The sequence below is a fragment of the Ambystoma mexicanum genome, chromosome 3p (genome assembly GCF_040938575.1).
Source record: "Ambystoma mexicanum isolate Mex_15411 chromosome 3p, UKY_AmexF1_1, whole genome shotgun sequence".
NCBI lineage: Eukaryota > Metazoa > Chordata > Amphibia > Caudata > Ambystomatidae > Ambystoma > Ambystoma mexicanum.
In genome coordinates this window covers 949134780-949278958 of record NC_090925.1, presented here as the reverse complement: position 1 = coordinate 949278958, position 144179 = coordinate 949134780, and the positions used below count along the sequence as shown (strand labels likewise).

Here is a 144179-nt window from a genome sequence, read left to right as displayed (position 1 = left end):
CCAAGCAGGTGTTATAAAAAATATAGACACATTTATTACAAGGCCTTTGTAATATTGACCATAGCAAAGAATCACGATAAAACTCAAGTAAACCAACACATCACAATCAAATACAATATATATACAATTACCGTAGGGTCTTAAGAGTTAGAAGCACGAAATATGCAGACCACCTAGATGGGGGAGGAAAACAGGCAGTGCAAGTAATCGTTAAGACCCAGCTCGCCTTCAGAGGCCACCTAACTAGAAGGAAGTCCGAGCTCTACGAAGAGTGGAGCCTTGTGCTCAAAAGTACCTGCACACGCTGGTGCTGATGGGCCAAGGGGAGTCTCTTCAAGGAAGTCAGGCAGTTCAGAGCGGTGAACAAAGGAGGGCGAACAAATCTCCGCCACTCAAGCGCGGCCTCCACTTACGGGCAGAAGCACAGCGCGAGTGCGAAAAAGGTGTGCTGTTTAACACAGTGAGGAAAAGCTACGGGCTACTGCAGGAGGGCGACCAGTTCCTAGCATTGCTACTCACCGGTCCCCGATGCAGGCAGACCCAGGCTTCTCTGCATCGGTTTCAGTGCTGGCAGGTTCAGATACGAGCAGGGGACTTCTCGGCGTCGTGTAGATTCCGCGGCAGCAGAAGTTAGAGTTGAGGATGTCCCAAAAGCAGTGAACCTGCACAGTTTGTTACCACAGCAGGGCAACGGAGCGGCCGTGTGTATTTCAGCCCAAGGTACACTTCTCACTGCAGACCTGGGAATGCCAAGTGTACGAATCGTGTGAGAGTGCTATGGACTCGGAATACAACACAACCTGACGGCGGTTACAGAGCAAGACTCCTGGGTAAGCTGGTCAGTCCACTCGATGGCCCAGAGACGCTTCCGAAGGCTTACGTGCAAGAGATGATGAAGATGCCGAGAATAGTTGTTCCCACTATTCCAAAGGGTCAAGGTACCAGTACAGGCCTTCTCGTTCGATCAGAGGCAGAATGGTTTCACAGAGCGACAGCAGTGCAGAGGAGCAGTCCTTCAGCGGGTCACCAGCGATTCCTCGGTTCAGCCTCTTGGTTGCAGAATACTTGGCTCCTGTATCCGTCGTTCGTGAGAACTCAGGAGATCGCATGGTAGTGGTGTTTCCAGCCTCCTCTTATCCAGAGTTCCCTTTGCGCCAAAACGCAGGGGACCCAATGGGAGATCTGCTCACAAAACACTCACACCATACGTGGACCTATCACGGACCACGGTGGTCCCAGGCATTCACGACACACTAGACTCTCTGGCACCCAGGATGTGTATTGGGACCAGACATCCCAGCCCACATCCTGGAGGCGCACACAAGGCCTGTAGAAGCCTGCGAAAGCATCTGTGTTTCGCGGAAAAGTACATGCCCAAATAAGGAAGGCCCCCGGTAGGCTCGACCTGGGGAAGGTGAAGGGGGCAAGACGTTCAGCGGGCAGGACAAAGGGCCTCGTGGTCTGGCCATTTTGGGAGCCAGGCCACCATTTTGGGCTAAGCGCGGGAAACAAGCTTAAACAGCCAAAAGGAGCTCATAATACAAAGAAACGATTGCTGCCACCAGTCCCGTCTGTGTTTCACTTGCACCGTTCGTTAACAATCCAAAGAGAGTGTCTAGGGCCTGTAGAGTGACTAGAGACCCAAGAGAGCGGTAACTTAGCTTACAGTGCCCTCTTGTGTCATGTTGCGCGAAAGCTGCAACATGATAAAAGAACTGCGGAAAACAACGTTTCCCGATACTGACTGTCTTAAGGGCATGTCAGTTTCCCTGTAAGAATGGAGCAAAAGCCCAGAGGAGTGCGGCGGAAGGCTGCGCTTCTCTGGCAAAGTCTAGATCAGGGTGAAAACAACAGCAAAAAGTTTAGAGGTTGCCACATGGAAGGAAATTTACCCACAATTAAGAAATCTTTCCTAACAGTGGTCTCCCGCCTCACTGAACTCTTCAAGCTGTCCTTCGACTCCGCTTGCTTTCCCCCCCATTTTCAAAACAGCCACAGACATCCCTTTTATAAATAGTGAGGAACTGCCCCAAACCTGCCAGCGAACTTTAGCCATGTTCTCTCCTTCCACACTACTCTAAAGTGCTGCAAACGTGTTATGTTTAACCATTTTACCAATTCCCTACACCCACAACCTTCTAGACCCCTTACAAGAAGGTTTGCGCTCCTGTCACTCCATGTAAACTGCTCTCATCAATGTCTCCAACTTCATCGCCTCTGCTTCATCCATTCCATTCTAATTCTCTGCAACCTGTGCAATGCTTTTGACACAGTTGATCACTGATCATCATAATAATTTCTTGGGATTCACGATCGAGCCCTTGCCTGGATTGAATCTCACCTAGCACCTCGCCAATTCTCTGTCTCATAGAACAAAATTACCTCTCAACTCACTTCTCTAACTGTTGGTGTGCCACATGGATCTTTCTTTGGTTCTCTCCTCTTTGCACTCTACACCTCTGCTCTTGGGGCCCTAATCTCCTCCTTTGGTTCTCATAGCAACTCTGCACGGACGACACCAAAATCATCTTCTCTTTTCCGGAGCACTACTCTGATCTAGACTCACTTCCACTCTTTCTCTCTTCTTGCTCCACTTGCATGGAATTCTCCTCCACCTGGAGAAACAGTCCTCTCCGATTTGTTCAAAGCAAAATAAAAAGCCTACCTCCTTACCTCTCAGTTATCCTCTTAACCAACCTCTCATTTGTCTTCCAGCAACAATTTTTCCATTACCTCTAACCTGCCTCTGTCCATCATTTTCTCTCCCTCCCCTTCATCCATCATGGTGACATCCCTAACATAAAAAGGTCTAATGTTGATTGTGCTTAATCTATATAAGTCCACCCATGTATTGTCCCCAGCGACTCACCCCTTTGTAAGTAGCTCACTGGTTCCCGACATATCTGACATTTTATCTATTGTTCTTTTGCAATCAAAATAGCATTGTTCTTCCCTGTACATAAATAAAAATAAATCAAGGCCATTTGTGCTAGGCAACCTGCAAAAATAAATTATGTTAATTCCCGACACTGCACAAATGGGAGATGGGCTCCACCTGAGTTTCTTTTCTTCCCTCCTACCAAACTGGCACCATACATCAGGGTGGATTTTTCAGGTCCCAAATGGAGACCTTTATTTTAATTGATAATAATAACCATAAACATTCCTATCCTCTATACTCTGAATAGTCCTCCATAATACCCCCTGCCCTAGCATCATACTCCTATCCGGGATCTGCTCTGCCCGACCACCATCCCTTAAAGGGGTCATGAACGAACACCCACATGGAACAGACCTCTCCTGGGCCACCACCTAGAAGTGGGCCTCGAGGATATTTCCTGTGGGTGACCCCTTTCCACAGAGAGCTACAAGCAGGTCACTACCTATGTTGACCTTCCCATGCCAGACCTAACTCTCAACTCTTGCTCTAAATACCCCCCTTAATTCTAGCACTCATTAAATAATAACTAAGACACACCTCCAATCTAATTAAGCAATCAATATTTTGTTTATTTTGGATGAAATCCATAAAACTTGCACAAAAATACTGTACATAGCACATACCACAAATACGAAGGCAAAAATCATAAAATATATAGGCGTAAATAACATACAAGTCATCATATAAATTAATTAAATAAACCTTGTAATATCAAAATCAAATATCAAAAACTGATAAACATATATATATATATATATATATATATATATGAGACTAAGCAGCCCCAACCAGTGTCATCAGCAGTGCCCCATGCCCTCTTGGGGTGCTGCTATTAACTGCTATCACCACTTAGGCCCAGCCGCTGTTACAAGTTCTCTTCTGAGAGCAAGAGGACCCCCACCCGCCCCAGCACTCTGCCTGTGCCATGCTGATGGGCAGGCCTGCCCAGACCTCAACAGTGCCAAGGTGACCTCGTCCCTGGGGTCCTCCAGCCTCTTTACCCAGAACGCTCTGAGGATGCGACCCGGTACTTTTTTCTTCGCCAGCCCTCCCACCCACCTAGCTCTGGGGGGGGCCAGCCACACAGGCAGCACTCTTCCGGCTCCCAGATTGCCCTGCTTACGCGGCCTGAAATTGTGGCTTTCCTGGGTGGGTTTGCCCCGACAGGCCCTGGGGCGGACTATCGGCTCCCAAGGCTACAAGGCCTGGTCCTAGGCCTCCTTGCTCATGGGTGGCCCTGACTTCACCTGAACCGACATCCAGAACCGGCCCAGGACCTCACCGACTTCCGGCCTACCATGGAGCAGGCCATGATGCACCACAGGCATCTTCTGCTCTTGGGCTGCCCCACACATACAGTCATGGTCTTGACCTTTTGGGCCTGCCCCAGATGGGCCCCATATGTGTAGACTCCTGCAAGCCCTGTAGGTGCCTGGGCTGTGCCAGGAACGCAGCCAGCAGTTCCAGTTCACACTGGGCCGCTACTGGCATAGACAGCCCAGCTATCAAGGATCCTCATGCCCCCTGGGGCCGCTCGAGGCTCTGGCCCTAAAGGTAGCCTTTAGCTGTTCTTCTTCAGGCCTTGTTATTCCTTGGACAGGGGAGGCCTGACCATTGTTCCTCTCTCCAGCCATTCTATTTGGCCCTGCAGAGGGACCTAAAGGGACCACCTAGAACCTGTTGGAGAGCAGGTAAGCTCCACTCTATATGAAAAAACATAGACATACCAAATAAAGTATTTTCCTTTCCACCTGGTGTCAGTGTCCTCCTTTATTTCACACCTTTAGTCAGGGCATGGGTAATCTCACCTACTAGTCAGGGCCTAATAGGGCCAGGGGCTACACAAGCCCCCTGATGAAGGATCCTATTGCCATGCTAGGTGAACCAATGGCAGAATTCTGAAATTTCTGCAGGAATTACCCTGGTCTCCCTTAAAAGGGTTGCTATCACTCATCTGTTAAAAAAACACATTTACCCACAGATTTCTAAAAACATTTGAACAATCTCCAACATCCCTTACATTGCTAAAATCATGTAAAAAATATCATCCACCCAACTCATTCATCACAGCGAAGAAAACAGGCTATTACATAAACATTAATCGGGTTCTGCATCCAAACAGGAGCCTAGAAACTAAACTATTAATCATGAAAGACATTTTTAAACTGCTTGTCAATAACAAACCAAAGCCCTTCTTCCCCTCCTCTTATAGTCACGCCACTTTTGGGGAGACCGGGGTCCGTTGCACCCGCTCCCTCTCCCACCTCCTGGCGGATCTACCCGCGCTTTCGCGCTTCGGCGTTCGTCGGGGGGAGAGGTGTTGGGGCCGGTGCTAGAGGGCTGCGGCGCATGCGCGAGAAACCACTGTCTCGGTTCCGCGCATGCGCCGTAGATTGGGCCTCCGTGCTGGGAAGGGCTTGCCTTCCAAGCCTCGTTCTGGGTCCGCCGGTGCTCGGAGATGAAACGGCTTGCGTTTCAGGCCTCGTGAGTGCCGGCGGCCCATAAGAGGAACCGCGAGCAGTAGCAATTCGCGTCTCAACGCGGTTGCTACGGTCGTGTTGCTCGCTCCTGCTTCTTGTGGTTCCTGTTCCCTGTGCCTGGTCTTGCTTCAGCTCCAGCCTTCTCTTTGGTCTTCCTGCCTTGCTGGTCCCCAGCCTGCCTGGTTCCCAGTCTCCTGTTACCTGCTTGGGTTCTCCTTGGCTCCTGTCTGCTCCACGAGCCTTCCTGGGGTCCAGTTCCCTGTCCCCTTCTTTTCCCTGGGGACCCCTGCTCCTTGTCCTGGGTTCTCCCTGGGTTTTTCTGGGCTTAGCCTCTCCTCCAGCTTTCCTGGGGCCCTTGTTCACTGTCCTTGGATTTACCTTAGGGATCCCAACTCTTGGTGGTCTCCCCTCCCAATCTGGTTCCCTCTTCCTGTCTGGACCTGCCTGGTGCCACATCCTTTTGACCTACTGTACCTCGAGCAGATCAGTCATCCCAGACCAGTTACGTGAAGCTGCTTGAACTTGTCTCCCTGTGGACTGGGGGCCTTATCTTGTATTCATCTGAGAGGTCCCTGGACTATCTTGCTTCATCACCGGATCACGTACCTTTGGAATAGACTCTTTTGGACTTCACCCGTATCTAGTAACTTTCCATCAGACTGTGGCCTCTCCTGCCTGTGCTTGCACAGTCCCTTCGTCACGTTAATCAGGAGAGTGCTTTCCGTGACGCTGGGAGTTGGTCCATTCACCACCCTGTGTCATTAGGGTGGTGGAGAGGCTGGTTCCCCGAGTCACATGCTCGTCATTTCACTGGATGCAGCCTGGCGGTCCCAACTAGATCCACTGTCAAGAAAACAGGTACACAGTTCTCACGCACTTCTCTGCTTGACAGATTGAGACGCTGCCTTCAGACCCAGAGATGGAGGATTCGCAAGAGATGCGGAACGAATTACAAGCACTCAGGGCGGAGATGACCGCCTTACGCCAGGAAAATCAGACTCTACGCCAAATGATAACCCAAGGGGCTATGAGTACCTCGCAGGTTGAAGGATCCTTGGCACATACAACACCAATCAAGTTTGATGGAGATCCACGTCGAGTGGCTGAATTTTGTAACCACTGTCGAATCCATTTTCTTTTCAGGTCGACACATTTCAACAACGATAAAGCCAAGATTGGTTACATCTTGGGGAATTTAACCGGGAATGCTCTGGCCTGGGCGACTCCATTTGTAGTAACAAACAGTCCGATTCTGAATGACTTTGCAGCCTTTGAAAAAGCATTCCTCAAGGTTTTCCAGACGCCAAACCTGGCCTCCGCTGCGCAGAATCAACTGATGGATTTAAAACAGGGGAGTGCCGACATGATAACATACATCAGTCGCTTCCGCCTATTGGCAACTGATTCCCAATGGCCTGAAATCACACAAAAAACTCAGTTTCGTCATGGGCTGAGAGAGGGGTACAAGGATGAGCTAGTCCACATTCCTGAACCAGAGTCTCTTCAACATCTAATCGATCAGGTGCTCCGAATTGATCAGAGACTGGCAGAACGAAAGGCCGAGAGACGTCGGCTTGAGAGAAGTTCTCCCAGAACGACCAGTTTACCTGCCGGATCGTTTGGTTCTACCGAGTCTGGGCCAGAGCCAATGCAATTGGGTGCCATGAGGGGTCCGTTATCTGAGGAAGAGAGAAGACGGAGAAGAACGTTTCGGTTATGTCTCTATTGTGGAGCTGCCGGGCATTATCTGGGTATGTGCCCCTTACAACCCCAGAAGAAGAAAGCGGGAAACTAGAGGACCTGTCGCGTATTGGGAAGGCAACGACAGGTCCCATTTCCTCCTCAGACCTTTCCCCGTTTTGCTCAGAACTTTATCCCATGAAACCCGCAGTGTTACAGACTTTGAAGATTCAGATCAAGTTGCCTGACAGAACCCTGGAAGTGTTTGGCCTGTTGGATAGCGGGGCTTCCGGCAATTACATTGATGAGACCTTTGCTTCTGTAAACCGGATTCCACTCCTGCCCAGACCCACTGCTCTGCCCGTAGAAGTCATCGACGGAACCCCTTTGTCTTCCGGACCCGTCGGTCAATGTACAGTGGGCCTACTTCTTCAGATTGCCAACCATTTTGAAAACCTTGCTTTCGATGGTATCAAGTCCCCTACCTACAAGGTGGTTTTGGGGTTACCCTGGCTGCAACATCATAATCCGGCAATTGATTGGAGAACGCACACTTTGACCTTCTCCTCTGTAGTTTGTGCCCAGAAGTGCTGTTTGTCCGCTCAGGTCCGAGCTTCTTCGACCCCCTTGGAATCTATTGGCAAAGAGGTCAGTGTGTGTTCCACCTCTCAAGTTCCACTGGTATATGCTGATTTTGGACAAGTGTTTTCTGAACCAGGCGATATACCTCTACCACCACATCGCTTGTTTGATTGTTCAATCGAGTTGTTACCGGACTGCGTGATTCCTCATGGGAAACTGTACGCTTTGACACGATCCGAGAGACAAGTGCTTCAAGACTACTTGTCGGATTGTTTGCAGAAAGGATACATAGTTCCGTCCAAGTCGCCCGCAGGGTTTCCCCTGTTTTTTGTGAAGAAGAAAGAGGGCACTTTGAGACCTTGTGTGGACTATCAACAACTAAACGACATAACTATCAAAGACCGGTACCCACTTCCATTGATTCGCAGTATCCTGGAAACTCTACACACGGCCCGGATCTTTACCAAACTAGACTTACGTGGAGCCTATCACCTTGTGCGCATCAAGAGTGGAGATGAATGGAAAACAGCATTTAAGACACCTTTTGTGCATTTCGAGTATAGAGTCATGCCATTCGGTCTGTGTAACGCCCCAGCTATCTTTCAACGGTTCATGGACAACATCTTTGGTGATCTTATTGGCTTGTCAGTCTGGGTATATCTGGACGATATCCTGGTTTTTTCCAGAACCATCGAAGAACATGTGGGACATGTACGTGAGGTCCTTCGCCGTCTGTCTCTCAATCATTTATTCGCAAAGGAGGAGAAATGCTGCTTTCACCAGCCCAGTATAGAATTCTTGGGGTTTGTGATCAATCAGGACGGGGTAGAGATGGATCCCAAGAAAGTTCGAGCTATTCAGGAGTGGAAACAACCCCATGACATAAAATCTTTACAACGCTTCTTGGGATTCGCTAATTTCTATAGGCGCTTTATTCCACGGTTTTCTCAAATCTCAGCGCCCCTCACCAGGCTGACCAGCAGTAAGATCATTTTCAAGTGGGATTCCCTTGCGTCTCAGGCATTCGACACCTTGAAGTCGGCCTTCATGGCCGCCCCGATTTTGCGTCACCCACAGGACGACTTACCTTATATTGTGGAAGCAGACGCTTTGAATTTCGCAGTTGGGGCGGTTCTCCTGCAAAGAGATCCGGTTACGTCTGTTGAACATCCAGTGGCCTACTTCTCACGCAAGTTGAATCCCAGCCAAAGAAATTATGCGGTCATCGAGAAGGAGCTGTTGGCCATCAAAACCGCATTTGAGGAATGGAGGCATCACCTACTTGGAGCCCGTTTTTCGGTAGAGGTTCGTAACGATCATCGTAACCTGCAGTACCTGCGCTCCCTGCAATGTCGAACGCCCCGTCAGGCTAGGTGGGCTTTCTTTTTCTCCCCATTCGTGTTTTATGTCACATACGTTCCAGGAGCCTCCAACTTGAAGGCGGATGCCTTCTCCCGATCACTAGAAAAAGTGGAAGAAACGTCCAGTTCGGATCAGCCGCTGATTTCCCCTCACCATTTCCTGTTGACGTTGTCTCCTCATCTACAGTCAATTGCTGATGCCACCCGGACGGATCCTGAAAGATCGGCGCTTCTTCGGCGAATGTCGGTATCTGAGCATGACGGGCTCCTGTTTTGTCGGAAGAGGCTTTACATCCCCAAGGGTACGATTCGAGATGGCATATTGCATGGGTTTCATGATTCACCTATTAGGGGTCATCGAGGGGTGAGAGCTACACGTGAGCTGATATCCCGACAGTTTTGGTGGCCTAGGTGGGCTACCGACGTACAGAAATACATCGAGAGTTGTCCCGTCTGTGCCCAATGTAAGGTTTCTAGAAGACGACCTTTGGGACTGCTAGTACCCACAGAATTAGCACCATACCCATGGCATACCATCGCTACGGATTTTGTGGTTGATCTACCTCCTTCCAACGGGTTTACTTGTATAATGGTCGTGGTGGATAGCTTCACTAAATATGCTCATTTCATCCTGTTTAACAGGATTCCTACAGCCACGCAGATGGCTTCAGCTTTTTTCCATGAGATCTATCGACTACATGGTCTTCCTGAAAAGATTATCTCGGATCGTGGTTCTCAATTTCTCTCTGCTTTCTGGAACAAGGTGTGTGGTCATCTGGGAATTCGTAAAGCTTTGAGCTTTGGCAATCACCCGCAGACCAACGGGCTCACCGAAAGGACAAATCAGACTCTGGAGGAGTATCTCCGTTGTTTTGCTAACGCAACTCAGTCCAACTGGAAGGCGTACCTAGATCTTGCAGAAGTATCCTACAACAATACTGTCCACGCTTCTATTGGAGTTAGTCCGTTCTTCTGCTCAGCGGGTCAACATCCCAAGTTGGTGCCATTTCATCCTGTGCCCACCAGTACAGTTCCATCTGCTAATGCCCTGGTCTCTACCATTCAACGACAACAGGAATTGGCTTGCAGGATCCTGAAGGAAGCCAAGGAGCGGATGAAGGCCTAGGCTGACAGGAAAAGGAGTGTGGAACCAGACTTTCGGGTTGGGGATAGGGTTTGGTTGTCGTCCAAGAACCTGCCACTTCGCAATTTACCGGTCAAATTAGCTCCCCGGTATTTTGGTCCGTTCAAAATCACCAAACGGTTGTCTTCTGTGGCCTTTCGCCTTCAGCTACCTCCTTCTTGGCATGTACACCCTGTTTTCCATGTCTCCCTATTGAAGCCCTATGTGGTCGATCCCTGTGGCCGATCCTGTCCTCGCCCAGCCTCTGTCCTTGTGCAAGGGGTCCCAGAATTCGAGGTTCAGGAGATTTGCGATGCCCGCTATCGCAGGGGGTGCTTCATTTTTTGGTTGATTGGAAGGGGTACCCCGCTTGTGATCGTACTTGGGAACCACGTCGGCATGTGCATGCTCCCCGCTTGGTTCGCGAGTTCTATGATCGATTTCCTTGGAAGCCTGGGGCCCCGGGCCTTTCTGGGAGGGGGCATGGTGTCACGCCACTTTTGGGGAGACCGGGGTCCGTTGCACCCGCTCCCTCTCCCACCTCCTGGCGGATATACCCGCGCTTTCGCGCTTGGGCGTTCACCGGGGGGAGAGGTGCTGGGGCCGGTGCTAGAGGGCTGCGGCGCATGCGCGGGAAACCACTGTCTCGGTTCCGCGCATGAGCTGTAGATTGGGCCTCCGTGCTGGGAAGGGCTTGCCTTCCAAGCCTCGTTCTGGGTCCGCCGGTGCTCGGAGACGAAACGGCTTGCGTTTCAGGCCTCGCGAGTGCCGGCGGCCCATAAGAGGAACCGCGAGCAGTAGCAATTTGCGTCTCAACGCGGTTGCTACGGTCATGTTGCTCGCTCCTGCTTCTTGTGGTTCCTGTTCCCTGTGCCTGGTCTTGCTTCAGCTCCAGCCTTCTCTTTGGTCTCCCTGCCTTGCTGGTCCCCAGCCTGCCTGGTTCCCAGTCTCCTGTTACCTGCTTGGGTTCTTCTTGGCTCCTGTCTGCTCCACAAGCCTTCCTGGGGTCCAGTTCCCTGTCCCCTTCTTTTCCCTGGGGACCCCTGCTCCTTGTCCTGGGTTCTCCCTGGGTCTTTCTGGGCTTAGCCTCTCCTCCAGCTTTCCTGGGGCCCTCCTTCACTGTCCTTGGATTTACCTTAGGGATCCCAACTCTTGGTGGTCTCCCCTCCCAATCTGGTTCCCTCTTCCTGTCTGGACTTGCCTGGTGCCTCATCTTTTTGACCTACTGTACCTCGAGCAGATCAGTCATCCCAGACCAGTTACGTGAAGCTGCTTGAACTTGTCTCCCTGTGGACTGGGGGCCTTATCTTGTATTCATCTGAGAGGTTCCTGGACTATCTTGCTTCATCACCGGATCACGTACCTTTGGAATAGACTCTTTTGGACTTCACCCGTATCCAGTAACTTTCCATCAGACTGTGGCCTCTCCTGCCTGTGCTTGCACAGTCCCTTCATCACGTTAATCAGGAGAGTGCTTTCCGTGACGCTGGGAGTTGGTCCATTCACCACCCTGTGTCATTAGGGTGGTGGAGAGGCTGGTTCCCCGAGTCACATGCTCGTCATTTCACTGGATGCAGCCTGGCGGTCCCAACTAGATCCACTGTCAAGAAAACAGGTACACAGTTCTCACGCACTTCTCTGCTTGACACTTATTCGCTCCAAAGGACACTGTCAACCACATCACACTATTACAAAGATTTAAAACATAACTCACATTAGGACTGAAGGAACAGTGCTGAAATGAATTACCAATTATTTCGAAGACCGCCTCATCGGTCTCAAAAGTAGATTTCGGATCTAACTTCCCCATGCGCTGTGGCACCCCTTAAAGATCCATCCTATTCTGTTGGCTATTTAATGTGTATGTTAAACCTTTGGCAGACAACAACCCTTTTACTAAATCTTTCGATTATATGTAGGCGATTCACAAGGGGAACTGTCCCCTTTATTCACCTCACTAAGCCCCCATTAAGATTGTCATAGTGTTATTTCCAGCTATGTATCCTAAATGAAAGTGTGTGTAGTGTAGATGCTGCTGAAGATAAAACACCATTCTGTAAAGAAAAGTCCTGACACTCCAGGATTTCCATAATATCCTGAGTCCCCCAGATCGAACAACCATAAACCTTTTCCGCTGGGTTGAAGTGGCGGTTTGGAGACAGCCAGGCAAAGCCACCCTTTAAATCATCACACAGCAGAGAGCCAGCAGCCAGATCCATTATCAAAATGAAAGCCATTTATTGCTGAATAGGCTACCATGTTTGCCTGGAGGATAGAAGGTACAGTTCTGCTGTTTTCCCAGAAGGTCAGACGTTTAAACAACAATCTGATAATGATAAGACAATAATACATGTTTTTGCAAAACCATACACTTACCTGCCTCTCGGAAGTCACAAGCAATGCAATTATTCCCAGACATAGCCCTTTATACATTGCATTTGTGGATTCAAGCGCTGCCTTTGACAGCATCAAAAGAGCGTTGCAGTGGCCCAAATTGTATCCGTGTGGTTAGCCCCCTTCAATTCTGGATATTCGTGTTAATCTGCACTCCAACACCTCGTTACAAATACGGTTGGATGGACAAGCTTAAAAGTTTGAGAGGATTGTCCACGTATGAAGGTTTAAGGCAGGGGTGTGTCTTAGCCCCCTATCTTTTTAGTTTATATATATGTGACCTAGAAGAATTCCTAGGCAAGGTGAACCTATGTTCCCCCTAAATTGGGTACCTTAAGGTTACACTGCTTGTCATATGCAGATGATTTGTTGCTTATGGATCAAACACCTATTGGCCTCCAGAGGACCGTTAGCCTTGGAGAAAGTATATGATGATCAATGATTTGACAATTAATATGTAGAAAACTAAAATCTTGATACTCTCAGGTCATAAGAAAGAGCATGAATTCTCTTGGAAGTTGGGTAATACTAGAATAGAGCATGTGGATGTGTTTGTCTTTGGGGGAATGTAAGTGCAGGGCGGGGATTTAAATACCTAGGCACCAAGCACTTGTCTTTGCTGCCCAAATGTGTAAAATCAGTTAGAAATATGGTACGTTTCACCTTTGCCCGGTCCTGTGATTTTATGGAGCAAAAGTAGTCCCTGGCGTGTTATATGGAGCAGATGTTTTCATGCTGAAGCAAGCACTTTGGGGGAGGTTGGAAGGGGTGCTGTGGAGAAAGTTTCTGGCTCTCCTGAACAGTGCGGTTAGCCCCATTTTTAGATATTAATTGGTTCTTCTATTACTCAAAGCCTTCATAAACTGGAGAAGGCTAGCTCTCCTTTGTAAAACATTGGATCTCAAACTCCTTACTTGAACACATCAATGCTCTGATTATGAAAAAGTCATCCAGTGTTCGTCTTGATTGGATCAATATGTGTGATGACCTTCTGATGGAATTAAATTTAATAGGGGAGTTTTGATGAATAATCCCATGGATGAAGTACGATTGGTGTAGGACGAGGGACTCATAGGTCAATATTCCACCTCTCGGGACTGAAGGGGAAAAAAATATCTATTCTGTCACTATATTTATTGAAATCTCCCTCCAGACTTGTGCAAAAATCTTTTATTAGGATTAGACTCAATGTTTGCCTTTACCAAGCCATTAATAGGGGTTCGAGTCAAGATCTGTATGGTAAACAGATTTTGTAGATTTTGCATCAATTCCAGTGTTGTAGAAACCCTGGAACATTTATTTATTGAGTGCCAGGCACTGAGAATGGTTAGAGGTCACTTTTTTTAAACGTTTTGTACATGATGAAATTTGTATTTATTCGAAAAGCTTCTGGTCTCAGATATTAGAAGGTAAGCAAATTTCACTCATTGCTGTTATTAGATAAATGAATTGTGTTTTGTCATATTTTACGGGCATCCGGTAATAATGTCCCCATACATAATGTCCCCATACATAATGTCGCCAGGAAAAGCCACTGGCAACATTATGTATGGTGACATTATGTACAGGGACGGGTTGCAGGGATTTCCCCAGCTCCCCTTTTAAAAAAAAGAAAGAAATTCAGACTTCCAAGATGGCGGCCGGTGCAGGGAGATCTATGTGAGTCTCGCTCCTGCCGGGCCTTTCAGCAGCACCATAATACGCCACAAACCTGAGGGTTCCAGCTCCTTCATCGAGCACCTGCCCGCTCCCAGAGGCATCGGACTGGTTAGGGAAGCGACTTCCCCGAGACCAGCTCTTCATCGGCACGGTGGGACCGGAGCGCCCCTCCCCCACCGCGGCCTCGGCTCCCCCGACGCAGCACAACGGCTAGGGCAGCTGCGCTTCGCAGCCCGTGGGAGCCATCACGCATGCAAAGGGAGCCGGGACAGTACACCGGCAACGCGGACATCACTGCCCCCCACGCCTCCCCAGACGAGGATTGACGGGGATCGCTCTGGGGGCGAGCACGGAGGTGGGGGGAGATCCAGGCCGAGTTCCTGGTGCCGCAGAGCCCCGCTGGGTGAAACAGACATCGGCGGCTCCAGAGGATGGTCTGGGCAGCCCCCGGACCCCACCGATACTGCGGAGGACGTCGGGAGGAAGCAGAGCGTCACTGCGGGGCTCGACCTAGCGCCGGCACAGCGAGGCGGGGGAGAGTTGCGGCATCCGCCGTCCGGCGGGCAGACAGGCGAGAGGCCTCCCCGCTCCTCCCCCCTCCCCCGCAGCCCCAATGGAACTGTGAATGGACCCAGCAATCATAAGCTAGGGGGGACATCCTTAAGCCCCACATAATAGCAAAGCTGGGAAATAAAGAACGCTGGGCAATACCAGACTCATCGCAGGAGGACCCCTCCCCCACCAATGTCCTCTGCATGGACACACGGCCTGGAAGGGGCAGCTCCCAGTCACCCATAAACAGCATCCACGCCAAGGACCCTACCTAAGGGGATAGCAATAAGAGAGCGCCTGGGCCCATTCACCCCGTGCAAATTCCACGTGGAGGCTTATCAAGTGGGGACACCTCTATACCCAGAAGGAGACTCCCAGAGGCGCTCCCTACGGGTCGCAGCACAGCGCAGCGCAGCCGCCCGGCAAGACCCAGTGAGACCCCGGGATAAATAAAGAAGGCGGCAGAGCAACATAGAGGAGCCAATGTCCAAAGCGAAAGGGGGGGAGCCCAGCAGAACCCGCAGCAGGCGGCCAAGCAGGACCCTAGTCTATTACAGATGTGGGCATCAGATACCCCGGTGGCAACCAGAGGCAGGTCGCAGGCAGACTCTACTGCACAGACATTGGACCAGAGCCATGCCTCCTCTGGCACCCAACCCCCGTCAAAAGACGATATGCAAGCCTGGTTTGTAGAACTAAAGGACAAGCTCATGTCGACAGTACAGGACCAATTCGCTGCCATTAAAAATGACATGAAGCAGGCAATCCAAGAAGTGAAGCATGATATAGCCAACCTTGAAGAAAGGACAGATACCCTCGAGAAAATAGTCCAGAATGTAGAAGACGAGGCTCTACAACATAGCGAAACACAAGAGCACTTAGTGCGACTGACCCACAATCTGGAAATCCAGTGCGAGGACCTGGAAAATAGATCCGCAGATCGAACATTCGCATTAAAAACATGCCTGAATCAGTATCGGACAAGGACCTGAAGAGATTGGTGCAGGACGTCTTCAGGGATATCATAGAAGCACGAGAACCGGAAGACATAGGTATAGACCGCATCCACAGAGTGGGGCCTAAGCGCACAGGGGCACCGGGAGAAAGACCCCGAGATGTGCTTGCAGCTATATCCTCGTATCCACAAAAATAACTCATTCTACGGAGAGCTAGGCAGCTAGATCAAATTAGGATGAACGGGGTAGATATCCAGCTCTATCAAGACCTGTCAGCTGTAACACTCCTAAAGAGGAGGTAAATGGCCCCACTGATAAGGGAACTGGTCGCGAAAGGAATAAAATACAAATGGACATTCCCATTCGGGCTGTTGTTCGATTGGGAAGGAAAGCAAAGGAGGGTGACTACCTGGGAGGAGGGGCTACACATTATGGATATCCAGGCAGAGAAGGCACCGACAGGAGCCGAAAGGACAAGAAGGGAACAACAAAAGAGGCCAAGGGGTTAGGAAATGGTCCACCAGAAAAAGAAAAGGAATGGGAGAGGGACTCATAAACCAACCGCAAAAGAATAGAGACTCCAATAAAGTATAAATGGAAGGGGTGCGATCTTTATCCGAGGCTCGCGGAATGGAACCCAGTGAGGGGATTGTGATAATCGGATCAATTAGGCCTGGCGAGGACCAAGAACGACTCGCATCAAGGCCTGAGGAAGGTGCGGGGTTTAGGACCCCTCGCAATGTTAGCCTCGAGTGCACAGAGGGCAGGGAGCGATAGGCGGAACGCCACAGCTACCTTAGGTACCCTGGCCCTCCTCGGGCGCAATGTTAAACGGTTTTGATTTGGGGATAGTTGGGGAGTTTGGAGGGAGGGGGGGGGATTATCCGGAAGAGGGTGGGGCCAAGGCTCCCAGACTATTAGGGCAACCCACAGGGACTGGCCGAAATGGGGAAAATAAGGATACTAACTCTGAATGTTAGGGGCCTGAACTCCCCCGTGAAAAGGAAGAAGGTGGAGAATATGCTCTGGAAGGAAAAGGCTGACATGCTCCTGCTCCAGGAAACTCACATCAGAGCGCAGGATAGGGGGAAGATCCGCCTCAGAGGGTACAACGTACTAGCGCAATCAAACGCTAATGAGAAACGAGCAGGGGTCATGATAGCTACAAAAGGGGGAATGGAAGCAACTCTGATTGACAGGCAGACGGACAAAGAGGGAAGATACGCATTTGCCATTGTCAAAATACACAATGCCACGCTAACTCTGGCTACAATTTATGCTCGTAACACAGGCCAAGATGGCTTCCTACGGGATACAATGGGAAAGCTGGAGGGGTATGCAAAAGGCAAGCTATTAATAAGGGGGGATTTTAATATGGCCTGGTGTCCTTTGATAGACAGGAGTGCGGGGGAGCCCACTACCAGGGCGCCCCGTCCGAACGCCTCAAAAAAATTATGGAAGGTATGGCGCTTTGTGATGCATGGAGGGAGCACGAAGGCCAAAATAAGGGATTTACGTACTACTCGCACGTACACAATACGATGTCGAGGATTGACTACTTTTGGGTGTCGGCAGGGATCTTGGGTAAGATACGAGGGATGGAGCTGGGTCCCATATCACTGTCAGATCATGCACCACTATGGCTGGAGCTAACGACTCCGGGGACAGAGGGAGGCCTTTGGCGATGGAGGCTGCCGCAAGATCTAATATCAGACCCAGTGATGGGGGAGACCATTAGGGATAAGATAACAGAATTCCTTGAACACAATGACACAGGGGATGTCCCCTTGGGCACCTTGTGGGAAGCGTTCAAGGCGGTAACCAGGGGTCACATCATTGCCCTGAAAGCAACAAGGGACAAACAAAGGCTTCAATGGGAACGAGAGCTGGAAAAGAAAATGTTGGAAATCCGTAATGAACTTGTGACTACCCCCACCAGACACTTAAAAAGGGCACTGAAACACACGCAAGGGCAACTAGAACTTCTTTGTAACAAAAAGGCAGAAAGATCCCTTCTATATCTTAAGCAGAGATATTACATCAAAGCCAACAAGGCCGATCGATATCTGGCTAGACAACTCTCCGCGAAGCAAAAGATTATGAACATCCGGAACAACAAAAACACACAAGGGGATACACTAACGCATACCAATGATATTGGTGAGACATGTAGGGCATTCTACCAGAAACTTTATGCAACAGAGTATCCGGATGAGGCAGACCAGGAAAGCTTCCTGGAATCAATCCCCATTCCAAAAATATCGGAAGAAGCCAAAACGGCACTAGATGCCCAGATAGCGGAACACGAAGTACAGAAGGCTATAAAATACTTCCCGCTCAACAAAGCACCTGGGCCGGATGGCTTCACAGCCTCATTCTACAAAAAAAAAAAAGACATCCTAACCCCAATCCTTACCAGACTGCTAAATTCCTTTAAAGACAGTGGGAATGTAACCCCATCCATGAACGAGGCAAAGGTATTAGTATTCCATAAACAGGGGAAAGACCCATCCCTCCCAGGCTCATATAGACCCATTGCCCTGATAAATTTAGATTCCAAAATGTATACAAGAATCCTGGCAGCCAGACTTCCATCCCTAATCAACACGGATCAATCAGGATTCATCCCGGGGAGGCAGACCCATGATAACCTAAGGAGGCTCATACACCTGATAGAAAAAATAAACTTCTCCCACACCCCAGCATTGCTATTATCACTGGATGCCGAGAAGGCTTTTGACCGGGTGGAATGATCCATTCTCTTTAAAACCTTGGTGCACATGGGATTTGGGAAACAATATATAGACATGGTCAAGGCCAACTATACCTCCCCTTCGATCAGGATTGCAGTAAATGGGGAGATCACGGAAAGGGTGGAGATCACTAAGGGAACAAAACAGGGCTGCCCGCTCTCTCCACTCCTTTATGCACTATTCCTGGAACCGTTACTAATCCAGATTAGGGAGTCGAATCAAATTAGGGGGATTGGGATGGCGGGAAGACAACATAAGGTGATAGCCTACGCTGACGATATGCTCCTAGCACTTGAGGACCCTACACACACCCTACCTTGTGCCATTGAGTTGCTAGAATCATTTGGGGCCATTTCGGGTCTAGAAATTAACAAGAATAAATCAGAAATCCTAAATTTAGCTGGGAGTAGAGATACACTAGACAGGGTGGCAGAGCAATCGGGCCTAAAAATAGCGGAGGAAGGCATTAAATATCTGGGTATAACAATTACACATAAAATAGAAGCCCTATACAAATGGAACTACCCCCCTTTACTAACCAAACTAAAAACAGACCTAGAACGGTGGTCTCCGCTAAATATTTTATGGTGGGGAAGAATCCAGTCGGTGAAAATGAACACTCTCCCTAAACTGCTGTATTACTTTCAGGGCCTCCCTAACGTCATTCCGAACTCCTTCAAATCATTGGGAAAAGCAATCTCATCATTCATTTGGAAAGGGAAACCCCCAAGGATATCCAAAACAGTCCTCACATCTCACATTAGAGAGGGGGGATTAGCACTCCCGCATTTTAGAAACTACTATCATGCAGCGCAACTATGAATCCTGAAAGAATGGCTGGGGGACGATCAGCAAACGATCTGGGTATCACAGGATAGGGCGGTCGCAAGAACTCCTCTGGAGGATCTTTTATGGAAACCTAAGCATCAAAGACACCCAAACTTGCGCATTAGCAAGATCGTGAAAGCCACATTGAATGCAAGGGACGAGCAGACGCAGAAAGGGAAGTTAACCACAGCAACCGCCCCCTTTACTCCTAAATGCAGGGACCCACAATTTCCATCAGGACAAGAGCACAGCACTTTCGAAAACTGGGAAGAGGCAGGATGCAGGAAAATAGGGGAAATGTTTGTGAACAAGGGAGTGAGATCATTTGCTGAATGCAAGACACTATGGAACCTCACAAACGCGGACAGGTACAAATACGAACAGCTCAGACATTGGCTAACGATGCCCGAAATAACACAGGCAGCAACTAGGGAACTGACTGGCTTTGAGAAATTCCTCCTCTGCAACTCAGGAGACAAGAAATTAGTCTCCGCCCTATACAACTTCATAAACACTCAGGATGCGGAACTAAAATGGGCATACATGAAAAAATGGGAAAGGACAATGGAAGAAGATATCCCGACCCAACAGTGGCAGTCATTATAGGCGGACATCCCCAAACTGACAAGAGCAGCCCAGACTAGGGATATGTGGATTAAGATAGTCACCCAATGGCACTACACACCAGAGAGGCTCAACAGTATGTACCCGCAAACGTCAAACAGCTGCTGGAGAGGCTGCACAGATCCCGGCACATGGAGACACATCTGGTGGGACTGCCAAGGAGTCAAAGGCTTTTGGACAGAAGTGATTTCGGAAATAAAAAAGATATTCCCAGAGGCGGACTGATTCGAGGCCAAAGTGTGGCTCTGCGGACTGAGAGGGCAACTACCCAGAAAGTATACTAGGGCGCAATGGAGAAGCTTTATGGGCCTGGTCATTGCGGCTTGGGCCACAATAGCACAGAACTGGAAGAAAAAAGACCCACCACTAATATTCACATGGCTACGAAATGTTTGGTCGCAAATGACCATGGAAAAGATCATGCATAATCTTCAAGGAACAAAGGGCTCCTTCATGAAGGAATGGGGGGGTGTAGTTGAATATCTTCAATCAGATTATATGGAACAATGGTGCCCACATAACATCATAAATAACAGACATTTTCACCTCATAGCCGATCAAGTGAACAATAGAACATGGAGAACTCTTCCGGATGGGGGTGAGTTGGGGAGGGGGGAGTTTAGGGGGAAACTGTTGATTTTTGTTTATATGTAACCATTTGAAAAAATAAAAATAAGTTTAAAAAAAAAATAATTCATGGGTTGCAGGAGTGTCCCCTCCATGTTCAATGTAAAAATGTCTCCACAAAAAACAGTGACTTCTTTGTAAAGGGACATTTTTGTGGAGACATTATTATATGGAACCATTTTTACGAATGGTCTTTTATTATTATAAGCCAAAGTGTTTTTACACTCATGTACACAATTTAAAAATTGAACAATAAAAAATTCTTTCCAGCAATGGTTCACACTATAAAATGTTTTCTCAGAGCCATAACAGCCTGTGTTGATGCCATGTGTGTGACGGTGCAATTTCCGGAATCATGTGGGAAGGCGATAATTCACCCCATATACAAAAAGGGTCCAAGAGACACTGCGGCCTCGTATAGATAGATGTCACTCCTCAACTCTCTGTTTAAGATCTTTGGAAGAGTGCTGCTGGGTATAATTGAATCTTCGATTAACACCAGCGGTACTCTTCATGAGATACAATTGGGTTTTCGTCCAGGACTAGGGACAGGTAAGCAAATCCTAAATCCCTGACTAACTAACTTTATCTAAGGTGTGTACCAATATATCTTGCCTTCATGGACCTAAACACAGCCTTTGACAAGGTTAACAGGAAAAAGCTGTGGGCTGTGCATAGGTCACAGGACTACCCGGTGGGGATAATGGATTTGTTGATTGGTTTGCATAAAAGTACCCAGGCCTGTGTAAGACGTGGTCCCTTTGGCCATTGCACTGCTTACTTTCAGGTTCAAGTGGGAGCACGACAGGGATGTGTAATGGCTCCTGTTTGGTTCTCTCTGTACATTAATGGGCTAAGGGAGGCTTTGATGCAAGCCACTATGGATGTGCCAAAAATTAATGGGAAGCTATACCCGGTCTTGGCATACGCCGATGACACAGTCCTGATCGCTCGTACGCCAAGAGCTTTGCAGGACCTTGTCACGGCATACACAGATTTTATGACATCATTGGACCTGAAGGTTAATGCTGCCAAGTCGGCTGTTATGTCGTGTCATCTGAACCTCTGAATCTGTCTCAAACCTGCGGCACATATTGTCAAGTATGCTGAGGGCAGTACTGGTCTCAGGGTCGTCTCAGGGTCGTCACTTAGTGAAATGTCCCCCTCCTCCTCACCTGTATATGTGATAGAAGTCTCTGGCCACTTTCCTTTCTTCTTTCGATCCTTGTGTTTCTTTTCGTAGAGATAAGGCCTCCCTCGAGTTGAAGCCACTCTGCAGCCTTTCTGGTCAAAGCAGGCAAAGGACCCCCTACCGAGAGTGCCCAAGAGAGGAAAAAGCTGTAGGCAGAAAAAACATCTCGTATTTTTCGGAAGGCAGATGGTAGGTACCACATTCAGTGATCTTCGGTCGAGTTTGTAGTCTAGTGAGTCCTACAGGTACAGGAAGGTATATCCGCAACAGAATGGAGTGGCAGGGAGCCAAGGCTGTCAGGATGAAGGTGAGAACCGCAGTTCAGGAGGTTGTATGGGAAGGTTGGTATTGTAGCAGGAAAAAGAAGAATGGTGAGTTATACCTGAGGGGCACAGACAGAGACAACGGACTGTAAACAAGAAGTATAAATAGAAGAATACCGAAAGCCGGTACAGAAGTAGAATAGCGGGAAACCAGACACGCAAGAATGTATACCGTTAAGGAGGAAGGATTCTGGAAGGAAGGTAAAGCTTGAGAAGACTGAGGAGACAAGGGCGAGACCCAGCAAAGGAGGCGGAATAAGACGGAGACGGAACGAACCGAACTTCATTCCGGTAGAAGAATCAGGGAGAATAAGAGTTAACAGAGGGAGAGAGAGAAAGAGAGATCGAGAGAGAGAGAGAGAGAGAGAGAGGGAGAGGGAGAACGACAGTGAAAGTAAGGAGATAAATCACTAGCAGAGAGCAAACAGGAAAACAGCGTCTAAACCCAGGAGAAGAGCGCAAGCAATGGGGTTGCAACGCACCGCAGAGAAAGAGGGGTGGAGCTGTAAAGAGGAAGCGAACGATAGAATAGAAAGACTAGACCCACTTCCCGGAAGAACGGGAGCATAATGGAACATCTTAATGGCGGATGAGCCGCCAAGCAGACCACAAGCGCGTGACACATATTGAGAAGGAAGGGGTCAGGTTCAATGAATCTCTTGGGGGAGTTAGGAGATTTGTGTTGATGTCCAGTTCCAAGCCACTAGACCTGATAAAAACGGTGTATATAGGCAAAGGAAAAACATCTGAAAATATGGAGCATTGCTTTGGTGCTATGGCAATACATAAAGCATCCAAGTCTCTGAGAATTACTTTCTAAAACTCATTCTCGGCCTACCTCAATCGGCCCCAGATGATGGTGCCCATACTGAGCTAGGCATGCAGTTTTTGGGCGATGAAATTGAGCTGCAGCCAATATTGCACTGTTTCAGACTATGGGCGAATCCGAAAGCTGGGGTAACACAGATTTATCAAAAATCAGCTAGCCTGAGGTGGATCTAAGAAAGTCCCATGGCAGTCACAGGTAAGGAAGTGGTTGGTAAAACTGAATGCTGAACACCATCTGACCAACCCTATGTTAATTACTAAAGTTGTAGCGACCCAGGCGCTATCTATCTCTGGGGCTGAGAGAGAACACATGGAAATACAAAAGGGCACTAATAGAAACCTGGAATGTATTTCAATAGATGTAATACAAAACTATCTTTATGGGCAAATAATCCTGCTGAGAGAAACATTTTAACTCGAGCACGATTTAATTGGTTCCCCATAAGATCCATGTTGTCTCGATGGTCAGGGGCAGGGAAGGCAAAGCATGTCCCTTTGGTTGTGAGGCAGTGGAGGATACTCTGTATTTTGTGCTCTTTTAACCAGTCTTTAAAGACATTAGAGCAAGAACGCTGGTCCAATCTTTAGAGACAATTTGCACAATGTCGACCTGCTTTGCTTTGTTTTATCTTCTCTGGGCAGACAACACGTTTGTGAGCTGGTCGCTGCTTTCTTTTTTGAGACAAGCATTAGCCAGAAGGGCATTTGTTATCTTTTATTTCTAGTTGACGGGTGCACCATACCTGTTTATCTTTCAACAACAAAGAGGGTAGACACACATGATTGCGTGCAAATTAAGGAAACAGGTTGGAGGCGTTAAAGATTTTAGTAGATTTAAGTAGTTGTTTCTTATTTATTTTTGTATTGATAATAGATGTATGCTTAACCCTGTTGAACTTGTATGCAGAAACAGAGTTTGTAATTCAGTATTTATGGAATTTTTATAAATGTCCTTGAGATTTTTATTATCGCTAATGTTTGTATTTATATTTTTATTGCCGAAATAAAGGGATTTGATTAAAAAAGTGAACAATAAAAAAATTATTTCCAGCAATGGTTCACAGTATAAAATGTCTATCAGAGCCATAAATTGCTTGCAAACTTGTTCTGATGCCTTGGGTCACTTTGATTATTTTAGTCCATTATTCCTGGTGATGATTGCAGATAAGGCTGGAGTGCAGGGGCATCACAAGCCTATGGTTTTAGGATGTTTGTAAAACATGACTCAGCAACGTTGTACATAGCCTAGCCATTGTGTATCCAACAACGGCGATCCACGTCCAATGTTGAATTCTACTGGAGAGCATGGAGTCTTTGGGCACTAAGCTGGAAAGGCAGCTCAGTAGGTTGAGAGACACTTTGTGAGATTACACGCGTTCAGAACACTGTGGGTCCGATTCACAAAACGGGTTTCAATGGGATGGTGCCATTGTAAAACGCTTTTGTAAATAAATGACTTTGGTACTATTTCTGCCAGGCACCGTTTTGCACCAATTAGTTTAAACAACAAAAAGTTGGTGGAGGAACCACCACCCATCACCACTAACATAAGCATAGTGTGTGATACATAAATAAAGCTATTATATCGCACTCCGTGCTATAGAACAGACTCTAAGTCTAAGCTGAGCCAGGAAACGAAGCCATGCAGATCCGAGTTCAAAATAACAGTAACACAATAAATACATGTACGCAATTTTTCACTTGATTACTCCGCAGATTTTCTTTGCATGTTGTATGCCCTTTTGACCTGTGACCGATGCACCCGTCAATAATAATGTAATATTGACAATCTTGTATTGTGGAGCAAAAACAGACATTTAAAAAAAAATATCCAGACTTCCGATAAAGCCAAGACGGTGAAACCTATGGAAAGTCTTAAAGTGCACATAAGCGCTGGAACTGCGCGCGCTGCAGTGGAGAGGGGCCACTTCTGAGCTCAGCGTGGACAATAGGGGATAAAAATAACCGCCCAGCCTCTGCATGGGACGTGTCGAGTTTGCCTTTTGTGTCGGGCTCACGACACATGGGAATGCCTGACATTCTCCTGCGGCCTGACCTTGATAGCCTCATATATAAGGGGTGCGTCCCGACCGCACTCCCAGCCTTTCCGTCCTGCAGCCAAGGTGGGTAGAGTCCTGTGTGTGCATGCACTTCCCCGAGTATGCCCGTCCTCCACTAACCGGCGTGCTCAGGGGACCACTCACTAACCAGCAGCATCACCGAACAGCTCTCTCGCCACCTGCAGCTCCCGCCCGACAGAGCTCCCACTAATGAACTCCCGCCGGGTTGTACTATTTCATGTATGGGGGTGCGTGGATAGCGTGCCCATAGTTAGTTGTAAGGCCACGATGAAGATGGGTAGTAGAGCTTACCCCGTAGTTGGGTAAAGGCGGCCTGAAGGCATTGCGCCAAGAGGCCTCTCGTTGGGGGGGACAACGCTGCTTGTACAGCTGCCCTGATCTTGGAATATTGGTCATGCCCCCTCCCCTGTTGTCTGGTGAGACAGGTGTGGGTGGACTCTGGGGAAGCAGCGTGCTGGGGCGTCTCGCTAAGCGGAAAGGCATTCGGCGTGACTTTGTTTTTGGCGGCCCAGCTGTTGGTGCCAGGCGGACATTTTAGACAAAAGCTGTAGGCTTTGTCTGAGCAAAGCGGTCTGTGCAGACGTGCTCCTGTCTCGTGGAGTCTAGAAGGTCCAGCAGACAACTGGGCTCGGTCATAGTTTGAAGGCATGGTAGCAATACCCGCTGCTTTTCAAAAGACATGCTGTAACGTGTATGATATTTCTTTTTATTTGCCCCCAATGCTTGGTATTAGGACCGAAGGTTCCCACTTGTGGTAAAGTCAGTGTTCGATTGCATGCACTCGTAGAGTGCTGTCATTATTACAATACCCTTTAACAATATAATTGCTATATTAACGTGTACTGCCTTCATGCACATAATGTTCATTATTACTCACGTGCTTACTAATAATTTGTAATGTAAAGTGTGGTTGTATAGTGAAAAAAGTGGAATTTCTACCATCTTCGATGCTGTGGTCAGTATTACAGTGATGATGTAGCTATTACTGGTGTCACTGTGATGAGGATTATGTATTGACTACATTTGCATTCTCATTAGCATAATTGTAAATGTCCACCTTTTTATTAAACGCTTACAGTGCTCATATAAAAGTGAGCTGTGAAATACGGGAATAGAGTCATTTTTCCAATATCACATATTAGAATGGAGTGGGGAAGATGATATGTGTTCTCTGGATCTCAATAGTGTGCATGTGTTGGATAACCCATGAGGCATCTGTGCCCATCTACAGTACCCAGGTGCTGCTTATTCACGGGCAATTGTATTTGCATTTGTGTTTTGTACAGTGCAGGCCTAGCTCATGAGCAATGGAGCACTGTGCATGCCTTACAGAGAACAAGATGGGTACATTTACAAGGCAATCCTGGAGTGTTGGTAATCCCAGGACAGAGGATCCTAAATCACACCTACAAATTGCCTAAAAAGCAGGGGACTTCAATTATTTTCTGAACTGCAGGAGTGTTTGAGCCGTCCAGACCGCAGTCGAGTTGGTATTCCAGTATGCTGGGACCTAGCAAGTTAATTGACTGTGTCATAGTCTTCTGCCAGCATGTCAGTTTCATTTTAAACCTGCAATGGGCTTTGAAAACCTCCTGTGCCAAATGTTATAACTAATGTGCGCATGCGGGAGTTGCAGGCAAGGCAACAATACCCTTGGTCCACATTGAGGTAACTAATGACAGAAGTGGAAACGCCATGTGTGGACGGATACTCGGTGCCCCACGTTCCTCGCTTCCTCCTGGGGAGTGCCCTATTGTGTCATTAAAGTACAACAGCCCTGCTGAGCACAGCTGGTATTGCCCCCTTAAATCTCCACTCACCCTTAGTGTAAGAGTTCGCAATGACCCATGAAACGTTTATACCCGCCCTAAGTATAAGGTATCCACTGCAGCTCTCTATGGAGCAGAGCTGCAGCGTTATATAGATTGCAGCACATTGATAAGGCAGGGTCAATATTAAGCTACTACTAGCTTACGACACCGTACAACAGGCGGCTTGCAACAGGGACTCTGAGTTAATGGTGGTGACCACAGGCCGCTCTGAGACCAATGTTATTTTTGACCACGTTATGCTCCAAGCTTCCTGCTGATCCTTAAAGGGATCTCCTTGTTGTGCAGCGAGGGCACAGAGTGAGGTGGATTGGGATGTGAAGGGTGCCTTTGAGGAGGTAGGTTTTATTCCAAAATAGGCAATGCTCTAAAACGACTTTATATATATAAAAAAAAAAATATGATATGTGTGAAGAAAATGTGGGATTTGTCAAATGCCCTGCAGTAAAAGATTTGTTGTTTTAATGTAGATCCCAATTATTATAGTTTCAAAGGATTTGGAATTTAAAATAGCACTGATATACAACTGCCCCTAGGATACTGTGAGCCAACAGAGCTTATATCTTTTTGTGAAAACATTCAAAATGTAAATGTTAAAAAATAAAAACAAGCACCAATGGACAATTCCTGTCTGATTGGGTATATATGCTTGAGAGCTATGAATCCACTGCTCAGACTAACAGTCTTTTACTCAATTCCGTTAAGATTACCACATTTTATGAATCAAATACTGTAACAATATTCTAAAGTCAATATTTTGGACATAGAAGAAGGATATTACATGCTGAGCCCTGATGAATATTTGTAGGAGAATCGAATAGCTAGGCAGGGCCTAGCAACCCAAACTACTCCTCACTGATGAGGCCCAACAAGGCTGAAACTTGTTTGAGGATGCTTGTGGTCACGTGCAGAAGGGATGTGATGTAGCAGTTCGGGCTGGACTTCACCTTTGGGGGTGGGACCAAGCCTGATTTTTATATGGTCGTTCTTCTTTCTGTAATATCTTTGCAGGTGAAGAACGATGGTCTGGAGGGTTGCCCAAAGCAATGCCAGACGTTAAGATTAATTCTAAATCTTCCAGCCATCACCTATGCCCATAGAAAGACTACAATGGCTGGGACTATATATCAGTGTTTCTATGTATTCCAGTTATGGCATGCATAGTCTCTTTTACTGCTATGCAAGGGATGCATCAACCATTTTAGGAGCTATTTGAATAGTTTAAATGTGTTCAGGTAGAGACAGGTTATTCTATTGCATAATACACAGGGCAAAGGGTAAGCATATATTCTTTACCCAGCTCTGTTCCCTGCTCTTTCTCTCTCTCTCACTCACACGCACACAAAGTTATACCATGTCCTCTCTTGTATTTCATGCCATCACTTCTGCACACTGTGTTTCATCAGAGCAGAAATAAGCAATATCCTGTTTACAGTGTTTCTCCCTCGCGCAAGGCTTTCCCTTCAGATATACCCTAACTTGTGTTCACCCTTTTCCAGAGAAGTGCCCTGATAAGATGCTAACCTCAAATCCTAATTTAAAAAAGTGAAACATTTCACTGTTTTGCAGATGCTGAAGACACTTAGTGGAAAAATCACCCCCCACACCCCCCCAAAAAATAAAATGACTTGTCTGGTCATTCTATGATCTTGACTCCTATCAGAAAACAGGTGACTGTCAAACAAAGGGTCCGCTCCCCCAATCCTAAACAGTCAAAGGCTGCCTAAGGCTCATAATGTCATCAAAGGCCGTGGAAAAGAAGATTCCGGTCCCACTCTTAGCAACAGGAGACGCTCTTGATGACCAAAGACACCGGTGTGTTGAGTCTCGCAGGTCCTAATTGCACTGCTTTCCTGGAGGCTCGTAGCACACATGCAATGGGCACACACGCATAGGAGACATTCGATTTAGAGTTGCAAGATACCCAAGGCATGCTTTGTGGAGCAGGAGAGCGCTATGTGATCAGCATATTGAATTAAACTGATTTGTCGGGGGCTGCACATGCAAATGAATGTGAAAGGAATGCTTTTATGCACATTAGATAGAGGTGCCCAGGAAAGCAGCACACCAGGGAGGGGAGAGGAATGCAGAGTTGTGCAGAAGCTGATTAAATCCTGTGACTTGTAATTCACTCTGTGATTCCAAACTATAAAATGATGAATATTAGAAAGAACCCTAAAAAGGAGAGCATGGTAATCCATATGCAGGGTTCGAAAATTGAGGCGAGCTGGGAGCTATTTAGCTCCTGCTTATAGCCTAGAAGAGCCTGGTCAGCTTGATACCAATAGCTCCCAGGAGACACTTTTGACTCCTTGGGCAAACTAATGCTGTACAAACACTCCTAAATGCATTTAACTCTGTTTAAACTATAAATTAACATTAGGACACATTTATAGGACACTTAAAGTATGATGGGTCATACATAACGGACAGCATGTTAAGTTTGCCTCTTATGTGGAAGTTAGATTTGTGATACAGTATGTGCTAGCTCCTGGTTCTCCAGAGGTAGCTCCTGGTCACAGGTTAATGCTGGATACCCAGAAGTTGGTTTTAGCTCCTGCTTATCCAATCTCGATTTCTGTCCCTGTATCATGTAGCGGCAGCTAGCAGGAGGGATGGGACACTTAACATGAGATGACCCTTGAGTAGATTCTGAAGACTCTAATGTGTTATGTTTAAAATAAACTGTAACAACCATGGCAAAGGTTTGGCTTTTCCATACACAGACATGTTCCCATTCACATAGTGTTGACATTAATGCTTTTTTTGTGTTACAATTGTGCATGCCTCGTTACGCAATAATTCATAACATGTTGCTGCTGGTCTTTACTTTGCTACACAAAAGACAAAAATACTATCACCTTCTCCTACCATTTACACAAGGTACAGTAAAGAAGCAACCTTTACTACAGCAAAGACTCTGGGCGTTACCACACCAAGGCCAATAAACCTGCAGCAGCAATAGATTGTCACGTGTTTTGAATGTTGTCTGAGGAGGCACAATATTGCAAATTGAAAGGAGAGTTCTGATCATTTAATTTGAGGAAATCCAGGTCAACTTGGGGTAAATTTACTAGCAGCGAATAGCAGTGGCATGGCCCATTAGAGACAATTCCTCCACCCATTAGCTTGCCACTTTGCTCTCTTTAAATAATCAAGTAGCCGATTGTGGATTAAAAATATGTTTGCCATTGGAAAGAAAGTAGTACTAAAAACTGGAAGATTAAAAGGAGGTTTGGGGTTCAGAGGTGAATTGACATCGGCTAAGGAAAGAGTAATTGATTTAGAACAATCTCCAACTTTCCATGCGCTTTGCAGTAACAAAGTATGATGTGTTGCTTTGTTGACTCCCTTGAAATTCCCTTATCTCTACCTAATGAAACAACACGCTGGGAAACTTGATTAGTTAAGGAAGGGCTTCAACGTAACTTATTGTTTAATTGCCTTTGATAGCACGTTCCCAATAATGGGGCTGAGGCTTGTAATTCCATTTGAATGGGGACACTTGTCTCATTGCTGTTGCTTTAGTCAAAATTCAAATTAAGCATAACAACAAAACCGGCAAAGCACCAGTGTAGACAAGTGCTGCTACTGACCTATTTAACATGTTGCTGTCCTGCTGCGAAGTGTTTATACTATACCATAGAAACTGTCATCCCCATGCTAAGAAGTGCTTCTTCTGTTCAATAATGGTGTAGCGGTCCCGCTGAAAGGCGCTGGTATGGCCCCACTGAAAACACCACAGCCCTGTGTGACGTGCTTAAATGGGTTTATAGTTAATATTTCTAAATTCATGATTTCGAATGCAAAAATGTCGAAAAAATAATACAGAGAAAAAAAAATGTCGAATGTCTATTTTTTGTTATTTTTTGTTTGAAATGGGGTGGTTCCCCCAAAATCTCCCCTTTTTTTATTAAACCCTTCTTTTTACTGGCGGAACCTTGTCAGTACTAGGGTACTGAGCACATGCAGCATTCAGTTACCAAGAGCCTGTCAGTACTAGGGTACTGGTGTGGATGTGGCACACACCCTTAGCTTGTGTTTGGATTTTAGGGCTGCTAAATTAAGAGTTAATAGCGTAAGAGAATTTCCTTAGGCATAAAAAGCCGGTAAAACCAAGTGCCTTTAAATACAGTTTGCGCCAAAACTTCATTATTTTCAGATCTGCATTTCTTAAAGATCTAGGAAACAGAAGGACTTAAGAAAACAGTTTGAAAGTACATTTTAATAGAGTAATTCATATTGTAAAGTAGTAGAGCTATTTTTGATTTTATAAGACTATAGGCTATCATTACAAGTCAGGCAAAGTGCCGGTAGTTCTGGCAACTGCACTTTTACCTCACCGGGAAGCTACAAGTTTGCCAGTGGGGATTCACTGATATACCTCCAGCAAAGAGCTTGAGGTAAATTAGGCCCCCACCGGCAAATAAATGCTGGTATTGCCTGCACCAGATCTACCGGTGCAGGAAATACCGGCAATCCATGGAATGGGGATTTACCAGCGTTTCCAGAACTTGTAATATCCCGTAAATACCGGGACAGTAGGCAGTGGCATTCGTTGACTGTTTATTCTGCTTTCTGCAGGCTGGTTTAGTCACCCTGAGACTAATCACCACTCTTATCAAAAGGTTTTTTTTTCTATTCTCAGGCCATGCTATACTTTATCAGACCGTGTTTATAGTAGGTATCGGAAGCTGCTTTCATTATTATCAGACTGAGTTTCGTGCATTCTGAGAGTGTGTATTAGCTGTGCCAAAGCACTGTGTACTTTTTATTAACTCGTTTTTTTTTATTTTTTAAATATCAGTCTTGTTTATTAGAGGAGTATGTTGCTATAGTGCCACCACTTTCACTGCCCTCCTGATAAACTGGATAGTGATTTCAAGGTGCTTTGCCTAACTCAGTCAGCTGGTGGGCATGAAATCGTTCAATGCTTGACGATTTGCTGAGAAACCATGACGCTCCACAGGAGAGTTTGGGGGAGTCTGGGGGTGAATGAGATCTCCCCACTAAGAGCAGCCTGGAATACAAGTGAGACAAAACAGACGCCGTAGTAGCACAATATTATCACACAAATGACTAGAGTAGACCGTCCTGAGTTTTAGGAGTATTTAAGATATACACTTCGGCATTGCCTATTCTTTTTTATTTTTTTTATTTTTTTATTAAGCACACAGTTATATTACAAACGTTTGCTTTTTTATCAAAACAAAAATGGCCGATTTAACCAAGCCAAGAGACACATATTCTATTTAAAATACACAATGCTTGACATTTGCCTCCCCCTTCCTTTGATTTTCTCATCCTGAGCCTTGAGGACACATTATCAGTCATATAACATGACTGGAAGCCTATCTGGGTTGGGGCAAGAGGTGGACATCAGAAGTGACGGGGATCTGCAGTGGCAGCCCTGCGGGAGCAGAGCGGCACCTGCAGGTTAACAGACCTTAGAGCCTCCCTACTGAGGTTGCACAGCTCTTGCAGGTTCAGAGAGCAGACACACCCCTGGTTTTGGCCGATCTTTTATGCTCACGCACTTCTGTTCACCCTGAACACCTTCTCACTGTCTCCCCTACCACCTATTTCCGGATGACGACCAGATCGCCTGCTCCTTGCCCACCTTAACCCATAAGCTCTCCTCTCATATTGTCCTCTTCCAGTGGCGGCTGGTGAATTTCTTAATGGGAGGGTGCGTAAATATATATATATCCCAGATATGCCACAGCGAAAAGAGCATATCGCGGGAGCCCACACCAATAAAAGGGAGTTCTAGGGGCCCCTGAGCATTTTTTAAAATAATGAGTTAAAATGGTCCATTTTAGAGCACACTTTTTAGAAAAATTGGGTTAAAAAGACAAACAGTTTGCAATTGGTTTTATAGGGTAACTCATGAGAAAACCCAATAGTGCACAGGAGCATTTCCCCAACACATTTTCATGATGCCTTTTCACACAACATGTGCCAGTATAAAACATGTTCACACTGGCTGTGCCCATACATTTCCACGCTGAATGGACCATTAAACCCTAGTATCCCCATGTAAGAAGATACTCCAGTTGGCTTCACCATTAAAAATACATGCCAAAGTATGAAAACATGTCCAAACTGGCTGTACTAAAAAGCTACATATTCACCATGCAAAATACCATGCTTGCTTTATCAAAGATGCCCAATACAAAATGTCATACCTCAATAAGAAATGACTAGAGTGGCTGCATTTAAATGCCAGTCTAGCTACATATTAACACTTATGCTTGGTTTACCAAAAATGCCTAATACAAAATGTCATGTAAGAATAATACCACCAATCACGATTGCTTTATCAATGATGCCCAATACAAAATGTCATGCCTTAGTAAGAAATGGCTAGACTAGTTGCATGCAAAATGCCAGTTTTGCTTCGTAATAACACTTATCATGTTTGCTTTACCAAATATGTCCAATACAAAACGTCATACCACAGTAAGAAATGGCTAGACTGACTGCATTGAAATGCCAGTCTAACTACATAATAACACTTATGCTTGCTTTATCAAAGATGTCCAATACAAAATGTCATGCCACAAAAAGAATAATACCATGGATCATGCATGCATTATCAAAGCTGCCCAATATAAAATGTCATACCACAATAAGAAATGGCTAGATTGGCTGCATTAAAATGCAAGTCTAGCTACATAATAACACTTATCATGCTTGCTTTATCAACCATGCCAAGTAACAAAATTCCCGGCCTGCTCCATGGTGGACATTAAAGATAAATGTGAGTATGTGTGATTGTGAGGCGCTGGGGGTGGGGGGTACCAGAGGGCAGATGCATGTCAGGCGCTGGGGTCCCAGGGTACAGCCATGGCATTTTTTATTGGGTATAGATGCCAGGGAAAAACGGCCATGCCTACTTCCTGAAGCGCCGAGCGCCTCACAGGCACACATTAATTGTGTGCGTGCAAGGTGCTGGGGGCCCAATCATGGTATTTCTTTACTGGGCATCTATCAGATGCCCATTAATAAATAGCACTCCTTCCCTCATTGCACTCCAGCACCTCATATGCACAGATAATCAATTGTGTGTACATGTGAGGCGCTGGGGGGCTTAGGGGCAGGCTTGACATTGCATGTGAGGCGCTAGGAATCCCAGCGGACTGGGCTAGCATTCTTAACTGGGCATACCCAGCCAAAATGCCACACCTGCCCCCTGGGCCCCAGTGCCTCACACGCCCCCAATGAATGTGATTGTGTGTATGCAAGGTGCTGGGGGGCACTGGGGTCAGGCATGTTACTGGACATCTATCATATATGAAAAAAAAACATCCCTGGACCCCACAGCACCTCAGACAGAGAGCTGATTCTGGCCGGTGGGGAGGGAGATTGTGCAACAAAGGCATTTTTAAAATGCCTTTGTTGTACAAACCTCCTACCCCCACTTACCAAAATCATCTCGGACCAGCACAAACAAACACACACAGACACACCTACACAACATACACACAAGCACTCGCTGTCTCATTCACACAAGCACCCATCATGCACTCACTCATAACACAAGCATACATGCATGCATACACATATTTAAATAATAAATACATGAACATACAAACGCACAGATTTAGACAACATACACACAGCAAGCACTCTGTCTCATCCACACGAGAACCCATCATGCACTCACTCATAACAGAAGCCTACACGTATCCATACACATATTTAAATAATAAATAAATGAACATCAAACACACACATTTACACAACATGCACACAGCAGTCACACTCTCATTCACACAAGCATCCATCATCATACGTTCATTCACCTAACAACACAAGCATGGACGCATCCATACACATAATTAAAATTTAAAAAACCATGAACAAAAAGAAATGTACATTCTGCCGCAGGTCTTTCCTCTCCAGTTCTCTGGCCCCTGGTAGCATGAACAGGAATCAGAAAGCTTTCTGGTTTCTTCAGATGCCTGCAGGGGCCTGAGCGTGAGTGACAAGACGCCCCACTCCAGACTGCTCTGTCTGTATGTGCGAGGAGGCGCAGGAGGGCCCCCTTCCACATATGATATGATATGATATGATTGTTTATTTATATAGCGCCTAAGGAGGGAACAAGGGAAAATACAACCATGAACAGTAAGGATGTGAAATTTAACTATCGTACTCGGCCTGACGACATTTCAGATAGTGCAAGAGCTAAGACATAGATAAGGAAGGGAGGGGGAGAGTGGGAAGGAAATGGAAACAGACAGGCAACTACTGTACTAGGCCTGATGACATTTCTGGTAGAGCCGGAGAAAAACAAAAGGTGAGGGAGAGGGGTGCAGAAAGGGAGGGGAGGAACAAAACAAGCGACTATCATACTAGGCCTGACGACATTTCAGATAGTGCTGGAGGGGTGGTGGGGAGGAAAAAAACAGTAATGGGAGGGTGGAGGAAACAGACGAGGTTGCTATCATATTAGGTCCAGGGACAATTCTGATAGAGTAAGTGCATAGAAGAAAGTAAGGGGAGCAGATAGGAAAAGGGAGAAGGGAAAGGAGGAGAGAAAAGAGAGTAAGCAGTCAAAAAGAGTGGAGAAGCAAGAGTCAGTAGTAACACATAATGTTGCAAGCCAGGATACAAGATGAAGATGGCAACAACATGCTTCAGGGCCACCATGAGTACAAGATGCAAAGGAAGTCCAGCATGAGAGTTGAGAAAGAGTGACGCACCGTGAATGAATGAAGTCCATAAAAGTCAAATCCAGCATTGGCCACAAGACAGTGATGGTAAAGGAAGGCACCAGGTGGGCGGGGCTTGCTAAGTGGTGAAAGAGCAGCAGGCAGGAAGGTACCAGGTGGGCGGGGCTTAGGCCAGGTGACCTAGGTCCACTTGCACCTGCTCCCCATCTGCAAAGGAAAAGAAGCTGGAGGGCTCCTTAAGTAGGGAAACAGAGTGGCAAGCAGGAAGGCACCAGGTGGGCGTGGCTTGCTAAGTGGTGAAAAAGAGCGGGAAGCAGGAAGGCACCAGGTGGGCGGGGCTTACTAAGTGGTGAAAAAGAGCGGCAAGCAGGAAGGCACCAGTTGGGCGGGGCTTGCTAAGTGGTGAAAAAGAGCGGCTGTACATTACCAACAGGGCCTACCTTACACCTGACGCCATATCGAGGTTCAAAGGAGCCACAACCCAGACATGCCCCAAATGCAACGAGCCGAGGGCGGGAATGACCCACATGTTCTGGGGCTGTCCGACGGTCCAGAGGTTCTGGGCCCAGGTGAAAGAGAGGGTAGCAAACGCGGAGATTGAAGTGGAAATTCACGAGCCAGCAGCCTGCATTTTGGGAAGTTACAAGCGAAACAGTAAGAATAAGCCCCTAAATAAACTCATAGACCTGATATACATAACAGCGAAAAGACGCATAGCCCTGGGATGGAAAAGCGCCGGAGACCTTAGCGAGGCCCTTTGGTGGGGTGACCTCAAAAGATGGATAGCCGCTGAGACCGCGGCCTGGGAGACAGCGATTCAGGTACAGAGGCTGGACTCCAGTGATGAACTACTCCATTGGGTGGCATTAACAGTGCCATTGCTCCAGCCAGCGGCTCAAGACAGCGCCTCGGTCAGCACGGACAGTCCCGGCCCGGCACGAGGTCCAGAAGAAGACTGTGGATGTAACTGAGGTCTCGGAGAGAGGGGGGTGGGGCGGGAGGGTTGGGAACGTTATATTATGTTGTTTTTGAATTATGCATACTGCATTGACTAATCAATGATCCTTTGTTTGTTACTATTTGTTGAAAACCCAATAAAGAAATAAAAAAAATAAATAAAAAAAAGAGCGGCAGGCAGGAAGGCACCAGGTGGGCGGGGCTTAGGCCAGATGACCTAGATCCACTTGCACCTGCTCCCCATCTACAACAGTATTTTAAAACACGTATTACCATTTCTTTTATAAATAAAAACTGCAATTGTGCCGCAGATGAGAGACTATGCTTTACTACCAATCACAGGAATTTGTGGGGGGTCCTCCCACGTACACAAAGGTGCTGCTTCCTTGCTTTGACTTCACGTTACTTCCTGTGGTGTGCATATTCCATATATCTGCTTATTTGTCTGGGACTTCTGCCCAGACCAACAGCTACCTTGCTCTTCTTCATATGCCCCTACTAACTTCCCATCTACACCAACTCCTATTCAACCCGTCTCTAGCAGGATCCAACACACCAACAGTCCAGGAAGAGTAGGCCACCGTGTCATTTGGGTTAAGAAAATTGACCCACCTGTTATGTCTTACTAATAGCCCACTTCCCCTCTGTGCTGTAGAGCATCTGATATTGTTACCTGATTGAATGATGGTCGTCTCTTTGTTTAATCTTGGAAGGATTAAAAGCAGAATCGACCCTTCCAGTTCCAGGTTTAGAACGATTGATTGCAAACGACAAGCGTAGCTTTGTAATGGGTGCTGCAACCCGCTGAGCTACAGTAACCCTTAGAGCTTTTTCATCTTACGACTTTGATAGCAGTTGCGGTGTGCTGCCCTGGCCCCACTTCCTTTCGCCCCTTGTTCTTGCAGGTTAAAGACACAAGTCTCTCTGCAGCGAGTGAAGGAGCCCACTGAGCTATCTCACCTCCTCACGCCCCCTTACCGTGCTCACCTGAAGCAGGGCAGGCCATTCCCTGCGGGCCACCTGTTAGTGTTTATTTTGAAGAGCCCATCTGCCGCCCCCGCGGGTGCTGCGCAGCCACTCTGCCCGGTGCCCTCTGTGGGTGCTGCGCTGTCACATACAGACATGCAGTTCCCCAGCCAGCATTTCCAATGAGCCATGCAAGGCTGGGGAAGCAGAACACCCCCAGCATTACATGGCTCATTGAGCTTACACGGCTAGCGAACTTAAGTGTCAAAGGGAAACATTGGGGGTCATTACGAGTTTGGAGGTAGCCATGCTGCTGTTAGCTCCATGGCTGCCTCCAAACTCGTGTCCGGGTCCAGGTTCTCAGAATGGGGACTTACCGGGTCATTCCAACCTTACAGGACCCGGTGAGTCCCCATTCTGAAAACCATTCCCCATTCCCATTCGAGCCCCCATAGTGCTCAATGGGAATTGGGAAGGAGCTAATAACGGGCCCGCAAATAGCGGGCCTCTTATTAGCTCCCTGGTCCCTTAGCGGCTCCCGCTAAGGATGGCTGGTTTTACCAGCCGACCTTAGTGGGACCTGCTAAGGGACCTCGGAATGCGGTGGTAAGGGGTTAACGGCACCGGCATCCTTACCTGTGGCGTTAACCCCTTACCGCTGCACTGGTAATGAGGCCCATTGTTTCCCTTTGACAGTTAAGAGCGCCCCCTCAGCTGAAAAAAACAGCTGAGGGAGTGTTGGGATGACACTTTGTTGTCTTATTCTCAAATCCTCAAAGACCAAACACATCTGCTTTCTTTAACATTATGCCCCTCAACCTTTCTTCCTTACCGCAGCCTTCTTTCACCATCCCCTTGGAGTTCAGTTTGCTAGTGTCGTAACACTCCACCAATTCATCTCATCCACTGTGACCATGAAAAGGTTAACCGTACTTTACATCCTGAAATTCTGCTCCTCCTCACTTGCCACACTCCGAAAACTTTGGTCCTACCCTGGTTCATCGTGACCACTGTGGCAGTCTCCAGGGTTTCCTTCTCTACTGATATGCCCCCCTTAATTTTCAACTTTGCAAGCCACAAGCTGTTCATCCCCACACCCCACTCGTTAACAACATTGGACCCTAAACTCCATACCTTCTGGCTCTCCATCTTATTATTGTACCGGCAACTTAATCGCACGTTACTCACCACATCGCACCCTACACTCCAGCGTTCTTCTCAACCACAGGCAATTCATTTATAGGTGGGAATTACCTGCTTATCTACGAGTATTGCTATAAAACAGGGCATTCTTTATCTTAAGGCATATAAAATACTGATTGCCCATTATAGACACTTTTTGCCGGACTATGAAACAAGGGAATTGTAAGGCAACAAATTATTTTGCATACAAAAATAAAAAAATGTTTTGAAACTGTAGAATGATGCATTGAGGAGAGATTAGATTACGCTATATTAATAAGTCAATTTGTCAAGAAAGCAAAAGAATTGGATTAACTTTGTAATTATGGCCATATAAGGAAGTTTAAAACTTTACAAAAATCCCAAAATAAGGGCCTATACATTCCTTACACCATTCAGTGATTCATTTTGTCATTTTTATAGCGCCTTTCACCATAATTATGGTCCCAAAACACTGGTGGTTGAACGCCCTCGGAGGGACCAAACTCCAAAATATGGGAAAATTGGGAGGTGCTATTATGCGTGTGTGCATTTCGGCCATTAAAGTTATGAGAGGGTGGCCAAGACCCTGCTAGTCACCCATGTCTGAATGGCGTGTAGATGGGCGGTGAAGAGGTAGAAGAAGAGCTAAGCAGGAGGGGTTGTGTTTAAGTGGATAGAAAATTATCTGAGTAGCTACAGTTCAAACTTTTGTCGTGAAATGTGGCTTCATTCTTATGGCAGAGGGGTTGTGCAATATTATACATTAATATTTCCTGTGGCCAGATTTAGAAGGATATTTAATAGTATTAAGATTTAATCTAGCGCTAGCATTCGTAGTTCTAGGCCTGAGAATAGGAAAAGAGGTTAGCAACCGCTACTGCACATCTTTTAACAGGAGGAATGATCTAGAACGCGTCCAACATCTGCTTGCCTCCTGTGTGGAGCTGACTCCAATGCATGGGCTGTTTTTTAGTATCTCTTTTCACAGTGTGCGAACAATTATTACTAACTGTATTTGGCAAAGTGGCCTTCTTGGTGAATCTAAGACGTTGATGTCAGCTGTGACGAAAGCATGGCTGATGACTGGACATGACTTCACGATTCTCCTAATGGTTTGTGAAATTAATGTTGGCTTTAGTTATGTCCGGGATGTAGGTTGGAGTATTTTGCATTACGATACATGTAAGCAACGATTAAGATGTGCAGACGTCTATATATGCATGCTATTGTAAGGACTATCTATGTATTAGGTGTATGCCATAGGATTTTATGCTACTGTGTGAAAAGTTATTTTGAACTGTACCAAACAGTCTAACATAAATAAACCAATCAATAAATATGTGTCTACATTAATTTGTGCAAACAGCTCCCACCCTGCTTGTCACATCCCAAAGGTTAAGGGATGTAGCAGCTGGCCTTGCTGATTAAAGCCGTTTTGATTTCTTTTGGAAATGCACAATATTTCCTTATTTATTTGGGAACATTTCTAGAGCACGTTGGATACAAAAACGATTAAAAAAATAATACCACAACAGTAATTTATCAGAGCGTGATGCAAGTGTGAATATTGTAGCAGCAGCATCTGATAGAGAACAGGCTTAAGATGCCCCCATCACGCTACCTCTTGGTAGTGATAGCAACAGACATTCAGAGCAAGGATTGAATGATACAAGCAGCCGTATTCACCATCAATTGGGGATCTGTGGTGCAACCTATACAGTTGAGGACTAGTGTGAAGGGTTGAATAACCGGGAGTTCCAAAGCATATCACTTTCAAAAATAGATATAAAATATATGAATGTATATAGTTCAATCTGTACGAGCAATGATTAGATTTGTGCAAATATTTTTCTAGAAGCAGAATTGGTGGACCCCAATCTTAATCTGCCAGCGGAGAGCAATTCCCAGGGATTCCGCTCTTAATTTAGGCAGTGGGCGGGAGGCACCAGGTACACAAAAATGTCAGCTAATCAGGAGGCTGGAATTTCCAGTGCACTGTGGTTGGCCGTATTGAATGCCATTTCTGCCAATCAAAACGTGTGCAATTGTAATGGCCGGTGCTGATGGAATTTCCATTTCTTGCGGCTGTGTGGAAATCTGCCGAATACAAGAACCCAAGGGGAGACAAAAATCAAATTGTGGTGGGGCGTAACGTTCTCCTTATTCGCCATTCCACAGCACAGTAGAGGAATGAGCACTTTCGCCCACCCCTAGAATTAGTTAATGTACACTTGTATTTCTATGCCACATTGCACCACCACTCTAGAGTGTGCAAGGTCATGTATGCATTAAGCCGTGCATTTTCACCGCTGACAGAGAGACTGGATTGCTCCAGGAATAGCCCAACCACTGAGGGTGGTAATAGTTGGGCAATGTACTGGGACTACTCCTGCAACTTCTATAATAAGCCTGTTCGTTGGGACCATCTTCTGTTTTCTGCACAACCTTCTTGCTTCTGCGCCTTTCTGATACCCCTGTTCATGTGTTCTTTCTTTAACCATTTTTGTAGCCTTGTCAACTGGAAATGCCACGTCATGCATAAAATATAACTTTGGAAAAAAAGTGAATAGGCCAGCCAAATGTTGCCACCATGGTGTCCTCTGGTAGCCAATGTTTTTGTAGTGAACATGTGCTCTAGGCAAGCTTCACATGATATTGAATATTCATTCCTCTTTATTTTTTCCTCCCCAGTGGTCCGGAGTGTCCAGGGTCCTTCTACTACTGCCCCAGTCCTCAGAAGAGCTGCCACAATGGCTCATCTCCAAGACCTGTCCGAGTTCGGCGAGGCAGCGGACTACCTCCGGAAGAGCGACAAGGAGCTCATGAAGATCCAAACGATTCCCTTTGACGGTACATTGTTGCGTATTACAGCACATGCTCAAGCGTACTTGGAACAAAAGATACGGCTGATTGTAATGAGCAGGCTCACCCAAACAGGAGGCTGGTCCTTGATAGCTCATTACCATGAGCATGCTAACCAAAATAGGTGTCAGGTCTGTCACAGCTCATCAAAACATACTGGCTCCTCTAAATGGGAGACCGGTTCCTGACAGCTGATCAAACACCTCAATGGGAAGCCGGCTCAATAATAACTGATTATAATGAGACGGTTCCTCTCAACCAGGAGCGCTCAATGACAGCTCATTACTTCCATGCAGATGTCACTGTTATTGTTTGTGATTTTGCACTATTTGATGATTGTTGTCTGTCGTTGGTATTATGCAGGTAAGAAGAAAACCTGGATACCGGATGAGAAGGAAGCTTATATCGAAGCGGAAATTAAGGACTCGTCTGGAGGCAAAATCACAGTTGAGACCAAAGATAAGAAAGTAAATATACTATTGAATGTTTCCAACCATATCTTAGTCAAAGTTCAGACTCGTCAGGGGGCAGAGTCGTGTGATGTCCATGAATGTGTGGAGCTAACGAAAAAGTCCATGGGGAAGGGAAGACCCTCAGAAATGAATGCAGGTCATGATGTATATAATGTTACTGGGCTGTCACATGTCCTACTGTTCGGTTATTTGGGTGTGAGATGTCATGCTATTTGGGTATTCGGGTGTGAGATATCACGGAATTTGCTTACCTGGGGTCAAATGTTGTGTCATTTGGTTATTCGGTTGGGAAGTGCATTGTACCCCGGTTGTTTATGTATGAGGGTCATGGTATTTAGTTATCCAGGTGCGAGATGCCGAGTTACTTCGGTGTTGCCCTCTGTGATGTCACGTTATTTGATCATTATTTACTGGCTAAAAAGTAATAGAGCACTGTACACAAAAGTCGACATGCACACTAGAAACCGTCCAATCCACATTGAACATGGAACATGCAGAGAATTCACCCCGGCAGATTAAGGCCTGGACTTCAGCAAACATAAACAAAATCCTTTCTCAATTTTACAAAAAGAATTGTTTGAATACGGTTTTGAATTCATAGTGAAGTGCATGAACAAAGGTACTAGGCTAAGGATGATGGGCAAAGCTTTCGCTACTCTTGTCGCTTCGATAGAGAAGTCTCGCTTCCTTATTCTTTGCGCTCCGGATAATGGGATCTCTATACAGGCCAGGGCTTGATTCCAAGAAGCCCTCTTATCTCCAGATAAGCAGAGCTTATCTCCTAAATGCACAAGTTTTGTGTATTAAAGCTTTTTCAACTGAACACAAGCTTTTAGTGCCAACCAATTTGGTGGGGGTGATGTGGTCATGCCCTTTCCTGCGACTAGCTGGGCTGGAGCATGCAGAAATGATATCAGTGGCAGCCACAACATGTCTGGCAGACCTCCTCCGGCCACATCCCTCCTATCTAGATGCAAAAAACAGTGCTTGGCTTTAATGTTGTCCTAAAATCATGGAGGAAAGGATCGACACATGAGCACCCCACGGGTACTCGAGAGCTAAGGGGATCTGGAGAATCCCTATTAAACTAACTTACTTTGATTATAAAGTAAAGATGTAAACCACTCCAGACCTTCCCTCCAATCTCCATCAGACCCAAGAAGACAGATAGCAAAGCCCCATCATCGACCAAACCAAATGCCACTGAGTGGCCTTGCAGCACATGCAGGCGAGGTTCCCACCAATCAACAACTTTTGGGTATTGTTTATCAATTGAAGAAAGAGTAGCCATCTGTAAGCCTCAATGAAGCTTTAAGTTAGACGGATACGAGTGCAGCAGTTTGTGATGGTCAATGTGTCACTGAACTTGGGTTGCAACAATTTCTTCCATAATGTTCCCAATAAACGTGAAATTAGTAAAATATGGCAATTCCTTTTGCTCAAGGTCTTTTTTGCATTGACAGAATCTGACCAGCCTTTGACCTAGATAGAAACGTGTCTTGTGTTGGAGTGACACTCACAGGAACTCATTTTCTATAGTATCGTAATGTGAATGGAAGGAGTAAAAGCCTTAAGTAAGGCACCACCATTAAGCAGGTGGACCCTATAGGGATCCATTGTAAATGCTGCCTGCCATGCTCGCATGGTGGGCAGCGTTTACAATAACAATTAAAGTCTGCCAGACATGCATACGAGCATGGCAAGCAGCGCTCACAATAAAAAGTAAACACTGCCTGGCATGCAAGCATGCCAGGCAGCGTTTACCCACTTTGCATGGCAAAGTCCAAATGTGCAGGGAAAAAGGCAGTCTGCACACATATATGCTGCTTTTTGCCATGCACTTTTTCACTGTGCTGCGCAAATGACAAACATTTTGAGGCCTGGAGTCACCTGGGTATTTCAACACGTAATGGCTCTCTGCCACCAAATTGCTCATTTTATGAAAAGGAGTTCCACGGTGTTTTAGCAGAGGAATTAGAGCCTATGTAGTTAAACTTTAACCAGAGAAACTTGAAGACTTTCACTGCATGAGAAGTTACTTGAACTGAAGATATAGCAGGAATGAAATCGAGCATTTCCACCAATCGAAATTACTCCCAGTTTGGCAATCTCTATAATTGGCAAGTCAAACCCTTGTCACCTTCCCTCTAAATGCTATATAATAAGATCAGTTTTCAGAATAAAGTAATGTTTGATGTCTGAATATTTATTGTAGGTGCAGACTGTATGCAATGATGAATAAGGCCTTACTGTTTTGCTCTACTAATTGTGTAAGAATAATGATGCGACTTTGCAAGCTTAATATCTTACTTTCACTTCTTCCTAAGAAATTTTAATGAGTTTTTACATTGTGTTTCAACCTGTCTAATTGCTTGCTTTTCATCCAATTTCTCCTCTTAATATTCGACATCCAACGCATATAATTTGAACAGATTTATTGATTTTAAAGGATCATGAATATCTGCTTCCTTTTGCAAAATATATCTAGAGAAAATAGTAGTTGATTAGCTATTTGATTTACAGAAGCCTTGCACCCCACAGGCATGGACTCCTGATAAAGGCCATCAGGGACATCTTTAAATGCTCGAGTTTACTTGGTTTGCCATTTCGTTGAACCCTTCCACTCCATGTTTATGAATGAAACATGGAAATGGATTGGATAATGGTCGGACGAATCTATGATCGTTATCTAATTAAGAGTCATAAAGAATTAGGCACAATAAGAAACTCTAATACATTGTCCTTCTGAAGTGTAGCTTCTGAGTCCAATTGGCACAATTGTAAGCATTGTATAAGATTAAGAATTGTTCCTTTCATATTCTTGGTACTAGAATAAGTAGGAAAATTAAAATCTCCTAAAAACAGTTCAAAAGATAAATTACAATCACTAATTTTCTTGAACATGTTCTCAAAACCCCTTCAAACTTTAAGTAAAGAAACTGTGACTCAGAGTAATCCGGTTATTATGAACTGTGGAGATGGGAAATAAAGATCCTTTACTCAATTTATGGGCCTGATCCTGAGTGCAGAGTACATATTGAGAGCAAGGTACAATAACTTGCATTAGCACCTTGGGCGGGGGTGCCAGCTAATCAGGTGGCTAGGAACGCGGGCTTTGCTTTGCTCGGGCAGTTAACTAGGGAAGCAGGCTGTTACCCCGCGATGTTGCCCGTGGAACGGGTACATAATATTGATTGACTTGCAGAGCCAATAATGTGTTTAGCGCACCAATTCGATAGCGCTGCTGCCCCCATCCTGTCCCTCCGCTTGGCAGTTGTCCATTGTGAATTCCAGCTGAAGGTCTGTTCTGTGAGTTACAGACTGCATTCTGAGCAGCCTGATTGGCTTTCCTGCTCTCAGCACTCCGGAATGTGATAATTTGGTATGAGATGTCAGATTCTTCAGTTATCCATTTGCGAGGCCATCTTTATTTAACCAAAGGGGTCTCCCAAGATCTCTATATCCGTTTTTGGGGCGATGAATAGAGGAAGAGGCACGGTGTCCTGAACCAATACACCCGCTCGATTGTAATAGAGATAAGCATTTAACTATGTGTAAGGTAGAGTGTCAAAAATGGCTATTGGTGCCCACAGTGCTCTTAACATTTAAGATGCTGGCTGGTGTGGAATAGAAATCCCCTGTAATTATATTTTTTAACAACTTCACATTACAGAGAGAAGTATTATTACCCTCTTGGACCCTCTTAGATTGAGTGCGGGGTGGTTTGAGTGTGGGGGGGGGTAGTTTAGCTCACCTGGTCAGCCTTCTTCTCTCTGCTCCACTCACCTTCAAAAACTAAAATAAATCTCTTGGCAACACTGCCTTTGTTTATTAAAAGAAATGACAGACCAAGCTCACAAGGCAATGCAAGGGTTGTGCAATGCCACGCTAAATAGTTATTCTGTGCAATTTGGCACGTTGCGTGATTGTGGCTGCTAACTGCTTTGTTCGCCAGGTGTGTAGTTATGACATAGCAGGTTTGTGGGCTACTGAGATCTGAAACATTTTAATAGTCCCTGGAGTGTCAAAACAGGTGTAAAAACCATGAGCAGAAGGTTTACAAGCACCCCATACCATTTTTTAAATGTTTTGGCTGGTGGCTCTGGAGGGCAGAATGAAAATAACCTTTCTGTCCCCCTAGTCCATTCCGCCTGCCATAAATGCATACATTAAGGCCAGCATCTTAATTTTCTGTTGGCTTAAATGTATAGGATTCCTATAGAATTCGGAAGCCTTTAGCACCTGCTACTATCTGCAGGATTCCATAGGAATCCACGTTAAAAGACCCCCGCCAACAGCGTTCCTGGCGGGGGTCACTTCCACTCGTTTAAATGACAAAGTGCAGAGAATGTGCCTAAACCCTGGTGCCACGAAATTTGCGTTCATTTATGGCACTTCATAGGGCAAACAAGGGAAATGACACAGAGGCGACTGCAGTGCACACACGTGCACACTTTGGCAGTCCCCTCTGTGCTATATGCACTTCATTTAAATGACCCCCAGACGTTTCAAGAAACGAGAAGACAAGGGCCATGCTTATTGGTTATTCAGGGATTAAAGGCCAAGCGTTCTTAAGGTGGCGGTGTAATGCTAAGAGAGTAATGAGTTGTGTGATATTATTTGTTCGTGTTGAGTGTCATGTCGAGAGTGTATTGTGTTTTTTGTATAATGGACTAGGGCACAGAGGTGTGAAATGCTGCACAGTATTCTGGTGTTTGATGTGTTATTTCAGATACTTGGATTTGGGTTGTCATGCCCTGGGTGTGTGTGTGTGTGTGTGTGTGTGTGTGTTTAGGGTATTAAGGATGAGATGTCATGATGATGTATCTATGTGTGTGCCATGTTAGGGTATAAGGTCTGAAATGTCGTGTTTAAGACTATGAGGGGTGAACTGTCTGAGGGTAGAAGATGGCGCCTTAGAAATCACCCTTAAATGAATGCATCCCATGTGGGTGTGGTGTCCTTGCTTGGTGGGCGCTCGTTTTCCCTGTCTAGGGGCTGATGTCTCTCATGCTTTTGTTCCCTTCCTCAGATTCTCGTCGTCAAAGAGGATGACCTTCAGCAGATGAACCCCCCCAAGTTTCACATGATCGAAGACATGGCCATGTTGACCCACCTCAATGAGGCGTCTGTGCTCCACAACTTGAGGCGTCGCTATGCCAACTGGATGATCTACGTGAGTGAAGGCAATCAGTTTGGCTATGTATTAGGAGATTGGCACTCTGATTGAGTGACTGAGTGAAAGTGTAAGTGTGCAAATGTGTGTGAGCGGGTTTGCAGGTGGATACAAGATTGTGCACACGAGTGAGTGAACGAACGTGTGAGTATGTAACTGGGTCAAAGTGTGACTGCATGACTGATTAAGTGAGTCTTCGTGCACATATGAATGTGTGAGCGAAAGTGTAAACATGTAAACAAGGAAATGCCTGGGTGAGCGTGATGATCGTGCTGGTAGCAGATGCAGACACGCCATGCATTAAGTCAGGGACCAGGATCAGAGCGGGCACCGGCAGATCCAACTCCCTGTCCCGATCCCCATCTTTTGCACAACCATATACCTTAGGTCTGTCCTGGGTGGTTGCTAATGACACTATGCTCATTCACCCCTTGCTCTATTGACTGAGGGTGCTAAACGTGCCAGTCATCTTTAGTGACATGGATGTCTTTCCACTGGGAACGGTCATAAGACAAGCAGCTCCTCTCATATTGGCATCCAACAAATCGGCAAGCGTCAATGTCTTTCAATTACAATAGACCTATGCCCCCTTTACCCTTATACCCTAGAGGCAAAAGGTTGTCCATCCTTGTACCAAATCGTAGAATTACCAATTTATCTCTCTAAACACTCAAGACCTGCTATGCTAAGGTAATCTACTCACAAAAACCTTTAGTGAATCGGGGGCAAGGAAAGAGTTACTACCCATCTCACTAGAACATACCTTAAAACAATCAGTAAGTTACCAACCCAAATGTACCAAGGGTAGATATCCTTACACTGGTGCGGATTCGGGCTTACACTGAGGAAAATATCAGTGATGCACATGTACTTTCCATCGATGTGTCTAGTCTACATTTCAAGACCTCAAATCAGGCCATCCAGGACAGTGGCCCAACTATTGCTAAGCGCAAGTACAGCTCCTGCTTCACTGGCTCGCACCTACTCTGCCCATTAAATTTGCAGTGGTAAAGACTGGACACATTTTTAATGTTTAACATAGTGGAAAGAAAGCATCATGCCTGGTTCTCAAACCCATATTTGACTTTGTGAGAATCGGATACCTCCCAAACCAAATGGTGTTCTTAAACCGCTCCTCTCAGTTCGTTTGGGATCTATGATGTCCACCGCAGCCCGTTTTCCTACTTCCTGACGTGGGACAGCAGCATTTTTCCCCACTCTCCCAGCTGGCCCTCTTGGAATGCAGTGGGGACACTCTCACAATCCCCATTCTCGCATCCGCCCCACCCTCCTCCAGCTATCGACTGCACAGTGCTCTGCAGGGCACACAAATCCAAAGTCCCCTTGTGCACTCCCTTCCCCATATTTCCCATGAACTCACTCGAGAACATTTTCCAAAGAACTTGTATTGCTTACTTTAAAATAAGAATGATCGAAATCTGCTTATTTTGAGAGTAGCGGGAGGTTGGATCACTGGATAGAGGGCTTTCCTGTGCCCTAACCTCCACTCCTAGGCAATGGTAGGAGAGCGGCCATACTTGTGGTTTAATCCGCCGTTCCCTGAGCTCGAAAGACAAAGGGGTATCCTGGGGAAAGCTGCCCATCATCCCAGTTCAGTTAGTGTTTGCAAAGCATTCACTAGTTCTGTAGACGTTCTTTTCCCAAAGTGCTTCGCTAATGATTACCATCTTCCCATCTCGTTCCAGACGTATTCAGGGCTTTTCTGCGTGACGGTGAACCCATACAAGTGGCTGCCAGTTTACACTGCCACAGTGGTGGCCGCTTACAAAGGGAAGAGGCGCTCAGAGGCTCCGCCCCACATCTATTCCATTGCAGACAATGCCTACAACGAAATGGTTCGCAGTAAGTACCACCTTCCTCTGGTTGCTCGTGAGCTTAATATTGGTTTTCAATTCCCCTGCACGTGTTTCAATTTGCAGTCATTTATTTCATCTGGAATTTGACCTCTTAGCCCATATTCTACATTAGCCCTGACAAGCTTGGCCTCTCGGATGCCCTTAAACGGGCAGTTGTTTTTCTTGTTTTCAAACTGCTTAGGAACAAACTCGATGTTTTGCAGCACTAAAACAAACCAAATGGATCTTAGTCACAGATCAAAAAACACTGACAAGGTGATTAAAGAAATAGTTAATGGGGACAAGAAAAAAGTACAACAGCAGCCAGATGGTCTTTTGGAGCAGTGCTGGCAAAGCCACGCTTTGTAAAGATCCCGTTTTTTATTTGGCCCTTAAGGATGTTTCTGAGTGCCATGAACTTTGGTAGATTGATAACTGTGGAACAGAGGACTAGAGCCAAATGCCAGATTTATCTAAAAATGACTTGACCCATCCTAACAGCCTTTCAGGGGCAGGGGCAGAAGCTTGTCCGGAGCCACTTGATTTTACATGTAAGGATGGGGCTGTTTTAGGGGAATTCATGGGGAAACAGTGAGTGCCCTCATGTTGCTGTTGTCTTGGTGGTTTACCCCTTACAAGGTAGTTGAAAGTCAGTTGTTGCTAACTATTTCTTGAGAAGCTTCCTGCACTAGTCTCTTTAGGCTTGTAACATTGGCATATCCTTTCTAATTTCCCTATCTTGAGTTTTGCTGTTCCTCCAGATAACATATTGAAGTCAGGCTAATATCCTGTATGTCAACCTTTTCTTTCAGATCGTGAGAACCAATCCATGCTCATCACGTAAGTCATCTTTGTGGCGTCTGTGGTTGTGTATCTTTTCTCTATTTCTGTGACCACGCAGTGTAGGGATAACTGCTCTTTCTCACTCATAGCCCAGACCGCAAAATGCAATGTGACCTCTGTCACAGAGCCAGGCAATGTTTTCTTGCCATGAGGGAATTATATATCATGTCTCTTAGAGGAAATGAGGGCTGTGTATAGTTGAGATGCAGCTGCCTGCACTCAGGTTTACATCCGCCACAGATAGTGTCTACAACCCCAAGGGCTCTCTGTCTGTCGCATTAGTACCACAGGTTTGTTATCTGCGACCTAGGCTTTGTCATTTCTACCGCAGCTGCTCCCCCATATAGCACCCCCAAGTTCATTGACCTAAAATCCCGGTGTTGGTAGATTGCTGTGCATTACATTTCCTGGCAGGAGACTTTGTCACGTTTTTTCGCAATGCATTTTGCAGCACATATGTGTGGGGGGTGGGTTTAAAGGAATAATTAAGGTAGGGAGTATAAGAGGGGCTCTGGGCGGTCGTGCCATGGATATATATGTGCAAAAATAAACAAAATCTCTCACGAGGAAATGTTTTCAGCCCAATCAACCCAAACCAAAATCTCTCCTCCATATTATACAGTCGATCTCCTCTGAAGATTTGTGTTACCTATGTAGAGCAAGAGAGAGAGAGACACCCAATTTTACAAGGGAACATCACCCATTGAGGAGAAAGGTGATGACTACATAATGGTGGAGAAACTAGCAAGCTATTTTTCAGTAGGTGTTGAAATACTGGTTGTAGATGGCTTTAGCAAAGATTTCATCAAGCTGGACTCACTAAATGGAAAACATTGGTGAAACATATTTCAAGGGGTTAGGAACGCTGACCAGAAACCTCAGTGTAAAATGATTCCCCCAAAGAGGCTGGCTGAGTGTGCAATGGGAGAATGATTCTATGAGAGCAAGCACACTGGCTGGAGACTGGTGGGAAGTATTCCATGAGCGATTGGCTGAGGCTGGAGGTTTTAGGACGAGTGGAGTGTTAAAAGAGATAATGATTGGGATGTTATAAAGGGAAATTGTAGCTTTACAATGTAGGCAATGGCCTGATTTAAGACGACACAGTATGGGGGTTCAGTTCGTCAACGGGTTTGGTTTAGTGGTAAGGTACAGTTCCTTGGAGGGTGATAGGTCTGGTTTTCTTAGATGTACTTGTTCTAAATTACTTCAAAGACAGAACTCATCAATACCATCAACCACCAGCCTCCTTAAAACAGATTCCACCATGAAAGCCCTCAAACTCAAACTGAGAACATATTACAAAACCAAATCTCGAAATTCCACTCACAAAGCAACGAAAATCACAGAAAACCTAGAAAACCAAACCCTTAATCAGAACACGAGCATGATAAAATAAAAACATACCGCTTGTGAATAATAACACCAACACAAAACTCATCTGACACTTTCAGACCTTTTCAAAATCCATCCCAATCACAAAGCTCAAATAAATAATTTGCCACATGTCGCTGAAAACACAGAATGCATGTACAATAATCCTGCCAACATAACTTAGCAAAAGAACCCCAAACTGAGACGTTATCAGGAACAACCCCAGACATACTGTAGAACTCCTCAGAAAGTACTGCAAACATTGAACTCATTAAAAACTAGAGAAAAAACTGAACTGGATACAAGAAACGACCCCAACTACAGAACTCATGTGAAATGACTTCAAACCGAAAACTGATGAAAACATTGGCAAATATATAGCTCATCGGAAATAACACCAGAAACAGTACTGTCCCTTCACACGTCTCATCAAAAATGAATCAAAACAGGCATACATCAAAGAGCTCATCAAGAAAGACTCCTGGTAATTGCAAACACAAAACATAGGAAAGGTAACCCCAAACACAGAACCTATCACAAACATCGGCAAAACCCCAAACCCATCATAGCCCAAGACAAAATGCTAAACCGACTTTCAGTATAAAACACATCAATAACCCTCTCCAAACCCAGAGCTCATGCTAAAGGATGACAAAAACATATTTAAACAAAAAAGACTTCAGACACAGGGCTCATCATAAAATGACTCTCGATCCCGAGGACAGAACTAAAAACTACGTCAGACGCAGAGCTCTTTACAAGGATCCCAAACACCACATCCCTTTGCAAATGACTTCAAACGCTGAACCCACATACATGATGAATCAAAAACATACCCAACAGAACATCATTCATCAAACACATTTCCCAACATACAGAGTTAATAAAAAAAATCCCCAAACGCAGAATTAATCAAAAAGGCACCAACAAAATGATTGATCTGAAACTGAATTTGACACAGCTGTGCAGAAAATAGACAGGTTCTTGCTCAGTCCCCATGTCTTTCAGAAGCAAAGACCCGTCTCTCCTGATTTATTCATAGGCCAGCCCCCCTCTTCTTAAAAAAATAGATTGCCAGCATAAAACTCAGCAAAAATTACTTCAAACCTGCAAAACAACCCCAGATCAAGACATTTATCAGGAAACAAACCAAAGTACCAGCCTCATAAAATGGTCCCAAGCAAAGAACGTGCAAGAACCCCACTACCAATATCATAAAGTGTCTAGAAAAGCTGCCAACACCAAACTCTGGCCTTTGAAACACAGTTTACTTGATGTATAAGCGCCTTAAAAATGCACAATAAATGCATTATCAAACATGACTCTAATAAGAGTTCTCATTAGGAATAAACAGAAGTGTTGCACCCCTCAGACATGATTCTAACGTAGAACTCGCCATAGCAATGCTCACGATGGCACTCATCACATGTTACCCACAACACAGAACTCTTCAAAATGACTGCAAGCAAAGAACTCGTCAATACAACTCCAGCTCACAGAACCAAACTGGATAGAAAACAACCCAAACAAAAAGCTGCTCGAAATATTCCAAATGAACAACTATACAAACAATTATACCAGCCTCAAACATAGAACTGGTAAAAACATCCATCCTGAAAACAGAACTCACTAAATAGGACCATAAACACAGAACCCATCAAATCTAAAGCATATAAAAAGAATCTCTCCATCTCCCAGGAGGATAGCTCAGAGGCAGCGTGCTCGACTTGGAAGCAAGATGACACAGAGCAACACAGGTTCGATCCCTGGGTCCGCGCTTAGAAACCTCTGGGTATTAAACCTCTGGGTATTAAGCGCGTTATAAATAACCTATCATATCATATATCATATCTCCAAGCAGCGAACTCCAAAGGGCTGCAAACACAATAAACATCAGCAACTACAAACAGATCGAATTTATTCCGAGACAGAACTCGTCACAACGGACCCTGCATATTGAACTAATGAAATGGATCCAAACACAGAGCTTATCAGGGATTACTCTAAACTAAAGAGACATACATACCCACCTTTCAGAGACACATGATTTCCCAGATGTGTGGTACTTATCCCATTCCTATCACTTGTTCTTCTTGGGGGGGGGGGGGGGTCACTTTGTAGGGCTGTTTCTAGGGTCTTCTCTCTGGGTTTCGTGGAAAAGGGCGAGAGGGGCCCAAGTGTATATTGACATCTGGTGCCAGGACAGGAATGCATGGGGGGAGGGTCTTCAGGAGAATTGGCAGGAAATGCCCGGGGGCAGAGTAGGTGTGAGAAACGTAGAAGTACAAACAGGTGAAAGTAGGGTCAGGGTACAGACTGAGGGAGGGTAGATTACGGAGTGTGTAATGAGGCAAGGAAGGTTTCTGTAATTCTACCTCACATAGCGTAACATTACCCAAGTCAAAATACACTTGAACTTCCCACACAACACAACACAGGATGCAGCTTCCAGTGTAGTGAAGTCAGGAGCAAAATGGCGGGCAGGAAATGGTTGGGAGCAGAGTCTGGCGCCAACACTGCTGTGTTGCCATCATAGGGGCAAGCAGAGGTTTGGAATGACAGGTGGTGAAGGAGGGCTGCATCTTTAATGCGAGGCCAGGCATGCAGTGTGCACTAGAATTGACAGTGAGGATGATACATCCGCCCAGTGTGTGTTCAGTGATTGAGAGATGGAATATGCCAATGGTTGTTTTAGGTGACGACAGGGCAATGAGTGCTGATTGCTTAGTGCCAGCTGTCCGGTCCACTCAATGCCCTCAGTTTGGTGGTGCCGCTCGAGAGCACACAGGAAAAAGACCTGTGGGGGCATGACTTGTGTGATTGTAGCAGACAGGAGTGTGTGCTGACTAGTAGTGGCTGGAGAGAATAGATGCACGTGCAGGGGACTGCTTGTGGGTGCATAAGACAGACCACAGATTCATGCTCACCCTGTGGCAGGAGTACAGCAAAGGTCACATCCTGGCCATGGTGCGTTAATAAAGAGGCTCGCGGGGATGAAGGGGGAGGGGGGCTTCCCGTGGGTGGAACAATAGTTACACGAGATCGGGGGGGGGGGGGGGTTATTTCCACTCGCCTCTGCTGCCCACAGAGGCTAAATAAAGAGCTCTGGAGGCCCTCTGGCTCTCGTGCCAGCGCTGCTGACATGGTCTCCCGAACCATAGCCTAATTAGGTAAGGCAGGGCGTGAGGGCCTTCGCATGTTTGGCTGTTGTCCCGAGCTAAAACAATAAGCCCTGCCTTTTGTTATCTCGGGCTATTACACGGAGGCTTCCGGTGGCTTCCGAAGGAGGTCGCTGTCTAGGAGCAGAGGCTCCCTCTAGCGATACAGGGAGGGAGAGCAGCTGCTGGCTCCACCAACACTGTGTGAGTAGCAGAAAGCCTTGAGAAATTCCGAAAGCTGCCCGGCAAACATTCCATTAACTGGTTTGTGAACAAATAAACCTGATTCGGAGTCATACCAAGAAAACATTTGCTGTTGCTGATAACTCAGGCTTCCTCCGTGAATCCTATCACAGTCTTATCACTCTCTCAACGTACCTTCATTCAGAGTCACCCATCAGTAGGGTGGCCATATTTTCAAAATAAAAAACAGGGACGGCCACAAACATAAAATGGCAGCCCCTTCTGCCCGCCTTCTTCCCGTATGTGCTCGCAATATTTCCAGGACTGAACTGCTATCCTACAAAAAACCGTGCGGTTTTGATTTTTAAGATAATCATGTCATTAACAAAGGAGCTTTTGCTCTAATTAATGTTACACGCTTTCCTATCTATTTGGTTTCCCAGCCAGTCTGTGTGACTGAAACTGGGAATGTGCATGGCGGGTACGTGAAAGGCTGGGATGTCAGAGGAACCCGCAATGTAAAATGTAAACTATTCTGATGCTTGCATGGTATATAATTGTTGCCCACCATCAGTATTCAGTCATTTCATAGTGGTAACCTTCCCTTTATCCGCAAAACAAGGGACGTGGTTTAAAATTAAAAACACCCTCCTCATAAATTCGATGCCATTCCTCGACTTCAGTGTGACCCAACTCCAGCAATTCCACATTGTTCTTCCCAAAACATGTTTATCTCCATTGACCTCAATGGAATCAACAGGTTGAGAGGTATGTGGTGTTGTCTGCCCATATGGCTGCAAAATTGGGGACATTGCCGTTTCACTTGTAAGAAGGAGTCGATGGCCCACGCAGCTTTAGCTTACTAGCCTCCAGGCTGTGAAGGCAGTGTTTAACACAATAAATCGTCTTCCCTTGGACTATACTATGCCCATGGGGCTGCGATAAGCATTCATGTCGCAGAGCTCGGTGCAATATGTGCTCGAGAAAGCACCATTACATCAGCATGCTCCGTTCCATTCGGGTGATGCAAGTCCAGTCCTGGTATTAACTTTGCATTCTGGAACTTGCAGCCCGAGGTTGCCCCATTACAAACCCACGAATACAAGTCCCAGAATGCAAAGTTAAAATCAGGACTGGATTTGCATCTTCTGACTGAATTTGGACAGGTTGGCATATATGCTCGCCTCAGCACCTCCCCGACATGGTGATACTAAGCCAGGCACTCACGTAGGCTTATTTCACCATGACATTTTAAAGAAAACATCATCTACACCACATTGTTCCACACTGAAGCGGTCCAGTGTGATTCATTATAAAACCGCAGTAAATAAATAAATCCCATCAATTGTAGTAACAAAAATGTGCTCTTAAAGTATATATTTTACGAGCATTGCATTAAGGGGCAAGAACATCTTTTTTAAGCCTGCATTCAGTCGGCAGTGCCCCGTGCTAAATAGCAGCCACAGAGAGCTCTACATACAAGATCAGCCCACATAAAGCTTGCTGTGGTGGGTTGGCCCACAGAAAGACCACTGCGCAGTGCTGGTGCATAAGAAAGTCGTTGTGTACTCTTACGAGGAGCATGTGTGCCGGTTTGGCGGGCAGACCGCTTGCTATGTAGAGTTATCCCAGATTGGTTTGATGTGTACTACTGGCCACTGGAAGTTCACTGCATAGGGTTGGCCGCACGTTGATGAATGTGCGTGGTTGCGCACTGGAAGATCGCTGTGCTGGGTTGACCACAAGAAGATCGCTGCTGCACAGGTTTGGCGACTTTGTTGTCTGCAAAGAGTTGACCACACGAATTTTGCTTCTTAGAAGATTGCCACTTGGAATTGGCCAAAAGTGGCTCACGACACTAGGTTGGTCCACAAGAATCTTACTGTGAAGGGTCGACCCCAAATAAAGGTTATTCCTCTTGGAAGGCCACAGAAACCTTGCTGTGTAGGGTTGGCAACAAGAAGCTCAGTGTGAAGGTTTTGCCATATAACTGTGACTTGCATGCACTTTTGGCCTGGGCCGGATTCAAACCAGTACTTGAGTGAATTGAGGCTCTGTGACCCTGCGCAGAGCTATTGGCATGCCTGCCCGCGCGACAGCCACTGCACAGACACCAGCTGCCATGCCCACATTGAGCCGCAGCCGGCTGTGGGTCATTATATGATGACATTTTGATCCTTCACCACCTGCTTCTCTTTCCAGGAATTGCTCTCATGATATGTGTGCGGCTCTTGATATTTCCCCCCTTTTTTTTGTATCCATATTTCTGTCACTCACTAAGCGGAGAATCTGGTGCTGGCAAAACTGTGAACACGAAACGTGTGATTCAGTACTTTGCTATAGTGGCCGCCCTGGGTGAAGGCATGGGCAAAAAAGGCGTAAGCTTGAACCGTCGCTGACATTGTGCTAAAATAACTTTTTTCTTTTTGAATTTTTTGATTAACTTTTAAAACCTAATTGTTCTTTTTCCATTTCTTTCCTTCTCAGTTTTACATATCATGATGCCCTTTCCACTTAAACACATCACCAGATGTAGGCCTTGAATTGGATTTTCCACTCACACACAAATAGAAAGAGGGACACCCACATAGACAAGTAGACAAACACGCACGCAAGATCCCCACAGGAAATGAACCCATATGTGCATAGGCATTCAAAAGCAAGGACACACGCAGAAAAGACAGACACAAACATAGCTATGCATAGGTGAAAACTCAGGGACACACTCCACGTATGCCAAAACATACAGAAAAGCACCCACAGAGTGACACATATTTCACAGATACACAGAAACACAAAATGCAATGTTCATTTATAAGAACAAAGCATTCCCTACCAAATCTTGTCTTCCTACTGTCCTGAGCCTTGTTCCCTGTGGTTTCCCTCATTTATCATTCTTTCCCTTTTCTTCATTGTGCTGTTTCCACTCTTTCTTACTCCTTTTTCCCCCTTCGTTATCATTTTGGGCCTTTTCTGTTTGACATTTTCAAGCTGTTGCTTTCTTCTTGTTTTTTTCAGTGCTTTGTTTTATTTTGTAACGGGCAACCTTACGTTTCTTGGGCAGAGCTAGATTGGGAAACCGGAGAACTCCTGATAGGCTGGTGGGGATGAGTCGGGCCAGTCACATATCTTGTTAGTCTGTGTCAGACTCTAACTCAGCCTACGATCCTTTTAGATCCACCGGCCTGTGAGCAAATCTCCTACGTACCCCAAAGCCCTGCCCCCCTCTGTGCCCGCAGGTCGATACTTCAGAATTTAGACACATGCGTGTGAAGCAACAGCAGGTGACATCTCAGGGGAAGCACTTAGTACTTCTTAGTTCTGGGTCAGATCACTTGGGCCACTCAACCTAAGATGGAATTGGATCTTATCATTAGCAACAAGTTCCAGTGCATTGCCACATGTACCCAGGTTCAAGTCGCCCAGTAAATGTGGTGGGAGGTTTTAATGCGGACATATCGGGAGACACTGCTGAAGACTGCCTCAGGAATGCCAAGATGCCGGAGTAAAATACTCTATTGTAAGCTGCTCGTCCTGTCCATTGCACAGCAGTGTCAGTGCTGCTCTGCAAGCTCTTATGTAAACCTTTAGTGTAGATGTCTACATATTCTTACAAACAGAAACGGATTGGTCGCTAAGGAAAAGTGTACATCTCACAAAGAGGAGCATGCTTCTGAAAGGGTGTTAGGTCTTAGTCTTAGAAGAATAACTGACCTTGTCTCCTCCTTAGTAGACATACACAGATGGGGCCTTGTACACAAACCTCCCAATGTACCTGTAGGCCAGCCATCAATCTCCTAGAAATCAAAGTCAGAAATAGGATCCTAGGTCTTCACCACCAAAGGTTGAACTATTGACGAGAAGAACTGGCGGTATTTAGGAGCAGAGTTGGTGTAGTGACAAGGCTTTTGGGAGACTTATCCTATAGAGCTCTTCTGACCATGCTGAGCCTGCTGGAGGTCTGTACCTTCAGGTTCTGTGGAATTAGAATGCCAAAGCCACGAGCAGTGGGTTGTCTTATTTGTTAGGGACAATCGAAAACAGCGGCAGCCATTGCTTCAGTGTAGACTTTAAGGGTGATCATATTGTGGGCAAGGAATCACACTCTAGTGCACAACATCACATTCATCCAATTGTATACCTTCTACTCCTTCTTCTAGGCCCAGAATCCCAATATTATAACACTCTGATATAGCCACCAGTCATGGATAGCCCATTTCAGCAAACTGAGTGCAGGGTCATCTAAAAAGGAATTGGGGAAACCACTGTATTCAATTGTTTCCTAAGGGATTATGTGTATATACAAACTAAGGGCAGTAAAAGGGTCTAAGCAAGTTTATCCAAACACACAAAAAGGGCAAAGTCTTGGTGAGCCAGACACTAATGCAAGTCTGTTAGGAAAACTCCCAAATAAACCTCAGAACACACCATGTGGAACAGGAGGTCTCCCCCCTGGCTAAAATGTACAGGTGATCCTCCAAGAAATGCCCGGATCAGGGTGCAACAGCAAACTTAAACTTGGTTTCCTGTGTAGCACACGTTACTCTAAATCCTGAAGTACCACAAGAGCCGGATGCACTCTGCTTTTTCGTTTTTGATTTTTTTTTTTCTTGCGGTGCTCATTGATTAACCCTTTTGGCCTTCCCTGTGAAACTCTTTTGGATCTTTGCCTAATATCTTTAACTTCTCTTGGGTGAATTGACAGTTTGATCCCTCAACCTGAGTCAGCTTCTGCTGAGTGCGTTTGTAAGCTGCAGTTATTGATGTGCTGTCTCGTTTACTGGTGTGGTGGCAGGGGATTTCTGTTGGAAAATGATGGGCATGTGGCAGGGTGATTGGATTCACTGCTCATAATCTCTGTTTATCCCTTTTTTCTGCAGGCTCCGGCCACAAAAACTGGGGTAAGTATAACATGTAGGAGAGGGAGTGGGCTAGCCCAACAGTCACATACTTTGCAATGGAACAATGGCCCGTTGCCTGATTTGGGGTAAACCGGTGTGAGATCGGGAGCAGAGTCGGGCACACTCACCTGGCAACCCAGAGGCCTGCTCTGGCCTTCCTGTTCTCTATCACCTTTGTTGTTATTATCATCATCATTATCTTTCATTATTAGGGTATTTATTGAGCGCAGGCCTAGCTTCAGGAAGCAACAGGCTGCTTTACAATCATAGAGGGAAGAACATGGTTTGGGAAGTAGAGCAACAAGGGAGTGGGGCTCTAACGTGGCAGGGTGGGTCATTTGTCAGCAATGTATCTAGAAGCAATGTTGTGAGAGCACAGTGGGGATCAGCTCACCCAGCCTCAGATAGGGTGGGGAGTGGAGGGTGTGTGGACCTAGGTGTTAGGGAGGAGCCATTCCTTTAAGGGAAGGGCCTTCAGCTCCTTCCTGAACTGTAGAAGTGAGGGGGCAAGTCTGAGGTTACAGAGCCTTGGGGCGTAGAGCGTAGACAGAGAAGGCCTATCTTCTGGTTCTTGCATTCTTGCACTTAACTCCGAGTTCTGCACATGAGTCAGGATTTTACTGGGGATAAGTGACGGTCTAAGGGAAAATGCCTGTCTTTTCCACCAATCAAGGGCAAGTTAAGGGCCTGGGCTAGAAGAGTATGGTGGGAGGACACCTGGTGAAGAACCTGTGGAGGGGTGAAACAAAGCAGTGCTTGGGGTGTGACTGTGGTGTTGCCCATGCCAGACCCCTTTCTTCTCATCTCTCAATTCACTGATTCAAGTACATTCATGTCTTCCATTCTGAAATAGTGAATGCCTCTGTTTGCTTTACTCTTTGTTATCTAGGGTACCCTGGAGGACCAAATTATAGAAGCTAATCCAGCTATGGAGGCCTTCGGCAATGCAAAAACCTTGCGGAATGACAACTCCTCGCGATTTGTAAGTACTGAACCCAGAAGTGTGAGTGAGTTTATGAACTGGGCGACTGGGTGAATTGGGTGGCTGAACGGGAAAGGTGGTGGGCTGGGTGGGTGAATGGTTGATTTGTATGCCCCAGACTGCCTCCAAACTCGCGCCTTGAAACACTTGTGAATTGGCGCGTTACAAATGCCATATCATATCATATCAAACCCAGGTGAACGACTAGCAAGAATACAGGCACTGTATTTCACATGGAACTGCACCTTGGTAATATAGGACAACATAGTGTTTCATATCCTTCGAAAGAAAAGAAAGTATCTTTGGCAATGGCATGCAGTGTTGCATGCATGCAGCGTGAGATGCACTCAGCTGAAAGGCAAAAAAACAATATAACATCACTTTTCAGGGAAAATTCATCCGAATCCATTTTGGACCAAGCGGGAAGCTGGCGTCTTCGGACATTGATATCTGTAAGTAAGCGATCCTTGCTACTCTCCTCCCTGGCATGTATCATGAGGCCATGTCACGATGTACACTGACAAAGGCCTCTCTTTCTCTTTCATTTAGATCTCCTGGAAAAATCCAGAGTGATTTTCCAGCAGCCGGGCGAGCGCAGCTACCACGTCTACTACCAGATCCTCTCTGGGAAGAAGCCAGAGCTGCAGGGTGAGCCGCGCTAGCCACGGAGGGGGCACACGCCTGTGCAGGGGGCGGAGCGAGACCCCAGGTCCTTATCCCCTTGCCATGCAGTACGGAGGGACCATGTGCATAGAACGTGCGTGACCTTCAGTTCCGGGAACGCACTTAGCAAACTTGATTGACCCATTGGCACTAAAGGGCCAACATAAAACACATTTCAGTGATATGGAGGCATATAGTCACCCGCGGTGTAATGGGCACCACAAGTGAAGACAGACAGTGCAAAATCATCCAGCGGGCAGCACATATAATCACTTATGGGTCGGGGAGCCCATAAACCATAAATAGGCGCGGTCCTGTGGGCCATTATGGTTTATTACTCTGTGTTCCTTTCCTTTCTGATGCCATTTCTGGAGGTAGTCGAGCAAGAGAAAGGTGGCAATGGTGTGCAACTCCTCAGCCTGGGCGGCCTCCAGTTCAGACTCTTGAGCCCTGATTCACAGGGCGTGTTCCTTCCAGGAGGGGGGGGGGGGGGTTGCCATCATGAAAGGCTTCTGTGAATTAGGCCCTTAGAGAGGTAGCACCAGCCCTGTGTATGCGTCCCTCTCACAAACACACTGCCATGTAGTCAGGGCTGCATGTCAGACCACCCCCCAGAGCCACCCTCACAGCGGTCAGAACATTATCCAAGTGTTATCAGCATAGTCACCAGCCTTACACCAATGATCCTTACAAGCCCGAGCTACAAGCGCATCCCTGTTAGACCACACTGCACTGACATGCCTCCCTGATAGCCCACACTGCACTGAAATGCATTAGCCCACACTGCACTGACATGCATTAGCCCACACTGCACTGACATGCCTCCTTGATAGCCCACACTGCACTGACCTGCATTCCCGTTAGCCCACACTCAACTGACATGCATTCCCGTTAGCCCACACTGGACTGAAATGCATCCCCGTTAGCCCACACTGCACTGACATGCATTCCCGTTAGCCCACACTGCACTGACATGCCTCCCTGATAGCCCACACTGCACTGACCTGCATTCCCGTTAGCCCACACTGCACTGAAATGCATCCCCGTTAGCCCACACTGCACTGACCTGCATTCCCGTTAGCCCACACTGCACTGAAATGCATCCCCGTTAGCCCACACTGCACTGACATGCATTCGCGTTAGCCCACACTGCACTCACATGCATTCCCTTTAGCCCACCCTGCACTGGCATGCATTCCCGTTAGCCCACACTTCACTGAAATGCATCCCCGTTAGCCCACACTGCACTGACATGCATTCGCGTTAGCCCACACTGCACTGACATGCCTCCCTGATAGCCCACACTGCACTGACATGCACCCTGTTAGACCACACTGCACTGACATGCACCCCGTTAGACCACACTGCACTGACATGCACCCCGTTAGCCCACACTGCACTGGCATGCATTCCCGTTAGCCCACACTGCACTGAAATGCATCCCCGTTAGCCAGTGCTTAAGTGGGGTAAGGAATTGAGGGGGGGCCTCGTTTGGGGGCATGGCTTTCATTGTGGGCGTGGCCTAAAAGTGCAAAACTCAAAGTAAGGTGCACAATCATATAAATGTATGTGAGCATTTATATGTTTGTATGCGTACTACTATGGTGTGTGTACTTTTCAAGCCACCTTTTATAAACATAGACATGTGTAACATAATTCTATGTTTCTAAAAGATGGCTTTGACACGTACACAATTCAAGGCATCTTTTATAAAGCTTTGCCAACGGAGAAAGACGCCTCGGGCTCTGTGATCTCTGCTCCGAGCAGATAGATCACAGAGCCCGAGGCGCCTTTCACCCTCTGCTAACCCGCGGGCTCCGTGATCTAATCTGCATATTAGTTCATGGAGCACATGAGGGTCAGTGACCTGGGGAGGGCAAACAAAGGGACAGTAACTTCCTCAGATGACCCTGATGAGGGGTCATCAGAGGAAGTTACACTGACTGACAGAAGTGCCAGCCAGCCTCAGCATCCTGTGGCTGGCTGGCAGTTTTGTCAGCTTGCCTGACATAATGGCGGGCGCATCTCCCGTTGCGGCTGCGGCCGGGGCCCCGGCTCAGCCTCACTTTCTGGAGACTGCCCGGCTCTGGCAGGCCCCGGCCCACTTAAAGCACTGCGCCTTAGCCCACGCTGCACTGACATGCATTCCCGTTAGCCCACGCTGCACTGACATGCATTCCCGTTAGCCCACACTGCACTGAAGCGCATTCCCGTTAGCCCACATTACACTGAAATGCATTCCCGTTAGCCCACGCTGCACTGAAGCGCATCCCCGTTAGCCCACGCTGCACTGAAGCGCATCCCCGTTAGCCCACGCTGCACTGAAATGCATTCCCGTTAGCCCACACTGCACTGACATGCTGAAATCCATTGCCGTTAGCCCACGCTGCACTGACATGCCTCCCTGATAGCCCACACTTCACTGACATGCATTAGCCCACACTGCACTGACATGCTGAAATCCATTCCGGTTAGCCCACACTGCACTGACATGCATTCCCGCTAAGATCTACTCGGTTGCAGGTCCTAATCCTGCACATGCTCTTGGGGAAGGGGGAGAATGCGGCATGCAGCGGCATAACAATACCGACTATCTAAGTGGGTTACACAGTGCCTGCATGATTTGCTGGGTCCGGCATTAGGACAATTACACAACAAACGCCAAGACACCCTAAAACAGGCCTGGGGGTATGGATCACTTATTTTCCCTTATTTACACTAATGCTGCCCTTTGCAATATCCACCAGTCCAGCATGGAGCATGGGTAGTGTGTGCTGTCTCAAAGTGCACCGACCTTTAGGGAAATCCCCTATGTGTCCTCTTGGCCAGCCTGTTTCTATCTTGCCTCTTGTAAGATTAACATTGCTGGTAGCCCCACTCCTCCCTTCGCCGCCTTTCCAGTTTGTGTGTAGTTTGGAAGGCTAGCACCTATAGAAGAATGATAAACATATAAACAAAGCCTACCCTACGGTTGTGTGTCCTTTCTCAGGGCATGCCATATGCCTTATGGAATTTAAGGGGGTTCGCTCTTTTAGGTACACAATGTAGGCTTCGAGGTAACACTAATTCCCAGTCCTACTTTTCACTTGCATCGAGGGGCAATAATAAAATGGCTTGCCACTTCCCATATGAAATGTGCTTTCTTTACGAGCCTACACAGTGGTTTCGATCCTGTGGCCTACAAGTAATCCAGTATATATCAATAGAAGCTAGATACATACACAACAGCCCATCCAAATACGAACATTTTCAATTTATTGAAAAAAATATAAAACACAATTAAATACAATGTAAACATGTGACATAAAACAGCTTTAAAATAAAGTACTTGTGACACTACGACCTTCTAATAAGGTGACAAGAGTTCAATACTGATACGAATATGACATCAATAGTCTTCAGGATCAGGTCTCACTAAACTGTTCAGCTGAAGTGTGATCGCCAAAGATCTGAATGTAACTCTAGTACAAACAATGACTAGGTCTTGGAGGGCAAGATTTTGTATCAGTATTGAACTCTTGTCACCTTATTAGAAGGTCGTAGTGTCACAAGTACTTTGTTTTAAAGCTGTTTTATGTCACGTGTTTAAATAGTATTTAATTGTGTTTTATATTTTTTTGAATAAATTGAAAAATGTTTTGAATGATAATGTTCGTATTTGGATGTGCTGCTGTGTATGTATCTAGCTTCTATTGATATATACTCTATCCGAGTCCCCAAACTAGGTAGAGAATTCACTATTTCTTATAGTGGCTTTTGGGTTTCGCCCTATTATACATTTCTACCAGTAATCCACACATCTCTCCGGCATGCATATGAATTTGCCGCACTATCTTAAATCACTTTACGGTTATATGGCAACTGAGAGTGGCTGACCTATGCTGTGCGCACCCATTACCTTAGCTGCTCTTAATACCACGGTCTGTACTTTGCATGTCTGCTAGGATGCCTTTACTATGACTATAACCACACACCACCTCTTTTGGTGCGTTACTTGGACGGTCGCTCGGGGCCGACCTTCACCTTCTCAAGAGGCATTGCTGTAAGACCTTAGTGGCCCTGTGAAGTGGTCTCTAATCTCACTCTTGTGTTGCAGACATGCTGCTGTTGTCCACCAACCCCTACGACTATCACTTCTGCTCGCAAGGCGTGACCACCGTCGACAACCTCGATGATGGGGAAGAACTCATGGCTACGGATGTACGTACTTTACCTTTCCAACTGCCACTTGCACGCGCATGTTCTGCTACTGGGTCTTCCCGCAAAGCTTTGCATTGGAGGGGCAGGGGAAATGGATGAGCACAAGGTTGCATGTTTCAAAGCCACTGGTACTTATTCTTAAAAGTGCTTTCTGATGGACCTCGATGACATCAAAACACTGCAATGAAAGGAGTGAGACTACCAATCGTATGACCTTTGCAGGGAATGGGCTGTCCTTAGGGCCTTTGTCAGACAACAGAAAAATAGGCTTGCAATACTCTACCAAGAGTCAAAGTTTCTGAAACTTTAAACAACTTAAGTAGCAACTTTAAAGAAGGCAGCAGCATGGCGGACCTGTAGGAGACCTGCTGGGGGTTGTGGGGAGGAAGAAACAAGCCAGACATACAGTAAGGAATGGCTGGTGTAGAGGGATGTGACGGTGTTAGGGGTAGTCAGGAAGGGAGTGTGAAGGGATATTCTTCACATGCCTCATGGAATGAAGACGGGGAGTATAGCAAAGAAAATACTGAGTAGGGGAGGGAGAGAAAGGGCGAAGGCACGGTCCGTGGATGAAATGCAAGAAAGGGGAGAAGAAGAAAAGTGGATACAGAAATCTGCGGTTTTTTCCCCTGAAGGTGCCTCAACCTGAGTGTGTAATGCAGATGTTGGTAAAGGATTTGCAGGGTAAAAGCCCAAGCAGAGGAAACAGGGTGCCAAGGCACACCCACTCTTCTGTGCTCCGCTGAGGAAATGGGTGACATTAAAGAGAAATAGAAATTCAAGCAGCAGGGGTCACTCACCAAGAACCCCCGTTCCGGACTGTCAGGAGGGTGAAATCTACTTTACCAACCTTTTCCACCCTCTGCACAAAAACCATACAGGCCCTGTGTCTTGGGAAAACTGGTATGGGGGTGATAGGAGAGGTAATGACTCTGCGTCTGTGACTACATATCTGATTAATTGTTTCTAGATTAGTATAAAATGGCTAACCTTGTTCCCAAGACCTCTTTATTAAAAGGTGGTCCAATGCAGACAGAAACCTTTTCTTGTAGACAATGGTTTTGAAGCCTGGGCTGAGTGTAAGACCAGTTTCAGGAGTGATGAAGTTTGCCAGAGAAATTCTATAGGGTTAATGCTCTGTCCCAAAATATATGCTTTGTCATGTTTTGGAACTTTTACCAGAAGGTCTATGGCAGATATTGGCCTCTTGGTCTCTCTCTAGCTTTTGGAAACGTAAGGCGCGTCTCTTTTTAAAACGGAGCCCTGAAGGTTTAAAAGAACATCGAAAAGTTGGTTTCTGGGTTACTGTCAGCCAAGGAAGGTCCTGCAGCATAGAGGTCAATGGGCTGCTGCTTGCTGGGACACAGGGTGTCCTTTTCTTACTGGTGGGAAGGGCTGCACAGATGGCAAGCAGAATCAATACCAAGGTTACACCACAACAACACACATGCCTTGTAGATACTGAAGATGCAAATGGACAGCTGAGCCTTACCTGTCCTCTTTATTCTTATTTCCCAGCATGCAATGGACATCCTGGGCTTCAGCCAGGAGGAGAAGACTGGCAGCTATAAAATGGTGGGGGCCGTCATGCACTTTGGAAACATGAAGTTCAAGCAGAAGCAGCGGGAGGAGCAAGCCGAGACCGACGGCACGGAAAGTGAGTGTGAGGGCAACCTGTGCACGTGTTGGGATGCGGGAGGCATTGAAGAAGCAATGAAGGGCTATAGAACCGGGCCAATGGTATTGGAAATCTAGACATGCTGAGTTAGGTATGCATTTGTGGGAATGTATAAGTGTCCAGCAGACAGACAGACAGACACGCAGGGCGATTATTTTCTCGGCCATTCCAGAGACAAGGGAGAATTCTAGAATGAGGATATGATTTTATTGAGGAAAGCAAAAATGCTGCAACCAATTTCAAGCTCATTTAAACCTAGGACCACATTACGAATTTGTCAGTATTACCTGTGATAATGCCACCAAACCCATTTATCATTATCTAAACATTTTCTGAAAGAAGGCTTTCGGCAAGCAGGGCAAGTCTTCTATGTATCGTCTGAAGATCAAATCGTGGCATGGGACATAACTGGCATTATTTGGGGGAGGGATGTCTGCATATTTGATCTTTTATCTATTCAGGATTTCCATGGAGAAAGTTTCTGAAAACCTCAGCGTCAATTGGGGCTTTTGGAATTGATATTAGTATAATAAAATAATTACAATTAAAATTATTATATATGTTATTCTGTGATTTCCAACATTCATGCAAACCCTAGTAGACATTTGAAATAACACTGCCATATGTGCCTAGGTTTGTTAATCACCCACAAAAAGAACAAACAAATATGTTTAAGTTCATGAATTCTTAGGATTCTGGGGGTTCCAAGAAGGACATAGATTGTACAGTGCAGAATGTCAATGACTGCCACAGGGGCCAGGGCGGCCAAAACGTATTATCGCAGAGGCCCGCGAGGTACAGCAACGGCGTGGCTCATTTCCTTCAGGATCACAAGGGTCCCAGAAAGGTCAAAGACTTAACTTTCTGACTCACTCCGGGTAAACAGTCCTGTGTGGGGTATCTCAGAAGGGATGGGTCCACCTTTCCTGTACAAATAATTTGACATGACATATAATAATGTCCAAGCCACAGCTGATTCTTAATTCTTTATGTTTTCCAGGTGCTGACAAGGCCGCCTACTTGATGGGAATCAGCTCAGCTGATCTCATCAAAGGCCTTCTCCATCCAAGAGTCAAAGTGGGCAACGAATATGTGACCAAAGGTCAAAACGTTGAGCAGGTATATGGTTTAGGATAGTCACACATCTGAAGATTGAGCTAAGATATGGTTTAGGACAATCATACATCTGAACATAGAGCAGGTGCATGGTCTGGGATCATTACATACGTTAGCATTCAGCAAGGATATAGTTATAGAAAGTCACACCTCTACACGTGGATCAGGTGTATGGTTTGGGATGGTGACATATCTGAGTGTTGAGTGAAGGGGTGGATTGGCGCAATCATACATCTCCATGAAGAACAGGTGCATGGTTTGGGACACAGAGCAACGTAAATGTTGAGCACCGGCATGGTTTCCGACACTCATCCGAGCGATGCTGAAGGAGATGGCTTGGGTCAGTCACACGTCTGAGTTTTGAACATGGGCATGGATCGAGACAAGCATACATCTCCATGTTCAGGTGGTCTGTTTTTTGGGATGCTGATATATATGCAGTTCAGATCAAAATGAAGCCAACAGGATAAGGGCATTCTAAATGGTTGGAATATGTAGAAAGAACTGTTGCTGGTACGGGTAGTGCGGTAATCGTAGCACATTTCCTGCTAATCAATAGTAGATGAGAGAGAATATGTGCAAATGGCAAGACGAGCGCATTTGTATAGGCCTTGGGAGACGGGTGTGCGCTAAACACTGGGTTCGCGCCTCACCTACAATGTGTTAATCTGGATTTGGATTTATGTTCAGGTGAGCGTGTTTTAACCCCAGAGGAGGTGAGGACTTGTAGGTGATATACATGTCTGCAATAAACATACCCCATGAGTGTATAGGCTTTGTGGTGTTCCTTGGGGGTGCGACAAACATTGCCACCTATGACAAGCCTAGCCTAAAGCATACTTACATTATATTACAGTATTACCAATATTTATACCCTTCTTCTGATATACTACACATCACATTATTTAACTACTGGACAGTGTTCCCATGTCCTACATTCTAGACCTTAAAACAGCAAGAACTTTGAGGTTACCCAACATATCGCTCTAATCATTCTCAAGAAAAACGAAGTTGGTTCTGTGACGTGTACCATTGGTTGCCAGCTTTGAGGGGGCCACTAAATTTGGAAATCATCATTGGGGGACATTAATACAAGGGCAGCAGTGCTGTCTGTGTATGCTGATCCGTACTGTTACTCTAAAGCTCAATCATTTCTTCTTGTTAGTGAAGTGTCACATGTCTTGTGCTCTTGCAGGTCGTGTACGCCGTTGGTGCCCTCGCCAAAGCAACATACGACCGCATGTTCAAGTGGCTGGTGACCCGGATCAACAAAACCCTGGACACCAAGCTAGCCAGGCAATTCTTCATCGGTGTACTGGATATTGCAGGGTTTGAAATATTTGAGGTAAATGTCGTCTCAGTCTAGCAATGCATAGCGAAGTTCAACCGGTGGCGCATGAGCAGGCGTACTCTAGAGCATACTGCTTAGAACTGGTGCAACAGCAGGGGAATCAGTGACCAAGGGTTGTGACTGTTCCAAGGAAGAAAGCCACTTCCGGCAGCAGGATTGGACAAAATGTGTTACCTTTACACAGTCCTTCCAGAGCTCACACTTTCAGCAGAACGAGAACATCCTCACCCTGTGTTCTTGGACCCGTTGGCGTCGAGAACAGTGTTAGTTTTTCTAGCCACTTTGCTGACCTTATTCCCCGCTTTGTTCCACTCACAGAAGTCTTTTGCCATTGACGTGACCATATTTGCAAGATGAAAATAGGGCAGTGGCCATCTGAGGGTGGCTGGCACGTTTCTCTGGACAGGTGCCTGCTGCTGGGTATGGGCCACGGGTGAAGGGTTTTGCTGGTACAAATTGCCAGTAGCCTGCATCATGGCACACAGGCTGGGGGACTCTGTAGCATCAGCAGCAGTTGGCTGCTCTTCTCTGAAAATCTACATCTAAGATACATCCGTCTGAAAAAGGCATCCAAAATGAAGGTGAATGTACAGGTCAATCTGACAAATCCTAGTTCTAAATATAGTATGCATTGTGGAGTGTTTCAACACATGTGATGTAGGGAGATGTCTCACATGTTAGCTCTAAATGCTGCACACGGAGAAATAAGTATTAGACAAGCCCTTCCCTGCTTAAAATAAATAGGCAAATTTGCCACATAAAGTGACTCCGAGGGGTTAAGAGGGTGTGTGGAGGGCAGGGAGTTGGGGGGATCCTAGTCTAGCATTGCTGATCCAAATGTATGAATGAAAGCCTTGCAGTGATCTCAGGAACTCGCTGCACAAACATCCCGGCAGGTGTTCCCATCAGAGCCCACTGCCCCTGCAATGTTGGGCTGCACACATTTGCAGAATCTGTCTTGTTCTCTGTTGCAGGCATGGGAGGAGGGGATTTGCAGGCGCCATTGTAGGCCTTTGAACCAAGAGACTGGGTTTCTCATGTCAGCCTTCACGCTTGGCTGTACTGCTTGATCCTGGGGAAACCCTGAGCTCTTCCTGTGCTACAGCTAGCGAACTTGGGGACACTTGGAACTCTTCTGCAAGCTTATAATTAAGCGCTGCTGCGCCGTTCTGTTTATCTGAGAAGCATACATGCCAACATGCTCCTTTCCATTCGAGAGACAGAAATCCAGTCCTGGTTTTTCTTTGCATTTTGGAGCATGTTCTCCCGAATTTCCCCCATTATAAATCCAAGACTAGAAGTCCCCGAATACAAAGAAAAAAACCAGACTGAACTGTCATCTCCCAAATTGAATCAGAGGTGATGGTGCCTATGGAGAAGCACCTACAGTTGTTTTAGTTCACAGTGGTGTTCTTTGCAAGTTTCCGGACTTGTTTACAAGTCATTAACTCACCCGTGCGCTAGTTGCCCTACTTGAGCCGGACTCAAATCTTGGTTTTGACACTGAAAACAGAGACCTTACTCATTTCAAAATCAGATCATTGGAGAAGGCACCACAGCACCCCAAAGAAGCCCAGAGCACCCCATAGAGCTGGACTGGTCAAAATCCTCAAGTTAGGTTGAGCTGAACCAGAGCAAGAGCCTGGGTCACACTTAGCCTTGTCGTTAGAGCCCCGCATTCACGCTAATTGAATGACCACAAAATCCAATAACGTGTCTAGATTTAAAGTGATGTCTACACAACTGAGCACTAATGAGGATGACAAGGCTGATCAAATTCATATGTCACAAATATGTCCCTTAATTATGGTTATTTTCAACTTTACAGTTCAACAGCTTCGAACAACTGTGCATCAACTTCACCAATGAGAAGCTGCAACAGTTCTTCAACCATCACATGTTTGTTCTGGAGCAAGAGGAGTACAAGAAGGAGGGCATTGAGTGGGTGTTCATCGACTTCGGCTTGGACCTGCAGCCATGCATCGATCTTATCGAGAAGGTAAAGAAGAGACAAACACAATGCATAGCCGACAACGCTGTGAAAAGATAAACAAAGGGTTGGAGCTAGAAACAACACACTTGGGATCTGATGTGGTGCAAAAGGTAGAGAAGAGACAAGAGCTACAAACAAAACACAAGCACACTGACCTCCTGGAAAAAGTGAAGTAGGGATTAGAACTAAAAACAGCACACATGGGCTCTGACCTCACAGGAAAGAGAGAGAAGGGACTGGAGCTGGCAACATTGCTCATGGGATCCGATACATTGGACAAAGTAGAGAAGGGGTTAGACTTTAGATACATAAACGGGACGCACAGACACTCAGTCCCATGAAAAAAGTACACGGGTTAAAGCTACAAACAACACATGGACTTCATGGAACAAGTGAAGGGATTAGAGTTACAATATACACTAATGGGATCTGATTGAATGGTAAAGGTAGAGAAAGGACTAGAGCGACAAACCACACATGGGCCCAATGGCCTCATAGAAAAGGTAAATAAGGTTTTAGCGCTACAGGAACACATATGGGTGCTGACCGCACGGAAACGGCAAAGAAGGGATTAGAGGTGCAAACGTGGGCGCATTGACCACGTGCACAAGGTAAAGAAGGGGTTAGATACATAAACAGGACGCAAAGCCGTAGCCCCATGAAAAAGGCAAAGAAGGCCCTAGATGCACTGTACAAACAATATGCTGAGGTCACAACCTCAGAGAAAAGGTGGAGAAGGAATTTAAGTTAGAAGCCTCGCCCATACGTCGCTGTTAGTTGGGTTTTAGGGACCAGGGCCTTAGCAGCAAGCCTATCAGAGCATGGTCTTCAGAGTCACTATGCAGTTCTCAATGGCCCCTTTCATCCTAAGCCCTTCATGCCGCTAGTCTCATATTGAAGCACTCGTCCCCTTCCCTTGCTAGTCGCAGAGCCTGTGATCTGGATTCACACAGCTATTAAAGATGGCAATAGGTCCCGATGGCAATAGGTCCCATACAAAATCGTCTCCAGTGCACCTATGGCGCCAACTGTGATCTAGCTCTGCATCGAGGTACATCCTCTCTACTGCGCTTTCTTGCACCTCACCATGTTAATGCGGGGGAGGAGGAACTGCTTCTTCTTCATATGCGACCAACGTTGCCCCTGCCTATTTCGGAGCCCCCCCTGCTAACACTTGAAAACATTTTGTACAGCTGTTGTGCAGCTGTTGGTACGTTTTAGGGCACACTGTTTGCCTGCTCCAGGCATGGGGCATGATTCAATGAGTATGCAAGTAGAGCTATTGATTAGTAGTGGAAAGAGACATAATAAGTTGCGGGTTGATGGCGCACGCTCTTGGACCTTATTGTTTCTTAATTCGCATCCACTTAGACAATTCTGCGTCAGTAAATGGCTTCCTGCTAATAGATCATGTACGTAGAACGTGTAGGCTCACTGTCAAGTTTGATAACTTTTCTCTCGTTTCAGCCATTGGGTATCATGTCCATCCTGGAGGAGGAGTGTATGTTCCCCAAGGCCTCGGACATTACCTTCAAAGCCAAGTTGTACGACAACCACCTGGGCAAGTCACCCAACTTTCAGAAGCCCAAGTTGGACAAGAAGCGTCGATATGAGCCTCACTTTGAGTTGTTTCATTATGCTGGCGTGGTACGTTACTTAAAGGCTTGTAGGGTGAATGCGTCTCGCGCGCCCTGCGTTCAATGAGATTAACATTGGGTTTAACTCCACCAATTAGGTGCCCTATAATATCATGGGGTGGCTGGACAAGAACAAGGACCCCCTGAACGAGACCGTGGTAACAGTCTTCCAGAAATCCTCCAACAGGCTCCTGGCCAGCCTGTATGAAAACTATGTGAGCTCATATTCAGGTAAGCATGATTTTAAATGCCGTTCAACGTTATGTGTGCATAGGATCTGAGGCGATAGCTCATTAGGTTAATTAAACTACTGCAGTGACTTTTCAGCAAGCCGCACATATGAAAAGCAGTGGGGTCAACTCGCCATTTTATACTTTGGAGGTTCATAAACAGAAGACCAATCTGTTTGTATTTTTCTTTTTTTGTTGCAAACAATTGTAAAGCATGTAAACCCTCCATAAGGACAATTTAGTGTTGTGTACAAGGAGTGAGGATTGTTCCCTTATTAGGGAATATGAGAAGCTCCACAGGCCGAGGGGTGCTGGGGGTAAGTTAGTTATAGAAACTTTGATTAACAAGCCAAATGGCTAAAACAAACACTTTTGTACTGTGCTCCTAGGTGTTATACAGATTAAAAACATAGGCAATTAGTTGTGACCTTTTATTTTGAAATCAAATAACTTGAGGCATGCTTTGCCGTTTTTATGGTAATTCTTATTTCATGCTGCTGCTGCGTCATTTGAGGCATAGTGATTTTAATTTTGAAAAAACTACAAACTGGCACATTAATACCCCAGATTACACTCTCTCTAAAAAATAATCTAAGTGAATCGTAATGGCACTAACTTGCTTTTGTTTGCATCTCAGTTTGGGTGGAGCCTCTTCGTTGGCCCACAGAGACCTTTTTCGTTTAAAAGTTTTTATTGTTAACAAGGACCATACAAAGCATAAACAGAATGATAATAGAATACATCATCTGATTTGAGCATATGAGTTGTCAATGCAGAAAAAATATAACATAATCAGTTAAGATACATGGGACATTTGCATGGATATAAAACTAAAGAGGATAATAACTCCAAAATATTTTGATATATGGGGCTGGACATACACCACGAACGAGACATAACAGACAGACACAAGAAGGAATGGGTGGGATTAACAGAAAAGGGAGGAAAGAGTACCAAACAATGCGTACAAATTAAACTAAATATATGTTAGTTAATCTGGGGTGCTAATAGTTAACAATTCTATTAAGGGTTTCCATTTTGATTCATATTTATGTAGTAAAGGAGGGGTACAAGCATTACATTTCTCTATGTATGTTGCATATTGCAGTCCACCATATCTTGAGGTGGAGTTTGTCTACATTTTTCCAGTTGGATGTTATCATTTTAACAGCTATCAGCATGGAGAGGTTAAACAAATTCACATCACGTTTGTATATATACAGAATAAGCAGTACCAATAAAAATAACATGGAAGCAAAAGTCACATTGTAGCTTGAATATTTTCTTGAGTGCGCTCCATACATTGATCCAGAAAAGTGTAACAAATTTGCATTCAGACAGCATATGTTTAAAAGTTCCTGAGGGTTGAACGCAACTCCAACAATTGTCATCCATTAAAACACTGCATTTGTAGAGTAGCAACAGAGTAATGAAAGACCTGTGATGAGGGAAGAATAAGGTTTGTAATAAGTTTGCTGAGGTGGTGATTCTCGATATTGTTTCCATATTGGGGGCCATTGTAGTTCAGGCCCACAGAGACCTTTATCCAGATAAAGTATCAATTCTGCCCTAGATAGCAGAGCAAGGTAGGTAGTTCTGGGTTTCAGGAGGACATGGTGTTCCAATATAGAGACATACGTCATAAGTAGAGTGCAGTGTGTTTCATACAGTATGGCTTGGTTAGCAGTGCTCAATTTTAGTAGCACATTGACCCCCGCTAATATAATGCAATACGCATTTATACTGAGTGTGTTTTCACCGTAGTGGTCTCCCGGCACTTAGCCTTGTCAGAATGAATGTGTTGCACCCATGCCTGGGTTTCCAGTACTTGCTCTGTGCTGGGAAGTTGAGGGGGTCAGTTGAAATGGATTTGGAGAAAGTGAGAGCAGGAATCACACAGTAGGAGTTATGTTAAGAAAAGCAGGAAGGTGGCGTGGAGTAGGGTTGGTTTACGCCTCGTTACGTGCAGACTTCTCTAGTTTGAGCAAGAGGAAGTGTAGAAAATTAGTGGTATTGGGCTGAGGTGCTGATAACTTTAGACTTTGTTCTAAGTGGCAGATGTGGGGCTATGTGTTTGGTGTGCACTGAGAGAGTGGGATTGGTTGTGTGATGGCCTTGAGATGTTGAGCTACCCAATGTAGTATGAAGTCTGGTTGGATTAGATGTGCTTTATGGACCTCGGTCCATCCGCCGGGGATTTGTCCTGGGATTGCCAAGGCTTATGCAGTATACGCAGCTATGTCTGAGGTGGCTGTGTAAGAAGGATATTTGCGAGGGTAGGTTTAGGGAAAGAGGCTGAGTGGCTGGTCCAACCGAGTGCCCAACCTGCGTGGCCACTGTCCCATGTTGGTTAATCCATATACATGTCTATGCCTAAATATTCCGTATGAACGTTTGCATGCAGGCTCCAGGGATGCTAATAACAGGTGGCTATGTCTCCACTCATGTGTCTGTCCACCTACACCTATCCTAGCATGGGGAGCACCAATCACTCTCACTAAGGAACTGATTTGGGAGCTAAGACCCTGATGGTTTCTGGAGTCTTTCCAAACCAAACTTGGATTTATGAGTACATTGTAATCCTCAGCTGAATTGTAGTGGCAGACCCTTGGTAGAAGATATTAACAACTGCTTTTATTTATTTATTTAAAAATCAATATATAAAGTACAATATGCTTTAACACAAAGTAACAATAGGTTAAGAACAAGTCAATGTATTCTACCATTTGGCATCCACATACATCGTATATATCCTTATTAAAATAATTATAATTCCTTGCCATAATATCCTTATGAAAAGCATATTGGGTGTGCCTTTGGGAAATTGGCCTGACAATCTAATGCCCCCTGTGTGCTGGGTAGCAGGAGAGGGAAACTAGAAGGAGGTGTAAGGAGGTTAACAGGGTGCCTCTCTGGTTAGTGTATTGACGGAGGAAGGGCCCAGAGAGACGCGAGAAGAACTCATACAGATGAGATGGGAGTGTCTGAAATGGTAGAGCCATGTTTTGAGTGGCCCTTTTGAAATGTGAACATCCTCATTATGGCCAGGGAAAGAGTTGCAAAGATGTGGAGCTAGTACTAGTGAGGTCCATCCCATACACCTTTTTTTCATGTCGGGTGATGCTATCAATGTGCGGTGAGGGCTGATCTGATGTCTCCAGGTGGGCGCGGTCTATTGAGTTTTGGTGCAAGCCTACTAGATTGATCGCTCGAAATTCCTTTAAAGGTCATGCAGCCTCTCTTAAAGGCAATTTCCTAGCCCAGCGGGAGACCGTGGAGGGGCAGGAGGGCCAGCGCGATATGCTCTTGGTGACCTAGTTTAAAGAGAGTGTGGGCTGGCACACTTGGCGTCCTTTGGAGCCAGGTGATTAAGTAGGTGGGCAACCAGTAAGTCTGGGTTGCTTGAGTTTGGGTCTCTAAGATCCAGCCTTGGAATTAAGCTATGCAAGTTGATCTCTCAGAAAAGTACAGCAGTCCTGGCCATTTATTTCCACCACAATGTCTCCTAAAAAACTAGTCCAATCTGTGATTCCCTACCTTTTCTTAAAGTGAATTGCGTACGTGTCTAATAACAGGAAAAATAATTTCCACAATATTTTGTAAACATTTTCAATAGGCGATAAAGGTGCCCAGAGAAAGCATTAGAAAAATCTTCCATCTGGAGAGCCCCCACCCCCACAAAAAGCATCATGATTCTAGCGACCCTTCTGCAGTTTAGAAATGCCCACATCATCCAGGAACCCCTTCATCCCAGCTCCGGCCAGTCCACCTTCTGCCGGTTACTGCCCCTCCGCTGTTAACCTCCTAACAAAGACCCTGTTGCTCGCTCCCCTCCCCTGTACAGGATGCCGCTGCTTCTGGAAGCTAGATTTGGCCTCAATAAAAGCCCAAATAAAAAATAGCGTACAAGTTGCAGCTGCTTTTGGTGAGAAGGGAAATATTCACTTCATCCCTTGTCACAGTGGGAAGAAGTCAGGGACAGGGCTGGGGCAGCTGATGCCCTTTAATGACCAGTATGGATTATCCCTTCATCTTTAGTGACTAAAGTGTTTATCCCTTTTCTGCCTCCCATGTTACCTTCCACCTCTCCCACAATCTTCACCTCCTTTCATTGTTATTCCTCTTCCATCTTGTGACATTGGTGGTCCTGATGTGGCTTAGGGTACCAAGCATGCTGTCAAAAAAGCTTACTTAAGTCTAATCCACTGAAGGCCTCTTTGTGAGTTTGAAGCTATCTGGTAATAAATGTGATAAATGGTATCGCCGTAAATGTAACTGCCTTTATCGCCTCCTGTTTGCCACATCTCTAAAACAGCTCACTGCTTCATGGACTTTTAAATATGCCATCATTTTCAGCGTGTTTATATAGGCTATGTTATATGGTATTTGTATAGTGCCTGCTGGCATGCGTTATGTCTTCAAAGCAGGTTCAATGGCCCTTGGCCAGACCGTTGTCTGCCTCAAGGGCAGCTGAACAATTCTATGTCCCCTTCTTCCCAATTCCTGGCGACCTCCAGTCAATAAGACTGTGGTATACAATTTGCAGCAATTCAAATACCCCAGAGCTCAAGATGTCGACCTAAGTAGGTACTAAAAAATCCTGCCAGGGGCCTCTGGATGCTGCATCTATCAGGAAGGGGTACGTTCTGAACTGAGGTTCTCCATTAGCTTCTTTGCTTTGCTCCCGCTTCCTTACCCATGAATGCACACATGACGCATGTCACATCCCACTAAAGCCATCATATGTGTCTTCCACAGGTGAGCCGCCCAAGTCAGGGGTCAAGGAAAAGCGGAAAAAGGCAGCGTCTTTCCAGACTGTGTCACAGCTGCACAAGGTGGGCATCTGATCAATACGGTCATGTGACATGTAATGTACTGCAAATAGAAAATGACAATGAGTGGGGCTTTGTGACTTGAGCAGAATCTCTCCATTGGCTATCATGCTACTGTAGTCCTTCAGGGACAAAAGTGGATATTTTGAAATGTAGTAATTCCTCACTTTATTAACCTTGTGTCATCTTTTCTGCATCTCAGTGACTTTAACCTCCGACTTAGATCCTTTTCATTGACTGCATGCACCTCCTTTTGCGGTTGAGGGTGGATGGTAGCTGGAGACGGGATGAGAGGAGATAGGCTCTCCGGGGATCTGTTTGCTTGCTCTTGATCTGCTCATGGACTTCCCTCTGGCAACTCTTTCTGCAATTGAGAGCGAGGCTGTTAAGACTTGCAGTGATGTTTAGGTGACTCGAAGCATGAACATCACTTTAAGTCTGTGCTGCTTCCCTTCTCGCTCTTGACCGCAGGCCGCCCAGGGCACGGTAAGACAAGAATTCCTCTGGGTTTGACGACTGCACATGCTAATGGGATCTCCTATGGCTCAGGCATTGAAGTTGTTGTGTTAGCTAGACAGATATGGTTGCAATTAGGCAATGATTGGAGACGACCGTGTATGCACCCAGCAGGCAAGTGATTGAAGATGGAAATGGCAGCAACTAATCAGCCAATGATTAGGGAAATTCATGTTCCCAATCAATTGACTATGATTGGAATGCACCACAACCGTAACCATATTTTCAATAATTGGGCATGGAATGGCTGCAATCAGAAGATCAATGATTGGGGAATTTCAGGTTTGCAGTCAGATAGTTAATCTTGGGGGATGGTCATGTTTTCCAATTTGTCAACCAACGATTGGCTGTAGTTAGACAGTCAAGTATTGGGGTTTATTTGTATTTCACCAATCGAGGACCGTGAAGCAATTGGTGTGTCCCGTGTATCCGTTGGAGTGGCTTGCCTCCGCGCCTCTCCTTGCCTGCAGAACCGGGCTGAAGATGTGGATGGCCTAGAAAGTAATTGTATGTAGGAGGGGGTTCACATGATAGGCTGACAGTGGATGTACACTCACAACCTCTAAATCTGTAACTTTGGGTGTCTACTCTGCAGGAAAACCTGAACAAGCTGATGACCAACCTGCGCTCCACGCAGCCCCACTTTGTTCGCTGTATTATCCCTAATGAGACCAAAACTCCAGGTAGGTGTCCCTTGAAAATGTCCAGCACACTGCATCAAACACAGGCCAGACGAAGGCAGGGATTGAGAGCAGTTGGTTGGCAGGCATACACTAAGTAAGTGCTGCAATGGCTTAGCAAGAACAACCAGCCACCCAGGACTGTCTTTAAATCTATCAGCAGGCATTCGTTTGATTGGCATTTACCAAAACACGGACCACATCAGAATAATGTAAGCTACAGGCTGAAATGCAGAGAACAGAGTGCATCGTGCTGTCTCTCCTGCGGGAATCCACCAGCGCTTGCTCATGGAGGCATCATGGTGGCCATTAGGAGAATGAAGATCATTGCTTTGGTGGGGCTTTGTGCATGCAGGCATGTTGGTCTACCCAGTAATTACGTTTTGAATGTTTGTGTTATTATTCTACCTTTTCTATAGAGCAATGTGTGTTGTTTCATTTCTTCCCTGCTCCAGCCTCAAAGCTTGATTCCATGTGCAGGAACCTCGTGTCAATAAAACATATATGCTCTTAAACTTCATGTGGTTCTGCATAGTGCCAGAAAGACTGTATATCGACCCTATGTACCTGCAGCAAAGGGGAACTCAAGTGATTTTATTTAATCACTGAGATCTTCCCACTGTCCCTCTGGAGGGGGTTCCTTGATATTGAGAGTCAGAGGTGAGAGGGCACACACCTGCTGTCTGGGGCGATGCATACAAAGAGCCGCCCCTCACATCAAATGTGAATCTTATTAATTAAGCATCCCACAGACTCTATGATGGCAGTCTAGGCACTTGGTGGAGTGCACTGAATTACTTGGCTCACTCTTGCACGCCTGATGGTGGATCCATATTCAGTAAGCAGTCTGTGGGCTCTGGGGTGGGGTTCCAGGAGGAGGAGTTAACCTGCTCTGCTGACTCTTGCAGGTGTGATGGATCCCTTCATGGTGCTGCACCAGCTACGGTGTAACGGCGTGCTGGAGGGTATCAGGATCTGCCGGAAAGGATATCCAAACCGACTCCACTATGCCGATTTCAAACAGCGGTAAGCAGGTTCTCCTCTAATACTCCGCTGCTGCGCCCAGCGCCGGACCTGGCGTTCCCTTTTATCCCCCTGTGTAGGCCCACTCACTCTTATGCAGAGTACTAATCGCCACATTGCGAGGGGTTGTCAGTTTCAACTCTCCTCCGGGAACCAGTCTCTGTGCAGGTGCAAAGTGGCGGTACAGAGGGGGAATAGGAAGCCCTGGTGCAACCTCTGCCAAACATGTAAGCACTGGGACACACCGGCCGTAAGGGTGGATAGCATTCTCTGGCACAGCTGCTCAGCGGAAGAAGTACTAAGGGGGGTCTCCTTTTTTTGGGCAGGTATCGGATCCTGAATCCTAACGCCATCCCAGATGACAAATTTGTTGACAGCAGGAAAGCAACAGAGAAGTTGCTGGGATCCTTGGACATTGACCACTCGCAGTACAAGTTTGGCCACACCAAGGTAAGGACGGGCTTCTTAACCACTTCCATTCATTGTGCATCTTTCTTGTATTACAACTGTAGCATTTAGTGAAGTCAGTGTTATATTTTCATGAGGCTCTAGCATAAGAGATAAAGTGACCAAATGGCAGTAATTGAAACGTGACTGGTCCTGGATCTAAACTAGCCCCTTTTCTGAAGGCACATTTTGCTTGCTCCATCCTGTGTTTTCCAACCTGCAGAGGCACAGGCTCTACTTCTCAGAGGCAGATGTGCCTGGCTCTGCCCTGCCTCTACCATGCTTTCAAGGGTAACATTAAATCCCCATTCATCTAACAGAGGCACACTCGATGGGCTGCCCCTCTCCCATAACCAGTCAGTCATATGGCACTAAAGGAGACACATTTCACTGGCCCCACCTTTGTCCGACGGTCCTCCCAGAGACATGGGCCATTGCCCCAGCTCTACCAGCCTTTAAGAGATGTTCACCAATTGGGAAGCCTCCTTCTCTCCCACAGGGGCTACTCAATTTAACACTTGACTTGTGTCCGTTTCCTGCGCCCTGAATCGGTCACCTTTCCCAACTACAATATTTATTGCAGCTTCTGTTTTTAAGTTATTTTAGCATTGTTCGTTATGCATTTTTAAAAATATAAACAGTCATTTGTGATTAAACAAAAGGCCTGCGCTGCACCCACACTGTTTAATGTTGGCACGCGACTCGATAAGGTTTCGAAAATAATGGTCATGGATCCCTGAATGATACCTTCCTTTAATAATTCTGGATTCCGAACTAGTCGGCACGGCTCTGCTCTGTTTGTGCTTTGCATTGTTGCGATATTGTGGTTTTAGCTGTCACACATTTCCGCTCGCCCTCACATGCACATATGACACAGCAGGCACGCACAGCTTGTTGTGGGTGAGTCGGAGAGCGGTTTGTCAGCCAAGCACGTTGGCTTTGTGTGTGGAGGGGGGTGTCGGGGTGACTGCAGGAGGTCCCGCTGAGCACTCTGTCTTGTCCCAGGTGTTCTTCAAAGCTGGCCTGCTGGGCACCCTGGAGGAGATGCGCGATGAACGCCTCGCCAAGATCCTGACGCTGATGCAGGCCCGCAGCCGGGGGCGGCTCATGAGAATCGAGTACCAGAAGATCATTGCCAGGAGGTATGGGTGCTGGAGTGGCTCAAACTTCGAAGAACTTCGCAGACCTCGTTCTGCATAGGATTTTCAATGGACAATCTTTCCACAATTGCATGCACACATGAAAACATGTACATACATGCAGAATTGCACATTCACAGTACAGTTGTGTACAGGCAGATGACCCTTTCTTGTCCATTGAGCCAAGTTGGGTGGTGGCAGGGAGTGTTGGCCAAGGGGAGAGGGGGAAATGCGGGCCTCACATGTGTATTCCATAATTGGATTTCACTCACACATGGGAGGAAATGTCCAACCATTTTCATCCAGCTGATTTAGCATGTGCAGTGCACAGAAGAATCATTCCAGGTGCCCCAGAACTTTGCTGACATCAGTAACACGAGTCTCTGATGTCCAACATACATTCTGACTCCTTTATTAGTGGCAGAAATGTATTATTTTAATTTATTTAATCTAGTCATCTTTTTTGTGCCAAATTACATTGTGTGACAGCTGGTTCCTGCTGATGTCGAGTCACCTGTCCACCCAAGTGCATGCTGGGAGTCAGGGAATACATGAGGCCTGGGGCGTACGTACATCTGCTACTTATGCACGTCTGGCCAGATCTGCTCAGTGATGCACTGTTATCCAGGCCACCTAATGGGTGGAGAAAGCCTGTGTGCATAAGATGAACAATGCATGGTTTGCCCAGCACAGAAATGTCCACTTTTGGGCCAATTAAGCCCTATGACACTCGTAGTACTGGCAGCAGCCATGTTTATGTGTTCCAAGTCAGGGGTGATAGCCAGTCATGTCTGCAATAGACCAAATCACCCGGCTCCTTTATGTCCCAAGTCAGGGGTGATAGCCAGTCATGTCTGCAATAGACCAAATCACCCGGCTCCTTTATGTACCAAGTCAGGGGTGATGGCCAGTCATGTCTGCAATAGACCAAATCACCCGGCTCCTTTATGTCCCAAGTCAGGGGTGATGGCCAGTCATGTCTGCAATAGACCAAATCACCCGGCTCCTTTATGTCCCAAGTCAGGGGTGATGGCCAGTCATGTCTGCAATAGACCAAATCACCTGGCTCCTTTATGTCCCAAGTCAGGGGTGATGGCCAGTCATGTCTGCAATAGACCAAATCACCTGGCTCCTTTACGTCCCAAGTCAGGAGTGATGGCCAGTCATGTCTGCAATAGACCAATCACCTGGCTCCTTTATGTCCCAAGTCAGGGGTGATGGCCAGTCATGTCTGCAATAGACCAAATCACCTGGCTCCTTTACGTCCCAAGTCAGGAGTGATGGCCAGTCATGTCTGCAATAGACCAATCACCCGGCTCCTTTATGTCCCAAGTCAGGGGTGATGGCCAGTCATGTCTGCAATAGACCAAATCACCTGGCTCCTTTATGTCCCAAGTCAGGGGTGATGGCCAGTCATGTCTGCAATAGACCAAATCACCCGGCTCCTTTATGTACCAAGTCAGGGGTGATGGCCAGTCATGTCTGCAATAGACCAAATCACCTGGCTCCTTTATGTCCCAAGTCAGGGGTGATGGCCAGTCATGGCTGCAATAGACCAAATCATCTGCAATAGACCAAATCACCTGGCTCCTTTATGTCCCAAGTCAGGGGTGATGGCCAGTCATGGCTGCAATAGACCAAATCATCTGCAATAGACCAAATCACCTGGCTCCTTTATGTCCCAAGTCAGGGGTGATGGCCAGTCATGGCTGCAATAGACCAAATCATCTGCAATAGACCAAATCACCTGGCTCCTTTATGTGCAGACTATTAGTAGCGGATGCTTAGAGGAGAACGAACACTCAGTTTTGTTTTTTATCATCATCCTCAACAGCTTTATTTCAGTGTAGACCATAAAAGCAACTCACAAATACATTTGATCATAAATACATAGAACTAAAACATCCAATTATAACATTTCGCGGTAGAATAAACACAACTCATCCACAATTAACTCTATTAAAAGACAAGAGTTAAAACACATTAAAGGACATTAAATGTATAGCATTGCAGAGCATATCAGAACATAGCCAGATCTAAAGCACCGTCAATCCAAATCCCAAGTCGATATATCTAGCTTGGTATGGGAAAGTGTTTAATCCATCAGGATCTCCTGATGCCAGCCAGATGTATATACTTGGCTACAAAATAATCAACAGTTAGGTCGTTGATAAATGTGCAATAGGCCCTGGCTTCCGCTCTACATCTTGTAGCTGAAGCTCAAGAGATGGGTAGCGGATGTATCCCCTCAGCACTTTGCAACCTTCGCAGAGCAGCATAAAATGCGCAATGGATTCAAGACCCTTGCCACATAGCCGGCAAGTAGCCGAGTTACAACCTTGCCAGTTTCTCGTAAATGTGGCCACCTTCAGCGTGTTCCACCTAAACTCTGTGTAGAGCGCTCTTGCATATGCTGGAGAAAGGATCTCGAGATACTCTTCAAAGCCAATCTGCTGTTTGTTACAGAAATACATTGTACCTGTACTTAGTTGGAGACAAGCATCCTGCTAAAATAATGGCAGCATTTTCATTCTTTCTTTACTCTCGCTGTTAATCTCGGCCGGGGTTTCCCACAAGCTTCGCTTCACATGCTTCAGCCAGGATAAGGCTTGGCCTCCCTCTAATGACATAATATGCAGACTTTCTTCCCTATCCTTTGTCAATCCCGGTGCTCCCCAGATCCTGACCCAGTACAACAGCGAGTTTATGCTCACAAGGCCCAGTATTAGCCTCAGACCACACTCCGTGTGAATAAGAGCATGGGGGCGCTCATAGGAAGCCAGAATAGTGACTTTAAGAAATAATTTCCCACTGCTGCCAGGATGGGAGTGCTGGCGAGTCCCCAAATCTCGGCACCATAAAGGGACGCAGGCATGGATTGTAGTTTATATATCTCGAGAGCTGGAGTAACAGCTCGCTCCATGGCGGGCTGCAAACCTCCTTGTTCCGCCACTACTTTTGTCCATCACTGCACATGCTTTAGCCACCTGAGCTGTCCATGTGCAATATTCAGTAAACTTGAGGCCAAAGTAGTCGTAGAAGGTGCCCTAATCCAGTCTATGGCCATCAACCACTATATTTAAGCTATGATGTTTGAAAGCTTTGGGTCTAAAAGTCATTACCTTGGTCTTTTCCTTCTTGATTATCAATATCAGCTGATTGCATTTATTGATAAAACTACCTAGGGTGTTCCTTAACCCCAGAGGTAAAGTTGCCAATATTACAGCGTCATCAGCGAAGAACAGTGCTGGCATTCTTTCTTCACCTAATCTTGGAGGATCCAAACAGTGAGCAACCAACTCTTCAGTAACCTCATTTATATAGATGTAGAAAACGAGCGGGGCCAGGACCCCGCCTCTACATCTATTACACTGGTCGTCTCACCTACTGTTCCCCAACGTACGACCGTTTTATTATCAGTATATCAATTCTGTATTATTGTCAACAGATGGCTTGGTATTCTCTGCGGTCTTTAAATCTATGAAGATCGCATACATTTGACAAGATTAAATAGAGGTGAAAGCTTTGCTCGATAGTAATTTGACCTGGCTGGCTGGAAACCAGCCTGTAGATGGTTGATAATCTCGGCAGATTCCACCCAGCTCTGCAGATGTTTTTTGTATTACCATGGCAAAGAATTTTCCTGACATATCTAGCAAGCAAATTGGGCAAAAAGTCCCAAGGCACTCCTTACCTCCTTTTTTATATATAGGAACTATTTCAGCCCTGCACCATGATTCGTGTACCATATTCAAATTGCCTGCCATGTTAAACAGGCAGGAAAGTAGTGGGGCCCACACCTGTGGTTCATTCTTGTAGAGGTCGAGAGGGATTTTGTCTGGGTCGGGGGCCTTTCGACCTCTCAATAAGGCTAGCGCTTCCTCAACCTCAGCAATAGCTAGGGTGAAGGCTCCAGTGCTCATGTTCAACATACCTTCGGTTAATGAATCGCCCACTAATTCCTCAATTGGAGGTGCCGAGGTATCCCTATACAATCCTTGGAAATTATTCCTCCACATATCTGAAGTTATGCTACATGTTAGCTCAGAATCATAGCGAGATTCCGTGCCAATGACTTGCTTCCAGAGCATAGAAGGATCTCCGCTTTAAATGCCATCTAACAGATCCTCCCACTTTTGTCTAAATTAGGGCAATTACTTCTTTTTAACTATACATTTGTAATTATTCCTAAGGGTGCAAAGCCGTAGCTGGTCTACAGGCATTCTACCTGCTAGTCAAAGCCCAATTTCATTCTTGGCAGCCCTGCACTCTTCGTTGAACCAAATGTTTTTCCTCAATGTCAGCCTTCTATTCTCTGCCACAGGATATGCTAATAATGGGTATACATTATTAACCAGAGTTCCATACTATGCAAACACCCTCTGATCTGTGCATTCCCTACTATAAATGTTCTCAATGTTTGTAGAAATGGCATGGTAAATGTTTGGCTTGCTGTCATTCGTTAACATTGACCACATTGACACCCTGGCTCCTTCTCTGGCTGATTTCTGCAACCACTCCTTTGCACTCGAGTCTTCCCCTCCCCCATTAAACACTCCCCGTGTGAACTCTCTTCATAAGAAACCTTCTGCCAACCCTTCCTGCGCGGCTAACTATCGTCCAGTCTCCATCACTCCTTTCCTGGGCAAACTACTGGAAAAGCTGGCCATCTCCCAGCTTAATCTTCACTCTGAATCTGTTGGTTGTCTCCATGACCATCATTCTGGCTTCAGAGCTGCCAGAAGCACGGAAACAGCTCTCCTGAACATCCGTGAAGACCTGCTCTCCAATCTCGATTCCAACACCCCCTGTGTCCTCATCCTACTTGATTTCTCTGCTGACTTTGACACAGTCAACCATGCCATCCTGCTCAACCGTCTCTGTGATAACCTGGGTACCACCGATCAGGCCATGGCTTGGCTGTCCGCCTTTCTCTCCGATCAACCCTTCCAAGTCCAACATGGGTCCTTCCTCTCCTCTGTCTCTATCTCTATCTCTACCTGTGGTGTTCCCCAGGGGTCTAACCTCTCTCCCTGGCTATTAAACCAATACCTAGCACTTTTCGCCCACTGCATTGCCGCTCTCTGCCCCAACTTCCAGTGCTATGGGGATAACACTCAGCTCATTTTTGGGCTTCCTTCAGCCACCTCTTCTCCTTCTCTCATCTCTGACTGTCTGTCCGCCATCCAGGAGTGGTGTGCCACCAATGATCTCTGCCTTAATGCCAGTAAGACAGAGATTCTCATTGGCTCACCTGCTGCCTCCTTTCCTTTTACTCTCTGGCCGGCCTCTTCTGGCCCTCTTCCTGCTCCCACCTGTGAGGCTAAAAACCTCTGGGTCATTTTTGACTCCACACTTTCCTTCTCTCCTCACATCTCTGACGTCGCTAAGAAGTCACACTACCAGCTGCACCTCCTCAGAGGTATTCTTCCTTTCCTCTCCTTCCCCCAGAAGCTCACTGTATCCAGAGCTCTGGTTCTCTCTAGGCTGGACTACTGCAACAGCCTCTTTCTAAATCCGCCTGCCTATACTTTCCGCCCTCTGCAACTCATCCAAAATAGGACTCCGAGACTTGTACTTGGCCCCGAGCCCAGGGCTCGTATCTCTCCAGGACTGAAATCTCTGCACTGGCTCCCAGTGGCGGCGAGGATTACGTTCAAAACCCTCTGCATTGTCCACACGACCTTCTGGGACCTCAATACCTTCAACTCTCTCTTCGTAAATATTGCTTCTCCAAGCAGCAGGTTGGTGGTAGATCTCTTTCTTCTACTGGGGCTTCCCTCTGGAACAGTGTCCATGGCTCTCTGAAACTTGAGGAGGACCATCTCCGGTTCCGGAAGCACCTCAAGACCTTCCTCTTTGCTTCTGCTTTCTCTCCTCCTCTCCCCTGCTGATCTCCTGGCTGAATCTGAAACTGCACTGGTTACCTGGCTACCCTCTGATGTCGGGCCAAGGTCTCCCCCTCTTCTCAGTTGCACACCTGCATTTCCCCCCCCAGCAACACTTGCACTCAGGGACTGTTTCTGTGTCCCTACAGCCCCTACTAGCACTTGACACCTGATGGCTGCACTTAACCTTGCACTTGCCACCAGCTGGCCGCACTTTTATTTATTGTCTTTATTTATTTTACTGTTATCCTATGTACGGCACTGCCCCCACCTCTTTCCCCCTGCACTTTTCCCCTTCCCCCCTCCCGTGCACTTGCGCGATCTCAATGTGTCTCCTAGCCTAGTAGGATTGTTGTCTGTGTCTTCCCTCTATTTCCCCTCCCTTATCTCGTTGCGCCTTGAAATATTTGTGTATAGGGGCGTTATAAATGACATATCATATCATAACACCATGGCCCATTTAATTGAATTATGAGCATGCCCACTAACTGCGATTTGAGTAGACCGCTGGCTGCAGGTACTGCGGTACAAAGACTGCCAGGTAACTGGTATGTGGTTGCTCTCATGGCGATTCAGGGCTTAAAATGTAGTAGCTAAGTCCCAATCCGCTGCTGTAATGAGGAGATAATCCTAGATGAGCCGCTGTGGCCAACAAAAGTTTCTTTGGCTGGTTGATCTTGGCTAATACGGCTATTAAAGGCCCTAAGGTTGAGCCCGTACAAGATCTGAGCTGTTTCAATGGCCTGTTTATGTGTCTTGGATGGATAATCCGCCACTAGTGCAGGTATCTCCCAGGCCAAGTTTTGTTCTTCCCACTCATCGTCCAGCTCCCTCAAGAGTTCGAACTGGAGATTGGGGTCAAGGGCAACTAAGATCTGGAAACCATCCGGATTTCAGTGCTCCGATCTATGCACATATTCTTGCATTAGAACCGTCAGTGATAGTGGAGAACTCCAAATAAGTGCTGGAGATCCAGTGATCCAGTCTCACAGTCCTCAATGTTCCAATTTAAACTTGTTTTTACCGAAATTAGCAGTCCTCCACCAGGTCTTGCTATGGGGCCCTTCTTGGATGGTACATTAAATTCTGTATAGTCTTGGGTCACTATTTCATCAAGGGCCCTTGTCTCCTGCAGACATATTAGATCATAACCCCTTAGGAAATCACACCAGACAGAATCGTCCAGGAATTTTCCTACACAAACGATATTCCAAGCCAGTACATTGCAGGATGCATTATTATTTATGGGGGCAAAACTGGGGTCATTAGTGAGTCAATTCAGGCCTTGCAGCCCACTGTCTGCTGGCATGAAAGCTACTGAGCTGAAGACCAAGCCAGCATTCAGCTCTCTCCCATGGACCCCAATATTGGTCAAGTGCGGTCTTTAGGCAGCGGGTAAGATCTGCATTTGTTGTCTAAGAGTCCATCTACCAGAATTCTATTCTTTAGAAAGACTCTGATGTAAACATCCATGCCCGAAGGCATCTGACCCTGCACTCAACGTGTGACGTTTTCCCTTATAACAGACACACAGTCCCTCACGTCTTGGCACATTGACCATTGACACAGACATATTTCCCCAGTGGGGGTCCCTATTGTATGGGTCTGTCCCAGTTCCAAATGTTTTGAGGTAGGTGAGTCCAGGCTGGTTATACCCTTGCATTCTCCGCGGGGGATGAGCTTTGCCATACCTATCAATGGTGTCGGTAATGGACTTGGACCCTTCTACGGGCACCCACCTAGATCTCCTTGCTAGACCCTTTGCCACTTTTGGGGCTACTGTACCTACTTTTATTTTGATATTGCTTGTTTGAAAAGGACATAAAATATCCCAGCAAGGACGCCAGAGGGCTGCATATAAAAAAATGAACACTAGGATATACAGGAAACAATGAAAATGGCATTAACCATTGCACAAATATAAAGCACAGCAACATAATGGGGGGAGGGGGCTAATGTACTCACGGCATTGAGTTTTGGCACAGCCATCAAGTTTCCTGTGCTCCCTGACTCTGTCATAGTGCATTAAAGCCCCAATAAATACCACATGCACCAAGATATGGTCCTGTGGGGCAAATGCCTAAGCTGTAACCAGGAGTATCTTTTGAGTGACAGGGCTGTCTGCATTTGAACCCGCTGGTCTGACTCTTTCCTTTCATGACACAGGGACGCTTTGCTGGTGATCCAGTGGAACATCCGGGCATTCAACGCTGTGAAGAACTGGTCCTGGATGAAGCTCTTCTTCAAGATCAAGCCGCTGCTGAAGTCGGCGCAGACCGAGAAAGAAATGGCCAACATGAAGGAGGAGTTCCTAAAGCTGAAGGAGGCGCTGGAGAAATCTGAGGGGAAAAGGAAAGAGCTGGAGGAGAAGCAAGTCAGTCTGACCCAAGAGAAGAACGACCTGGGCCTTCAGCTTCAGGCAGTAAGTCGCACCTAGGTCACCACTGGTCCCCTTGATAGTGAGAAGTAGGGACATCGGAGGGTGTCCCCACCAGCAGTTTTGCCGATGTACATATTTCTGATCGTGCACCTAAAGTAAATGTATACAAATATTTTTGGCATTGAAAATTCGATCTAACTGCATCTCCAACCTTCATCGCTTCCTCCCAAAATAAATACCTTGCTACTTTCCTGAAACCATATTGAGGTTCACTGCACCTTTTCTGAGTTGTCTCTTATACCAGCTAAACAATACACTTACATTATTGAAACTGTGTTTTAGAGTGGAGCAAAAAATGAGCAAGGCTTGCCTCTGTTCTCAAGATTAATGTAGTGGTTTGCTACGTTTGTTAAGGAGTCAAGTGCTGCATGCTTCACAAGCTCTCTCCCTTATGTGGGCATGCGTGTTATAAGCAAATGAATGCTCACTGCATTCGCTTCTGGCAAGATTCACATGATATTGCAATGGAGTGGCTGGTTCTGCAATACTCTCCCTTCTGGTTCTTGACACTGATACATGGCAGAAGTTGATAGGATTGGCAAGCCTGTTCTAGGCCTTCTGCCTGGGCCTTTACAGCTGCAGCTGGTGGTGATTTTGAAAAGGTTTCCTGCTCCACCTCCCACTTTTCTGTAGTCGAGAGTCCAGGCCAACTGAAAGCGAGCATCAAGGGTTTTCCTTGAACCCATGGAGCGAACAGTGGCCTTGCTGTACGTTGATAGATTCCTGCAGCACATCATCTGCTTTTGCCATTTATTCCACTTGGGTCCCAGATTAGAAGCTATTTGGGTGACACGTTCAGGAAAAATCCAGCCAGTCATATTTTCCTTGTAAAAAGTGAATGTTGGCCTGAAAACAGTTGCAGTCAAGTCTGTTGGCTCGAGTCACCAGCAACTGAACAGATCACAGTAATCTGGTAGCAACAAAGCTCTCTCTGAAGTTTGCAATATAGTTCTCAATGATAATTGAAAAAGGAGGCAGGATGTTGGTAGGCGCATCAGACTAACACCAATGCAGCCCTATCAGCCGGTATCGAAATGCTGTTTCATGCACCTTATATGCCATGTACTGAAGCAGTGCCATGAGTCACCTTAAAAGGCATGGGTATCAAGAGTAGTTCCTCGAATAGCATCCACTGATTGTAGGTACTCTGCAAAGTATAAGGCAGTAATGCCAGGAGAGAGTGATGTGGCACCTTCCAGCTTCCTTTGGATCGCCCACTGGGGCACCTCAGGTTTCAATTCATCTGAGTCACCTGACACACACGCCATCCGAGTTTGATGTGCTTCTCTAGTTCACATCTTCTTACCAGAAGGGGGGCTCAGTGCAACCTCCTACAGCCTGGTGGGTTACAAAGAGAATGAGACCAGATCAGGACCACACGACCCATGAAGCATGCCCATTCCAGCTTTCTCTTTCATCTTACACTATGATAACTTCCCTGGGAAGGCCTTGGTCCTTATTGAATAATGATGAAGTAATAATGTTGACTGAGCAAAAGTAAATCCAGGAAACCGGCATGTACTATATAATAAAGTGTATGGGCAATGGAAAATACAAGCAACCTAGAATTTGGGTTAATGCATTGCAAGCTATATTAAGAAACACAATGCAAGACTGAGGTCAATATGGTGCATAATATTAATAGTAAGCACTCGAGCCACTGTGTTGCATGGGTAATGAAACTTCATAATATGTCATTTTTAAACATTGAGGTCTTTGCCCCCACTCGATCAGGGGTCTGCAGCCTTTGGCTCATCAGATGTTTTGATCTACAACTCCCATTGTCCCTCACCGTTGACTAGGCTGATGGGCGTTGTCCAAAACACGCAGAGAGCCAAAGGTTGCAGACCCCTGAATTAGAGTGTACCTCATGAGTCTTCTTAAAGTTAGATTATTTCTCACTCAGGTTTGGGTGTGATGACAGTGAAATGCAGCTAAGCAGCGTCATCAACCAAACATGAACAAGAACACGCCGTGTTTACTTTAATTTTTAGGAGCCGATAGTCCTTGGGCCCCACAATAACATATGCCAGATGAAACACATTTGAACTGTTTGCCAATTGATCAAACATACAAGCACTTTCCATCTTCCCTGACAAGATGGCACCAGCAGCTGACAAGAGCCACACAACCATGGCATGCAGAGTCTGGCCAAATGTAAAATGGGAGGATGGGAGGATGGGGTCTCTATATATCATGCTCATATGTTTGCCTTTTGGTTCCTTCAGGAGCAGGACAATCTTGCAGATGCAGAGGAGAGATGTGACCTCCTTATTAAAGCAAAGATTCAGCTGGAGGCTAAAGTGAAGGAGTTGACGGAGAGGCTGGAGGATGAAGAGGAGATGAACTCTGACCTAACCTCCAAGAAACGGAAATTGGAAGATGAATGTGCTGAACTGAAAAAGGACATTGATGACCTGGAGATCACACTGGCCAAAGTGGAGAAGGAGAAGCATGCTACGGAGAACAAGGTCATTACAGACCATGTTACGTGGAGGTTCATGTGGGTTCCAAAAACACACAACCAAAGGGGTCCACATGTCTGGTTGGCTCGATCTTGGGAACTCCGAGACCCGATGGAAGGAGGCTACGCTTATCACTTAGGGCACATCATGAAAGGTTTCAGGTCACCTAGGCTCTCGGGGCACATCGCCAGGAGGGGCATGTACACTTCATAACACATCACAAGAGTGCTCCAGGGTCTTCTAAGCTCTACAAATAGGTCAATCGGAGGTTCATATTGCCTGTCAGGATATGCCACAGATAGTGGGCTGAGTTGTAGATAAGGAGTCGACCAGACCTGCAGACATGTCAATGGAAGGTATCTGTTCACGGCGAGGTCCCACAGCAGATTTAAGTAGGTTATGGGGTTAGCTCATCCCCAGCGATACATTACAGGAAGGTTCAGGGGTGTACTGTGCCTCAAGACATGTCAGAGGAAGGGTACAGGGTGAACTAAGTTCGCAGGGCATAACAAATGAAGGTTCTTGTGTCCTTTAGGTTTCAAGGACACATTTTAGAAAGGTTTTGGGTTGTACTAAATTCTTAAAACAAGGGTTAAGTTCTGGCTTGTACTAAGCTCCCAGAGAACATAAGAGGGTGGTGGAGGGCGTGGGGGGGGGGCTGATGGCCTACTGAACACCCTTGTACGATAATATTACATGATTATAAAAGCCATTCTTGGGTGTTTGGCACTAAATTTCTATGAGTTTATCAACATTGAGCACAGGAAAGTTACTACTGGATCACTCATATCATTCATGGATCACTCATATCACACATTTGCTAAGTGACACATTTTCAGAAGATGCTTTCTCCCTTTCTTTTACCACCTTTTATATTAATCTGACAGCAGCAGTGATCAGATGACTGACATGCCAGGTTTATCAGCCATGATTTCTTTTTCTGAAATCCACCAAATTATTCCTAAAGCCATTCCTGCTTAAATTGCTTTTGATTTTAGTCAGCTTTGATAACAATTTAAATGTAGGAAATCCATGCAAAACGAGACACAAACCCCAGGTCATTGTTATAACTTTTCTTTCCTTTCTATGACCCCAGGTTAAAAACCTTGTGGAAGAGATGGCTGCTCTGGATGAGATCATTGTAAAGCTGACCAGGGAAAAGAAAGCGCTGCAGGAGTCCCATCAGCAGGCCCTGGACGACCTGCAGGCCGAGGAGGACAAAGTGAACACCCTCACCAAAGCCAAAGCCAAGCTGGAGCAGCAGGTGGATGACGTAAGTCCCAACAAGCATTGCTACCAATGTTAACAGGCTTCCTGGTCAACCAGGGCCAGAAGAGCACAGAAAAAACAGGAAACAGCATTCAATATTATCCAACTGCAGAAATAACTGCATAACGGTGGCAGGCATAATGCTGCAGTTCAGTCCACAATAAAGCAAGTGATGCTAGCGAAATGACATACACATTCTATGCATTCTATTGGTGAGGTGGAGGGTGTGAACGACCAAATATATTACATTTAAGCAGTTAATATGAGTGAGCACCTTTTACCCAAACAAAGAGGTTCAGAAATCAGACCCATAATCCACAGAGTAAACTGTAAACAATGACAGATTTCTGAGCAAAATAAGATGGTTCAAGCATAATGTGGCCTGGTAGTTTTACAGGCTGATAGGCCTTTTGAGAAATTAGGAGATTTCTGTGACAGGCTGGTAGGATCGGTGCAGTCCAGGCATGTCAGCGATCCTTATGAAGGATAATGAGAAGTTCCACTAAAGTACGATATTATGGGTAACACAACAAGGAAAACTAATAAGGGAAATGCTAAATAATGATGTCACCAGTATTCTCATATGGTTGCTAAATTGCTTCAGAGATTGCAGCCAGAGCGTAGTGATTAATGGAGCCGCTTCTGGTCAGAAGAAAGCTACATGTTGAGTACCCCTAGGTTCAGTATTAGAACTTCTTTTTATTTAATGAAGGCTTTAATGACCTAGAAGGAGTTCTAATAAATTTTTAAAAATGTGTTAATTATGGATTAGTAGAGCAAGGTTACAGAGCTGAGCAGGTGCACATGATATGTGCGTTATACCACATGGATGTCAAGTCAGGCCCATCGGGGTAACAATTAAAGATGGGAAATGAATGGATAGATTTCAATGGCTCCCAAATGATTTGGTCCAATAGTGGATCTCCATATTAGCAGACAGCTAGATGCAGTGACCATAGAAATATAAAAATGCAACTTTGCAATGAGCTGAAAGGAATTCTTTCTGAATCGAAAAAAGTATAAGGAATTATAAGAAAATGTAAAGGTAAATGGTGAATATGATCCATCTACATAGGATAATATGTGTTCAGTAACCTTTAGCCCGGTTTTGAGAAAGGCCTGGATGCCCGAAGCATGTGCCAACACAAACAAACGGTCGATTAATCAACTCATGAATAAAATGAAAATCATGAAAAACTAGGCCTTGAGAGATTCGTTGGATGCCTGGCGCAATCTAAGACTACAACTAATTTTAGAATTTATATCAGATTTAAGGAAAGGGTGTGCCTTACAGTACTCTGTAGATGCGAAAGACACAACTCTTTCAGGATTAAGAGATCTATGTTGCAGGGAGAAAGCCGTCCTACCCAATTTCTGTTGTTAACCATCAGAGCAGTTGCCTCCTGTAACAGTTCCCCAAAGGAGTTAGCTATGCGTGCATCCCTACAAGCAGTGAAGTATATGCATGACCAGCAGTGATATAGCAATAATATAGCAATTATCTGTGGCCTGTGAGCCCTGCCCAACTAGCTTTGGAATCGATTAATTTGTATAAAAGCTTCAAATTCGGGTTATATATTTTTTCTGCAATATATTTTTTCTGCAGCTGGAAGGCTCCCTGGAACAAGAAAAGAAAATAAGAATGGACCTTGAGCGGGCCAAACGCAAACTGGAGGGGGACCTGAAACTGACGCAGGAGTCGGTCATGGACCTAGAAAACGATAAACAGCAGCTGGAGGAAAAGCTCAAAAAGTGAGTTACCTGCTTGAAGACCCAGGGTCTGCTTGAAGGCCCTTAGCAAGCAACCCAAAGTCGAATCCCTTCTCATTGGCGACCAACATGTGAAACCTCAAACCTTCTGATGTCAAGCTCTTTATTAATAAGATGGTTGTAACAGAATCTATCGGATTACTGCAACCCCCATCACTGCGACCCCGAAATTGCAGATTTGTTTTTATTATTCGACCCCCTTTACACCATATATATGCAGGGGGAGAGCCCCCGCAAGCCCCCCTACTTGCAATATATACCATTACCCCCCCCCCACTCCCCCAAATCCCCGCCCCACACATATATGTGGTGTAAAGGGGGTCCAAATAAAAAACAAAGTCGAAATTTCCGGAGGTCGCAGTCATGCAGGCACAGTAATGGTATAATCCCGGTATAACGTATTTAAGATCTTCACCAGAAATCTAGCAGGAGATGTGTTCTGAAATGTGGCATTTAGTCACTGGCTCTCTATTTTCTGGTAACATTACTGTATTTCACTGAAGTGTGGGGGGGTAGTGGAATTGTTTTTCGTGCCCTGAAGATTGACCAAACTGCCCCACAGTGATGGGTCCGTGTGTTTTTGAGTGTGAACATAAGTGCCCCATAGGGCCTTATTGACATGCCTGGGCACAGAAGTAGGCCCACAAAGTTTTTGAACTGCCTGTGTTCTGCAAATGTTAACTAGGGCCGTTTGTATACTGCAAATACTAATCATGGCCATTTTCTCAGCCATGCCTTGGGATCATTCCGGGGCCACTATGGCTCTTTCCTAGATTGTGGACCGGGCATCACTTTGGCCAACCCACATTTCTTTTGTTTCCTCTCCCAGGAAAGACTTTGAGATCAGCCAATTGAATTCAAGAATTGAAGATGAGCAGGTTCTCTGCGGCCAATTACAGAAGAAGATCAAAGAACTCCAGGTAAATTAGCTACTGGAATCAATACTGATTGAATTGAAAACACACAAAATAATGTAACATCAATGAATTAGTGATATAAAATCAAGCAAAGTGGCAGATAAGAGCGTTTATGTTTTGTAAATACTTTGAAGCAGGTGGTGTTTGCACCTACGCATCCTTGAGATGCTCTGAGGAGGCAGATGGGATCTATGCATGTGCATCGTGGCGCTGAAGATCTCTACACACGTGCATCTTTGAGCTTCTATTGAGCAGATGGTATTTACACATATGGTCTTTGTATTCTTTAAAGGAGATGGTTTGTATGCATGTGCATATGGGCACGGAAGAGTTGCACATGTGTATCTTGCAACATATATCGGGAAGATGGAATTTACACATGTGTATCTTCAAAGACATATTTGAAAGCTTTGAAGCAGATCGTTTCTATGCATGTGCATCTTGGCACGGAAGACTTCTGCACATGTGCATCTTGGAACTGATATTGGCCAGATGATATTTACACGTGTGTACCCTTGAACACATATGGTCTGTGTATGCCTTCAAGAAGATGGTGTTTGGAAGTTTGCATTTTGGAGGCAATCTAACACATATGTATTTGCTAACGTGCATCACCGATAAGCACACACACAGATGCTGTTTGCACAAGTGCATCCTAGATAGTATTTAAGTATTTACATTTTGTACATGCTCCCTGCAAGAGGTATTTGCAGATATGCCTCCTCAGAATGTTTTAAAGTGCATGGTATTTGTAAATCTGCCTGCAGGGTATGTATTAAATCACATGGTATTTGCGCACATGCCCCCTGGGTATGCTTTCAAGCTGGTAGTATTTTCACATGTGCTTTCTGGATATGCTTCAAATCAAGTGGTATTTCAATGTGTGCACCATTAGTATGCTTTAAAGAGGATAAGATGGTGCTTGCACATGGGCATACTAGAGTCACTTCCAACAGCTGAAGTATATAGTATTTTCACTTTTGCTTATAGGAAAATGATCTAAGGCACATTATTTTGCACGTTTGCATCTTGCATGTACACTACGCTTCCCTAAATATTCCCACAGACAGATGTCGAGGTATTCAGTGCATGTCGACTTATGTGGCAAAACAGAAAGCGACGCACATAAGGCATTTGATTCAGTGAAAAAGTAAATGTTGGCTAATCTATTTTCTGAACACACGCATGATGAGTTTGGTGTGTTCAACACAAATTACCCACATTATCAGGGCAGCTATCTATTCCTCTTTAAATGACAACCATGCGCACCAGACCTATATTGACAGCGCAAAAGGGATTGGAGCAAACAGGAGCTCCTCCAATCCTGCCAATAGAGGCAAAAAAATTAGCAACTTGATTTTCCACTGTTTGCTACTTATACACGGGAAAGCTGGAGCCTATGTGCCCCTGTTTATCAAAAACTAGCAAGAAATGAGCAGACTGGTTGGAACGAAGTGTCTCCCTCAGCTGTTGGTCACAATGTTTCCCTCTTTCTTTTTCTGTCTTCCTCTGTTCACCCATATCCTCACATTCCGTGTAGGCACGCATTGAAGAGCTAGAGGAAGAGCTGGAGGCCGAGAGAGCTGCCAGGGCGAAGGTGGAGAAGCAACGCTCGGAGGTGGCACGGGAGCTGGAGGAGCTAAGCGAGCGTCTTGAGGAAGCCGGGGGTGCCACCTCCTTGCAGATTGAGATGAACAAGAAGCGGGAGGCTGAGTTTCTGAAGATGCGCAGAGACTTGGAGGAGGCCACCCTGCACCACGAGGCCACAGCTGCCGGCCTACGCAAGAAACACGCTGACACCGTCGCTGAGCTGGGGGAGCAGATTGACAGCCTGCAGCGGGTGAAGCAGAAACTGGAGAAAGAGAAGAGTGAGATGAAAATGGAACTCGATGACTTCTCCTCTAACATTGAACAGCTGACCAAAAACAAGGTTAGGATATATCCTTACATTCATCAATCTATCCTTTAGTTAAAGGTAAAGAATGGCTACATTTGTGTTTTTGGCAGACCTTTCTCTTCACTTCCATTTCCACCACTAAGTCGGAGGAGTGATGGGTGAGCAAGTACAAATGTTCCGGAATCCCACATTTGTGGGTCCCCAACAGTTGGCCTGAAGGCTTGGTAATGATTCTCATTGGTTAATCCATCCCATGAAAGTGTCCACCAATGCAGTGTCTGGTAGTGGAAAGTGGTGGAGAAGAGGCTTGACCACCTGATTTTTCCACTCCGGTGTCTCGTTAGGGGAAGATTCCTCTCTGCCTATGTCAGGCAACCTTGGACATTTTAAAAATGTAGGAATTGGTAAATATTATAACCCCTACCACCAGTTCCCCAGAGCAGCAAGTAATTGTAATGAGTAAACATCTGCCTGGTCTACAGGTCTGTTGCTATTTCTTTCAAATTCACAGATCTTTTACTGAGAGTTTCGGTTTTCTGTGGTTATAGCATGGAGATTAAGCTACCGAATTTCATTAACTGATTCTTTTGCTTTAGGCAAATGCCGAAAAGTTATGCAGAACATATGAGGACCAGTTAAGTGAAGCCAAGTGCAAAGTAGATGAACTGCAACGCCAGCTCGCCGATGTATCCCTGCACCGAGCTAGGCTGCAGACTGAGAATGGTGAGTACCAATGACACCCATTTCTAAATAATGGGACCATCTTTGCCCGTGGGTTGTCTGTCTTGCTGCAGATAACGTCAACATCCTTCACATCTCACATAAGCGGACCCATTAGCTGGGTGAGTTCTGGAGGGAAGGTGTGATGGGCTCCCAGGGCATTGAGGTATAGCACCTATATGGATACAGCAAAGATCTTAAAAATCCACAAGGACAGCTGATGTTCGGGGACACCACTCGCTAAAGGGCCGACTATATTTTTCCAGAACACGAACAGGTGCACCATGTATTGGCATGCGGGATGATTTGGGGACAAAGGAAAACACACATATCTAGCTAGGTATTATCTCAATATCACTATGCAACATTACAACTCTGTACCAAGAATGCAGTTATCACTTGTCTACCCCACACTAAATTAGAAATCTCAAATACTGGGCTTGAGTCTGCGAGTCAATCTCTACCCCAGCATTTACACTGCTGCATAGCTATATCTCTTTATGTATTCTTATTACATCTTTCTTTTGATTCCTTTGTATAGCCATTATGTTTTATGAGAGAACCTAGTGATGCATAAAGTTGAGCATTCCAAGTGCAATGCCAAGAGAAGTGGACAGAATTTACAAAGGCCTCTGAGCTACTTAAGGTATTCTGGAAGAGCTACATCCAGATAGTCTTCTGTACATGGATGGCTTTCGATATAGTCATTTATGCAGCCATAGCAAGCTTTCCTCAAAATCCTATATCTCAACCAAACAATGACTAATTGTTCTTAACGCAGTCTACCACTCTTTTTATTTTTTTCTGCTACATAGCATTATTGATTTAGGCCAATTTAAATAAGGCCATCGCAGATGTATGCCACCAGGTTAGACGTGTTGCCTTATTCATTACTAATGCATCTTCTATTAATCTTGTCATTGTAGCGCCTTATCGTTATTCTAAGCATGGGCCAAATCATTTTTGGCTTAAAAGCAACCAAGTGGTCTACATCTTTCATCCCAAGCTACAGTCTGAATTAAATATTTGAGAAATATTTGGGAAATGAAAGTAAAGATGTATAGAAACTGTTCTTACTGACCCTTTGGGCACAACAAATTGAAGGTCACCAAAATGCTGCACCATACTAGACAGAAGCTTCAGGTCTTTCTTTATAGACATCTAAAACTAGGATTACCACTTTATTGAATTAAAGTATCACAGGGCAGGTGCTTTGTGATTAAGAGTAGACCCACGCTTTTCTTGTACCCTTTCCAGTTGATTGGTTGAGCAAATCAAATTGCTAAAATATTGAAAGATTTCCCATACTCGTTTTCTCAACTTTCATAATGCAATTTGGGGAACTTTGGTTCTCGCCTGAGTGTAATATCAATTATTTTCTTCTGTTAACAATTGTCAGAAGTTCTCTACAGCTCAATAATAATCAAAGATAGTTAGCAATGACACACGTTTATTCATCCATATATAAAAAAGCACTGGGGCTATCCAATGCACTAAATAACAACATAGACTCAAGTCTCCTAAGGATTACACAAATTGTCAATGCAAAAACATAGCCCATGCACACTCCTAAGGCATTGAGAATCATTTATTCAACGCTCATGTCCATCACGGCCACTGTGTAGTTTTGCGACAGCCTCAGCGAGGCCTGTATCTGTCCCTTTGCCTAATAATATATATCCCATAACTTGCTTCAGAAACTTTTGTCAAGGGCCATGTATATATTGATAAAGGTCAATACAAGAGTAAGATGCACACATTTCATGAAGGTTATACGCAGCCTTTAGGAATCTTCTTAAACAGTCCTCAAAGCGATTGCAATCTACTTCTATGTGCAGCTCCGGGTGAGGGTTTTCCAGAGAAGCCCTCCATCCTCCACTCCCGGCTTTTATGGGCTTTCCACCAAACCTCCAGCACTTGCATTTAGGTGGTTTGACGATTGTCTTAGCTCCGGATTGAAAGGTTCTGCAGGCCTTCTCTTGGCACTACTTTGGCTTGGGGTGGTGGGCCGTTAATGTCCAAGCCCACCCCTGAATGCAGGTGTTAATGCTACAATGATGACATGAATTCAAAAGAATGCATCATTTTGGATGATTTTAATTTGAATATACACATTAATTTGAGGATTAAGAGGGTACAATTATTAGGGTCTTCATTGTCCTTTACCCGGGGCTGTAATCACCAACTGAAAGCACAGGCAGAAGCTGAGATATGGGAATGTCCCCTGAGGAGCCACCACTTTGCCACAGTGCTTCCAGTGGAAGGTTTAGTGCCGTAGGGCTGCATTAAGCACACCTTGGTCAGTTGGAGACGGGCATACAGCTCAAACCTGATCAGCAATCACAGGCTTACTTTGTCCTGGTCGGTGCTCTTTAATTGAAAGCAGTGACTTCAGCTCTAGTCAGCCACTGAGCTATACTACCCATTGCCATGAGTAGTATAGCTCCGTGGCAATGGGCTCCTCTTGGAAGCAAGACGACGCTGAGCAACACAAGTTCAAATCCCGGGTCCGCGCCTGGAAACCTCTTCAGTATTAAGCGCCTTATAAAAAAACAATTATAATGTGGTTATAGAACTGGACATAAATTGTACAGTTACCTCTGGTAGGTTGACTGTTGATGACATGGCAGTTTAATAGCAGACAGAGCTTTGTGTGCCCAGTGTTTTTTTGGGGGGTTTTTTTGTTGAAAATTTTATTTTCCAAACTTTCAATATTGAAACACACAAACAGTAATAAAACAATATGCATTAACCACATTAATAATCATCAAACTATATACATATAAACCACCCCACCCCTATGGAGTCACAGCATTTTCAATAATCAAGCCTAATATAATAAAAGAAATTTACCCCAGATCTTGTTGAATAAAGCATTTATCTTCTCCCTCCGATACAACTCTTTCCATTTCCGCTAGCATATGCATCTCTGCAATCCACATCTCAATTGTAACAGGATCAGATGTTTTCCAATGTCTCAAAATCAGTTTCTTCCCCACCATTGCACCCAGAAAGATCCATTGTCTCTGAGATGTAGTCAAATCTTCCAGCATTTCATCACTACCTAACACAATGGTCTTGAAATCCATGTAAACCTTTGCATCAAGCATCTTTTCACAGATTTTGTCAAATTCGAACCACAGACCCCTTACCCTCAAACAATCCCATAACATGTGTTCTAAGGTGCCAACCTCATGTACACACACCCAACATTCAGAGCTGTCACTCATTCCCTTTTTCACCCAGTCTCTCAGGCGTCCAATATGTTCTATTTATAATCTTAATTTGACAGGATCTTTCAGCAAGCCCTAAAGAACACAACTTCACATTCTCACAAATACGTGACCAATGATCTTCTGTAATGTCTTCCCCAATCCTCCAGTTCCAATTCAATCTCAAAGCGTCATTTGCCCTATAATTTGACACAATCAGTCTATAAACATAGCTGACTAGGCCACAACCACTCACTCCTGGATTCCAACCAACCATATCCACATTAATTATTTCTTCCATATTCACTTCACCCACCGCCTTCTTGATCCTCCGATAGTCTGCCAGACAAAAATTAGGAATATCAAACTTCATCCGTATCTCCCTAGCCGTCATCCAATTCACTCCATTGAAAATGTCCCCAATCCACTGCACCCCAGCTAGGAACCATTCATGCCAGAACAAAACTTTCCCTTCATGTGTAACACTTGGATTCAGCCAAACTGAAGCACTTGGATCTCTCAATGCATTGAGACCCAAACATTCATTTAAAACTAACCAAGAATTCCGTAAACTCCTAGTCAATGGATCCTCCACCTTTGTTCTGTATGGTTTAGTTCTTAGCAGAGCCCTAGGCAACAATGGGCCTATATGGCTAGACTCTGCACACAACCAGTCCTCTTGCTCCGTTTTAAGGAAGGCAAATAGTGCCCAGTGTTGAATCATCTGAAAACAGACTCCGGCTCTGTGATGTGGGCCACAAAAGCACAGGTTTCCTTACATATGTTTAAATCTGGTTTTCTTTGCAGTTGCTCAAGGTGGAATCAGTTTCCTAACTGAGCTTTCTGGTACAAGGAAACTGAACACATTTCATAGCACACCAGCTACTGGAGGGCCACATGTTGATTGTGTAATAGGCCACAGTATGGAAGGTCTTGATCAGGCAGTCTCCTGTAGTCAGGCTATACCATATCATCCAGATTGAAAAAGGGAACGATGCCGCTATAATACAGGGTTTAGATCCTCACTGGCCAAGATGCAGCCAATTTGGCAGCCGTTGCACTATATAAGACAGTAGACTACATTAAGGAACCAGATGTGCCTTAGCAAAGTCGAGTGGTTATGTAGTGATCAAATATTTTCTATTTCACTAATTAGGTGAGTTGACCCGGCTTGTAGAGGAAAAGGAATCCTTCATCAACCAGCTGAGCCGTGGCAAGGCCTCTTTTACACAAAGCATCGAAGAGCTGAAGCGACAGCTGGAAGAGGAGACCAAGGTAATAGCACTAACAGCAGAGTGGCTGGCCTCAAGACGCTAAAACCTTGCCGACTGCAGGGTTTTCTTTACTCTTTGGGTGGTGAAATCTGTTCATGTAAATATTTCTCAGGCACCCCTTTCTACTCTCTTCTCTACTCTTGTCCTGCCTCTTTATTTCTCACATGAACCCCCATCCCCACCATGTGACTCCAAATGAGACAATATTTCAAATCTGGGGTCTCATGTCACAGATAAGTGCATTCTGGGAATTGTAGACCAAGCTCGCGTCAGTTGGACTTACACACATGATATCAGTTTCTAAAAGGAAAGCCCAGGGCTGGAAATGTGGTGTCCTAGTGACTTTGAGCCATCTGATCACTCCCCAAATCACCCCTCGCCTCCACACAAAAGCCCATTAATGGTGCAGGAGGCATTTTTTATTCCCGAGAGAAGCTGCACAATAGCCTGTGATCTTGTGCAAAGAGCCATCTGCATTCAATTTAAGTGAGAAGGAGGAGGGCGAGCCTTTGAGCCTCTAAGGACATGCTACGAAACGGAGAATGCAGAGCCAGGAACATGAACTTAAATTGGGACTATATACCATGATCAATTCAAAAGAATGAGTTGCATGGTGGTCTTTAATCAAATAATTTGCTGCTGCGTGTCAGTGAAGTTCATCCTCATCAGTGTGCTCACAGGTTTACCAGCCTCTGCGAAAATCAGAGCAATTTCTGCTTACCAGTGCATGTGAAAATCTGCCAGGTCTGGGTCACTCAGCCATGTGTCAGTCTGACATGGGACTAATTCTTCCCCAACCTACTGGTCTTGCAGAGCTCCGGCCTGATGGACATTCTCCCCAGGGCTTTAAGTGGGGTAAGAAATCGAGGGGGGGCTTATTTGGGGGCGTGGCTTTTGGGATGGGCGTGGCCTTAAAAACGTACACGAACAATAGTAAGGTACACAAACATTTTATATATTTGTATGTGTACCTTACTATGGTTTGTCTAGTATGCAAGCCATCTTTTATAAACATCGAAATATGCAACATATTTCTATTTTTATAAAAAATGGCTTGAAAAGATGCACTTTTCAAGCCAACTTTTATAAACCTCGACATATGTTGAGGAGTCCCCAGGTTCACCGAGGGTTAAAGACGCCTCGGCGACCCGGGGAAACAAAGGCACTGTAACTTCCTCTGGTGATACCTCACGCAAGGGGTCACCAGAGGCAGTTACAGTGACTGACAGAAGTGCAAGCCAGCTACAGCGACGCTGTGGCTGGCTGGCACTTCTGTCAGCTGCCTGACTTAATGGCGGGCGCATCTCCTGTCGTGGCTGTGGCCGCGACGGGATAATGCATTCCAGCCAATATTTTGGTGGGACCGGGGGCTCCCGGCTCAACCCCACTTTTGGGAGACTGCCGGGGCCCAGCCCCAGCAGGCCCCAGCCCACTTAAAGCACTGATTATCCCTATTTGCTAGCTTCACCACTTTGGGGGCCTATAACTAACATATATTTAATGATGCAATCTCTTAGGGTCTAATCCTACTTAACAGGTTTTAAGTGTGGTGCTGTATAAAAAGCCCTGAGCAATAGACGGTAGGACGAAAGCCATTTCAGCAGGCCTGAGACTATCTGTGCTTTGCGCTAATTGTTGCCGTCTCACCTTTTAGTCGAAGAACGCACTGGCGCATGCGCTGCAGGCTTCCCGCCATGACTGCGACCTCCTCCGGGAACAGTATGAAGAAGAGCAAGAGGCCAAGGCTGAGCTGCAGCGCTCGCTGTCCAAAGCCAACGCTGAAGTGGCACAGTGGAGAACCAAATATGAAACCGATGCCATCCAGAGAACCGAGGAACTGGAGGACGCCAAGTAAGTCCAGCCAATTATTTATAATTATAATTGGTTATTTATACCCAGAGGTTCCTAAGGGCAGACCCGGGGATCGAACCTGTGCTGCTCTGCATCATCTTGCTTCCAAGGTGAGCATGTTGCCCCTGAGCTATCCTCCCGAGAAAATGTCCGGTGCAGTGCCCTCTAAGGGCGCATGCGTGGGTCCTAGCTCTAGCACATGGCGCTGATAAACCCGTAGGAACTGAGTCCCCTCTGCATCCATCTGTTTGCACCCTTGTGCAGGTTCAAATCCCGACTTCCATCTTTCCCAGGTATGACAAGTGCCCCAGTGTTGGGCAACAGTAATGTCTTTCGTCTAAACACCGAGACAATGCCGGTGTTTTTGAGGGTGTCCAGTCAACTGGTCGACTGCAATTTGGTCGACTGCAATTTGGTCGACGCAATTTGGTCGAATGCCAAATGGTCGAATTTTTTTTTTTTTTTATATATATGTGTTTTGTGGGTTTTCGTGTGGGGAAAAAAAATAAAAAAGAAAAAAAAGGGGGTTGGGGGGGGGACCCCCCCAAAAAAAAAAAAAAAATGGGTAAAAAAAAAAAAAAAAAAAAATTCGACCATTTGGCATTCGACCAAATGGTGTCGACCAAATTGTCTGTCGACCAAATGTTTTCGACCATTTGACTGGTAACCGTTTTGAGTACTTCATGCATCGACATCATATTCATGTTATATACTTGAAGGGAATTCTCGGCAGACAAAGTTGTGTACCCTTTGGTTAAGGAGAGACGGGATACAATGTAGACTGCAATTCTAGAACATGCTACATAAGCCATTTGATGGTAATATAATTGAACATAGTATGTACTAACCTATTTTCAATTGCACACCTTCGCTCAGGCCAAAGAGACAGCATATATGAGCGTGATAGTTGCGGTGGGTATTGCTAATAATACAATACAATAATGCTTTATTTCGGATGTGTTCAGTAAAAACAATTTAAATACACATCACATATAAACATAACAGATTAAAAGTCAGTTAAGAGCAATTTTAAATTTTAAGCACAGTTAAAAAGGTAAAACGCTTTGCAGACGCCACTTACAATTGAAAACAATGCACCCAGTCCTTCCCCGCTCCGCGCTGTACCATTCATACTAGGTGGGAAAGTACCTTGCGAGCATGTGCCATTCCTGTGCCTTTCCACACGAGTGCCGCAAAGAGCGCACTGCAACGCGCCGAGTGAGGCGGGTGGAATGAGGATTCCCGGCGCCGAGCACCCGCGCTGCCACCAGTGAGTATGGGTTACATTCATGCTGCGTGGCTTCCATTACGCAGCCTATTTAAGCTCCTGCTGCTGTATGACCGGGCCGCACTTCTGGTGAGCCCACTTTGTAATATGATTGATATTTTCAATGAAACTGCCCTTATATTAACATATAGCTATGGCAAGTCATTCCTTACGATCTTTTGATTTTAAGATTCAAGCCTTGCTTTACTACCTGGATGCATTGAAGCTAGGGAGCAAGATCCAGATAGGGAGCTATTCTTTTGACCCTCTGGCAGGGGTCAGCAACCTTTGGCTCTCAAGATGTATTGGACTACTAATCCCATCTGCCCCCGCCAGCACAGTAAATTATGAAGGATGATGGAGTTCGAAGTTGAGCATTTCTAGACAGTCACAAGTTACAGACCCCTCCTATAAATCATAACAGGAATACAATCTAAACAATTGTGTTGGTAATGTACAGGGAGAAATACAGGTGGCAGTTTTACAGGATTGTGTACTCATTTTATCAGCTTGCGCAGAACTTGGATGAACCTTAATGTTATTGAAATAAGCCTCTGATGGACATGCTTATATGTGGAGTACTCGATGTCTGAGAACACGCTCTTCTTTGAAATAATGGCTACAAATAAGGTTTTTGTTTACAGGAAGAAACTGGCTGCTCGGTTGCAGGACGCGGAGGAGGCAGTTGAGGCAGCCAATGCAAAGTGCTCCTCACTGGAGAAGACCAAGCATCGCCTGCAGACTGAGATCGAAGACCTGGTCATTGACCTGGAGAGAGCCAACTCAGCTGCAGCAGCGCTGGACAAAAAGCAGCGTAACTTTGATAGAATTCTAGCAGAATGGAAGCAGAAGTACGAAGAGACCCAGACAGAGCTAGAATCGTCGCAGAAGGAGTCCCGGAGCCTCAGCACAGAGCTCTTCAAGCTCAAGAACGCCTACGAGGAGTCTTTGGACAACCTGGAAACACTGAAGCGAGAGAACAAGAACCTCCAAGGTACTGCACAATAGTTCAGACTGCTTGATATGGGCTGGATGTAGATTGTTAGCTGCAGTGGAGTATGGATGAAGTAAACACAAAGTGTAATCAGCTCTTCTTGGGCACAGTGGGAGGCATCCCAATTAAAACCTCTGCTATGATCGCAGCATCATTGACCCGGGCAACCAATTTACATAGATTAACAGTGAGAAAACCCAACCACCAAATAATCAACACAAGTAGCAAATCACAATATTTTATCTAAAATGAAACCCCCATTCCCCAACAACTAGAGTCTGCAGGCCAGTTAGCTCAGTGGGCCTGATTATGAGTTTGGCGGTACCACCAAACTCATTTACCATTACCACAGGGGATAAGCATGCAGTAACTGGAAGGGTCTACACGCCTGAGAATCATGCGTACCCTTGTGTAAAACCCCATTTTGGAGTCTACAGGACTCCATTGGGGTCATGCAGAGTTACTGCATGTGGTTATACAGGATGGGTAATACTGCATGCAGTAAACGTGTGTTAACAGGTGGGCCCGCGTGATTCAGACTCACTCAGACCCTTCTGTAAAGTCCTCCTTTTGGAGTCCATTGGACTCAAATTAGGATGATGCGATATTACAGCACGAGGTAGTACCAACATGGATAATGCCTCACGCAGAAATGCTTTTGATTGCTGGAAATGTCCTCCTCACAACAACAGGAAGAAGAGATCAGTTAAACCTTTAGAACTCTGGATATGGCCGAGTGGTTACAAATCTGTTTTTCTAAAATATTGGCTATATTAGAGCACTGCTGCCAAACTCGTAATAAGGCATGAAACCCTTTTTAAATGTCATGGCCCGTGTCCCAACAGGGAAACCACTGAAAACAAATGGCAAGGACTTTCTTGCTGCTGCTACATATGAATTCTGCCCGCTGCTTGCCATTTGGCTAATCTCCCAATGGCTGCAAGTTCACGCCCGAAAACCGATCTAGTCTCATCCCGCACATGCACAACACTTCTAACAGGCCTGTGTGTCTGTGCACAGCACGTCCCCTGTCTTTCTGGTTTCTCTCAGAGAAAATGATCTCCTGTCATGTTCAAATGCAAACACTCTAAAATGGATCCGAGGAGTTCAGAAAGGCAACCCGAGTTAGTCCTGCTAGCCAAAATGCCTTTGCAAGATATGTCTAATTTTTAAGGCTATTTAATATAAATTGCTAACAAATCAATAAAAATGAGTCCGGCGGTAACCCCGCTGGTTCTACCGGCAGGTTGTCGCCGGACTCGTAATAACTTACAGACGAGACTGGCGCCCGGGAAGTCAGGTGCTGGTAAATTGTAAGTCCCCATTCCCATAGCCAGCGCTTCCATGAAGTGTTTGCTTACCGTAGCGGCTGTGACCAGCAGGGTTAGACCTCTTGGGCACAGCAGCCACGGCAGGCAAACAAGCAGCTTACCTACACCCTTGCTTCCGGACCGGCAAACTCGTAATGAAGCCCAAGGTTTCCCCAGCGTCTATGGCAGGTATAGCTAAACAGCCAAACCAAAACAGTCAGGAGTAAAAAAACAGTGGGTAACAGAGCGCAACAATTAGAACATTTTAGCTGAACCAATACCACTGACTCCCCCCCTCCACTGCAGAACCCGATGGCAACCTCTTTCATCCAATCAGAAAATGGATAGTAAGAACAGATAAGGTTGGGTAATGCAGGGTAAATGAACAATAAAGCAAGTGAATAAAGAAATCAGTTGTGCTATGAAATAATGGAGCCCATCTTACAGAGGGCCCCCGACCACGTGCTCATGAGGCAATGCCTTTCAGATGGTAGAAACCTTGATTTGATACAGCAGCCCAGGGGTTCTGGGCTAGGTGCCAGGTGCCGATACCTGCCAAGCACCACAATACACACACTTCTGGTAGGGTGCATATGCATGCTATATAACTGAATAGTTTTCAGGAGCATTCCGGGTTCCGATGGTGGCGGCTGCTGCTGGTTGGATAATAGCTGACAGGCAGGTAGGCAAAGTGGAAGGAGTTGATGTGGGCGTGAGCAGCCTGTAAAATGGTACCTGGTTCCGGAATGTAGTGGTCTGCATGGTCACATTTCAATCTCCAGCGGCCACAATTGTGGAAGTGAATATTGACAATTGTTCAGCTCCTCTCTGTTTGCTACCAAGATCCCATGGGATCCCGGAACATTTTGAATCTGCGCTGGTTAGCCATAAATCTGCCGTTAGATAAACCACAGTGGGTCCCCCAAGCTGGCCCCCTCTTCAGCAAAGAAGACAGACACTGAAGAAGGGAGATTTCCGACATCTTTTCTTAACCCAGAAGAGCCGTTTTTCTCCAGGCCATTGTTCTAAGCAGACCATTTTCTCTCATGTGCACAGAGGAGATTGCGGACCTCACAGACCAGATCAGCAACAGTAGCAAAACCATCCACGAGCTTGAGAAGGTGAAGAAAGCACTGGAGAGTGAAAAGAGCGATATCCAGGCTGCTCTCGAGGAGGCGGAGGTGAGTCTGCCGCGGCCACCGTTGCTTAATGAGCATTAGACTTGGTCAATGTTCATCAGGTGGCCTGGATGCATGCCATGGTGATAGTGGGTAGTGACTGGGTGTTCACGGAGTGAGGGATGTATTTCAACATAGGGGTGTCTAGTAGTTTCTTAAACATCATGAGTTCTGTAGTGGTCCTATTATCATCTCGAAGTCACAGAAGCATGGGGTTGCTACACTAAAGTATTATCTTGAACTGATCAGTTTTTGATTTGTGTTTTTCCCATTCTCGCTTTCATTTGAAGGTCTGGGTGGGGGGTTAGGGACATTTTCACAAATAACACTGCCACATCTAGAAAAGCTTGCATTTGTTTAATGGAGACAAGCACCCTTGCTTCGTCTGCTGGAGCAAGGCACACACCACAGTTCCGACACAGGGGGTGGGAGGTTGGTCTTTAACAGTGTGCTACCAGAACGAATATGCAGCCCTCCGAAAGAAGAGAAGCAACACGCACTATTGATAATGTATATACATGTAAAAATGAGGGAAACAATTTAGATGTTCTGTTCGCCATTCACAAGCGGCAATAAAGGTATGAATTTAATGTCACTATTGTTTCCACATGAAAACATGTTATAGCCTGTTGCACTAGACATCGATGGGGCATGAGGTGTTGATGACTTACCGATATAGTTTGAAATTGTTTGGATAATATCTCACCCCTTGGTTTCTTTCACACAAGGGTGCCTTAGAACACGAGGAAAGCAAAACCCTGAGGATCCAGCTTGAGCTGTCGCAGATCAAGGCAGAGGTGGACAGGAAACTGGCAGAGAAGGATGAAGAGATTGAGAACCTGAGGTAGGTGTTTTCAATGGGCGGTGGGTTCAGTGTCCTATGTAAATGTTCATTGTTTCTCAACACAGCCTATTAACTCAGCCGCGGGGTGGGCTGGAGGGGGACAGGGGCACGGGAACATAGTACTTTGCAGAGGATCACACAGTTGGTTAAAATTGGAAGTCTGGATTACAATTCATGGAACCATTGTTCCACTATCAACATCTTAGGGGTCATAAACAAGGGACAAACATAACATTAAAGGCAGCAAGGCCCAAGACGTCAATTAGCACATACGGGTATCTAAACAGATGTTTTCAGTTTCTTTTTAAACAAGACCAATGATTTGGTTTCTCTTGGGTCAGGTGGAATAGCGTTCCAGGCTCTCGGTGCTACAGTGAAGAAGGCACTTCTATTGACCAGAGTAAGCTGGGATCTTGGCACCAACAGCAAATTGGTGTCATTAGATATAAGTACTCTCAAAACAGATTTCTTTTTCAGTGTTTTACTACGGGTTAGATCCGGCCAGGCATTTATAGGTAATTAGAAGCAAGCAATATTCCATTTTGGCATCAATGGGAAGCCAGTGTCGTTTTTTTCTTGCCTCTGATATTTAATCTCTTCTTTTGAGGCCAACTATGGCCCTGACTGTGCTATTTTGGACTACTTGTAGTCTGGCACAGTCACCTTTAGCTACCCCGACCAGGAGACTCCCGCAGTAGTCTATCTTTGTGCCAACTATGGCTCTAGCTACTGTCGCACAGCTTTTTTCCATAAGACATGGACGTATCTGTCATAGCAGTCTTCTGTAGTATGCTGATGTCGAGACTAGACTGTTAACGTGGGCTTGCATATTACATTCTAGGGGTCTTTTCGTACATACACTAGCAACATGGGCTGACCTATCAGGTAATCAGAAGATTTCAGGAGAGTTCAGTGCCTCCAAATCTGGTGTGGTTAAGGGAGAGTCTCTAACATATCAGATACTGCCAGACTGGTGAGTGACCACTAACCCAAATGGTGTTCAGAGGCACTGGCCTTCTGCAAAATCCTTCAATTTTCTATCAGTCAGTCACCTCTGTTGCACTCACCATGCCTTCCCAGCAAACTGCTTCCACACACCACTCATTTCCATTTATATAGAAAAGATATCCCCTGCCCTTTCTTTTCTAGGCGGAACCACCAGCGAGCCATGGAATCTATGCAAGCAACATTGGATGCAGAGGCCAAGGCCAGGAACGAGGCCATTAGGCTCAAGAAGAAGATGGAGGGCGACCTGAATGAGATGGAGATTCAGCTGAGCCACGCCAATCGGCAGGCAGCTGAATCCCAGAAGCTCGTCCGCAACCTTCAAGTGCAGATCAAGGTGAGTTTTTCCCGACTCTTACCCTCGCCCTCCTGGGCACCTTTTCCTTTTTGATATGATGATCGGTTACCTCAGCCAGCTCTTTTGTCTGCGGAAAAAAATTGCGGCGAGACTTAATTTTTTGGATTGATGTACAATGCGATACGTATTCTCTGTTAAAAACAGAGCTGAAAGGTCTCTCATAGTCACATCTACTCCCTGCCCTCTTACGATGCCAGAGAATTGACCAACCCCTATCCATTCTCTTTCTCTACATGGAAATGTGACCAGCAACATATAGAGCTTGGATTTGTGGTACAGTTTTTAAAAGCCTATGTTAGGGGTGGGCAAAATTACAGCGAAATAGGCAAAATAGGCCACCATTTTCGCCTTGGCGGCAAAGCAGATTTTTTAACTGATTCTCCACTTTTGGGCATTCTGGTCAGGGTGCCTAGAGTTCAAGTCAATTAAGGTGCCAAAATAAATGTTGTGTGCCTCCCCAATTGGCTAAAATCTCTGGTGCCAAAATAAAAAATGGCCAAAAAACAAAACCTTTGACATTGAAAACAGCTGAAGTGCCCAATTCCATTCTGTGGGCGAAATTGGCAAAGCAAGCAGATTTTTACCAGAAATCAGCAATTTCAGTGCAGAGCAAAATTTGTCTCTTTTGGTTTTCCAGGCATGCTTTCAAATAGTCCGCTTTTCTCTCCGAACACACTTTTTACTTGGCTATCTTCGTCAACAGTGATGAAGGTAGTTATTGCTGAACAGGGTGGTTCCTAACTGACTGGCACATGTGATTTCTGATTGCAGGACTTGCAGATAGAGCTGGATGATACGCTCCGTCACAACGATGACCTGAAAGAGCAGGCCGCTGCTCTCGAGAGACGGAACAACCTGCTGCTGGCTGAGGTGGAAGAGCTGCGAGCTGCACTGGAGCAGGCAGAGCGGGGAAGAAAGCTTGCCGAGCAAGAACTCCTGGAGGCCACTGAGAGAGTCAACTTGTTGCACTCCCAGGTCAGACCACGTCCGGATGGTTCTCTTGTTGAAGGTAGCAAGGCATATAAAATCAACAGCCAAGCTTCCCAGAATGTGGCAATGCAATGTACTACAGAACAAGGATTTATAATTTGCCAAGTATTTTGTGGATGTATGGCACATAAGGTCGTCATAGGGATGGTTGCCTTTTCTCAGTTTTGAGACAAGAGCAGAGATTACATGCACGAATTTGAAGCACCTCAGTTCACTTAATAATGGACTTCATGTCTTAGGGATTCTTTTGACATCATATAAAAGATTGTCAATTTGTCAGAGATGCTGGTGGATTGATGCCTGAAAAACACAGATTGGCTGGTTGGATATATAGATATCCTATCCAAATCCATCTCTCCATCTCTCAGAGCCCAATATCCACTCCCAAGTGGAGGCCAGATCAATGCCACGCTACTCTGCCTTTTACATTAGCCTCAATCTAATCACTGTAACTTATTAAAATGCCCTGACCTCCAAGAGTACTAGGGTCTGCTAATCCGCACCTGGCCATCCTCCCTAAAGCCAGAGTGGGACTTGTGGCATTTTTTCTATATGACTGCAATGGACATCGCTCCTTTTCGAAGAAAGTGCAATCGTCTGCTCCCAAATTGATCATGTCAAGTTAACATTAGTGCTTCTGACTTTGGCCCACATAGGACAGTTTGTTGGAGTGTTTAAAGGAATTATAAACCACAGAGCGCTTCTCACTCACAAACTAATCTTACATTCCCACAGCATCGATTTTCTAACACAATTTAGGTCTATTTTGGCCTCGCCAGCCTCGTCTTTCAAATCCTGTTGCCCATCAACATTTCCCCTCCGCGTAAGAGGGCTTTTGAGGACACTGGCATCGAGGTGCCAACTTCTCAGTCCACGATTTGTTGCCCGTTTGTAGTATATGAACTCTATATCTTTGTTTCAGGAGACCAGCAGAAATTGCAAAGCAGGTGTTAACTTTGCATTGCATATGTCTAAGACGGCCATGCTCTTCCTCCTGTTTCCACCGAGCGCTGCCAGAGCAGTGTGCTTTCCACAGGCAGTGTTGATGGAGAGCAAACTGGGGTGGGTCAGCCAGCGTTGGTGTCACAGCACCTCGCAGTGCTTTTCCCAGGATTGATGGACATGGCCATTTTTCCTTCTTTGCTCTCTTTCTTTCTGACAGCCAATTACAGAGCCCAGAAGACAATCCAACATGCTTTGGTCGGATGCGCGAATAGGAATTCTGATCCAAAGATGCATATGTGGCATGCAAACCCACCAGGTCCCTTTTTTCTAAACATTCCCCAGGAATGGTGTGACAAAACGGACGTGGCAGTTTTGACATGCAACAAGAAGGCCCTACTTATTCTCTCGCCCTCGACTCCCATACACACTATTCCTGCGTTAATTCCTTGGTAGGTATATTGATACTGGTTTTGATAACCCACAGGAATAATAAATAATCTGTCAGTAGCTGGCAACATCATGGGCCCTAAATAAAGAAAATGCACGTTCATCCGACTCTTGTATATCTTAGCTAGCCATGCTTCAATTCACTTAAGAAATACGCCTGCAAATCTGATAAAGTATGAATACAGAGTGATGGCAAATAAACACAACATCTACACTATAGAAATGACCCACATGCCGTTTATAAATGGGTTGTCAATAAAATCAGCACCTTTGCCATTACTATTTCTTGTTGATTTGGATAAGTACAGACTCTTGAACAGACTATGAGGCTAACTAATGCTTTATATGTTTAGAATTGCCTTTTGGTGTTTCTGATTTTGGTGGAGTTGCTGATCCTGTTTTGCTTCTTCAGAACACGGGTCTAATCAATCAGAAGAAGAAACTGGATGCTGACCTTTCACAGCTGAGCTCAGAAGTGGAAGAGGCTCTGCAGGAATGCCGCAATGCCGAGGAGAAGGCCAAGAAAGCCATCACAGATGTAAGAACAACCTTGTGGCAGGTCCAGTGGCAGAGGCGTTGCTAGGGGGGGGGGGCTAAGGGGGCTATAGCCCCTGGTCTTTTGGTTGTAGCCCCGGATAGAATCTCAGGAGCTACAACCAAAAGGCTAGCTAGCCCCCAGTCCCGACAGTCCTGACATCAGCATAGCGCCGGGTCTTTTCCAGAGCTAGCAACACCCCTGTGGACCAGTGGAGACATCTCCAGTAGCGGAGCACTTATATCATTAGAACATTTTTCCCAAAACATTACACACTCATTCCACTTAATGAACATGTAAGTTGTCTGTTCGCAAACTGCGCACTCCATCTAGCAGTATCAAGACCAATACACTACAATAAAACAACTGCATGGGAAATCGGGATTAAACCCCAGAATGTAGGGACACTCACCAGCAAACTGTTCAAGAGCTGGGTTAAGACTGGAAAACCTCCCACGTGACAGCAGTAGGCCTGTTGTCAACATCTATAGAGTTAGTCTAAGAGCAGATTTAGTGAATATAATTATGTACAGAGACAAACACAATATTTACAGACCTAGGATCACTGACTTGCTTAGGCTGTACAGTGTCAGAGCACCATTAAAAACCACACCTTGAGTTCTATTTACTAGCGGACAGAAAGAAAAAAATGCAAATTGTTGTAAGTGAAACAGAGCAATGTAGTTTGTGGCTCCCCAGATCGTTATTCCCACCTGCACAGTGGCAATAACGTGTGAGAGTTTACTCTATGGTACCAGTCTCTTAACCAACAGTGTGCCATCTCATCAGGTTACAGTACTAGGTTTACTGTTATTATTGAATGGCTCCCCTCCCTCAGTCCTGCTAATGCTTTATCTGTAATAGTCACATGTTAGTGTTCCCAGAGCTTGAGGCCCAGGCGCAGAGGCAGGATGCGCAGAACTGGTGGTGTTTCTACAAAGGGGGTTAAAACGCCTTGACTGAGCAGCTTTGGTCTCTCTAGGCGGCAATGATGGCAGAGGAGCTCAAGAAGGAGCAGGACACGAGCGCTCATCTGGAGAGGATGAAGAAGAACATGGAACAAACCATCAAGGATCTGCAGATGCGTTTGGATGAGGCCGAGCAGATTGCGCTGAAGGGAGGCAAAAAACAGATCCAGAAACTTGAGACCAAGGTGAGTGTGTCAGTCTTTCAAATGGTCGTCCAACCAACTGGATTCAAAAGAGATCAGTAATTTAAGACCAAGGTGGGTGTGCAAAACTATGGATTGGACTTCTGAGTAATTAGAGTACATGCAAATCAGGTAACCGGACACTGCAGTAAGTTTGTCAAAGTTAAAAAAGAACTTCCAAACAGTTGGGCAGAAAAAAGGTTGTGTAATTCAAAATGAAGGCAAGCGTATAAAAATTTAGAACGCATTTCAAACCAGTAGAGCAAAAACACAGATGAAAGAAAACAATAGACGTGCGTGTGAATGCCTTCACTGAAATGGATGTTTGGCCAGTGAGGCAAAGCGCCAATCGAAACACTCAGGTGCCAAGTGAGAGCTTCATCTCACAGAATGAAGTTCAAATGAAACGCAATGATATGAGAGAGAGAGAGAGAGAGAGAGAGAGAGAGAGAGAGAGAGAGAGAGAGAGAGAGACTATCCTTGTCACCAAATATATTAAAGTGCACCTCTTTTCTTATGTGTTTAGCCGATTATTAAAAGTTTGACAGATGGGGACAGTTTGCCATTGATTGTGCTTCAATTCAGTTGTGTCTGTGTGTGTCAGAGAGAGAGGGGTCACTATGGTCATGCAGTTCAGTTGGATGCGTTCATGCACATACAATACACGCCTTAAAAGCTGCCAAATTATGGAACATATTAGAATTAAAACTGAAATTTAGGCCCCATTCATGTTCATGCTTTTTTTGACAGATAAAGTACTTGATTAGAGATGACTCCCTCTTTGTATGCAGTAGTAGATTCTTAATTAACCAGAACACGTTCATCCCTTCATTGTTTTATTGTCTTCAGGTTAGAGAACTGGAAGGTGAGCTGGAGATTGAGCAGAAGAAGAGCGCAGAGACTCAGAAAGGTATCCGGAAGTACGAGAGGAGGATTAAGGAGCTGACATACCAGGTACAGTAGAAAATGTTGGACACTGCGCTCCAGCACACAGCAGGGCCTAACAACTACAAGACTGATCCCATGTCCAAACACTGAGGTTAGGAACACTCTAGACACCAACTAGGGCAATTTGGGCAGAAAAAAAGCAATTTCTTAATTCATCATCATCATAATGTTTATTTCAGAGATGTACAAAACTTTCCATAAAAACAGTGCAAAGAGAATAAGATAACATACATAACAATACAGATGCCAAAAACAAAACATTTAAAAAAACATATCAGTCATAACATAAAATCTTTAGCAGCCATACATACAAACCCACATTTCATTTCATGAAAATAGGATAAGATACATAACAATACAGATGTCAAAAATAAAAAAAATGTAAATGACATATCAGTCATATCATAAAATCTTTAACAACCATACAAAACCACATTTCATGCCACATTCCCAAGCAGACGCTTTCTAATATAAAGTGCTATTCTTATGTACGATAAGGGTCGTCCACCCAACATGTGGAGAATCGGCTTATAAGAAAAAAGTAAATGCGGGTCGATATTGCACAAAACCCAGTTCACGCAGAAAAAGGCATAGCAAAGAACCTCTCACTCTCTCGTAGGCCGGACAAAAAAAATAACAAATGGGGCATCACAGAGGACAAGACTTATTATCAATTGCCCCAGACCATGCTGCCACCACCGCCCTTAACATAACAGTCAAACCTTGCCCTTGTTATGATGACTCACTCCGCTGGTGACTCAGCCCACAGTAAGTACTTCTGTATGCCAGAATACATGACGATCAATAGCCCTCTGTTCTTGGGTTTTAACAGCTCCAAGCTCTCTCTCATTGACCCTACATGATCATGAAAACGGCTAGTCAAGAATCTTAACTCCCCTTCGATTTAACATTAAGAGGTGGATACATATGTGTGATGTTAATTTTTGACATTTGTTCCTTAATGTGGCTCAACCACAGAACCTTTCCACCAATATCTTTGGTGATCATGAAGTTGATGAACTCGTGGGTAAGGACTGCTTTTTCATTGCCCAATAACCTGAACCAATGAAAGATAGGCTGCACGGAAATCACATCCCCAATTCATTTACAGCCCAATTCTAAATGTACCCAAACATTCAGAGTAGAGGAGGGCAGGCCCCAAGATACTAAAAAAAATGGTTCTCAACTACTTGGATGGAGTTAATATTAGACTATCCCCACAACTCCATCCCAAATCTGGCGACAGAAGCCGGTTAATTTACTTGTGGGATTCATTAAGAAGTTGACATTTTTATTCCCTGAAAGAGTAAAGGTTTTAAGACTTGATCCAAAAGATCAAAATATCCAAATCGATTTAACAGCTGTTTTTCCCCAATGGCCACATTTCTGAAAAATGATTATCGTGCAATATAAATTTATCCCTGAAGTTTTAAAATCGCTCTCATAGGTTAATATGATCAGGCATCCATAATTGGGCAATGGCACGGCCCCATAATTGTGCTTGTTCACAATAAAACAATTGGGACCTCTGAAGGTGACATAAGAAAGGGCTTATTTATTTCTTGTACAGCAGACTGGATAACATTTTGGAGTACAAGGATAAGTGAAAGTCTAAATGAAAACTGTGAAGCAATGCATCCTCTTTAGATTAGGGGGTTTTCTATGGCACAATCTAAGACCTCAAGGGCACCTTGCTGCTGGGCGATTCAGACTCTGCAATTTAAATTGTGCAGAGACAAGATGGAAATATTATGTTTTCAGTGGTTTCGTAAATTGTAGATCATTATCAACCTTTCTAATAGAGGCAGGGATAGAATTCCAAAGAGAGGCAACTTGGAATAAAAATGAACATTTGACCCAGTTTGCAAATCGACTCTCAGCACTTTATTGTTAATGCGATCTGTGGCGCACAGTGAACGACAAAGTAAATGTTTGGTACCGTTTTTGTTGTGGTTGTTACATTCATATAAAAAGGTGGAGAATAGAGATACACGGACAAAAAACGTGTATCCATGTTTTTTATTAGCGGCCAGGAAAGAGATGGTCAAGCATCTTTGAGAAATCTGGGGACAACTGGGCTATTACTAAAAACATGAAGAACAATAGCTAGGTAGCTATCAAATATGTAGTTATACTTCGCCAAGGGATTCGAGTGACATCTGATATACAATGAAAGCGAACGCGGATTTACGCCAATTGAACTATAGAAGTTGAATTTGCATTTATCTGCCATTTAATACACTTATTGTAAATAATTGATAGCTCTGTTAATTTAGTCTAATGATCTTTTTGTATTCGTTGATGTACCGCATCTGAGCATACAAACCCCTCACTGTCATTTTGCTGCCATTTTCCCCCATGCCACCAAACTCTTAATGAGGCTGTATGAACTGAATAGTTAAAAATGTGCCTTGGATTGGTTACCCATCCAGTTGGATTTTCTAGTTCACTTAATGTAGCGTCCCTCTACCCCTCTCCCCCCTGTGGAGCACATTTTCAACTTTAAGCAACAATTCCATTTCTGTCTAGCGTCCAGTTAAGGTCACAATCAGGCATTTTGAGAACCACCTGGAATCACACACCCTGCTTTGTGATGTGCAATCAGGCTTCCATCCCTGATTAAGCACATTTTGGGTGTTAAAGATGATGCAATGGTAATTGAAAAGGAAGAAATCTTTGCAAATCTTCTAAATTTATGAAATGCCTTTGACACCATCAATCACCTCTGTTCTGGACTAGGTTTAGGGAAATAGCATGGGTGTTGAAGGCAGTACAAGGTCAGTCTTTGCACTGGATTTCGTGCCTTGGCCAGTAGCATTCTGCTCTGCAGGGTAGCAGGACACTTCGGAAAATGTTTTGGAAAGTCTTATCCTGTGCATCCAAACCAGTGTGCAAAGAAAGAAAACTTGATATCAAAGTTGCTATGGTTCCCAAGAGAGATACATACTGAGGCGTCTCCCTCTCAACATCACTGAAATCCTATTTTATTAACACTCATAATTTGATTTTCCACACAATAATTGTATCCCTCATTCTAAAATACCAACACGCTGTGCTGTGGAAAGCAATTTTGTGTTAAGATCAAAAATGTTTGCGTATTCCTCCTCCTGCGTAGCATGCTGAAAAGGAGCAGCTGGCTCTTGAACATCACCTAGGATGTACATTCTGTAGTCACCCTAGTATGGGCCAGCCTTTGCTTCTCTTTTGGCATTATAGTGGTCTAAGACATGCACTTTAGTTCCGTTTAAATTAAACAAAAACGTAAACTGCAGTTCAAGAGCGGCAAGTTTCAAATGTACAGAGACACTTCTTCAGACACTACTGTTACAGTTACACGTTATGACTTTTAGAAGGTAGAAGATCAACAAAAATGTGTGATTAAACTTTTGTTGGATAAAGTACGGAAATGGCAACATAAATAGTACACTCGTATTCCAACAACAATCAAATAATTTACTAACGTAATCATCTTCACCCTCTGACATCAGATTTTAAGATACCCCAAATGTTTGACATGCATACAAAAACAAAAACACAGAAGGGAGGAAACAACACAAGACAGTGGCCAGGACCGGTTACGGCCTGTCATATATTTCCTTCAAGCGTAGGGATTGGTGAACATGTTTATACTCACAGAACGTTCCCTGCTGAGTGTAGATGCTCTTCTCATGCCTTGACAGTGATATCATACTTACACCCAGTCTTCCACCCTCGGACATCTGATGGTCTTCCATAGTCTGTGAAGCCCCATTTCCTGCAGCCCTGATCCAAGATGTTAGCGCATATGCAATAAGTGCTTTGGATTTCATATCCTAATCTAACGGTATACCCAACCTTCTGGGAAATTCGCTGCTGCCATTCCCACCCATAAATTCTGAGGTTTAGAAATATTGAATGTATTGGTACTCGAAGTTAAAAAATATCTCTTTCAGTACATTTTAATGAGACGTGGAACAAAGGGGAGTACAAGAGCAAAATAGGATATGTGAGAAATATGCCAATCCTAAAATGAAATCTCCATGAAATACGCATTTCTCACAGGGAGTTTGTTTGCCGAGTTCTATGATTGTTTAAATGCCAAGAATGAAACTTTATCATGCACTATTTCCCTTAGAACGAGGAGGACAGGAAGAACCTCGCTCGCATGCAGGACCTAACCGACAAGCTGCAGATGAAAGTCAAGAGCTACAAGCGCCAATCAGAGGAAGCGGTAAGAATGCAATCCATGCAGTTTAGCGTGCAGAAACACTTCATGTCAGCTTCACTGGACACACCTCGTGAATGAGGATGCTCTCCATAGTAAGGGCTTCCTTAGCACAGTGGTAAGGTCTTGGAACTGACCTACCTGTGCCATCCCATTTCACATTCACCAGCTCCTCTTTCATTGAGGCTCTTAATTCAGGGGCTTAAACATTAAGTGTTTCCATTTGCTAGGGATGCAAAAAAAATAGCATTACATTTTGAAGAACAAAATCTCTACAAGCCCAGTCATTGCCAGGATATATTTTTCAGGATTTTTCCTGGGCAACCACTCATCCTTTTTTACATCAATTTTAAATGTTATCGGAGGTAAATGATCACAAGCTGGAGTAAAGTTTACATTGAATGTGATGTCTCTTTTTTGCTCTGTATAAAATGCTCAGTTAGATACCATCTAAACAGATGAGGAAGACATACTTTGATTGATGCGTGTTGCCTTTTACCCTCTTACAATCCTCTGTAGGAGACACAAGCCAATTCAAATCTGGTCAAGTACCGCAAAGTGCAGCACGAGCTGGATGATGCAGAGGAGCGCGCAGACATTGCAGAGTCCCAGGTGAACAAGCTGCGCTCCCGGACTAGAGAGGCTGTGGCCAAGGTAAGAACTCAAAATTCCCCTCAAAGATAAGCCAAGCTCAGAAATGATCAGGTTGCCCAGCCTTGACAAAGAAAGTAGGACTTCTGTGAAAAGGCATGTTGAGCATGTTGTTGAGGAAGCATTTTATGGAACCCAAATGTTGAGAGTATGAAGCAAACATATGCCTGTCTTGATTCCAATGCAAACCAGAGTGCTTCGACTTAGTCAATAATTGCGAATTTGGGATTTCAGATTTTTGCCAAATATCTAGAAACAATAATGCCAAAAAACAATTTTTTTGAACTTATTATAATACAAGCTAAGTAAAGTGCAATCATTATGTAAACCTATGCTAATTTTGTGGGTAGGAAAGAATAACTTTATAAAGTGCACTCTTTAATTATTATAGCCTTATAGACTGAGCAAGGTGTAATTATTGCAGGATAATGACCTGCCACCAAGTTATGGACCTAGGTGAAGCAGCCAAAAGCCACAAGTTAGCACATAAGGTTAATAGCAATACATGTTTTGAAGTTTTGGTGGTGAAGTAAAAATGGTACGGTAATAGTGAATAAAGTAACAAAATAAGGTAGTAAATTAAATGGGTTTTTATTTTGTAATATTGAAATAAAATTGCCTGCACATGTTAAGCATTTTAATTGCAAATCTGGTTAAATTGGAGTGGGTTTAACATGAGCAGGCATTAGGTGTCTTGTCAAACTAAACGATTTCTCTTTAAGAAAGTGAAAGCATTTTCCCATGTTTTAGGTTTCGCTTTTGTGTGTCAAATAGAATGTTGTAGGAAAAGGTCTTCCCGGTGAGGAAGTGTTTTGGTGAAAAAAGTCTTGCCAGAAATTGCATGGTATTTCCATATTTGCTTTTGAAGACAATGTTCAGAAAGCGATAAATACCAGTAGTTATTGACTGCCCCCTGGACCTTCCGATTTTCTTAGAGGAAGTCAATAACGATCTCTATGTGCTAATACAATTTGGTACAGGCAGATGTGCTACAGGGTGCTTTTGGAGTTGACATATATGTTTAACAGATGTCCAACACCTTTCTGCAATGTGCCTGGGACATTCCTTTTTCCATAAAGCATATTCAAGTACCTGACTCAATATAATTCCCTTCTAATCTGCATGATGCATAGGACATCTGCTCAAAGGAGCGCCGGCACTAGGAAAAGGCAATAGGAGGCAGATGTAGACGATACTACCAACAGGGGGCAGGCAGGCCCCCTGTTGGCTCTACATTGTGTCCCTAAAGCAGTACATGTTGCCATATTGCCGGGCAGGTCGAAGTCAGAATCGAGGGATTCTCGGCCGGGTAACGACCCGGCGAGAGCCAATCAGAATGGGTGTTGCATTCTGCTTGACTCTCGCCTGGTACTAATTACATAAATAAACTCCACTACTCGAACATGTGGGGAAAATGCTGGAGAGTGGGAAAAAATGAACATCGCTCTAATGTGCAATGTTTTCTAGGTCTGATAAAATCACATGCAACAGTTTGACTCTTTTCCCAGCATTAATTTTATTGAAAGTTGCCAAAGGGGCTATATGTGTTTAAATGGGTAGGGGGGGGCTTACTCGTTCCCCTCTGCCCCTGCACCCCAAAACTACTGCTGGCACTCCGGACCACGCCCTCTGTGTGGTCTGCCTCAACATTACTTAAGGGCCAGAACTAAGAAGAAAACCTTTCAAAATGTTGGCGATCTAGACCGCCCAAAGGCCGCCAGCCTGCCTGTTAGACAGGAGACCTTCCCTTTACCCTTCCTGACGTCACCACGTCAGGAATACTCCCGGGTAATGTCAAGGGATTTTCAGGAGAAAGCAGTCGAGAAGCACTGTCTCCCACCGACCCTTACTTGCCAAGTTGCCACTAGTATCACTAGGGGATGTATGTTGTCTGGAGTAACGCTGGGTGTCCGGGAGGAAGGAAGGAAGGATCCCAGGACCGCTGTATGGCCGCCAAGCTACTGTGCTCACAAGTATGTGCAGAGTTCCATTGTCCTTTCTGTGACCATGGGCCATGTGGGAACAGGTCCCTGGTGGGATTGAGAGCATGGCGGGAGGAGATTACCATGGGGGCTACCCTTCCAGGCAGCAGTAATGTATTATTTCGTGGGATGGAGACACAGGGACATCAAAATATGGTATAAATATGTTTTAAATAAAGTCATGAATAATCCACACTGTTGCATATTGCCGTATATTGCGTACTACCTGAGGAAAAGCACAGTGCTTTTTTTTTAAAATTGCTGCTCCATGCAAATTCAACCTCAGCGTGGGTTAGGCGGGTAGAGTTACTACACAGTTAGATGCGCTTAAAATAGACCTTCCTTTCATATACAATACGTCAATCAGAAATTCTCAGTCAATGGCACTGCCTTTAACTTTTTGAAATCACTACATGAATGAACTACAAGACTGACATTTTTTGAGTGTGTACTTTAACGAACCTACGCTTTAGGTGGCAAACACTCTTTTACCCATGATTAGGCCTAATCTCGGCCCCTGTGTAATATTGCATTTATTTCACTTTTAGTGGGGGTGAGGAGGTTGTCACGGTTCATGAGTGATGAGCATTGGCATCTCATCTTCATTTTTGTTGCAGCGGAGAATCGGTTGGGAAGAGCCCGACTGCTACCACTTCTGCATGATTTGACTGATTGAATGCATGCTGTGGTGTTAGGTAACGGATCCCGTGTGTACCCTGGGTTCCAGTACCGAACACTGCATCATGCAGTTAATACTCTGTGATCTTCACTGTAGTCCCTACACAGTAATCGGTACTGTCATCCGCTAGTACTGTGGATCCCTAAAGAGTCCGCCTGGTCTTAGCACATGCCTAAAAGCAGGCAGAGTCAAATGAGGATTGTTGCCTATCCACAAAATCATACTACTAATGCGGGCAAAGACGCCTGTCGATTCCTTAAACAGAGAGGGGAAATGCATGAAGTTGGTTTTTACATTGTGGTTCCTTGTCTGTTCAGTGAATTTGACCAAAATAGTGCAGATGTTGCAAAACCCACATAAACATTGTTTATTTTTTGTGGCTTTTCACACATCTTCACCCTCCTGAACATGTGCGTGTATGTAGGCCTTTATGTGGGCCGGGGTGTGAGGACAATGATCCCTACATCTCTTGGTTAACGTGATGCCTGATGGGGGTCGGCGCCAAAGTTTTCATTCTTTAATGGTGGCGTCAGCCCTCGCCAGGCATCCCTTTAGCCAAAAGATAAAGCACGGATCATCTCATCTCGAGTGCGAGGGTGATGGTCTCTGCAAAAGGATGCCTGGTGGGGGTCGGCAGCACTTGCCTAAGCGCCGAACACCCGTTAGGCTACGCCGCCATTGAGGCCACACACACCCAGAGCACCACCTTCGCACTTCGATTTCGGGTGCCTGTCAAAGCACTGTATGTATGTTGTATTGTAACGGCTGCTTGTCCCATTGAATTCTGATTTATCCGTGATTTGTCTCCACAGCACGAAGAGTGAAGGAGCTTGAAGTCTTCCTGGACCATTCTTCCTTCTTCCATGTACTTTCTGTGTAGATTTTCAAACCATAACAGCTGCAACAGCTGTGACTGGACCTCTAGTGAGTGAATAAATGCAATTACCGAAACCGACAAGAAGTGTGCCTGTTTATTTGAGAGTGAAGACTATCTTACTGATATTGTCATTACGCCCACAGACGATAGCACACACGTGCATTTTGAAGCAGATCTATGATTTAATCAATTACCGATGCACCAACATGATGCCGCGAGATGACAGTGGCCCAGTTTCTCTGGGCTCTGCAATGGCGGTCAATAGCTTCAGGTCTACGTGTTAAGTCATGGAGGGCTTTATAAAGTGCACCTCTGCCAGTTACATGACCCTGAGGATATCTGCAGTGATCACTGAGGCACAGGTATAGGTCTGCCTGGTCCTGAAATTAGTAGTCTTGGTAGTGAGGGTGAATTCCTATAGGCCTTCTCCTTTGTTGCTCTCAGAGTTTGCTTGATGAGATGATGTACAAGGGTTTGAGAGGCACCCGATCAACGCTGTCAGTGGGGAGTGTTGGCACACTGGTCGCTGAGAAGGGTCAGGCATAGTCTACATGTGTGCAGTAGTTGAGCTGTGCAGTCATGGCAGAAGGCTTCCCTCCGTCGCCTTTTGCCTGCCTGTGGTTTGCAGATGTGGACTAGGGGCACCTGCGGTGTGCAGTCCTTACCCTCTACACAACCCTGCCCATTATCTGTGGTTTAGCATGTGAGCATAGCAATATCTGTGATGGCACACACTTAACTGTTAGTAATTGGCTTAAGACATGTGCCCCCAGGAAACAGCAAGACTATGTTTGTCTGCCGTTCTCATGCCTTACCGGCTAGGGCTACCTCGGACACCCTCCTCTATTGGCCTCTGCAAACTGCTCCCCTTTTTGTCTATATTGTTTTAGTTCTCTCCCGCTCAACACCACGTCAAAAATAAACCCTTCTCACACAGCACACCGGCTCCCATCAACAGAAGCAGTCATGGCCTATAAGGCCTTACCCTCCCTTTTCGACCAAAGGGGGTAGGCTTTTTCCGTAAAAATAGTAACTAGAATAATAATGATGATATTACTTGAAGTAACATCACATAACCTTAGACCCGACGATGACATCACGGCAAATGAAATCATATAATAGGTGAACCAGCTCAGTCCACAGGAAGTACCTGTAGAATCTCCCATCTGTATGACATCATGTTAAATGGCCAAACACAATGAGTGACCTTGGAGCACTTCATCACCTTTAACCACTTTAACTCATCTCTTACAAAACCTAGTGTGACTGTTAGTGAGAAATGCAACTGCTAACACCGGGTGACGTAGCATATGACTGGCTCTAGGCCAGCTCAACAAGCCTTTCGAGGGTATCCATTGCTTCTACTAGCTGTTCCTCAGCCCTAGTGAGCATCTAGTGGGACTGGCATGAAGTAGCCGACTCTCTTTCATCCATATCCAGTCAGCCGCCCTATTGTTTCTTCAGAGGGGAGTCTGGCATATGAATTGGTTTCGGCCTAGTCCCTAGAGGCCTTTCAAAAGCACCAGACCACCACGCAATTGACCCTTCCCCAAATACACTGTGCTTTGAGAAGTTTCCCTGCCCCCCTCTCCTCCAAGGAGCATTACTCAGACAGGCAAAGGCTCCTAGTGGCCCTGCAGAGCAGCCCCTCTCTGTATGCAGCAGTTGAGGTCGGATGGTGGAGGCAGCTTCTGTAAGAGCTGTCCACCGTGAGGATCGAGGAAAAAGAATGCGGCTGTTGCTTAGTTTCGCTAAAAGACGCAGCAGCAGGGTCTAGTTTGATCACATTGCAAGCCCATGCTGCAGTCTTACTCTCCGTTTTCTATTCATATAGTGGTCATCTTTTTTCAGAAATACAAGACACCTGCTTATGTGCGTTGCAGCTTGCGATTGAAAACGGAAGGAAACATTCCTTAGTTAAATAGGCAACACATGATCAATGTATTTAAACTCTGGCCCTTTCTTATAACCGGATCATTTCAGTGCAACTTCTGGCAGCAATCCTTACCCGCCAGTTACCTTCTGGGGATTCATTGATGCTGACAAGACAGGACCCACCTTAAGGCAGTACTAGACTCTTTTGGGACACATCTGCATAAACCTAGCTTCCCCAAGCCCCCACCCCTTGTTGCAGTTACCCCCACCCCCTCCTCTCCTTAGGAGTCCTTAATGTTTGTAAATGAGTGATAAGGAGCCTTAAGGTGCTGTTGGAAGTGCTATCATTTTGCAAGATTTTGTTCCTAAACTTTAAATAATAAACTATTCCTTACTTAGTTGGATTTGCTGGAAATAGTCGCACTATTATAATTGTGTAGACCCTATGGGCCATTAAGTCTAATTTATGGTATATTCTTGACAATCAAGTTGCTGTGCTGCGAGTAAAAGGCGGGAATTGACAGAGCACCATAAGGGACGTGGGACACTGAGGGGCAAGGGACACTTTCAGGAGTAGAGGTGTTGTGGGGAGCATGGCGTCTGTGACAGGGCTCTGTGGCGTTAGAGACACTGTGGAGGGTAAGGAGCACAACAGAAGGCAGTGTACACTGCGAGGGGCAGGGAGTACACTGGGACAGGGCAAAGTGCAGCCTCACCTCACTGATGAGGCCCAACAAGGCCGAAACATGTGTCTGGGTTTGCTGATGGTACTCTTGTTCAGAGGAGAACTGCCTACCATTTTGGTGCTGGACTGCCCTTGTGGGTGGGACCAGACTGATATGCAAATGGATATTTCTCCTCTGTGAAAGGTGCAGTGATCTAAAATGTGGTTGTAGAGCCTCCTGAGTGGAAGAAATTCTATAGAAAGAGGTATTTGACCCATGTTCGCTTCAGTAGTGGGGCTCCCATACTCCTTTTTAATCTTTTAAAATGCCCTTCAAACTATATTGCAGGGGCAAGTTCCCTTAGAGAGATACACAAGCTTACTTCCTCAGTAAGAGAGACATAATTCATTCAGCCAAGATGCACAAGCTCCCTTTAGCGAGATATACAAGCCCCATTCAGGGGGACTCTCGCCATCCAGCAAGATGCTCAATCTGCATTCAGCAAGATGTTCAATCTCTATTCAGCAAGATGCTCAATCTCCATTCAATGAGATGCACAACATCCGTTCAGTAAGACGCACATGCTCCATTTGGCGAGATGTGCAAGCCCCATTCAGCGCAATGCACAACAGCGAGGCATGCAAGCTCCATTTGGTGAGATGCGCAGGCTCCATTCAGTGAGATGGACAATCTTCATTCAGCAAGATGCACAACATTCGCTCAGTAAGATGCACATGCTCCATTCAGCGAGATTTGCAAGCCCCATTCAGCGAGATGTGCAAGCCCCATTCAGCGAGATACGCAAGCATCGTTCAGCGAGACACGCGAGCATTGTTCAGTGAGATGCGCAAGCATCGTTCAGCGAGATGCACAACAGCGATACATGCAACCTCCATTCGGCAAAATCGACAATCTCCACATAAGATGTGCAAGCTCCATTCAGCTAGACCACAAGCTCCATTCAGCTGGATGCACATGCTCCATTTGGCGAGATGTGCAAGCCCGATTCAGCGGGATGTCCAACAGCGAGGCATGCAAGCTCCATTTGGTGAGATGCGCAAGCTCCATTCAGTGAGATGGACAATCTTCATTCAGCAAGATTCACAACATTCGTTCATTAAGATGCACATGCTCCATTCAGCGAGATGTGCAAGCCCCATTCAGCGAGACATGCGAGCATTGTTCAGCGAGACACGCAAGCATCGTTCAGCGAGACACGCGAGCATCGTTCAGCGAGACACGCGAGCATCGTTCAGCGAGACACGCGAGCTTCGTTCAGCGATATGCGCAAGCATCATGCAGCGAGACATGCAAGCTCCATTCAGTGAGATGTGCAACCTCCATTCAGCAAGATCGACAATCTCCACATAAAATGTGCAAGCTCCATTCAGCTAGATGCACATGCGCCATTCAGTAAGATGTGCAAGCTCCATGCAGCTAGATACACAATCTCCATTTAGCTAGATACACAATCTCTATTCAGTTAGGCACACAAGCTCTCAGTGAAATGCTCAAGCGCCATTCAGCGAGATGTGCAAGCTCCATTCAGTGAAATTCTCAAGCTCCATTCAGTGAAATTCTCAAGCTCCATTCAGTGAAATTCTCAAGCTCCATTCAGCGAGATGCTCAAACTCCATTCAGTGAGATGTTCAAGCTCCATTCAGTGAGATGCTCAAGCGCCATTCAGCGAGATGTGCAAGCTCTATTCAGTGAGATTGTCAAACTGCATTCAGCGAGATGCTCAAGCTCCATTCAGCGAGATGCTTAAGATCCATCCAGTGAGATGCTCAAGCTCCATTCAGCGAGATGCTCAAGCTCCATTCAGCGAGATGCTCAAGCTCCATTCAGCGAGATGGTCAAACTCAATCCAGTGAGTGCTCAAGCTACATTAAGCGAGATGCTCAATCTCAATTCAGTGAGATGCTCAAGCTCCATTCAGCAAGATGGTCAAGCTCCATTCAGTGAGATGGTCAAGCTCCATTCAGCGAGATGCTCAAGCTCTATTCAGCGAGATGCTCAAGCTCTATTCAGCGAGATGCTCAAGCATCATTCAGCGAGATGCTCAAGCGCCATTCAGTGAGATGCTCAACATGGACGTCATTTAGGGGCAGACAGGGTTTGCAACTTGCATTGTTTTTTGTTTTGTTTTTTAAATGCAAGCTCCTGGGCTGTGGCCAGCACACTGTGGCTCGTTGCTTCTGGAGTGGCTGGCTTTATTGTTCAGGCCTCTTAAAAAAAGAAAAGAAAAAAAATAACAGGGGTTCTGCAAATCTAACACTTTCAGCAGTGACCCTAAATAAGAAAGAATAGGAATACCAAATAATGTGTCTTTCTGTAATTCTATACAATATTTGCTAGACTCATTAAAGGTTTATTTCAGGCACACTTCAGGGGGTAAGTCACTGATTTAGACGGTTCTTAAACACCTCAACACAGCATTTCATCCTTCTGAGGTCGATAAATGAGTACCAACACAGATTGGGTGATATTGTTTGTATTCTATATAAAGCGCTTAAGCATAAGTGCTATATAATAACACATCATTATCATTTGGCCATGGACGTCTGCTTGCATTCACAGTAATTTGGTAATATGGGCCTATACACACTGATCTTAACGATACATATGGCGATCCATTCGTATATGAAATGTATATTACATTATAGTGATATCGTAAACATATTTTTCGTACTGTACTTAGGAACAATGTTGTGTGATACCACTTCCTGTTTTGGCAAGGGGTGAAAGGGCGTGTTCCATCGCTTCCCATGATATCACTTCAGCATGGGGTCAAATGACATCACTTCCTGTGATGTCATCAGAGGTCAATGGTTGTATGATGTCACTTCCACTACCCCTGGCATTTTGGTAAAATGGCTTGGTAAAATGGCGTCCCTGATGCTCAAGCTCCATTCAGTGAGATGCTCAAGCTCCTTTCAGGAAGCTCTGACGAGATACACAAGCTCCATTCAGATATATATATATCCTTTTTTTTAATTAAAAAAAAATGTTTACCAGTTTACAATGAAACTTTTCACACTAAATTCTTAACATAAGAAAACATAACAATCATGAAAAGAAGAACATTTTGTACAAAAAGAAAACATAAAAAGAAGTGATGCGACTGGAACACATTAAATACTCATAACAATTCGTACTCTACTATTGATCTCTCTGCTTATGAGGTTATATGTCAGTTTGGGACGACTTCCTTCCCTACTAATTACTCTGAACTAACAATAATACACAAATTCAAGGATCCTTTGAATACCTTAAAATAAGTTTTAATCGTACTAAATTGCATGCTACTTTTGCTCCCCCTGTTGCACTATTGTGTTAAGCTCTGAATGTTCTTTTCTCCAATGATTTGGTCAAGGCTAGAATCAAGGCTTGATTGGAAGTTAGCATCAACCTACCCCAACAGTAGTGCGTCAGGACCTGCGACGTTGAGCGGGCATACAGACTAAATGGCTAATCCCCCCTCCTTCACAAATGCAGGGCATTCCAATACTAAGTGAAAGAGGGATTACACAGGGACCTGACCACATCACGAAGATCCTTGGGCAGAGCTATTGTCAGACCAATGACTTCTAGCGTTGTGAGTGCATTTAAACGAAATTTCAAATACCACTCCCTCTGTTTTTGGGACAGACACTTGGAAAGATAAGCTCTAAGCTTATCCAAAGGGAGGAAATAGCTTAATCTCTCTTTAAACGGCATTAACCTTTCCAAATTTCAAATCCTCCTCCTGTCCCAATGCTTTATCTTCTTTTTTTTATATAATCAGAGTCCGACATGTGCAGGGTAGTCATTTGTTGAAACATTAAACAGTGTTTATAAAATGTGCTCAGAAAAGTACTCGAATCAGGCCTTTCTATTAAGCAGTCATACAGATAGGAGCCCAAGGTGGGTTTTTCTGACTGAGTTAGTTCATGTAGCAGAGAGAGACTTCTTTTTATATATTGTGCCCATCATGATGTCACACCAAATTCAAGTTTGATCACACTGATTGGGACTGTCTTAGGAAGGCCCAGAACTGTTTTCCAGATTTTCCCTTCCAGAATGTCCAGACATTTTCTATTCTTAAATGGGATGAGCTCACGACCATAAGGAATCATTGCTGTTACTGTTACCTTAGAGAGCTCTATTAACGACGCCAAGGAATAAGCACACAGCTTTCGTTTCAGCACCTTCATAAGTAAAATACAGGGTCGAATGTTCCCCTCCATTTTCTCTTTTTGTTTTTTAACTGACTTTTGGATGATATGGGGAAGTGCAGATGGTTTATAGTTGTAACCCTGGTAACCAGCATCTTACCCAACCTCCAGGTGTATGGTTTGTTTTTTACTCTGGTTGGTGAAAGTCATTACAAAGGATTTTGGGGGATAAATCTCCAACTGATTTCCTCCCAGATAACCTTACACTCCCTCTTAGAGCCTTTGCAGTCCTGCCGGGGTGTAGTCTAGCAGTACGAGATCATCCGTGTAGGCTATAATATTTACTCTTTGTACCGGAAAACTACGATATCTTCCACTGTGAGCATCCTCCACCTAAAGTAGGGGGAGGTTGCTTTTATAGTGGAAAAGTCTTTTACCTGCCAGGTGGTACAATTTGCTCACAATTTGGCTTGCGAATCACTTTTGATTACACTCCAGGTATCTCCAGAAACTTCTATTTATTTTCTTGCTAACTATTGCCCCCCTGGTTACGTTACTAACCAGTTTGTGACTGATTTTGTGTGGGCTATTGCCGACTTAGCTCTTATTTATCCCAAAGTGGTCGTTCTCAGAGATTTTAATCTCCAATCTTGTCAACTTCTTGGGTCCCAATCGCACAAACATATTGCTTCTCTCGCTGATTATGGCTTTCCGCTTTGGAATCAAGGTCCCAATCATATAAGTGGAAACCAACTTGATATGATCTTTTCAAGCATTCCTCATCTCTCAGTCTTTATTCTCGTGCCGACGGTATGGTTCGATCATTTCTCGATTCCCTTTGCCCTTCCCTGCTCCTCTGTTAAAGCCAAGCTACTGGTTCTTACCCCTGCGCCTCCATTACTTCCAGCAGGCTCTGGACCCCCACTGCTGGCGTCTCTGCGGCCGCCCAGGTTCCTACTTCCACATGTGGTGGACCTGCCCCAAAATAAGGGAGTTCTGGACCCAATCCCTTGCCACCATAAAGGACATAACCCAAGTGGAAATCCCGCTAACACCCGAACAAGTCCTACTTGGGATCCCGCTCCCGGACTCTTACCAGAGAACAGGGAGGAGGGCAACGCTGATATCTCAATTTTTGTTGGCAGCCAAAATCACAGTGGCCCGCACTTGGAAGTCAGTGGAAGGACCCCTGATGACCCTCTGGTGGGTTAAACTTTGGGACATTCTGATAGCCGAGAAGGTCACGGCAGCCAAAGCGGGACTGCTCTACCGATTCACTGATATTTGGGCACCAGTCCTAGACTATGACCAGAACTACCTGGCCCAGACATACAAGCCATGCCTGATCGCGAGAGCCCTCCACTTTACGGGCGACAACCCGCCACCTGGTCAGGCCGAATGAGGCCCCGAAACAAGGTCCGCTTGGGAACACAGGGGTGGGGGGATGGGACATTTTGGTTTTATATTTTCTGTGAGGTTACAAGCAATGTTACTGTATATGTTCTCCTGTGCGCTGATTCATAAATAAACAAATTTAAAATAAAAAAAAAATAAAAAATGTCAGCGCCATTGAGCCAAAATTCCTATTGATGACATCTCAAACTCTATTGTGAACATAGTTTAGCAGAACAGAGGCAAGGGCATGAATATCTGTAATGCTATGGTCTCTGCCCTCCAATTTACAGCCAATACTCTGGCTCCATTTCAATTGCTTCTTACACGCACTGTGCCATCAGCCCCATGGTATTCTGCAGAGCTGAGGACAGTAAAACAAAAGTGTCGCCGTTCTGAGCGAAAATTGCATATCTCCCCATATCCCACTAATAAACTGGCTTATATACAAGCAAGGAAGCACTATCAATCCTCCATAAAAATATCCAAAGCCCAATATTACGCCAACCGGATATTAAATGCAACAAGCTCTTCTTGGTGGCTAAAGAGCTATCCTCCCCTGCTCAACCTCCCTCTACGATAATATGCACCCAAGCACAATGTAATCTGATTGCATCTTTTTCCAAGATAAGACCCGCACTATTTATATTCCTATATAAATATAAGATCAGTGTGGAAATATCTCTCTCTCTTGACATCCCTAACTCTCCCAACTGTTTGCTAGTCAATGCTCCAGTGTCTTCAGCTTCGCTACAGTTATTCAAAGTATGGTTGTGAAGGCTCTCTCTAAATTGAATTCTGCCTCTCCCATTGATCCTATTCCTCTCCACATTCTACAGGATCTCTCTGGGGATTTTGTTTCTCTCCTTACTCAGGTACTGGATTACTTCTGCACTACAGGATTTATCCCCAAGGCACTTAAACATGCACTTGTGTCGCTGTTGCAGAAAAAACCCCAGCTTGATTCAACAGCGGCAGAAAATGATCGCCCTATCTCCTTACTCCTTACTCCTTGCAATAGCAAAACTGCTGTAATCCATCATCACTCCTCAGCTCTCTGATTATTCTGAGACTAATAAGATTCTTCGCCCAGGGATGGGGACAGAGTCTATAATTATCGCTCTTCTTGATGATGTAGCAGGGCTACAATACCGCGAAGAGACGAGTGCACTCATTCTACTCGATCTCTCCGCGGACTTCAACACCATTGACCATAAAAGACTCCTGCATTGCCTCTCTGACGCAGGTGTCTCGGGTGTCTCCCTGAAGTGGTTTTCATCTTTTCTGTTGGACCGTACTCAGGTGGCGTCTCTTCCCCCTTTCACCTCTCCTCCCGTGGTTTTTGGCTGTGGAATCACTCAAGGGTCGGCACTCTCGCCACTACTCTTTAATCTGTATATGGTTGCACTGGCCAGGCTTATTTTAAGTTTTGGTGTGAACTTTTCCATATACGCATACTACACCCAGATTCTCTTTTGTATTAATGCTCCTCAAAGTCCCCCCCAGCGTCTGAGAGACTGTCTCTCAGCAGTAGGGAAGTCGATGACAAAAAATGTGCTAACACTGAACGGAGAGAAGACAGAGGTACTGGTCATTGGTAAGGAGTCTGCCAATTCCTGCTGGACCTCTGACTATTGGCCAGCCTGTCTGAGGCTGTGCCCGACTCCATCTGTGGTAGTCAAAAGCCTTGGAATCAAGGTCAGGGCCTCTGGCTCCAGAGAGTCTCAAATCTCTGCAGTTTGCCAGGCTGGGTTTGCTAAACTGAAGACTTTAAAGAAGGTTCTCCACTTTCTTCAAGAGGAGGCTAGGGCTAAGATTGTTACTGCCTCCATTATAGGGGCATTAGACTATTGTAACGGCATCTATCTCGCCCACCCAGAGATGCTAATTCAGAAGCTTCAGATTCTTCAAAACGTGGCCGCTAAACTGGCTTTTAATGCCCCAAGGCTATCCCATTCACATGGTCTTCTCCAACGCCTTCACTGATTGCCAGTCAAAGCTAGGGTGAGCTTTAAGATCTTATGCATGGTCCACTGTGCTATTCACTCTGTGGGAGACCAGTTTCTTCAATCTAAGGTTTCCTTCTATCAACCAACAAGATCACTCAGCTCCGCTAACCAATTTCTGCTGTGTGTCCCCCGTTTCAGGCGTGCCAGGGCGGCGGCAGATCGTTTTCTGTGCTGGCCCTGTCATTATGGAATGCTCTTCCGCATCACATTAGCCGCAACCGCATCTTATCCAGCTTTCGTAACCAACTCAAAACACTCCCCTCCTCCTCTCTACTCTTACTAGCACCTGCGTGCCATCTGGTCTTTGCAGCGCTTTACAAATAACGTTACAATACCCTCAAGTCTGACCATCTCAGGGCATAGCCCTTCCAGGATTTACTTTCTTCCCATAGAACACCTAAATAGAGGTTAAAGAGGGTGGGGGCTAGAACACACCCGTGGTGCACTTCTTTTGTGATCGGAATAGTGCTCGACAGATCCCTATATAATAGCTGAATCATTTGTAGGAGGCCCCGATTAATACCTCACTTTGTTAATTCACTCCATAGGTTAGTGACATCGATGTTATCGAATGCGGCTGTTAAATCGATCACTGTCCCATTGGAGGTACATGAACAAAGTGCTAAGCCACTCATTAAGGTCCTCACTCCTTTCCTGAATCCTGTTTGTAACAAGTTGAGTTGCTTAGTGGACTCAACCGAGTTAATTGGATCTTTCAGTACCAGTTGTAAGGAACTCATGGTGGCAACAGTAAAGACTGACAGAAGTGATCACAGTTCGAGGGTGTTTATTAACTGTATAAATGGGTGAGAAAAACGCCTACTCTAAACCTAAATCTAAGATGCGGGCAAGCTACGACCATCAAATAATAATAAGGCAGTCCTAGTGGCGTCTCATCAAATAAAAAGGGCTTATACTAAAAAAACGATTGCCAATCCTTACCGCTAAGTTACAAAATAGTGTGGGATAGTGTTCATCAGAAAAGAAAGACGTGTTCACAAAATGATAAATCAGGATGGTATAACTGGGGTCTCTCTTCCCCATGTTTTTAGCACAGGACAAGGTGGAGCTTTCGAGCAGAGCACACTACTGGGCGTCTTCAGCACAAGCTTACAGTTCATTTCCAAAATATCATGATCTTCTGTGGCTAAGTCTCTTTTACACCAAGTCTCTTGCCTCAGAGGGCCTGATGCACTATTTGATTTATAAAAAAAAAATTATTGGCATTTTAGTTTATTACAAACTTTTTAACCATCAACATTCATATCATCCTTTACTAACAAATTTCAAAAGAAAATCTTTCCTTAGTATCTTAAAGCAAGAAAGAGAAAAAAAAACCTCAACCGTATACCATCCATTCCTTGGTATGTAATCAAAAGAAAAAGAAGGCACCCTCACCCTTATATGGTCCATTTCTTTAACCACATTCTTTTCCCTATTGTTCTTTATGCTTAAGTTTCCCAATGGCCGCCTCAAGGAACTTTACCAGGGCATATATCACTCTTTGTTTTTCCCCCCATAGAGGGCTTCCCACCAGCTTTCAGCATCTAACCCATGCTTCTCCTTCATGAGTTTAAAAAGATGGATTGTTGTCATATCTCTCAATTCTGGACAGAAAAGAGTAAGATGTTGCAATGCCTCTGTTCATATATCATTGCCATTCATCTGCCCACAGTAGTTTTTTCACATGCATTGGGTTATTACTTATCGTTTCAGTTGTGGTCCCTAGGCTCTGTAAAATGGTTCTGCACTGATTCAACCATGTATGTAATACCCAGTCATTCATATTTCTTCCCTTTACTTTGATCACCTCGAACTGAGGGGGGCATTGTGCTTCAGTCACCTTCCGATAAAGGGACAGAGCATTCCATGCTACTCTGGCATATAATGATATGAAGCCCACGTCATGACGGATGATTGCCATTGGGAGTAATTTAGGTAGGTGCAGCACTCCTTTCCAGTTCCAACCTTCCTGATAATCCCAAGTCTCCCACTTAAGTCCCAAGCATGCCTCTGTTCCATAGGAGAGGACTTGTACCACCCTTTGGTTGTAATAGTTTATGACTAGCAAAAGTGAGAATATCCCATATCTGCACTCTGTCATAATCCCTTAGTTTGTTAGATGTTATGCCTTTCTCTTTAGACAGTCTAACCTGGGGGATTCGCCTTTGTTTACATTTATTGTACAGCTGAGATATTTTATTTCCTTTGTCGTCCAAAGACGCTTGCCATTCAGTTGCCAGCTGATCTTTTTCTTCTTAGTTATTTGACCTCCAAATATCATTATCTCTGATTTTGCTGCATTTATTTTTAGAGAGTTTTGGGATACATATTTTTGGTGAATATTTAGTTTTCCTTACAGACAGATTGAAGTTTGGTGCACAAGCACCAACTCATCTGCATATATGAGCCAGCCTATCTCTGTTCCATTTATTTTTGGTGAAATAAAAGCGCCCTCTGACAGCGTTTATTTTAGGTCCTCAATAAAAAAGTTGAAAAGAACCAAAGCTAAAGGACACCTTTGTTTAAGCCCTTAGAGGTCTACACTTTTAATGTGTCAGGGTACTGCCCTGGTCCAGTTTGATTTGCATATATGTTCCTGTATAAAGATCTTTAATGGCTGAAAGAAGATCTTTGGGGCAACCTCTATTTTCCAATTTCTGCCACAGCTGATTTCGATCAATGCTATCAAAGGATTGTTCCATGTCTATGCAAGCAAGATAGACTTTCCCATTTCCTTTCGTTACTCTCATATTTAGGTGAATGATCAGAAATAGGTTAAAGTTACAGCCCACCTCCTTTACGAAGCCAGTTTGGCGACTGTCATAACCTTTTGACCTTAACACCCATTCATTGAAATGTTTCAGGAGCACCATGGCAAAAATCTTTCCCAAGACATTGAAGAGGGCTATTGGGCGATAGTTCATAGCAGCTATTATGTCGCCCTTTTTGAAAATCGGCACTACCACTGCTGCCTTCCATGACTACGGATGTTTCCTTTCGAAAGAATTCTATGGAATAGAACCAGGCAGAAGTCGGCCCATGCTTCCGGGGCAGCTTTTAGAAAGGTGTTGGTAAGTCCATCCGGGCCAGGCACTCGTGAGCTGCTTACCCTCTTAATTAACAAGATGTCCTCTCTGTCCAGTTCTGGTCAAGATTGTCTGCCACAGTGTTGTGTCTTAAGGGCGAAATTTCAAACAGCTTCCCAAAGTGGTGTACCCAAGTATCCTCTGGAATGAGATTTAGTTGATTGGACGTTCGGAAAGACTCTTGCTCGTTTAGAATCTGCCACAGAGTCTTGCTGTTATTCGCAGTGAGAGCCTTTAGAATGCATTCTGCATCGTTTTGGATGATCATCATTTTGTGAGATTTCTTGGGCTACCACTTCCCTGTCGTAAGTATGGACCAGTTGTGCATGGGTCGCAGATCTTTATATCTGCTTTCTTTAAAGGCAATCAGTAAACTATCATATTCGACTCCCTCGCTATCCCGATCCTCCCATAAGGATAGGGCCTTTGTTAATTTGGGCATTTCATTGGATGGTATAAAGAGTCAGTTTAGTTCTCCCTCTAATTCCACCGGTTCCTTCCAGGTCGCTATGCTTTCTGTCAGCATTCTGGCACATCTCAGGACAACGGGGTCGTGAGCACTGGAAACAACTGGAATCACTATCAGAAACAATAAATTAGGGAGCAGATTTCTCGTGAGAAAACAAAACTTGTCCAGAGTTGCAAGTTGTTTTCCTTTTCTCCATGTTACTGCTCCTGGGATATCACCCTTTGTGTTCCCGTTTAGCATGTGAATTCCTCTCTGATCCATATCGTCAAACCATTTTTGGCTTCTATGCTTTAAGATTGACTCAGTTGTTCCTAGAGTCAGGCAATCAATGTTAAGGTCGCAACAAATTATTAGTCAGGTATCTGCTTGTATATAATACATTTTGTCCACCCACTCAGAGACCAAAGCTATAAAGGAAGAGCCCTCTTCAACTTCTGGATTCCAGTACAAATTGAACAATATCAACAAGTCCCTGCTCTTGTTGGTATTTGCATCCAGTTGGATAATCACAATTTGAATATAAGGGTTTGGATTGATGGTTAAACGGACTCGCAGCTCAAGCCCATTTCTCATAATTGTTAGGAGTCACGACGACGGTCTGCCCCACTTGCCCCTTTTTGCTTGATTTAAGTGGAGGGTAAAACCATCCAAAAGCAGTGTTTCTGAGAGCTAGGATTCCTGCATACAAATTATGTCCAGAGAGGTGATGGCTGGATCCATACTTTAGAAGAGATGGGCAAAGCCACGAGTATTCCATGACCCAAGCGACAGACTCCTAATGTTGGATAACTTCTGGCCCTATTCATCGTCACTCAGGGCTAGGGCTTTGACAAGCCAAACCAACGATTGCGCCTCTATCAATTGTTCTTCCCTCTCTGTCTTGAAACACCACCCTTCTTTGTTTGTCTTCTGTGTTCTTCCCCTTTGTGGTGATCTCTCTCTGGTTTTTATTGATTGATCCCTCTGGTTTTTTCATTCACTTGGAAGGAGTACCCTGCTGACTGCTTACCTACCTTGACTGCAGCACCTTTTGTCCTCCCAGCACTGCGAGCAGAGCTCTTGCTGGACATTGGTTGGCTTCCTGGAGGAGGCGGACTTCGTCGCAGTCACGTGACGAATCACGTGACTCACAGCCCGCATTTAGTGCCGGCCCAACCGCCCGAGCGGCGTGTTTTCATTCACTTGGAAGGAGTACCCTGCTGACTGCAGCACCTTTTGTCCTCCCAGCACTGCGAGCAGAGCTCTTGCTGGACATTGGTTGGCTTCCTGGAGGAGGCGGACTTCGTCGCAGTCACGTGACGAATCACGTGACTCACAGCCCGCATTTAGTGCCGGCCCAACCGCCCGAGCGGCGTGTTTTAATTCACTTGGAAGGAGTACCCTGCTGACTGCTTACCTACCTTGACTGCAGCACCTTTTGTCCTCCCAGCACTGCAAACAGAGCTCTTGCTGGACATTGGTTGGCTTCCTGGAGGAGGCGGACTTCGTCGCGGTCACGTGACGAATCACGTGACTCACAGCCCGCATTTAGTGCCGGCCCAACCGCCCGAGCGGCGTGTTTTCATTCACTTGGAAGGAGTACCCTGCTGACTGCAGCACCTTTTGTCCTCCCAGCACTGCGAGCAGAGCTCTTGCTGGACATTGGTTGGCTTCCTGGAGGAGGCGGACTTCGTCGCGGTCACGTGACGAATCACGTGACTCACAGCCCGCATTTAGTGCCGGCCCAACCACCCTTGCGGCGTTAAGTCCTGGAGGCAGTAAGGGCTGGAGACGCTGTTTTGCTGTTCGGCTGTCGCCGTGTTCGTGTGCAGTGAGCATTTCAGTTCAGAAGTACTTTGTTCTATTCCGTAAGCTACATAAGTCCTCAATTGCCACAAGGGTAAGGGGGGAGAGACGGACTCTGGCAGCTCCTTAAGCTGTCGGGCGTGCCTTACCCTGCGGCTGGATAGCCCTGTGAAGTCCCGCTTTGCCGCGGCGAAACGAGTTCTCATATTCTACATACTCGCTTTTTTTTTTATTTTATTTTTTTATTTTTTTTCCCTCCACTTTTCCTCCTCCTTTCCCCCTCTCCAAACTATTCCATCTGTCTGCAGTGGGCGGATTTAAATGATTCGCAAACCTAGCGAACCATATCGTCTCACAACGGAGATGCCGTGTGACATAAGCCAACGGATTATGTCAGAATCCCAAGCGTTCCCAGAGGAACGACCCCTTACAAAGGTGACAAAAAAGTTATGTTCAACTCCTAAGCAATCATTACCTAAAAGTAAAATGAATCAAAAAGAAAAGTTGAAAAAGCCCAATAAACGCAATGTTGACATACGTAATTATGAATTTGGAGTGAAAAGCAAACCTGTTGCAAATCTGATCCCTGCTGCATCTATGCCGCTGGTTTTATCATCCAATGTTAGACCGCCGACTGATTCGGTAGTGTGCATGACCAAGGTTGGTTCACAAAGCATTATTGCTGAAACTGCTGTATGTGTGCCAGCCAATTCCATAATGTGTTCAATTAAAAACACTATGCCTATGTCAGATTCTCATATGCATGCCGAGGGAAATGTCACTTTGCCAGAAATGCCAATCCCACTTTCTGATAGTATGTTATTAGAAAATGTCTCCATAGGTGTCCCAGTTGTTGCAGCCCCCAATATGAATGGCATTGCAAAGGAAATCACAGACACCACAGATACCAACATCATGAGTACCTCGATTAGAGTAACCGAATCTAATTTATCTAAATCCCCTGAGATGTTTAATCAATCGGAAAACAGCATCTCCACATTAGACATCTCTTATATTCCTCCAACCCCACGGAGGCTAAATAACGCCCCTCTGAGTTCGGAAAAAGTACTCAATTCCTCGAAATCTACCACGTTAACATTAGAAGTTATGAACATCGCTCTTATGGCTCTTGCGAAACTCTTTGAAACTGTTGATAGTTCATTAAAAAATGTGACTGAGAATATCAAAGCAATGGAAATAGATCAAAAGAAACGCAACTTAGTTGCCAACTCCAGGCACAATGACATCTATAATAAATTGATCCACATTATTGATCATCAAAATGAAATAACACAGCGTGCGACTCAAAAACAAGATGAAAATCCAAAAACCAACATGATAGGAATTTGTGCTTCTACCCAAACACTTGAAGACCTTGACTGTGAAATCATAGAAGTGATTCTAGACTCACAAACATATCTTCCTCCCCAAATGTTAAATTATCAACATAAGGCTAACTCGGACATTCCGTTTGTTGAAGGTATTATAAAAGAAAAAAATGTAACAGCTACCTCCACATATCGGCACGTGAACTGCCCGCTCTCACAAGGAGAACAAAGGTCAGACTGTGGACAAAAATCCCAACCCACGTATTCAGTTTTCGACATGAAAGTGGCCAATGAAGCCATAATCAAGTCAAAAAATAAGAACTGTAATAAACCCTCAGACCAATTGAAAAAGACAAAAAATGAAAAATCTGCGAAGATATCAGGAAATTCTTCCACCAAACAATTTATTAACACTCTTGCTAAAGCAAATTTGAGATCGACAGCGGCTGCGAGCCTTATAACGAAAAAATATACTGCGTTAGCGAATTTAAGAAAAAAAAATAAACAAGCAGACTCTATTCAATCGTCAAAAAAATTGCAGACCATCCTCCACTAGATGAACTCATCAAATTGGCTGAAAAACAGAAGTCTGCACACGATAAAAACCCTGATGCGATTATGAATCCCATGCCAGTCATCGGTGATTATCAGAAAATAGAGAACAATGAGGTTAACAAAGTTTTAGCAGATTCAAGAAAGGCCTTAAGACATGAAATCGATTCGTAGCTTGAGTCCAGAACGTTTGAACCACCAATCTTCCCAATTATAACGAATGGCCCTGCCAAATGCTCTACTGTGACTCATTCTGACACATTGTCAAAGACGAGTGCAACAACAAATAATCCAGGAAAGCGAGTCTCGTTTGCTGAGCTCGGTCCTTCCGGTGTTGAAAACAAGAGCCAAATCCACACCACCAATAATAACCTATTACAAACAGATCTAAATTAAATCAAAGATTCGATTGCGCGTCTGTGGCAACTCAATACTAGATCACAGACGAGTGCAACAACAAATAATCCAGGAAAGCGAGTCTCGTTGGCTGAGCTTGGTCCTTCCTGTGTTGAAAACAAGAGCCAAATCCACACCACCAATAATAACCTATTACAAACAGATCTAAATGAAATCAAAGATTCGATTGCGCGTCTGTGGCAACTCAATACTAGATCACAGACGGTATCATCCTCAAAACAAGCAAATGAAAGACAATGGACAAGCCTGCAATCTGTTCCAAATATAAAATCTTCCCTAGGCAAAACATCAATGCTATCTAACACCCGATTAGCAAAAGAGGAGAACAGACATTCCGTGACACTTTCGTGTCAACAGGACTTAGGTTTGTCATATAATATGAATCGTCAAAGCATCCTAAGACTTTTTGGTGATGTGAAATCATTACAAGAAATTCAGTCACAAGATCTTGATCAAATTGAATTTCCAATCGCAGATGAT

At 45.3% G+C, this 144179-nt stretch overlaps 1 protein-coding gene across 1 annotated transcript; it reads left to right on the top strand.

Moving 5' to 3' along the window:
• The first annotated feature begins 41273 nt into the window (after nt 1-41273).
• Nucleotides 41274-126035, top strand: MYH7B (myosin heavy chain 7B). The gene is made up of 42 exons (XM_069652259.1): nt 41274-41431; nt 41807-41910; nt 46949-47092; nt 48799-48955; nt 49761-49788; nt 56788-56884; nt 59387-59407; nt 60297-60389; nt 60778-60841; nt 60939-61037; nt 65149-65252; nt 66771-66909; nt 67931-68049; nt 69242-69391; nt 71226-71396; nt 72858-73037; nt 73126-73258; nt 78016-78092; nt 79201-79288; nt 80194-80311; nt 80635-80758; nt 81761-81897; nt 89949-90204; nt 92451-92693; nt 93784-93960; nt 95563-95708; nt 96556-96646; nt 98184-98573; nt 99137-99263; nt 103629-103747; nt 105401-105597; nt 107509-107858; nt 110225-110349; nt 111075-111190; nt 112340-112532; nt 113325-113528; nt 115348-115473; nt 116453-116623; nt 117470-117574; nt 121683-121778; nt 122292-122426; nt 125897-126035. Exons 1-42 carry the CDS (start codon nt 41332-41334, stop codon nt 125906-125908), a joined length of 5826 nt encoding a protein of 1941 aa, XP_069508360.1. The 5' UTR covers nt 41274-41331; the 3' UTR covers nt 125909-126035.
• The last annotated feature ends 18144 nt before the right edge of the window (nt 126036-144179 follow it).

Coding starts and splice junctions, on each gene's coding strand:
- MYH7B (XM_069652259.1), top strand. CDS start 41,332: ATGGCTCATCTCCAAGACCTGTCCGAGTTCGGCGAGGCAGCGGACTAC. Junction 69,392..71,225: donor CAGGGTTTGAAATATTTGAG/GTAAATGTCGTC, acceptor TCAACTTTACAG/TTCAACAGCTTCGAACAACT. Junction 105,598..107,508: donor GAGGAACTGGAGGACGCCAA/GTAAGTCCAGCC, acceptor TTTTGTTTACAG/GAAGAAACTGGCTGCTCGGT.